The sequence below is a fragment of the Oncorhynchus masou genome, chromosome 30, assembly GCF_036934945.1.
Source record: "Oncorhynchus masou masou isolate Uvic2021 chromosome 30, UVic_Omas_1.1, whole genome shotgun sequence".
In the NCBI taxonomy this organism is placed as follows: Eukaryota; Metazoa; Chordata; class Actinopteri; order Salmoniformes; family Salmonidae; genus Oncorhynchus; species Oncorhynchus masou.
Window position 1 is genome coordinate 34,404,129 of NC_088241.1, and position 144,179 is coordinate 34,548,307.

General features: G+C 43.1%; 2 protein-coding genes across 9 annotated transcripts; one reads left to right on the forward strand and one right to left on the reverse strand.

The window, feature by feature from the left end:
• Positions 1-14,780: 14,780 nt before the first annotated feature.
• Positions 14,781-69,218, forward strand: LOC135522569 (phosphatidate phosphatase LPIN2-like). 6 transcript variants are annotated; one of them, XM_064948953.1, is made up of 21 exons: positions 14,781-14,853; positions 35,109-35,242; positions 51,784-51,996; positions 55,660-55,755; positions 55,954-56,270; positions 56,487-56,603; positions 57,022-57,157; positions 60,221-60,701; positions 61,290-61,392; positions 61,539-61,726; positions 61,980-62,073; positions 63,264-63,333; positions 63,414-63,497; positions 63,998-64,095; positions 64,510-64,657; positions 64,888-65,036; positions 66,080-66,166; positions 66,660-66,812; positions 67,281-67,395; positions 67,487-67,590; positions 67,793-69,218. In XM_064948953.1, exons 2-21 carry the CDS (start codon positions 35,120-35,122, stop codon positions 67,935-67,937), a joined length of 3,021 nt encoding a protein of 1,006 aa, XP_064805025.1. In that variant the 5' UTR covers positions 14,781-14,853; positions 35,109-35,119; the 3' UTR covers positions 67,938-69,218. The 6 variants fall into 6 exon arrangements, with proteins under 6 accessions (XP_064805025.1, XP_064805026.1, XP_064805027.1 ...); XM_064948954.1 differs by having other exon boundaries at positions 57,025-57,157; XM_064948955.1 differs by having other exon boundaries at positions 51,796-51,996.
• Positions 69,219-69,596: 378 nt separating this feature from the next.
• LOC135522570 (EMILIN-2-like) lies at positions 69,597-92,658 on the reverse strand. Of its 3 annotated transcripts, none has more exons than XM_064948961.1 (8): positions 92,386-92,658; positions 91,844-91,969; positions 90,017-90,126; positions 87,656-89,740; positions 72,002-72,217; positions 71,797-71,847; positions 71,402-71,518; positions 69,597-71,242 (listed from the first exon to the last, which is right to left on the reverse strand). In XM_064948961.1, the coding sequence occupies exons 1-8, from the start codon at positions 92,541-92,543 to the stop codon at positions 70,878-70,880; spliced, it is 3,228 nt and encodes a 1,075-aa protein (XP_064805033.1). In that variant the 5' UTR covers positions 92,544-92,658; the 3' UTR covers positions 69,597-70,877. The 3 variants fall into 3 exon arrangements, with proteins under 3 accessions (XP_064805033.1, XP_064805032.1, XP_064805031.1); XM_064948960.1 differs by having other exon boundaries at positions 71,797-71,829; positions 89,951-90,126; XM_064948959.1 differs by having other exon boundaries at positions 89,951-90,126.
• Between the last annotated feature and the right edge of the window lie 51,521 nt (positions 92,659-144,179).

Below are 144,179 nucleotides of genomic sequence, written 5' to 3' on the forward strand. Positions count from 1 at the left end.
TTTATAAATGTTTTTTTTTTTGTGTTGGATTGGTTGTATGAACATTCTGAATGCATTCAAATAAACGTTCGGTTTTGGTTAAAGTGTAGGGGTCAGATTATGTTTGGTAAACGTTGGTATTAGTGTAATTTACAACGTTGGCTTCTAGTTCCTCTTTAAACATTAATGAACATTCACCAGCGTTTATGATGTGTATTTTACAACGTTGGTTGGTTTCAAACGTCCAACGTTCGCCAATGTTTAACAAATGTTGGTAATAGGTGTTATATGCGACGATGGCTTCAACTAATAAAGACAGGAAATTTCAACTCTATATATATTTTCTTCTAACCAACAAGGAAATACAAAATAAAACTTAATTACTAACTCTTGATTAACTATAATTGAATTGCTAACTATTTACATGACTGAAAAGGGGACTATTATAGATAACATTTGATTTATTTAACCAACAAGGTAATACAAAATACAATATATAACTGTTAATTACTAACTCTTGATGAACTATAATTGGATTAGCCGTGAATTACATTTTCCCTTTTTACCACTGGACATTTAATAAAAATGTACTCTTTAGTCAAAAAGCTTTAGGGTCGACTCTGTGCTTGTGCTCCTTCTGTCTCTATCCATTATTTCAGGTGCTGTGGTCTGAAACAAAGTAACTGAGTGTTAGAACTCATCATTGGCCAAGTAACATTTATTTGAGGGGCACAGTCAGCTCGTTCTCTCTCACACCATTTGGGCCCACAGAGCTCGTCCTGTTTATCTGCAATTCCTCATCTCTGGAGACCGATGTAACGTTACAGAATAAGAAAGTTACCTAGCATTATGGGATAGTGGTGAAGTAAAACAAACATGGCTGTACCCATGAAATAGACCCGTCGACAACTTAATAGGTTGTATAGTTACTAATGTATATTTAGGCATGTCGAGTAATTGAGAATTTGATTACTGGTATGCCTGACAGAAACAATGAAAAAGATGTGACCTACATTAGTAGCCCTATAATACTTCATTGGGCCAGTGTTTATCATTTTGTGTTGAAGAAGAGTGAGAACATACCAATTGTTTGCGAAGATTCTCCTCTTTTGAGATCCGCTACACAGTAGCTTCAGATCAGCCACAGAGTCTAACGGTGATTGCAGAATGTCGAGGTCCTCAGCTGTGGTCGATGGCCTTGTAGCATTAAGGAGCCTCCGTTGCTCTTGCTGATTATCAATTATAATGTCTAGCTTCATCAGTATCTGTGTCTGGAAGGCTTAGCAAGACAACATTGATTAGAACGGAGACACATAACGCATAGTAATTAAACAAGGGGTTTAAGCAGAAAGGATTAAAGGGGAGTTGCTATTTTGACCAAAGTACTGTTAAATCACAGGTGAACATGTACAGTACTAACAAGACATCATTGCAATTATCTCCTGAGACTGCACAGCACTTGTGGATGCAGATTCCTTTTGTTGGAGACCTATGAGGATGGATAGGAGGTTTAGCGTAAAGCAATTCATTCATGCTTAACAGTGCATTATGACATTTCAGAAAAAACAGTGTTTTTTGTTGAGGGGAAAATAGAGAGGGATGTGTTGATACTGTTGGGCACTACTAAGGGAGGTTGACTGTGTAGTGTAACAGACATGTCAAATCCTTACTGGATGCTGCAGGAAGCGCTACTCCGCCAGTTGTTGTTTTGGCTGGTAGACCTGTAGGAAGTTGTAGAAGATTAGATAAAAACTCAGGTACGTGAATTCAATATGCAAGTACAGTCAACACCAAAGATAAATGGACAGTGACACATATTTTAGATCTGCACTTCTCCACCTCAGATTTGAAATGAATGTGTCAACTTAATTTGATGATATCCTATATACACTATACAGCCAAAACTATGCGGACACCTGACCATCACACCTATATGAGCTTGTTGGACATCCCATTCCAAAACCATGGGCATTAATAAGGAATTGGCTCCCCTTTGCGGCTATAACATCCGCCACTCTTCTAGGATGGCTTTCCACAAGATTTTGGAGTGTCTGTTGTGCACAGTCATGCCTTTCCCAAACTGTTTCCACAAAGTTGGAAGCACCCAATTGTCTTGTTGTCCTGTAGGCCATATAGTGTAGGTCACTGTCCAAAATGTTGGTTCCTCTCAATACTCACTGCATGACACAGTTTGTGGTTCACTGAACACTTTGGAGGCTTTTCCTTTTTGCGGGATATCTTTGGTTAATTACAAATCATAAGATGCATGATTTATTGCATTGGAACAAAATTCTGTTCGTTGTGAAATAATAAATAATTATTCCATGTTAGACACCTTCATTTGTGTCCTGACATCTGGGTGGTAGAGGTAAACGTCAAGTTTTCTCTGGAAAGCAGGGTTCCATAAAGAACTCATCTATATCAGTTGCTAGATACAAAAACAAAGCAAAAAACGTGTCATAAGCATCGGATCTATGCCTATGTTAATATACTCAGTGTATAATCAACTTACTGCTGCTGTCATCAGAACAACCAGTCTGGTAACGAGCTGGGATGGTGTGTGGTCGTGCCTCCATTTCGCTAGTGCTTTCCACATTTTAGTTTTTTCCCCAGCTTTTTTTGCAAATTGGCGTGCTTTGGAGCAGTCGGCTGAGAAATTTGAGCAAATAGGATTACATTTGGGAGAACAGAAACGTGACAGTGACTGTTGGTTGATAATGGACAAACGACATCGGTGGTACACGTTTACCAGTTGTGTGAGGGATGACACGGATGCAATATTTAGGCCACCTCTCCTTGTCAGGAGCGTCACCTAGGGCTGGGCGATATGGCCAAAATCTCATATCCCGACATAGGTCATTTCATATCCCGATAACGATGCATATCACGATATAGCACATTTTCTGTAAATTCAATTAATAAATAGTTTATATAAAATGACCACATGTAAAGGCCTATTTCTTATTACATTTTAAATTACACTCAACAAATAAAAGGTACTTACTCATTTTGATTTATTTCTCCTTTTATTTAGAACATTTGTGCACATTTATTATTTAGCATGTAACAAAATATAAAATATGAATGTATAAAATCTAAAAGGGTAAATAGAAAACACTTCAACTATAGTTGCAAACAAAATAAATATAGGCCTAAAATATATATATTTTGGGGGGACTTGCCTGTTTTGCATGTATATTGGTATTAATACGTGTCACATATCAGTTTGGTACCTTGGGTCGAGTGTTAGCACCAAATCAAGAAACCCCCGTTTTCTCGAACATGTAAATTCTGGACATGTCTTTGCAGATGTAAGTTGTAATGGCAGCTGTTACCTCCTTCCATCTTTGTGATTCTTTACCATATGATGTGACGCGGGAAACATCCTCTTGCAGCGTCTGAGTCGGAGGTTTGTTTTGAGCACTCAACTCTACTTTTTTGGGTCTCATCCATAGACTCTCTCCGTACTGTTTCACGTGATTCTTGCGTAGGTGGTAAAAGAGGTTAGTGGTGTTTGAGCCTGTTGTCAGGACCGGCCTGCGGCATATTTTGCAGAAGGCGGTTTTCTGGTCCGTGTCAGACTTCTCATACCCAAACCACGTCCATGTGACCCTTCCTTTAGGTACGAGCTCCGTGTCTCCGTGCTCTGTGTCACATTCACTCTCCTCCATGTTTGTTAGTGTTGCACATTTCCTTCCACACGGCACGCAAAGTGTCGTCCAATTGACAAAAAATATTGCCGTAAAGAGTGTGATTTGCGACACATCGGAATAAACGATACAGCATAATATGAAACGATATGCGTTTTTCTATCGTCGCACGATATATATCGCCATATCGCCCAGCCCTAGCGTCAGCTTCTTGTTGTAGCCTGTTGATGGCCAGTAGCACAGGAATCCCTGAAAGGGAAATGTACTTGATTGTCATCCACGGGCATTTACAGCACAGTACAGACCAAATATGAATTAGCTTAATGTTATGATTCTATTTCACAGCTTCTAAAGAAGTTAGCACCTTCTTGGTGGTCACGATCCATGACTTGACCACTGCTGCCACTGTGACTGGAGTTTTACTGTGGAACTCCACCACTGCATACACTGGCGTCTGCAAAATGAAACAAGCCTCTATTCATTGAGCAGTTGAGTGACACATCAGAGAACTCTGTTGATTTTAGGCTACTCTGAAGACCTCATTATACTGTTATTTCAGTATTGCACTTACAACCTCTTACATCTTGTGAAGAATTCTCAGAAATATAGCAGTCATCACTCTCCTTCACCATTTCAACTGGATTGTTTAGTCTTGCCAGTGGAAGGACTCTTATTGAGGTATTCCCTGTCCTACCATGGAACACTCCAATCAATCTTGAGACACAGGGCTCAGAAAATAATGACTCAAGGTCATGGTACAACCTGCAGAGGAACCCAAACAGAACAGAACAGTTGTCCAGTCAACAAAATTGCTTTGCATCATCTGCAATGTGGGCCGTATAGCAAAAATAGGCAAGCAGTTCTTTTGCTGCTCAATGAGGTTTGGACAGACAAGTATACACATAGCCACTGAGAAGGTCAAAAAATTGTTATATACAGTGGGGCAAAAAAGCATTGTCACCCACCAATTGTGCAACTTCTCCCACTTTAAAAGATGAGGCCAGTAATTTTCATCATAGGTACACTTCAATTATGACAGACAAAACGAGAAGAAAAAAAATCCAGAAAATCACATTGTAGGATTTGTAATGAATTTATTTGCAAATTATGGTGGAAAATAAGTATTTGGTCAATAACAAAAGTTTATCTCAATACTTTGTTATATACCCTTTGTTGGCAATGACAGAGGTCAAACGTTTTCTGTAAGTCCTCACAAGGTTTTCACACACTGTTGCTGGTATTTTGGCCCATTCCTCCATGCAGATCTCCTCTAGAGCTGATGTTTTGGTGCTGTTGCTGGGCAACACGGACTTTCAACTCCCTCCAAAGATATTCTATGGGGTTGAGATCTGGAGACTGGCTAGTCCACTCCAGGACCTTGAAATGCTTTTTACGAAGCCACTCCTTCATTGCCCGGGCGGTGTGTTTGGGATCATTGTCATGCTGAAAGACCCAGCCACGTTTCATCTTCAATGCCCTTGCTGATGGAAGGAGGTTTTCACTCAAAATCTCACGATACATGGCTCCATTCATTCTTTCTTTTACACGGATCAGTCGTCCTGGTCCCTTTGCAGAAAAACAGCCCCAAAGCATGATGTTTCCACCCCCATGGGTCACAGTAGGTAGGGTGTTCTCAGCATGCAACTCAGCATTCTTTGTCCTCCAAACACGACGAGTTGAGTTTTTACCAAAAAGTTATATTTTGGTGTCACATGGTCAGATGAAATTCTCCCAATCTTCTTCTGAATCATCTAGCAAACTTCAGACGGGCCTGGACATGTACTGGCTTAAGCAGGGGGACACGTCTGGCACTGCAGGATTTGAGTTCCTGGCGGCGTACTGTGTTACTGATGGTAGGCTTTGTTACTTTGGTCCCAGCTCTCTGCAGGTCATTCACTAGGTCCCTCCCGTGTGGTTCTGGGATTTTTTCTCACCGTTCTTGTGATCATTTTGACCCCACGAGGTGAGATCTTGCATGGAGCCCCAGATCGAGGGAGATTATCAGTGGTCTTGTATGTCTTCCATTTCCTAATAATTGCTCCCACAGTTGATTTCTTCAAACCAAGCTGCTTACCTATTGCAGATTCAGTCTTCCCAGCCTGGTGCAGGTCTACAATTTTGTTTCTGTTGTCCTTTGACAGGCCATAGTGGAGTTTGGAGTGTGACTGTTTGAGGTTGTGGACAGGTGTCTTTTATATTGATAAAAAGTTCAAACAGGTGCCATTAATACAGGTAACGAGTGGAGGACAGAGGAGCCTCTTAAAGAAGAAGTTACAGGTCTGTGAGAGCCAGACATCTTGCTTGTTTCTAGGTGACCAAATACTTATTTTCCACCATAATTTGCAAATAAATTCATTAAAAGTCCTACAATGTGATTTTCTGGATTTGTTTTTCTCATTTTGTCTGTCATAGTTGAAGTGTACCTATGATGAAAATTACAGGCCTCTCTCATCTTTTTAAGTGGGAGAACTTGCACAATTGGGGCTGACTAAATAATTTTGCCCCACTGTAGGTCTGGTCTTAGGATGCCCTAAGTACAAGTTTGCCCGTGTACAGCATGAATAGATGGAATTCAGTGGCTTTCCATCTTTCAGTTTCATCTAGACTCCTAGGCTTAAGAGCAAAGATGTTGGGCACTGCCGGTTTCAGCCCCAACATGCAGGCACTGATATTCACAATATGACCCCTACACATTCTTGTTTCCCTCTTTCCGTGAATCCAAGTCAGAATCAACTTCATTGTGAAAACCAGACGAGCCTGATGCATATAGTCTACTGGGAAGGCCCTTCACCATGCCAATGTCTAACTCTATGAATGGAGAAACCTGTTGGTGATGTTCTTGTTGAGTGTGCTCTCTAAATGACTGGTCAGTGCGTGCCTCTAGGTCTTCTACATCCTGATATGTAACTCACCCAAACCAGACTCCCTTCTGGCTGCATCTCTCACATCTGAAGTATCCTGAAAATAGAATGCATTTTATCATGGCTCTGGCTGGTGTGTCACACACTACACATGTCAGAAGGATTTTTACTTGCCTGCCCCTATACACCATTCCCTCATCTTGAAGCTTCTTCATCTCTTGTATGGTATTATTAAGAAAGTCTAGGTCATTCGGTTTAGAATTTCCACATGACAAAGCACGGACCAGGTTGTTTTTTGAGCTCTTGAATAGGGGTAGTCCATCAACATTCAGAGACCCATTCAAATACTCAGTCTCATCTGTGAAGCAACTGGGACACTTGTCTAAGTTCTTCTTAAACATGTTCTCTACTCCCAAAAACACATAGTCAATGCCAGACTTAATTTCTACCCGCACATGCGTATCAGTTTTTAACAATGTACGTGCACTACATGTTTTTTCAGTATCTTGAGAAAACCAGCTGCTTACGGTGTGCTTTATATTATTCACAACAAACCAAGAGGCTAAGTCTTCTCTTAGAGTTGATTCCATCACTGTGTCATAAAGTCCCCATAAATGTCCCCTTCACTGATTTCCCCATCATCGGCTCCATGAATGTCCCCTTCACTGATTTCCCCATCATCATCATCGGCTCCATGAATGTCCCCTTCACTGATTTCCCCATCATCATCTGCTCCATGAATGTCCCCTTCACTGATTTCCCCATCATCATCATCATCATCATCGGCTCAAAGAATGTCCCCTTCACTGATTTCCCCAACATCATCATCATTGTTGACTCCATGCTTGTCTCTTTCTCTTGTTTGATGTGTCTAAGTCATAAGGACTTGGTGTGCATTCCATAGCAATCTCTGACTCCGTAGGATCAAGGTGCCTTTCTTAGCCTGGCCTATTTAAGCTACAGTCCTTTAGTAGCTTTCTGCTTAAGGCAATCCATTTCCTGTAGTAGCAGCGTTTTTTTTTCTCGCTCTATCCATTATATCCTGAAATAAATGTATTGGTTATGTCATTGGGATATATACACAGTGGCTAGTGGGGTGCTTATTTGAGTAATTGGGTGGGTTAATTCATTTCGACAATTCAGATAATCGCCTTACGTTAGTTGGCTGGAGAAGGAAGACTTATGAAGAGTGAGTTACCAAGGGCTACAGCTGGTTCGTTGATTGGCTGGTTGGCAGGCTGTAACTGTAGGCAGAAAACAGAGATTGCCATGTTTCAATTCAAGGTGTCTTGATCTAAGTTACATTGAAACATCTGTGTCAGCGAACGCACCAGGGGCTTGGCTTGAGAAATCCGAAGCAGCAGTACTTGGCAAAAGGAGAATGATGACCCAAAGAACACAAGGCAAAGGGGTAACGACCGAGGTAAAGACAGATTCAGGTTATTCGGCTGTAGGTTTCCTTATGTCTACCAACAGCAGTTAGGGACCGTCAACATAGTGACAAATCAAATTTTTCAAATTTCAATAGCTCTTTAACCATTACTCCTAAAACCTTCAAAACTGGTTCTAGCTAACCCGATGGCACAGAACCTGCTTTGGGTTACCAGGTGCACAGATCCTGTTTCGAATTAGACATCTACAGTTCCACTGTCAGGAACCACGTGCACCTGTTAACCCATAACAGGCTCTGTGCACATGGTTCCTGACAGCGGGACTGTAGACATCTTAGAGTATAGCTTACACCCTCGAACTACAGACCTCCACACCTACACTCCCTACCCAGTCAACACCTCTCTCCCTTGGCCTTTGAATATAGCTTACTCCCTGTAATTACCAAGGCCAAGGGAGAGGGGTGTTGAACGGGTTGGGAGAGTAGGTGTGGAGGTCTGTAGTTCCAGGGAGTAAGTTATACACTCTCAGTCCCAGGGAGAGGGCGGGCAGGGAGTGTAGTCCTTGAGGCCTGGAGTCAGAGGTCACCGGGTCAATGGGGTCTGCCCGCAGGTCAGGAAGGCCTGCCCGCAGGTCAGGAAGTGAATAGGTGTGTGAGTGACCAAAGAGCTATTGAATATTAAGGTAAAATCGTGTGAGATGAAAATTGACACACTAAAGGGTGTGCAACATATAAGGGTAGTCAGTGGACATTCTGAACCTTGTTTGAAGTCAGTAGGTCACATGACCAAGGAGCTCAGGTCCAAATTGTGCAAATTAGACCTGCGCAATCTTGTGTGCAATTTTTACAACATGACACTTATTTGGAGTCTGTCGCTCCAGTGGTTTGAAATCTTTTGAGGTTTGAAAGCATGAATATGTGTCAAACAGTACCAAATCCCTACCTATTGGCTACATTGGAATAAGTTTCAAATACATTTATTTTTAAACGTTTATTTGAAACCTACTGACAACGTTTATAAACGTTGGCCAAGAGTTCCTTTTCGTATATGTCAAACAGTACCAAATCCCAACCTATTGGATACATTGGAATAGGTTTGAAATACTTTTTTTCTTTTAAAAAGCTTTACAACGTTGCATAAATAAACACCAATATACAACCAACTTAAGTTCAACGTTGATTTAGGTTCCAGGAACGTTTTGTGCGACTTGGGTAAACGTGGACTCATTGGAAATGTGTAGTTCCAAGCCAGTGGTGGGTGCTGAGGGGAGAACGGCTCATAATAATGGTGAAAAGACTCAAATAGAAAGGCCTCCAACAAATGGAAACCATGTTGCCTCTCCTTAATGTCAATATACCTTGTCCATTGCTGTTCTGGTTAGTGTTTATTGGATTATTTCACAGTAGAGCCTCTAGCCCTGCTCATTATACCTTATCCAACCTCTCAGTTCCACCACCCACACATGCGATGACATCACCTGGTTTCAATTATGTTTCTAGAGACAATATCTCTCTCATCATCACTCAATGCCTAGGTTTACCGCCACTGTATTCACATCCTACCATACCTTTGTCTCTACATTATACCTTGAAGCTATTTTATCGCCCCCAGAAACCTCCTTTTACTCTCTGTTCCGGACGTTCTGTTCTGTCCTAGACGACCAATTCTCATAGCTTTTAGCCGTACCCTTACCCTAATCCTCCTCTGTTCCTCTGGTGATGGAGAGGTGAATCCAGGCCCTGCAGTGCCAAGCTCCACTCCCATTCCCCAGGCACTCTCTTTTGATGACCGTAATAACCTTGGTTTCATGCACGTTAACATTAGAAACTTCCTCCCTAAGTTTGTTTTATTCACTGCTTTAGCACACTCTGCCAACCCGGATGTCCTAGCCGTGTCTGAATCCTGGTTTAGGAAGACCACCAAAAACTGTGAAATCTCCATCCCTGACTACAACATTTTCAGACAAGATAGAAAGGCCAAACGGGGTGGTGTTGCAATCTTCTGCAGAGATAGCCTACAGAGTTCTGTTCTACTATCCATGTCTGTCCCCAAACAATTTGAACTTCTACTTTTAAAAATCCAACTGCTATAGACCACCCTCTACCATCTACTGTATCTTGCCTATGCTGCTCTGTACCATCACTCATTCATATATCCTTATGTACAATATTCTTTATCCCCTTACACTGTGTATAAGACAGTAGTTTAGGAATTGTTAGTCAGTACTTGTTGGTTATTACTGCATTGTCGGAACTAGAAGCACAAGCATTTCGCTACACTCGCATTAACATCTGCTAACCATGTGTATGTGACAAATAAATTTGATTTGATTTTAACAGAACTGATATTGCAGGCGAAAGCCTGAGAAAAATCCAATCCGGAAGTGACTCATCTTTTGAAAGCTCTGCGTTCCAATGTGTCCCTATTGAGCAGTGAATGGGCTATCAACCAGATTACTTTTTCTCCGTATTCCCCAAGGTGTCTACAGCATTGTGACGTAGTTTTACGCAATTGTGTTGAATACCCGTAAGCGGCTACATTGCGCAAGTGGTCACCTGATGGCTCTCAGAGTGATTCTCGTGTAAAATACAGAGGTAGCCATTATTCCAATGGGTCCTACTGAAAAAACAATTGTCCCGGAGATTATATTATCAAATAGATATTTGAAATACACCTTGACGATTGATTATAAATAACGTTTGCCATGTTCCTGTCGATATTATGGAGCTAATTTGGAATATTTTTCAGAGTTTTTGTGACTGCAATTTCCGGGCGATTTCTCAGCCAAACGTGAAGAACAAACGGAGCTATTTCGCTTAGAAAAATTATATTTTTGGAAAAAAGGAACATTGGCATCTAACTGGGAGTCTCGTGAGTGAAAACATCCGAAGCTCATCAAAGGTAAACGATTTAATTTGATTGCTTTTCTTATTTCCGTGACCAAGTTACCTGCTGCTAGCCGGACAAAATGCTATACTAGGCTATCGATAAACTTACACAAATGCTTATCTATCTTTGGCTGTAAAGCATATTTAGAAAATCTGAGATGACAGGGTGATTAACAAAAGGCTAAGCTGTGTCTCAATATTTCACTTGTGATTTTCATGAATAGGAATATTTTCTAGGAATATTTAAGTCCGTTGCATTATGCTAATTAGTGCCAGTCGATGATTACACTCCCTCATGCGGGATGGGGAGTCACTAGAGGATTTATACTCACAGACAATATTTTGACAGTTTTGGCAACTTTAGAGTGTTTTCTATCCTAATCTGACAATTTATATGCATATTCTAGATTCTGGGCCTAAGAAATAGGCAGTTTCATTTGGATACGTTTGTCATCCAAACATCAAAATACTGCCCCCTACACTCAACAGGTTGCCCCATTCAAGAAATTTAGAACCAGGAACAGATATAGCCATTGGTTCTCTCCAGACCTGACTGCCCTTAACCAACACAAAAACATCCTATGGCGTTCTGCATTAGCATCGAACAGCCCCTGTGATATGCAACTTTTCACGGAAGTCAGAAACCAATATACACAGGCAGTTAGAAAAGCCAAGGCTCGCTTTTTCAAGCAGAAATTTGCTTCCTGGAACACAAACTCAAAAAAGTTCTGGGACACTGTAAAGTCCATGGAGAATAAGAACACCTCCCCCCAGCTACCCACTGCACCGAGGAAAGGAAACTCTGTCACCACCGATAAATCCACTATAATTGAGAATTTCAATAAGCATTTTTTTCTACGGCTGGCCATGCTTTCCACCTGGCTACCCCTACCCCGGTCAACTGCATAGTACCCCCCACAGCAACTCGCCCAAGCCTTCCCCATTTCCCCTTCTCCCAAATCCAGTCAGCTGATATTCTGAAAGAGCTGCAAAATCTGGACCCCTACAAATCATCCAGGCTAGACAATCTGGGCCCTTTCTTTCTAAAATTCTGCAGAAATTGTTGCAACCCCTATAACTAGCCTGTTCAACCTCTTTCGTGTCGTCTGAGATTCCGAAAGATTGGAAAGCAGCTGCGGTCATCCCCCTCTTCAAAGGGGGGACACTCTTGACCCAAACTGCTACAGACATATACAGTATCTAAGGTCTTCGAAAGCCAAGTCAATAAACAGATTACCGACCATTTCGAATCCCACCGCAACTTCTCCGCTATGCAATCTGGTTTCAGAGCTGGTCATGGGTGCACCTCAGTCACGCTCAAGGTCCTAAACGATATCTTAATCGCCATCGATAAGAAACAATACTGTGCAGCCGTATTCATTGACCTGGCCAAGGCTTTCGACTCTGTCAATCACCACATCCTCATCGGCAGACTCGATAGCCTTGGTTTCTCAAATGATTGCCTCCCCTGGTTCACCAACTACGTCTCTGATAGAGTTCAGTGTGTCAAATCGGGGGCCTGTTGTCCGGGCCTCTGGCAGTCTCTATGGGGGTGCCACAGGGTTCAATTCTTGGGCCGACTCTCTTCTCTGTATACATCAATGATGTCGCTCTTGCTGCTGGTGAGTCTCTGATCCACCTCTACGCAGACGACACCATTATGTATACTTCTGGCCCTTCTTTGGAAACTGTGTTAACAACCCTCCAGACGAGCTTCAATGCCATACAACTCTCCTTCCGTGGCCTCCAACTGCTCTTAAATACAAGTAAAACTAAATGCATGCTCTTCAACCGATCGCTGCCTGCACCTGCCCGCCTGTCCAGCATCACTACTCTGGACGTTTCTGACTTATAATATGTGGACAACTACAAATACCTAGGTGTCTGGCTAGACTGTAAACTCTCCTTCCAGACTCACATCAAACATCTCCAATCCAAAGTTAAATCTAGAATTGGCTTCCTATTTCGCAACAAAGCATCCTTCACTCATGCTGCCAAACATACCCTCGTAAAACTGACCATCCTATCGATCCTCGACTTCGGCGATGTCATTTAAAAAATAGCCTCCAATACCCTACTCAATAAATTGGATGCAGTCTATCGCAGTGCCATCTATTTTGTCACCAAAGCCCAATATACTACCCACCACTGCGACCTGTATGCTCTCGTTGGCTGGCCCTCGCTTCATATTCGTCGCCAAACCCACTGGCTCCAGGTCATCTACATGACCCTGCTAGTTAAAGTCCCCCCTTATCTCAGCTCGCTGGTCACCATAGCAGCACCCACCTGTTGCATGCGCTCCAGCAGGAATATCTCTCTGTTCACCCCAAAAACCAATTCTTCCTTTGGCCGCCTCTGCTGCCAATGACTAACGAACTACAAAAATCTCTGAAACTGGAAACACTTATCTCCCTCACTAGCTTTAAGCACCAGCTGTCAGAGTAGCTCACAGATTACTGCACCTGTGCTTAGCCCAAACAACTACCTCTTCCCCTACTGTATTTATTTATTTATCTCCTTTGTACCCCATTCTTTTTATTTCTACTTTGCACATTCTTCCACTGCAAATCTACCATTCCAGTGTTTTACTTGCTATATTGTATTTACTTCGCCACCATGGCCTTTTTTTGCCTTTACCTCCCTCATTTTCTCACATCGTATATAGACTTATTTTTCTACTGTATAATTGACTGTATGTTTGTTTTACTCCATGTGTAACTATGTGTTGTTGTATGTGTCGAACTGCTTTGCTTTATCTTGGCCAGGTCGCAATTGTTAATGAGAACTTGTTCTCAACTTGCCTACCTGGTTAAATAAGGTGAAATAAAAATAAATATGTTTTTGATGTATTTGATACCATTCAACCCATTCCTCTCCAGCCATTACCACGAGCCCGTTCTCCCCAATTAAGGTGCAACCAGCCTCCTGTGGTTCGGACTGTGTTCTTTAAGAGGTGATTGTATTAAAACCACATAGTTATAACATTTATTTAACAATCCCTTGAAAACGGCATGTAGTTAGTTGTCAATGGTTTTAATGGAGCTGGGGTCTTCTTGCCCCCCCAGCAGCCAAATCAAACTTTCTGTTTGCACCGTTTTGTGATGTTTTATTGATAAATACAGGGCCAGAGTAAGGGTGTGTTTTTAAATTCACCCTGGCAATCTACTCCGATTTCAAAGCACTCTGGTTTGAGAGTGCCAGAGCGCTGAATAATATTGATGAATGCCCAAACCCTGTTTGTTATGATATGAGTAAGTACGCATTGGCAAAATGTTTTTATTAACTTGTTGCCAGTAACACAGTTAAAGGCGCTAACCTTCTTTATAACATGAACACACTAACAAGCTCTGCTAGGGCGAGTTGAATGTTCAGAGGTGTTTTCTCATTTGTGTTTGGAAGTAGCTAGCCAACTTTAGCCAGTTAACTTGGCTGCTTGATTGCTGTTATGAAGTCAGAACAAACGGATCAACACAACTCCTCGGCCATAGCGTCCAGTGTGAGCTCCGAGGGCGAAATACACGGAATTTACGAACGGACAATCTGACAATGCACCTAATTTACACATTCCCAGAGCGCATTCTGAATCAGTGTGTAACATGATATTGGTAAGAGGAAGCGAGACATCCCACTCCCTCGTTTTTTGTGATTCATATACAGTCAATGAACTAACACATTCGGCACATACTGGTTGAATCAACGTTGTTTTCACGTCATGCCAATGAAATGACGTAGAACCAATTTGGAATAGACGTTGAATTGACGTATGTGCCCAGTGTCAAACAGACCAGACCCAGCTCAGAATACTTTCGGTATTTGCAGGACCAGACCCAGCTGTAATACATTGTTGCCTATGGGAGAGACAGACCGGAACTTACAGTTTTTTAATGTTAAACGGACTGAGTGGGATATCTTTATTTATCCATCGTCTTTGACTATAACATTGTATCACGTGGAAGAGCGGTTTACCTGGTCACATGGTCAGATCATAGTGCCGCGAGACGATTCAATGTCGAGCTGCGATTGTTGAGGAGATACGACCGTGACAAATTAGGGATACCGGCTGGCAAATGACTGTCTGCAAACGGTACGTATACAAGTACTACTCTCACCGGTGAAGTTGATAAGCTCCAGTTTTCTGAGAAACAGTAGGTTTTTCATAGAGCCTTTGGTGTGAAGCTCACGTTTGACTGGGCTATGTAGGGCAACACAGTATCGGCTTTATGCTGCTGTATGAAGCTATAAGGAAATGTGTTTTTTTTTACGACTAATGACGACCAGCTTCTGCGAGCTTTCGCTCCTGATAAATTGTTGGCTAATATACATACACATGTTTAAGCATATGTGTAGGTTAGGGTAGGCTTGTCTCTGTAGTTTGTCTGTCCTGGCACATTAAGTGTAAAGCGTGGCCATAGATGATAACGCAATTTCAGGAAATGTGAATATCACCACAGCTAAATATCACACAATCTTACTCCGAATAGGGAGGGCAAATTAAGGTGCTGCTTCACAGTCACTATGGAAACTACTTGTCAGTGTTAACTATTTCTAGAACTCCCGTTTCAATTGTGAATACGAGCATTTTTAGTCTCTCAAAATGGTTAAACTTGCGATCAATATGTGATCGTTCCAATAATCTGTGGATTTGCTTCATTTACTATAACCCTAGATTTAAAATATTGAATAATTTTTACCATCATTATTTAAAGAAATGCAATATTTAAGATTTTGGGTGACCCGACCAAATTCAAATAGAAATGAGAATTATGTCATTCTCATTGAAAGCATGTTTAAGAAGTGTTAGATGTGTCATATTTGCTCCTTTTCTATGCTTCCAGTAGTTTGTCTTTTTTTACTTTCGGTTATTGAAAATATATTTCACAGCGGTTTCTACACTTGTAGAATCATCTACGATATGCGTGTTTTGTCACCTAAACGGAAATTAGTTGAACTATTAGAGTTAATTTATATTATGCTACTTTCCGTGATGTGGACAGAATGTGTTACTTCTTACACATCATTTTGACCTCAGATTGGTGATGTTAGTATACAACTTTATAGCCAATGACACGAGCAATTGCTTAAAACAATTTAATATCATTGGTTTTGTACTGTTGATTTTGTCATACTACGCTGGAGGTTGTAGGACTTTGAACTCTTGCTCTCATTTTCAAACTCCAATGGCACGGAGAAGTCAGGGCTGGCTCTGTATAAGTCACTTGCCTCACACCGATACATGGATTTGAGTCAATTAACAGCCAACCCTTGTCAGTGTTAATATACTATGTCGGGTCGTGATTCGTTTTAAGTTAAATAACAAAGCAACTGATTTGTTTCTTCCCCTGTTTCTGCAGCCTCCTAGAATCTAGACCACTGTCTTTAGCTAATTCAATACCCAGAGTATGTGAGCAGAGCGTCCCCAATTTGACTGGAGCGCAGAGCGAGATTCCCAAAGGCTGGAGCACCATTAGCCTTCTCGCCCGCTCCAATTTCGCTCCAGTAGCGGTCACTGCACGAGCTCGGGGCATGCCCGGCCCAGCATGCATTTGTAGTCTACTTGTATAGAGTTTGCTGCTGTAACCGGTGTGAAATGGCTAGCTAGTTAGCGGGGTGCGCACTAATAGCATTTCAATCGGTGACATCACTCGGTCTGAGACCTTGAAGTAGTTGTTTCCCTTGCTCTGCAATGGCCGTGGCTTTTGTGGAGCGATGGGTAACGATGCTTTGCGATGGGTAACGATGCTTTGCGGGAGACTGTTGTCAATGTGTGGGGTTCCTGGTTCGAGCCCAGGGAGGGGCAAGGAGAGGGACGAAAGCTATACTGTTACACTGCTATAGCCCCTTTAGCTACTGCCATGGAGTTTGCAAAATATTTTCATAAAGAAACTGATAAAACACACAGGTGCAAATTCAAGGTGACTTACAAAGATGAGGACCATGAGTAAGAGAGGGAGTGCAGTGATGTAGTGTCCACAACTAAACAATCATTGTGCGATCTGAAAAGACACGTATCCTGAAAGCATGATGGTGTACTTACTACATGCACATGTGTAACGGATGTGAAATGGCTAGCTTAGTTAGCGGTGCATGCTAAATAGCGTTTCAATCGGTGACGTCACTTTCTCTGAGACCTTGAAGTTGTAGTTGTGGAGCGATGGGTAACGATGCTTCGTGGGTGACTGTTGTTGATGTGTGCAGAGGGTCCCTGGTTCGCGCCCGGGTATGTGCGAGGGGACGGTTTAAAGTTATACTGTTACACATGCTAAAAGAAAGGAACAAGGTGGGTAGATAACTGCACTGGATATCAATGCATCCCTAATCAATATGAGTGATTAACAAAATAGTGTTGCGTTTACCTTTCCACGTTGGCGACCCACTTAAAGCAAAATGCAACAATCCAAAATGTAGCTGTTTGTCTTCTACAAGTTGTCCTCTTGATAGAAGACAAGTTGAAACTAACAACCAATTTATTGGCAGTTTTAGAATAAAAAATGAAACTTTCAACATTCATTTTTTTCACCTTTTATTTAACCAGGTAAGTAGTTGAGAACAATTACTCATTTGCAACTGCAACCTGGCCAAGATACTTAATTTCCAATTGTATTCAGGTAAAGTTAAACCCACTACTGTGGCTTGTTGACGAGACCGATCATCCAAGCTTCACTTTTATTTGTCGAGAGCCACGCTTGTGTTCGCTGCATGACCAACATAGTGCTAGCTTCCTTTAATTTGTGCTAGGTTACTAGTCCTGTGCTAACTAGCTAGGCTACTAGCCCAAGTGGCGAATGCTAGTTACAATTAATTTTGTTCTCGGATTAACTGTTTTTTGGAGCCATGGAGCCTGTTATCTCAGCCCACAGAGCAAGGCCTCGGCCCCTGGCCCAGCACCTGCACATCTGTCCATGCAGAGCAACCATATCAAGGCAAGGACACGCACCCCCTGTGTGTCGTCTGCCTGGATCCTGAAGACTTAGAAGCAGTGTTCGACGACCCCAAATCATGCATCTATTGTGGGGATTTTGCTGCTAACACCCTCCGTCGAAGAGGGACTGGTACGACGTGAGGAAACTCCCCTCTCGCACCGTCCAAGGCAAGCAACTCCCCCCAAACTTGCATGGCGGAGGCCAAACACAATTGGGACAAATGCTTGACCAGCAAGGTTCAAACAATACTTTTTGCCAGCATGAATGTCAAGGATATGTAGGAGCAAATCCCTGGTGGTCGAGCCGTCAATTGCCAAGCACCTCAACCCCAGTACCCTGTCACTAACAGGCACTTCTCTCCCTGGTAAGACGGAACAAGGCTCCGCATCCATCTACCAAAAGGTCTACGCGTCTGCCACACATTCTGGATGGGCGTTGAACGTTACGTCCTTACTTCTGGCTTACCAGTCTAATTAGCTAGATATGCATCATCTATCGGCAGGCCTAAACCAGACCTTTGGAATGATATCTGTGTGGTCACAGAACTCAACCACTGAGCCTCCAGGGGTAGGGGCACCATTCAAGGCTGTCGGTGCCTTTCTTCAGAAGTGAGAACTCATTAAAAAAAAGAGGCTGTGGCAGGGAGAAGGCAATTCACTGGTACCAGGGCTTTCCAAGGGAAGCTCCCAGTGACGCAGCAGGCATCGACATTACAGTTTGGATCCCCCAAATAGGGGCCAACAGTGCCCCCCGTGGCAGAGAGGCGCAGCCAACCGTTCACCCCGTGTTCTGGGCAAACCCATATAGAGTGGAACAAAGACAATGGGGGAGAGGCACATCTATGCTCCTAGACCCCTTCCCTTTGTGCAGTGATCCATTCTCATACGTTTGCTCTCAAGGAAGACTGAGGGAATCTACTCTACCCTTGAGTGCTCTCCTTGCCACAGCTCTCCACCCGGCTCTTGTTGAATCATCCGGGGCAGGAGGATTAAGGGCTCTATTCAATCTGTATCGTAGAAGTTCCGCATTACGGCTTGATTGCCTATAAATTTGGCGGAGACTGCATTCACGGTAAACACTGCTTATGTTAGCTCAATCAGAAATGACCTGTACATTTATTTTGCCAAATCTTTACAGATTGAATAGAGACCAAATTGTCAGTCGCCCCCAAGCACTGTTCCAGTGTGTCATCACTGCCCTTTTCAATAAAAAGTGTCTGCTGTACCAGGCATCATGCCAAGGACAAAGCAAAAATACAATAGAAAGGATACACGCTCCATCGCGTTTGGCACCACTGGTGATCAAGAGTCTACCAACCTGTAGGCTAGTCGCCACCAGAGCAGGGAACTGGCGTACGTTTGCAGTCCAGCCCTGGGTCTCGTCCTCGGTTACGAAGGGGTACAGACTGCAGTTTGCTCTGGGACCACCTATTTTCAACAACATTTTGAAATCAGTGGTGACGCGACTTTGCAGGCATTCTCCTCTCTTTTATGGGACTATCAAGGCGATACCAGCGGCAGAGAGCCATTTCGACTTCTATTCCTGGTGATTCCTGGTTCCCAAAAAGGGGGAGGAGACCTACTGGTCCTCAACAGCTATCTGAATAAGTTCACATTCTGTATACTTATGTTCAACGTGCTGTCTCGCTCTATTCATTGAGTCAACTGGTTCACCTCAGTCGACCTAAAGGATGGTTATTTTCAGATACAGTTGAAGTCGGAAGTTTACATACACTTAGGTTGGAGTCATTAAAACATTTTTTTAACCACTCCACAAATTTCTTGTTAACAAACCATAGTTTGGCAAGTCGGTTAGGACATCTACTTTGTGCATGACACAAGGAATTTTTCCAACAATTGTTTAGAAATATTATTTCACTTATCATTCACTATCACAATTCCAGTGGGTCAGAAGTTTACATACACTATGTTGACTGTGCCTTTAAACAGCTTGCAAAATTCCAGGAAAAGATGTAATGGCTTTATAAGCCTCTGATAGGCAGATTGACATCATTTGAGTCAATTGGAGGTGTACCTGTGGCTGTATTTCAAGGCCTACCTTCAAACTCACTGCCTTTTTGCTTGACATAGGAAAATCAAAAGAAATCAGCCAAGACCTCAGGAAAAAGAATTGGAGACCTTTACAAGTCTGGTTCCTCCTTGGGAGCAATTTCCAAAGGCCTGTACTAAAGGTACCATGTTTATCTTTACAAACAATAGTACGCAAGTATAAACACCATGGGACCACGCAGCCGTCATTCCGCTCAGGAAGGAGACGTGTACTGTCTCCTAGAGATGAACCTACTTTGGTGCGAAAAGTGCAAATCAATCCCAGAACAACAGCAAATGACCTTGTGAAGATGCTGGAGGAAACGGGCACAAAAGTATCTATATCCACAGTAAAACGAGCCCTGTATCGACAACCTGAAAGGCCACTCAGCAAGGAAGAAGCCACTGCTTCAAAACCGCCATAAACAAGCCAGACTACGATTTGCAACTGCACATGGGGTTAAAGATCATACTTTTTGAAGATATGTCCTCTGATCTGATGAAACAAAAATAGAACTGTTTGGCCATAATGACCATTGTTATGTTTGGAGGAAAAAGGGGGTTGCTTGCAAACCGAAGAACACCATCCTGCTTTACGGGGGTGGGAGCATCATGTTGTGGGGGTGCTTTGCTGCAGGAGGGAGTGGTTCACTTCACAGAAGAGATGACATCACGAGGAAGAAAGATTATGTGGATATATTGAAGCAACATCTCAAGACATCAGTGAGGAAGTTAAAACTTGGTTGCAAGTGGGTCTTCCAAATGGACATTGACCCCTTGTTATGTAGTTTCATGAATGGGGTGTTTCGTTTACGTCCAGATTCCAAGCCTTTAGTATTGCTTGAGGCTATTTCAAAGCAGCCTTTTAAGCTGCTGGAAAGTGTGGAGATGAAATTAAAGTGCCTTCAGAATGATTACAATTACATTTTGTCACTAATCTACACACAATACTAGAGGTCGACCGATTAATCGGAATGGCCGATTTAATTAGGGCCGATTTCAAGTTTTCATAACAATCGGAAATCGGTATTTTTGGACATTTTTTAAAAATGTAATCTTTAAATAGGCAAGTCCGTTAAGAACACATTCTTATTTTCAATGACAGCCTAGGAACGGTGGGTTAACTGCCTTGTTCAGGGGCAGAACAACAGATTTTTACCTTGCCAGCTCGGGGATTCAATCTTGCAACCTTACAGTTAACTAGTTCAACGCTCTAACCACCTGCCTCTCATTGCACTCCACAAGGAGCCTGCCAGTGACGTGAATGCAGTAAGCCAAGGTAAGTTGCTAGCTAGCATTATAACAATCAATCAATCATAATTACTAACTACACAAGGTTGATGATATTACTAGTTTATCTAGCGTGTCCTGCGTTGCATATAATCGATGACATTTCGACATTTTCTGTATGGTTAGTGAGAATGTCCATATTGCTAATGTACCGTCCCTTACTAGACGTCCGAAAACATTTTTAAAATTCGGGGACGGCGTCGGGCTGAGCGGCAGGGCCAGACCTACCGGGAAGTCATCAAATTAACTTTGTCGGACATTCGGTTTTCGTTTTATAAAATAATCACATTTTGGTCATTATTCCGCTATCCCGGAAAATCCCACAAGAGGGCATAAGCAATCATACTGCAATTTGACAAAAAATCACGAATCACGACGGGCCTTATCTCAAAACTGAAAATATTTCGAAGCCGAAACTTGGTGAGCATAGGTTTGGCATAATGGGCAGTTGGCCCCGAACAAGATGGCGTCTAGGCCTCAACGGTTTTTGAGTTATGTCCATTTTTCTGGGATTAAAGGTCCAAAATGAAAATAGAGAAATTATTTTTTCACTTCACGTCAAAGTCAAGGAGCCTCCGGTGTCAATAACAAAAAAATCAGCCATTTATCTATCGTCATTTAAGAGAAATCGTACAATGATAGATTTGTGATGTTCAAATATAGTTTTTTTTTTTTCAACAGTTACAGATCCAGTTGCAGGGTGTTCATACGAATATTTTCAAAGTGTGCTGCAGAGCTCTGTGAGATTTCTGTGATTTTCTGAAATAACACACTCACTAAACCCTCCGTAAATAACTCAGTTCTTAACGTAAAGGCTTAAAACTCAGGATTCTGTAAAGGCATACCCCAATGATGATATGAGTTTATTTATAGCTTCCTGTGCCAACAGGAAGTGCCTTAAATGGTGTCATAGTGGCTGTATCCAAGGGTTAAAAAGGTCAGATCTTTTCAAAACATATGTGTGATTAGGCAACCCTCCTGAACTGTAAAATCAGTCATTTCTCCCAACAGATGTCAAAGAAAAGCTCTCACACACACACACACAGCAAGGATGGAGTGACACAGCGCGGTGTTTAAAGACACAGAGCAGGCAATGGCGTAAACATAATCCCAAGGCCGTGCCGAGTTCAACGAGATATCCCGCTTGACCGTAGCTCGCTCGGTCTAAGCGCAGCGACCATGAGAAAAGTAGGCCCAAAATGAAGCCTGCACCACAACGTCATTTGATTTTGGGTGACAGCGGCGGAACCGTTAGGTTTAGAAGGACAATTCAAACACAGGAATGTTCCTAAGGTCCTCCCAATCTGTGCAAGCCTAACCTTGACCGTGTGGCATTAACCCTTCACAGTTAAAAGGTGTTTACATCAAACAGTTTGCATAGACTTCTCTCCCCATAGGAATACATTGCCTTCACCTCTAAATTCAACCTGAAGCCTATGTGGGTTATGAATGCCTTATGAACCTGTCTTTGATGACAGTCCATCAGGACACTATGAGGTCTACCTGTGTCGATTCTAAGCTTCCTGGAGCAACCGGAAGTGGTTAAATTCACCCAAAATGTATTTGGATGTACATCACCAGCAAAGGTGAAAATGACTCTGCATTCAACCCTGTGTAGATCAGTCAATTCTCAACTTAAAGACTTAACTCAGGATTCTGTAATAGAATACCCCAATGAGGATGTGTGTTGAGTTATAGCTTCCTGTGCCAACCGGAAGTGCCATAATTGGTGTCTCATGGGCTTTTTCGAGGGGTTAAAAAAAATCAGATCTTTCCAAAACTTCATATATGTGATTAGGCAACCCCCATGAACTGTAAATCAGTCATTTTTCCCATAAAATTTCAAAGGAAAACTAAATCACAAACACACACAGCTTGGAAGTAGGGACCCATTGGGGTGCGTAGAGACATACACTCCCTGCATTAGTTAACCTTGTTGGAACTTTTAAAGAACCGTCAGACCTAGAGTTCCGAAACTTTAGAATCCTGTTCTAGACCTCAGGTCGATAGTGCGTGGTGAGTTACGTCGCTCTAGAAGGTTCTCGGACCGAGAAACAGCCTCGTACATTTGCAATGACTTCAATTCATTTTGACCATTACAAAAATGTCGACATTTAGAAATGTCCCAGAGTAACAAGACTAGGTGCATTGTGACCGTCTCGGCCCATAGAGACAGAACCCGACGTTTCTGTACGATAGCTCATTCAAGGACACCGTAGCAAGTAATTGAAAAAAGTGGATTTTCAGCACCAATTAGGGTTTTACTCGACACCAAATGACCTATCGAGCCGAAACTTGGGATTCGGAGTCGCCTCAGCTAGGCCTACACATAACACAAGAAATGGACCCACAGCTAGAACGTAACTACGTGTTTTATGGTTTTTTTATGGTTTGACCCGAAGGCGTTGTGAATTTTGGGCCAGCTCTGAAGTATGTGATACTTGGCTACTAAACGAGTTGGGAAAAGTGGGTTTGGTGTCAGTTTGTATCAGTTTGGTGTCAGAATGATATCAAATTGACTGATGGACGTTGACTTGCTGGTGACTCTTGTCCATTTGCATTATGTTTAAACGGTGAGGTACCATCACCAAAAGTGACATTCTGAAATCAACCCTAACGAGCGATGGAGAGGTACCAGAATCACTGCCCAGCCATCCCGAGTTCATCGGGCCAGTCAATTTGGCATTCCTGCACGATTTTTATAGCATGACAAATTCGTGATGGTGAATGCCCAGTTAACCATATTGCAAATGCACAGTGACTTTGCAAAAGTGAGAACATAAACAAATGGACATGATGAAATCAACACCACGAGTGATGGAAAGGAACAACAATCACTGCCCGGCCATCCCGAGTTCATCAGGCCAGTCAATTTTGCATTTCTGCAGGATTTATGAGCATGTCAAATTTTTTATGACATTTGGCCCCCACAAGTTTTTTATAAAATTTAGCTATTTTTGACTTCCTATGAAATCATATTCCAAATGGAGAAAACATATGCCTAATGCACAAGTAAAATAAAATAAAACATTATGATAAAATATGACTAAAGTATGTTGATACAGTTCTTATACGTGTGTAATTGACACAAAATTCTAAAGAATTTTGAAAAACGGTCCAGAGAGCACTTTTTTAGTGGTGTGAAGTTTTTTTATAAAATTTAGCTATTTTTGACTTCCTATGAAATCATATTGCAAATGGACAAAACATGTGCCTTATGCGCAAGTAATAATAATAATAAAAAAATTATGATAATAAAATTGGACAAAAGTATATTCATACAGTTCTTACACATGTGTAATTGACAAAAAAATGCGAAAGAATTTCGAAAAACGGTCCAGAAAGCACTTTTTTAAGGGGTGATAAGTTTTTGACAAATTCATTTTTTCAAAATTTGGCTTTTGGATGTTGACTTGGGATCCATTTCCTATATGAAAAACCATGGTGGAGCGCACACGCCACCTGTTGGATTTTTGAAGTGTTACAACTGGCAATTGCCATATGGCATTTGCAAAACATTTTGCATGAATCAATGCCGATTTGGGTGGTATTGTCCATCGTGTACATGGTTTGTACTATGCCAATGTTTTCCCATTCATTTTTGTCCAATTCAGAGGGGTATTCCCTTACACACAGAAATACTAGCCTTAGGTCATTAATATGGTTGAATCCGGAAACTATCATCTCGAAAACAAGACGTTTATTCTTTCAGTGAAATATGGAACCGTTCCGTATTTTATCTAACGGGTGGTATAATTAAGTCTATGATTTGATAGAGCAGTCTGACTGAGAGATGGTAGGCACCAGCAGGCTCGTAAGCATTTATTCAAACAGCACTTTCGTGCATTTTCGCCAGCAGCTCTTTGCTGTGCTTCAAGCATTGCGCTGTTTATGACTTCAAGCCCATCAACTCCAGAGATTAGGCTTGTGTAACCAATGTGAAATGGCTAGCAAGTTAGCGGGGTGCGTGCTAATAGCGTTTCAAACGTCACTCGCTCTGGGACTTGGAGTGGTTGTTCCCCTTGCTCTGCATGGGTAACGCTGCTTTGTGGGTGGCTGTTGTCGACGTGTTCCTGGTTCGAGCCCAGGTAGGGGCAAGGAGAGGGACGGAAGCTATTCTGTTACACTGGCAATACTAAAGTGCCTATAAGAACATCCAATAGTCAAAGGTATATGAAATACAAATCAAAGAGAGAGAAATAGTCCTATAATTCGTATAATTACCTACAACCTAAAACTTCTTTTCTGGGAATATTGAAGGCTCATGTTAAAAGGAACCACCAGCTTTCATGTGTTCTGAGCAAGGAACTTAAACATTAGCTTTCTTACATGGCACATATTGCACTTTGACTTTATTCTTCAACACTTTTGGTTTTGCACTATTTAAACCAAATTGAACATGTTTCATTATTTATTTGAGGCTAAATTGATTTTATTGATTTATATTAAGTTAAAATAAGTGTATATGCAGTATTGTTGTAATTGTCATTATTACAAATACATTTTAAGAAATCGTCCGATTTAATCATTACCAGCTTTTTTTGGTCCTCCAATAATCGGTACCGGCATTGAAATCAGTTGACCTTTACACAATACCCCATAATGTCAAAGTGAGATTTTGTTTTTGGAAACATTTTGAAATTTATAAAAATGAAAAGCTGAAATTTCTTGAGTCAAAGTTTTCAACCCCTTTGTTATGGCAAGCCTAAATAAGTTCAGGATAAAACATGTGCTTAACAAATCACATAAGTTGCATGGACTTGTTATGTGTTCTATAATAGTGGTTAACATGACCTTTGAATGACTAGCCATATCTGTACCCCACACACAGTTATCTGTAAGGTCCCTCATTCGAGTAGTGAATTTCAAGCACAGATTCAAACACAAAGACGAGGGATGTTTTTCGATGCCTGACAATGAAGGGCACCTATTGGTAGATGGGTAAAAAATACAAATGTAGACATTGAATATACCCTTGAGCATGGTGAAGTTATTAATTACACTTTGGATGGTGTATCAATACACGCAGTCACTACAAAGATTCTGGCATCCTTTTCTCAGTTGCCGGAGAGGAAGGAAACCACTCAGGGATTTCACCATTCCAATATCTCTCCTTTCATACCACTTTACTGGTCTCCCTTACATCTGCAAAGCAAGTGAGTGAACTACATGCACTGTCAGTTCACCATGCGTGCCTACAGTTTGCCCAGGGCTTTTCCAAAGTTAGGCATAAAGGCGGGTTTGGGCAACAAGCGAAGGTCAGTAGCAATTACAATTGTGATGCCTTGGAGATTATGGCATTCCACCTGCTGCCTTTCCCTTCTTCGGAAGAGGAGCGACTCCACCGTTTGCTAGTACATTTGCCTATAATATGAAGACATTGATTACAAGGCTGAGGGCTCACTCCACCAGAATTATAGCTACCTCTTGGGAACTTTTAAGCGCATCTTCTTAAAGGAGGTTTGTGATATGTCTTGTTGAGCATCCCCTCATACTATTATGAGGTACTACCGGCTAGATGTCACTGCGTCTTTGGCCCATGCTGTCCTAAATGTCTGGGCCTCTGATAGTTATAATTGTCTGGCTTCGGAGAGCATGTCCGATATGGGAGTTGGCCATGTCGCACGGTGAGATATTGAAACAAATAATTGAAAGAGAACTTACGTTTACTTGCGTAACCCCGGTTCTCTATGAGTGCAATGTCTCACCACATTAACCTACTCGCAAGAGTGAGGAAGTTTGGCATGATAGAGAATGACTAGAGGGCAGACTAGTGTTGCTTTAGTATGAGAGGAGGGGCTCCTTCATTTGCCACTTGACCTGTCTGTCTCTGACATGCGTATGATTAGTTATTTGAGTTACTTAAGCCTTGTTCACACTGCAGGCCTTAATGCTCAAATCAGTTCTGTTTTGCAAATCTGTTTTGGACTATTGACTGTCCAAACAGCAAGTTACAAGTGACCAAATCGGATTTGTGTGTTCAGACTTGTCATTTGCTGACAAGGCTACACTACACTTGTCACTTGTCATAGTAATGGCGGGTGTGTGTGCATTGGTGTACAGTGTAGTCTGATTATTGGTGGTGGTAGCATAGTAGTTAGAGCGTTGGGCCAGTAACCGGAAGGTTGCTGGATCGAATACCCAGCTGACAAGGGAAAAATCTGTTCTGCCCCTGAGCAAGGCAGTTAACCTCTCTAGAGTGTCTGGCCAACATCCAGTGAGATTGCGGAGTACCAAATTCAAATACAGAAATGCTTATTATAAAAATTCAGAAAACAAAAGATATTTTATATAGGTTTAAAGATGAACTTCTTGTGAATCCAACCACTGTGTCAGATTTAAAAAATGTTTTACGGTGAAAGCATACCTTACGATTATTTGAGAACAGCCCAGCAGACAAATCATTACACACAGTAACCAGCCAAGTAGAAGAGTTACACAAGTCAGAAATAGAGAAAATTAATCCCTTAACTTCGATGATCTTCATATGGTTGCACTCAGAAGACATGCATTTACTTAATAAATGTTCCCTTTGTTCGATAGTCTTTATATTCAAAAACCTCAGTTTTGTTAGCTTTTTCTTCAGTAATCCACAGGCTCAAACACAATCAAAACAGGCAGACAAAAAATTACAAATTGTATCTGTAAAGTTCATAGAAACATGTCAAACTAGTTTATTTTCAATCCTCAGGTTGTTTTTAGCCTAAATAATCGTTAATATTTAAACCGGACTATAACGTTGTCAATATAAAAGGTAAACAAGAAAGGCGCTCTCTCGGGATTGCGCATGAAAAAGCTCTGTGACACGGCAGCGTCCACTCATTCAGACTGCTCTTACACCCTAATTTTTCAGAATACAACCCTGAAACAATTTCTAAATACTGTTGACATCTAGTGGAAGGCATAGGAACTACAATTTGAGTCAAGTCAATGGATACTGTAATGGCATTGAATAGAATACTACAAAATCAATTAAAAAAACTACTTCCTGAATGGATTTTTCTCAGGTTTTCGCCTGCCAAATCAGTTCTGTTATACTCATACACTTTTAACAGTTTTGGAAACTTTCGTGTTTTCTGGGTCCGAGTAGCAGGCAGTTTAATTTGGGCATGCTTTTCATCCAAAATTCCGAATGCTGCCCCCTACCCTAGAGAAGTTAACCCACTGGTTCCCCGGGTGCCGAAGACGTGGATGTCGATTATGGCTATCTGATTGACAGGTGGTTGGTTTAAATGCAGAAGACACATCTCAGTTGAATGCTTTCAGTTGAACAACTGACTAGGTATCCCCCTTTCTAATGTAGCAAGCTAAGGTGACAACAATGCCTGCCATGGACATTTCCCAGTTGCTTTGAATGTTCCAAATCGTAGGGTAAGAACACTTTTTTTAAGGCCTCAAAGGATGAGATGGTCCATCTTTCAAAATGAGTCCTTTTTGGCTCGCTACAAAAGTCAACTAGCTAGCTAGGTAGCTGTTTAGCTTTCTAGCACATTCACAAATTTGTTTGTAAATGATTAACAAGCTAGTTAGCTACCACATGCTCTTGTCAAACTGTCAACAGAGTAGCTAGCAAGCAACAAGATATATGCTGATTAACAATCTTAAAATCACGCGGGCAAATAGATCAGACATTACCATTCAGACACAAGTCACATGACCAGGAATCAGATTTGTATCAGACTTCAAACCACATACGAAAGTGGGTTTAAATGTGGCTTGAAATATCCGATTCCATGTGCTTTTTGGCTATTCAAGAAAAATAACAGATTAGAATCAGATAAGCAAATAAATATGATTTGAGTCACTTCAAACTGCCAATGTGAACACTGGTAAATCCCACAGTGAGATATCTCACTTGTAATTTGTAATATCAGATAACGGGTTACGCAAGTAACCATAAGATTTCCAGTAATTGTTATTAATGAATAGTATACCCCATGAATTGATGAATAAGATCTTGTCATAAATACTAAGGACATATAGTACTTGATTGTTTTATGTTATTGTTTTCATTAGAAACTTTGTAAACAAATTATATTGCTTTAAATCAAAGAAATGTTGCTCTCATGAATGTCATTCCTTGAGCATTACAGATGCAGTATGATATACATTGAGTGTAGAAAACATTAGGAACACCTGAGCTGTGTTTGAATACCCATACTAACATACTGTATACTACATACTTAATGAGTCCATATGTATGTATGTACTACATAATATTAGTTAATTTTAGTATACTATAAATGCGCTGTATCCTTTCAGTTGATCGTACTAGCTCTTTACCTGTCTACTGGAAGTTGATGCTGTTGCTATGGAACCTCTTGCTAGCTTGTTAGCATAAGAAATTACTAGCTAGATTTCGGGTGTGTTTGTAAATTTTATGTGGAGTGCGCTCTGGGTGTTTGTAAATTCAGGGCGTTGTCAGATTGTCCTTTCGTAAATTCGATGTTTCGCTCTGTGTTCAGCGCACACACTGGATGCTCTGGCCGAGGAGTAGGGTTGATCCGAGCGTTCTGACAGAGCGTTCTGCAGTCAAGCACCCAAGCTAACTTGCTAGCTACTTCCAGACACAAATGAGAGAACACCTCACTCTGACCATTTTACTTACCTTAGCAGAGCTGGTTAGGCAGCTTTCATGCTATCCGGAGCATTGGTGACTGTAAATGTGCTGCTGGCAATAATTAAATTATGCTCTTTTTTGCTGACGTTTAGTGAAACCGGCCATATTCAATGGGTGTTGCGTGTTCGAAAATTCATCAGTTATTCTGTGCTCTGGCACGGTCAGACGAGTGCTCTGAAATCAGAGTAGATTTGCCAGTGAATTTACGAACACACCCAAACCACAATACCACTTAGCTAAGCTGTGAATAATCAAGTCAATAAACGTTGGGTAGGTAGTTAGCATAAAGTAAATATACTGGCAAGTTTGATGTATTAGTATCCAGTTAACGTTACAGTAGGTAGCTAAAATACCCAGTACATACTGCTGTAATGATATGCTGTTCGTAAGGATAGTTTAGTTAACAAATCGTCAGCCAACATGACGTGTAACGCAATTTATTTGAGAAGTCATTACTTTATTACATTACTCAACATTTTAATAATTTGTATCCACTCTCGTCGGACTTCGGCTACATATTTTCCGCACTTTTCTTAAAATTTGAAAATGCTGTGAAGCCACGCCCATTTCTGAAGAATTGCATTATGTGCCCTAAAAGCACGGAAAAAGTGTGCATTACTTGTATACTTCGTATTTGGCGAATGTAGTACGACATCCGGGAACTTGTGGCATACTAACTATATCCATACTATGACTTATTAGCATACTACATACTCAATTTATGTCACAAATAGTGGGGTTAGTATGAATATTCTAACACACCTCTGCTCTTTCCATGACACTAACAATGTGAATCCAGATGAAAGCTATGAGCCTGTCACCTGTTTAATCCACTTTAATCAGTGTAGATGAAGGGGAGGAGACAAGTTAAAGACTCATTGAGACAATTGATACATGTATTGGGTATGGTTGCCATTCAAAGGGTGAATGGGCAAGACAAAATATTTAAGTGCCTTGGTAGTCGTTTGAGTGTGTCAAGAACTGCTACGCTGCTGTTTCCCATGTGTATGAAGAATGGTCCACCACCCAAAGGACATCCAGCCAACTTGACACAACTGTGGGAAGCATTGGATTCAACATGGGCCAACATCCATGGCCTGACAAATTGAGGCTGATTTGCAGGCAAAAGGGGGTGCAACTCAATTTTAGATAGGTGTTGAACATTCTGTAAAGTGCTATTTCCATTTGAAAATGAAATGTCATGGGATGCATTTGCTCTATAGTCTATTGTTTACATTATTGTTGGTGGCCCACGCTTTGATGTGTACATCTTACAGAATGTGACTAACTATTATCAACGTGTGATGGAGTGTTGCCATTCAATTGGTCGAACTGAACACACAATCTTTGCAAAGCACATTGCTGGCCACTTGGACTTGGAGCAGTAGCAGAATGTGCCAGCAGTAGACAGGGAAAGACCGGTTTTGTACTGTAAGCTTGTAAATAAAGATAACCACCACCCAAGATTCTCTCTAATCATCCTAGCGGCCAGAGTCTAGGATGATAACAGAAAAGAGTATTTGTGTTAGTTTAATACACCATCAAGCACCAATAGGATACTTGTTGTTGACCGCAACATACCTCATAATATTCTGATTCACAAAATAGGATACAGTCCCATGGGTGCAATGCCTCACAGATAGAATAATATGTTTTGCCCTATATTTATATTGTATTTTTTTTTTTTTTTAAATCCCAGGTCCCTGTCCCCGCAGGAGGCATTTTGCCTTTTGGTAGGCCATCATTGTAAATAAGAATTTGTTCTTAACTGACTTGCCTAGTTAAATATATATTTTTAACAGTCTCTGTTGTCTGGTCTTGCCATTCTATAGTTCACATAAGCTGAGCTCAGCAAGAGTATGTAGTGGATTCCTTCTGTGTGTGCATAAGATGTTTTGTTAGTTTCCTCGTCAAACTTAATTTGATGTCTGCTTCTCATTTCTGAAAAAAAGGGGCATTTTTTGAACGTTCCCAGAATTTCGCAAACCTAGGCATTCATTGTACTAGTACATGCAGGTCTCTGACCGAGCAGATGTGTAGCCAACTGAATCCTCCAGAATTCTGACATGCCCTATAAAAAGTGGGACGACACTGTTGTTCATCTGAAGTGCTTTTTCTGATTGTTATAAATCCAAAATTAGGCTTAGGTTCGTTCAACCTATTCTATTAAATTTGTCTGAAATCAAATAACAAATTTGACAGATCAGTGTGATTTTGTTTTTATTGAATGAAATCTTCTAAATTGCATGTAACGCTTCATGTGTGGGGGGCAATGTAGTGGCGGCAGTCTATCAGAAGAGTTGGAGGCATAGTCTATTGGGGGCATGGCTTTCAGTTTATTTTTGGCCACCTGTGAGAGTGAATGTCATTCCAGGTAATGTGTTCTGTTTATTAAAAAAAATATAAAAATATATGAAAAACTATATGATTATATATTTACTGCCAGCACTGAATCTTAAATGATGCACTATCTGTATATGTACTGTGATACTCAAGTGCCTGGAAAGGCTTCCATTTATGATTAGGTTACAATATTGTAACCAGTTAATGTGTAAGTCTAAGTCTGATTTCATTTTTTAAATATCTTAACAGGAAATGTATTGAATTGCTTGTAACCCACTTGAAAAAATGTGGATAGGTAATTCCAAAGTGAAACATCTACTTGGTACAACATGAAAAATGTGTTGTATAGGCCTATCCATTAATTTATTAGGATTAAAGGCCCAATGCGGTCCCCCAAAAATTGAATGTAGTTTATCATATTGTGCAATAGCTAATGAAACTCTAACACTGTAAAAGTGTAAGAGGAAAAAATATCAGTGTTAATTCCTGATCGTTGCCTGATAGTTGCCTTTAAAAATACAATGTACACAGGCCCTTCTAATCATCCTGTTTGCATGGGCGGGTGTTTCGCTTGCCTGGCGACATCAGCAGGAAGGAAATTGGTGAATAGACCAATAACAGTGTTCCAAATATGTCTGCCAATAACACCTAGTCCTAACAAAGACCACTCCCAGACAGTCCTAACAAAATTCTTTGAGAAATATGTTTTTGCTTTTAAAAAAAAATTTTTTTAATGGAAAACTATTACAGTAAGGTTCTTCATTGTTACCCAGAAATTATTTGATTTTGATATAAAATGTTCTGCATTGGGCCTTTAACCAAAGGGGAATTTAAGATCAGTGTTGAAAGAAATAGGTTGTAACTTGAAATATAGACTTGTTGATAATAAAATAGAACAGTTGGCATTGAATCAGATATTTTGATTTTATCAAATGTTATTTTCCCCCCCAATTTGAAAACCCCCCAAGTGTTTTTTTGTGGCTGACATGAAAATCTGGATACTGCCCGATCCTAATATCACATGATTTACAGTATTATCGGCTTAGTACACAAGGGGGCGGCAAAAAAACAATTACCAGAATGCTAACAAAATTAGCACAAGTAATAGCAAATTTCCATGGAGGCTGCTAGCAAAATATGCTAACATGTTTTTGTTGATGTTTTTTTTTTGCAAAGACAGGCAGTCCAGCTCATAAAATTATACATGTATAAGTAGGAAATACCGAATGTCATTTTTGGTAAATATGGACATTTACAAGTGATTGTGAATGAGAGACATTGTGCACGTGTACACACTGTGTTTGTGTGGAGTCTGGAGTCGCTAGGGCAACGGGCCTGCCTGCTCTGCTCAGCGAAAATGGGGGAGGAGCTAAATATAGCAGTGGCAGCTGTATCTCGTTCAAAGGGCTCTGACTTCTCAAACACTGCAGAAAGCCAACAGAATATGATGCCCCATCACCTTATTAATTCAGCCACTTACTTAGATAACTAGGAAGTTATATTTAGGGGTCGTGTTAGCAAAAATTTTAACTCATAATAAATACAGTATCTTACTGCGTTTTGTAAAAAATGCTTCTTATTGTAATTTCTGCTTGGGATCAAACTCATTTTGCACTCTACTTGATTGAGAATTTGCGAACAGCAGACTGCAGTCTGACTGATGTGTAGCTACTTTTCGCCAGTACTTTTCTCAGTATAGCCAGCCTACTTTCCTCCAGTAAAATGCAAGATTAACTTTGAGAAAAAAATTAGGAAATGTAGCTGGCTACATTCTTTCCATGATAAACAGAAATATGATGGCCATGCATAGTTTTTGCAAAAAAGACGGTGCTTTTTCATTGTAGCGTTGTAGTTCTGTTGTCATCTGATGAAAATGAAGCTATTTTCTGTTGAATGTGTTGCACAAATGTATTTTCTGTGAAGGAAAACTATAGTTGCACACCCCTGATCATTCTATTGAAGCAAAAAAAAAAGTTCAATATAACGTGACCCGTGTCAATAGTAGTGGACGACATTGCTACTCCTATCGAAGCCTACTAGAAAGGTTGTGCCCTCCGACTACCCAATAGTAATAAAGCCCCCTTTACTGGCTCATAGCTACTTACTTACTAACCCTTAGTAAACTTTTTGAAAAATTGGTGTTTGACCAGATACAATGCTATTTTACTGTAAAGAACTTGACAACATACTTTCAGTACACTTAAAGGGAAGGACATTCATCAAGCATGGCACTTACAAGATTGGCTGAAATAAATGGATGATAAAAAGATTGGGGGTGTTGTTTTGTTAGACTTCAATGCAGCTTTTGACATTATCGATCAGTCTACTGATGGAAAAACTTATGGCTTTACACCCTCTGCTATATTATGTATAAAGTTACCTTTCTAACAGAACACAGAGGGTGTTTTTTTTAATGGAAGCCTCCAACATAATCCAGGTTGAAACAGGAATTCCCCAGGGCAGCTGTCTAGGCCCCTTACTTTTTTCTATCATTACTAATGACATGCAACTGACTTTGCATAAAGCCATTGTTTTATGTAGATGACTCAACACAATACACATCAGCAAAGTTTCAGTTAGTTTCAGAATGGGTGGCAAGGAATAGGTAAGTTCAACACTTTTCAAAAACTTAAAGCATTGAATTGGGGACAAAACATTCACTAAACCCTAAACCTCAACTAAATCTTGAAATAAATAATGTGGAACTTGAGCAAGTTGAGGTGACTAAACTGCATGGAGTAACCTTGGATTGTAAATGGTCATGGTCAAAACATGTTGATACAACAGTAGCTAAGATGGGGATAAGTCTGTCCATAATGAAGCGCTGCTCTGCCTTTTTAACAACACTATCAAAAAGGCAGGTTCTACAGGCCCTAGTTTTGTCACACTTGGACTACTGCTCAATTGTGTGGTCAGGTGCCATAAAGAGGGAGCTCAGAAAATTACAATTGGCTCAGAACAGGGCAGCACAGCTGGCCCTAAAATGTACACGAAGAGCTCACATTAATAATATGCATGTACATCTCATGGTTCAAAGTGGATGAGCGATTGACTTCATTACTTGTTTTTGTAAGAATGTTGACATGCTGAATGCGTCGGTGTCTGTTTCAAACTACAGCTTGGACATCCATGCTTACCCCAGAAGACATGTCTCCAAAGGTCTCTTCACAATCTCCAAGTCAAAAACAGACTATGGGAGGTGCACAGTACTACATAGAGCCATGGCTGCATGGAACTCTAATTCCACATCAGGTAACTAACTAACTGATGCAAGCAGTAATCAGATTTTTTAAAAACAGATAAAATGCACAGTGGGGGCTGTGAAGAGACACACAGACACACATACACATGATAGGACATGCTCTCTACACACGTATACATGGATTTTGTATTGCAGATATGTGATAGTAGAGTAGTGGCCTGAGGGAACACACTTAATGTGTTATGAAATGTCATGTATATGACTGCCTTAATGTTGCTGGACCCCAGGAAGAGAAGCTGCTGCCTTGGGGATCCTTAATCAATACAAATACATAGTTGGACTCACCTGCTCCCTCTTTCTCCAGTTGTGCTATTTACAAACACACTCGACTGGCTCAACTGTTCTGGGGAACTACGGTAAGCTTCATAATGGAAAATAATGTGACAAGTGAAATGAAGAACGCAATCTGCTTTATCTTCTAACATATTGCATAAGTTGACTGCAGGTATTAAAGTAGCTACAAATATGAACATTTTATAGAAAAACTAGAATAGAATTAGTTACAGTGATATTGGTAGGAAACATCTCCACTTCGCTGATCCTCAACACAGGCCCCACAAGGGTACGTGCTCAGCCCCCTCCTGTTCTCCCCGTTCACCCATGACTGCGTGGCTATAAATGCCTCCAACTCAATCATCAAGTTTGTAGACGACACAACAGTAGTGGGCTTGATTACCAACAACAACGAGACAAACTACAGGTGATATGATTGTGGACTTCAGGAAACAGCAGAGGGAGCACCCCCCTATCCACATCGACGGGACAGCAGTGGAGAAGATGGAAAGTTAAGTTCCTCGGCGTACACATCACAGACAGTGTGGGGCAGAAGGCGCAACAGCGCCTCTTCAACTTCAGGAGGCTGAAGAAATGAGGCTGAAGAAATGGGACTTATCACCTAAAACCCCCACAAACTTTTACAGATGCACAATTGAGAGCATCCTGTCAGGCTGTATCACCGCCTGGTACGGCAACTGCACCGTCCACAACCACAAGGCTCTCCAGAGGGTGGTGCAGTCTGCACAACGCATCACCAGGGGCAAACTAGCTGCCCCCAGGAGACCTACAGCACCCGATGGCACAGGAAGGACAAAAAGTCAAGGACAAACACCCCCCCCCGAGCCACTGCCTGTTCACCCCGCTACCATCCAAAAACGAGGTCAGTACAGGTACATCAAAGCGGGACCGAGAGACAGAAGCTTTTTTTCTCAAGGCCATCAGACTGTTAAACTGATAGAGGCTGCTGCCTACATACAGACTCAAAGTCATTGGCCACTTCAATAAATGGATCACTAGTCACTTTAATAATGCCACTTCATTAATGTTTACATATCTTGCATTACTCATCTCATGTGTATATACTGTATTCTATACCATCTACTGCATCTTGCCTATGCCGCTCGGTCATCGCTCATCCATATATTTTTATGTACATATTCTTATTTAATCCCTTTACTTAGATTTGTGTGTATTAGGTCATTGTTAGATATTACTGCACTGTCGGAACCAGAAGCTCAAGCATTTCACGATGCTTGCACTAACATCTGCTAACCATGTGTATGTGACCAATAAAATTTGATTTGACCGTATTGTAATACGGTATATACAGTATACCGCTCAAGCCTAGCTGACATGTCAGCAAAATATCACCATGCATGCCACTGCTGGCTTGCCTCTGAAGCTAAGCAGGGTTGATCCTGGTCGATCCCTGGATGGTCGACCAGATTGTGCTGGAAGTGGTGTTGGAGGGTTGTAAGGGGCACTCTTCCCTCTAGTCTAAGGATATTGCCCTGCGTATGGTGCTGTCTTTCGGATGAGACGTTAAATGGGTGTCCTAACTCTGTGGTCATAAAAAAATCCCACATCATAAGAGTAGGAGTGTTAACCCTGGTGTCATGGCTAAATTCCCAACCTGGCCCCATTCCATCATGGCCACCTAATCATCCCCCTCATTCCTAATTGGCATATCACTCCATCTGATGTGTGGTGAGCGTTCTGGTTCAAAAATGGTGGACGTACATCACCCAGGTGGGTGCTGCACATTGGTGGTGGATGAGGTGAGTCTCCCCCTTACTCTGTAGGGCGCTTTAAGTGCCTCCGTTGGTAGAAAAGTGAAATATACAGTTAGCTCAAACTATTTGGAAATGTGGCCATTTGTTGTTTTGGCTTTGTACCCCAGCTCTTCATATATTACATAATACAATGGCTGTGGGGTTTAAGTGCAGACTGTCAGCTTTCATTTGGCGTTATTTTCATCCACATCGGATGAATTGTTCAGAAATTACAGTACTTTTGGTACAAACATAAACTGCTGATGCACAACCACATTTTGAAATTGCTCCTCGTGTATTATGCGATTCTTACTCTCAATAGTAAGTTGAGACCCGAACTGAGTCCCTAAACTTTTTTTTTTGGGGTGGGGGGGGGTCGAGGCCCCCTAGCTGCCAGGGGTTGTTCTAAGCTACCTCTTATGTCTGGATCTGGCCCTGTACTTAAACATGGCTATTGTGGAGTTATGTTATTTTGCCATATTCTGTGTCCTACATTTGTGTTAATGAAAAGAGTGCAGTTTCAACACATTCTCCGATACCACACGCAAAGATTTTGTTTTGGTGTTATGCCTTGGCAATGACCTCTACTGCGTTTGTGTGCCCTGTACTGTGTACCTTTTTATGTGTTCATCATGCATTTTTTTTGTTATCCATCAATTCACTCTTCTACAGTGGAACATGTAAATGAATGGGCCCAAAGCATCCAGATCAGCAAAATCCTCCCCAAACAAGATAGCTTTTTAAGTGTTACTGTTGGCTTTTGATTTTTATTAGTGAACTTTGCGTACTGTAGCACAGTTTTATGAATGCGTCCCAAATTGCGCACTGTTCTCTTCATAGTGCACTACTTTTGACCAGGGACCGTAGGGATTAGGGTGCCATTTTAGACACAGCCTATAGGCCTAACTGACCTCTGTGCTGCAGACAGCAGTAATCTGTGCCCGGGCTGCAGCCACGAGGGACTGCTAAACCCTTTGTCTATAAACTGTATGGGGCAGCAGATAAAACTAAATATTTGCTGAGGCTGTTGTTACCAACAACACAAGTGCCATCAGGTTATTAGAGTTACACGGACAGCATTATGCGATTATCAGAAGACAATATGACCTTACAGGCCCCTACAGTGGGCGACAGGTAGTCTAGCTGTTAACAGCGTTGGGCCGGTAACCAAAAGGTCACTGGTTTAAATCCCAGATCCGGCAAGGTGGGAAAATCTGCCGTTTTTGGTAGTTAACCCCCAACCCCTAGTGCCGATGACGTGGACATCGATTACGGCAGCCCCCGCACCTCTGATTCAGAGGGGTTGGGTTAAATTTTATTTTATCTTTATTTAACTAGGCAAGTCAGTTATGAACAAATTCTTATTTTCAATGATGGCCTAGGAACAGTGGGTTAACTGCCTGTTCAGGGGCAGAACAACAGCTCGGGGGTTTGAACTTGCAACCTTCCGGTTACTAGTCCAACGCTCTAACCACTAGGCTACCCTGCCGCCCCATGTAGAAGACACATTTTGGTTGAATGCATTCAGTTTTGCAACTAACTAGGTGTCCCCTTTTTACTTCCCTTCCCAGTATATATATACACTGAGCACCCACCTTTTTGCCCTCAAAACGGTCTCAATTCATCTAGGCATGGACTTGACAAGGTGACGAAAGCATTCCACATGGATGCTGGACAATGTTGACTCCAATGCTTCCCACAGTTGTGTGAAGTTGGCTGGATGTTCTTTGGGTGGTGTACCATTCTTGATACACATGGGAAACTGTTGAGCGTGAAAAACCCAGCTGCGTGGCATGCAGTTCTTTACACAAACCAGTGTGCCTGGCTCGTACTACCATACCCCGCACTTAAATATTTTGTCTTCCCATTCACCTTCTGAATGGCACACGTACACAATCCATGTTTCAATTGTCTTGAGACTTAAAAATCCTTCTTTAACCAGTCCCCTTCATATACACTGATTTGAAGTAGATTTAACAAGTGACATCAAGAAGGGATCATAGCTTTCAATGGATTCACATGGTCAGTCCATGTCATGGAAAGAGCAAGTGTTCTTAATGTTTTGTACACTCAGTCAATCCCTCTACAACGTTCAATATATTTCAATGCCTTTCTGCTCTCATTAAGGCCTACACAATCTGGTAAACAGCGAATGTATGATTTTTATTTGTTTTACCTGGTGTTAATGGATGAGCCCAGAGTATTATGCCAGTCGGCTATGAAGAACTCAATATTTTAGGTTCATATGCCAGGATGGCCTCTGTAATGAAGTTGGTTATAATTGGTGTGTTCTAAAAATTCACTCTGGAGTGCCAGAGTGTGCTCTGGGAGTTGTCAGATTTTCATTCTGTTAGTAAATCCAGAGCATTTCGCTCTTAGAGCGTTCAGAGCGCACATTGGAAGCTCTGGTTGAGAATTAGGGTTGAGCCGAGTGTTCTGCAGCCGAGCCAACTGACTAAAGTTGGCTAGCTTGCTAGCTACTTCCAGACACAAATCAGAGAACACCTCACTCTGACCATTCGACCGTCCCTAGCAGAGCTGGTTAGGCTGTTGTCATGTTATCTAGAGCGTTGGTGACCAATTTGTAAGTCGCTCTGGATAAGAGCGTCTGCTAAATGACTTAAATGTAATGTAATGTGACCCAATTTTTTTTTTTCCCGACGTTTACTGACACCGGTCATATTCAAAGGGTGTTGAGCCCCTCCTTGTTTGCCTGTTTTGCATGTTATTTTCGCATTAACATGAGTCACGTACAGTATGTTTACAAACAATGTAAAAAAAACTATAGATTTATTTATTTGTATTTTATTGGGTTAATAAAGCGGCATGGTCTCTTTTTTTGGGGGGGGGTTTCTTGAGTAAGGCAGCTCCAAAATGCATCTGCTTCAGCCTAGCTCGGGGCTTTCTGTGGTGGAGGGGCAGCCAGAGGAAAATACAGAGCGTAGGGGTTGGTAATATTCTCTAGTTGCGCCGTGATTGGCTCAGTGTTCTCACTCATGGAGACACTACATCACCAAAAAATCTATAGGGAGAGCTAGAAAGTTCAAGCCCCCTTGGGTGCTGCCTTGGAGTTACAGTAGAAGTGCCCATCCAAGAAAGGCTCAAAGTCATTGGTCACAGATAAATCACGTTATCTACAGTAGCTTTGATTGGACTGATCATGTCAACATCTTACTTACAAAATAGAGGTCGACCGATACCAATTATTGGAGGACCAAAAAAGCCAATACCGATTAACCAGACAATTTTTGTGTGCGTGTGTACACACAAATTAATTAATGACAATTACAACAATACTCAATGAACACTTATTTTAACTTAATATAATACATAAGTAAAATCTATTTAATCTCAAATAAATAATGAAACATGCTCAATTTGGTTTAAATAATGCAAAAACACACTGTTAGAGAAGACAGTAAAAGTGCAATATGTGCATTTAAAAAAACTAACGTTTAAGATCCTTGCTCAGAACATGAGAACATATACAAGCTGGTGGTTCAATATTCCCAGTTCTTCAATATTCCCATTAAGAAGTTTTAGGTTTTAGTTATTATAGGAATTATGTCGACTTTCTCTATACCATTTGTATTTCGCATACCTTTTGGCTATTGGTTGAATATTTACGAGCCTGCTGCCACCTACCACCGCTCAGTCAGACTGCTCTATCAAATCATAAACTTAATTATAATATAATAAACACAGAAATACGAGCCGTTGGTAATTTAATATGGTAAAATCCGGAAACTATCATTTCGAAAACAAAACATTTATTCTTTCAGTGAAATACAGAACTGTTCCATATTTTATCGAACGGGCGGCAACCCTAAGTCTAGATATTGCTATTGCATTGCACAACCTTCAATGTTATTTCATAATTATGTAAAATTCTGGCAAATTTGTTCGCAATTAGCCAGGCGGCCCAAACTGTTGCATATACCCTGACTCTGTGTGCAATGAACACGAGAAGTGACACAATTTTCCCTAGTTAATATTGCCTGCTAACATGAATTTATTTTAACTATATATGCAAGTTTAAAAGAATATACTTCTGTGTATTGATTTTAAGAAAGGCATTGATGTTTATGGTTAGTTACATTCGTGCAACTATTGTGCTTTTTTTGCGAATGTGCTTTTGTTAAATCATCCCCCGTTTGGCAAAGTAGGCTGTAAATTAACAGGCACCGTATTGATTATATGCAACGCAGGACAAGCTAGTTAACCTAGTAATAATATCAACCATGTGTAATTGACTAGTGATTATGTGAAGATTGATTTGTTTTTTCATAAATTAAGTTTGCTCTTTGCTGCACTTGCGTAACATGCGTATTCAGCTCGCTACGTAGTTTCCTCATGGAATGCACTCCAGTCGGCCATAATCGGCGTAAAAAAATACAGATTACCGATTTGTTAAACTTGAAATCGTCCCTAATCGCTCGACCTCTATTACAAAATCATGAATCACATTGACATTCTACTGGCAAATCCTTTTCAGTCAGTCCTTTGCTACCAGAAATTATAGATAAAACGTATCGGTGCTCATCAGCCATTGGACACAAACACGAAAACAACTTCTTAGACGGGATAAACTGCATTCAATAGAGGATAAAATGAAAGTGGAGCGAGCTTCAGGTCGCGTGCACCAACCACAACAGTACACTTGACTTGGCTATCCACCCAGATAGGAAATGGCTACTTCTTCATTACTCAAAGGAAAAACATCAACCAATTTCTAAAGCCTGACATCTAGTGGAAGCAATAGGAACTGCAACAAAGTGCCGTAGAAATCTAGATCCACATGGAAAACCCATTGAAAAGTCACCTCAACAACAAAAATGGTTGGATGGTTTGACCTAGGGGTTTTGCCTACCAAATAAGTTATGTTATACTCACAGACATTATTCAAACAGTTTTAGAAACTTCAGAGTATTTTCTATCCAAATCTACTAATGAAATGCATATCCTAGCTCCTGGGCCTGAGTAACACGCAGTTTACTTTGGGCGCGCTTTTCATCCGGATGTGAAAATACCGCCCCCTAGCCTAGAGAGGTTGAAAAACAAGTTGGAAATCGCAAATTCAACAATGAGTGGTTGGTAGGAATCAGTGACTAACTGCATGCGTTGCAAGCAATCACTATTTTGCTTCACCTGCTATTCGGTGGAGAGGGTGTGTAAGTCCAAGTCTGGGTTTAAAGCTCTCTTTTCCAAGCTTAAAAGGATAAACATTCACATGCAATGCCATGGTCCAGAAAAGGTTGAATACATTGGCCATGCTGTCAATCCAGACTTCTACTGCTTTCAAAACAACCGGGAAATCTCAGACTTCAGTGAGTTCAAGACAACAGGTAACTCTGGGGGAAAAACAAGCTCCGACTGGGAAAATAACTCGGAAATCCAAGTCGGGAACTCAGGCCTCTTTCTAGAGCTCCTACGTGAAGATCACTGATGTCATGATTCAACCTTGTCTATTTCAGAGTTTCTAGTTGTTTTGAAAGCACCATAAATCCAGAGAATGCCAGACTTTGATGACAAAATTTGCGCACAATAAAGACCGTTGTGCCACCTTCCTGTTCACAGCACAAATGTCCAAAAATGTCTTGTATGCTGCTGCATGAATTATGTAATATACAAAGGATATATGTATTCTGTAGCTAAGAAAGTAATACTAAGTGTATGTTGTGAGGTAAGCTGTTAGTAGCCCATGTGCCTCACCCCAATCATTTGGTCCCTTTCCCCTTCATAATTTAGCCTGCTGTTCTGACTTGGTGGTGCATATGTAGCCTACAGCCTGTTTTGGAGAAATGTAATATCAAATATTGTAAGAGCTTTTATTATCTGCTTATATGACCCCTTTATTTATCCTACGGTTTTGACTTGGTGTACAGGGAGAATACTGTAAGAACGACCCAGGTTCTGAATTCTGTCACTACATTTCAATGGTGCTAAACAAATAGTTATATTGACTATGTCCGTCTTAGCTCGCTCATACATGTCTTTATCAAAATGACGGATTGCCTCTTATCCTTTCATCGTTTCCTTATTCCATAGTTTGTACATCTAAATGGTCAGTGGAAACTACATTTGTTTAAGCAAGTCAGCCATTTCAGCTATCAATTTTAAAAAGGTAGTAAATGAGGCTGAATTAACTTTTTCATTGCCAGACCAGGCTCCGCTGAAAGCCAGGTGTAGCAGTGGTAAGGTGTTGGGACTGCTGTTGGGACAGTTTTATGTAGGCCCTAACAGTTTGTGGGCACCATTTGTCACCGTTATAGTGCAATTAATGTATTGTTTAGTGTTGTGTAGTGGCTTTGCTGGCATGCATCCCCAAAAACATTTTTGAGTTTGCCCCACCAAGATGTACATGCTAAAATCATCACTGGACCTGTCTAATGAGCAGATACAGCCACACCCCAAAGCAAAAGCGAAAGCACAGTGGACAGGAAAAACCCTAGAATGACGAAACCTAGAGAGGAATGTACAGTGTTGAGATTTAAGATGACTTTGGGGTTTTTTCCAGTCAGGGTGCTTTTTCTTTCAGTGCCTTGACAAGTTTGATTGCCGGTTGTTGAAGTTTGAATAACGTTAGGGCTATGGCTCTGTCACTGTGTTTGGTTAGACTCAGCCAAAGATGCACTGCGTAAAGATTCTGTTTCAGTACAGTATTTAATTATTTATCCTCTTTGTTGTTAAGAAAAAAAATTACAAAAAGGCATGCCGAAACTAAAGACTCAAACAAACAAAAGGCTTCAACAAAAGCCAGCAGCCTCATGACTCTGCCAGCTGGGACACTGACTGTTGATCGCCTGAATTGGTAGCACATGTGTGCAAATAAAGGCTCAGCAACTAGACCAGGTTACCGCTGCCATCTGAGGATGGAGTGTTTGTCTATGTCCAAATGCTCATCGTAACCCCATATGCTAACCTTAGTAACTTTTCCATCTCTCTGATAAACATGTTTTTGTGTTGCTTTAACCACAGCCACATCAAGAGATTTGTGTTTGGTGAAGGTACATAACTGGATCTACACAACCAATGTCTTGGGATGTGATTGCATCTTGACGTTAGAGTACTTCGGAGGTCTGAAAACATATGTTGATTTCTAAATGTGATGTCCTTTTAAACGTGAATTTGTAAGTAACCGCAGCCACATCTAGAGATTTGTGTTTGGTCCCATTTTCCTCTATACAGAATTGGGGACATTTTACCAATACATTAGTCCTAGCTAACATGGTTTTTACAGATCCCGTGTTATATGAATTCAGACGTTCCATTCTCCATTCAATTTGATTCAACTGCTCTGATTGTTTGAAACTTTTGTGTTCAGACAGTGAGATTCTAGTTTACTTTCCCCTCAACTGGCAGTGGTTGCAGCATGGCTCTGTTCTCTTGTGCTTTGTCTTTCTCGTCTGCGTTTGTGGTAAATGAAAGTCGTCACGTTACACTGTGTGAATCATCACTGTATTTCCTGCAACTCATAGATTGATGGGTTTATGGTACGCAACCTGGATCTACTCGGCAACAGAGATTACCGTGTCTTGTGATTGGCTGACCTTAGATCCTTAAACTTTTGACCTGATAGCTTTCAAATGATGATGATGATGACCCTTTTGAATCAAGTGGAGATTCTCTTTTAGGAAAAAGACCGTCCTCTCCTCGACTCCTCTGTCATCTCTCCTCCGTGACCTGGAAACCGATAAGTGGTTGAGTGCTCGACAAGTGTCTATCGTTATTAGGTGAACGGAGGAGTCTGCCTCTGTCCTCGATTGCTTCCTCCCGTGGAATCTCCTCAGATGAAATCTGCCACACCCCCTTGAATCAGCTGTTTTCTCGGAGGAGAAAAGCAGCACACATTTAAAAACTGTTAATTATCCTTTTAACTCTAAAATTAATTATTACCACTTTACACATATTTTGGGATTCTCATTTCATTTAATTGCATTTGTTTCCACGTTTCTTCTCCTCCACCCTCTCCTCAATTACTTTTGACCTTTTTCAAAAGAGGAGAGAACGGAGGACAGAGGAGTTGACTTAACCAATTGAGAATCTCCCAAGAATGGCCCATCCCTTTGCACAGCAATACAATAGGCAGCCATTTTACCCCATCAGCTCAGTGAGGATTGGACATCAGACAATAATAAATTATTGACCTTTGCTACAGGCAGTTAATAGCTACACTTCAATTACATATGCATCAAGCTTCTCAGAGTAGGAGTGTTGATCTAGGATCAGCTCCCCCTGTCCTGTCCATCTTATTCATTGTAATCTAAAATCAAAACTGATCCCAAATCAACACTCTTACTATGAGACGCTTGATATCTATGGCCCCAGATTGGAAGTAAAACTGTGTTCTTCCTTGACTGTGAGCCTTGCTTAAGTCTATGAATGTGGGCGAGAAAGGCATTCACTACCAACCTACCTCCTCAGTCAGTGTGAACTAGATCACACCTAATGCATTCTAAGTAGGGTTGCAAGCTTTGAGAAGAAGTAGCCTTGTATCCTAATGCCCACATTCACAGTCAGCTTGGTTGGCCTCTGAGTTTGTGAGGATTTAAATGTTTGTGGTCTTCTATTATCGCCACACCACACACCATGTGAACAAAGAGAGCTTAGACAGCATTTTCCTTGAGTCCCATCTCTGCTCTACTGCACACCACACACCAAACCACACACACAAGGCATGGTTTGAGCATGCAAACATTTCATGCACACATTTAATGGTTTGAGCACACAGCATTTTCCTATGCAGTCCCATCTCTGCTCTATTGCACACCACACACACACTACACTACACCCCACACACAAGGCATGGTTTGAGCATGCACACATTCATGGTTTGAGCACACAAGGCATGATTTTAGCACTTGTGCTCCTAAGTTGGAAAATGTAGGCTTACACAAAGAAACATTTAGGAACACCACGAAAACTGTTAGCTATTAAAGCGGCAATCTGTACTTGAAACAACAACAACAAAGCAATTCCCCGCGACTGTTTAGTTAAAGGTTAAGGGATGGGGCTGGAGAAATGTAAAGGCACTCAAATTCATCGAAAGAACTTTGGATGCAAGGACTGACCCTCCATGATATCAACATTATAGTTTAAACATATTTTGAGGCTACACTGTTTGTTTACATCTTACTTTGTTTACAAACATTGGTAAAACAAGGTTATATTTGGCTTCTGTTGGGATACCACAGTTGAAATAAGCTCATTGGGCATTTATGGGTTTATGTCATACGTTTTTGAGTAAAAAAAAAATGGATGTGGTAACTAGACCGATTTTAATTAGAATGGCAGATTTCAAGTTTTCATAACAATCGGTAATCAGCATGTTTGGACGCTGATTATATTGCAATCCACGAGGAGTCTGCGTGGCAGGCTGACCACCTATTATGCGAGTGCAGGCAGCAAGGAGCCCAGGTAATTTGCTATTTAGCATTAACATTGCTCTTTTTTTATAAGAATCTTAACATAATCACTAGTTAACTACACATGGTTGATGATATTACTAATTAAAGTAGCTTGTCCAGCGTTGCATGTAATCAATGCGGTGCCTGAAACTGTGTCACTTCTCTTGCGTTCAGTGTAAGCATGAGGTGGCAGGTAGCCTAGTGGTTAGAGCGTTGCACAAGTAACCGGAAGGTTGCAAGATCGAATCCCTGAGGTAAAATTCTCTTGTTCTGCCCCTGAACAAGGCAGTTAACCCCTTGTTCCTAGGCCGTCATTGAAAATAAGAACTTGTTCTTAACTGACTTGCCTAGTTCAATAAAGGTTAAATAAATAAGCAGAGTCCAGGTATATGCAGCAGTTTAAGTTTATGCAGCTGGCTCGTTGCGGAATGTGTGAAGACAATTTCTTACGAACAAAGTCCGTAATTAATTCGCCAGATTTTACATAATTATGACATAACATTGAAGGTTGTGCAATGTAACAGCAATAGACTTATGGTTGCCACCCGTTCGATAAAATACGGAACGGTTCCGTATTTCACTGAAAGAATAAATGTTTTGTTTTCGAAATGATAGTTTCCGGATTTCACCATATTAATGACCCAAGGCTCATATTTCTGTGTTTATTATATTATAATTAAGGCTATGATTTGATATTTGATAGAGCATTCTGACTGAGCGGTGGTAGGCAGCAGCAGGCTCGTAAGCATTCATTAAAACCGCACTTTCCTCCGTTTGCCAGCAGTTTTTCACAATTCTTGAAGCACAGTGCTGTTTATGACTTCAAGCCTATCGACTCCCGAGATTAGGCAGGCAATACTATAGTGCCTATAATAACATCCAATAGTCAAAGATACAGTGCCTTGCGAAAATATTCGGCCCCCTTGAACTTTGCGACCTTTTGCCACATTTCAGGCTTCAAACATAATTTATTGTATTTTTTTGTGAAGAATCAACAACAAGTGGGACGACATTTATTGGATATTTCAAACTTTTTTAACAAATCAAAAACGGAAAAATTGGGCGTGCAAAATTATTCAGCCCCCCCCCCCCCTTAAGTTAATACTTTGTAGCGCCACCTTTTGCTGCGATTACAGCTTTAAGTCGCTTGGGGTATGTCTCTATCAGTTTTGCACATCGAGAGACTGAAATGTTTTCCCATTCCTCCTTGCAAAACAGCTCGAGCTCAGTGAGGTTGGATGGAGAGCATTTGTGAACAGCAGTTTTCAGTTCTTTCCACAGATTCTCGATTTGACTTGGCCATTCTAACACCTGGATATGTTTATTTTTGAACCATTCCATTGTAGATTTTGCTTTATGTTTTGGATCATTGTCTTGTTGGAAGACATCTCCGTCCCAGTCTCAGGTCTTTTGCAGACTCCATCAGGTTTTCTTCCAGAATGGTCCTGTATTTGGCTCCATCCATCTTCCCATCAATTTTAACCATCTTCCCTGTCCCTGCTGAAGAAAAGCAGGCCCAAACCATGATGCTGCTACCACCATGTTTGACAGTGGGGATGGTGTGTTCAGAGTGATGAGCTGTGTTGCTTTTACGCCAAACATAACGTTTTGCATTGTTGCCAAAAAGTTCAATTTTGGTTTCATCTGACCAGAGCACCTTCTTCCACATGTTTGGTGTGTCTCCCAGGTGGCTTGTGGCAAACTTTAAACGACACTTTTTATGGATATCTTTAAGAAATGGCTTTCTTCTTGTCACTTCCATAAAGGCCAGATTTGTACAATATACGACTGATTGTTGTCCTATGGACAGAGTCTCCCACCTCAGCTGTAGATCTCTGCAGTTCATCCAGAGTGATCATGGGCCTCTTGGCTGCATCTCTGATCAGTCTTCTCCTTGTATAAGCTGAAAGTTTAGAGGGACGGCCAGGTCTTGGTAGATTTGCAGTGGTCTGATACTCCTTCCATTTCAATATTATTGCTTGCACAGTGTTTAAAGCTTGGGAAATCTTTTTGTATCCAAATCCGGCTTTAAACTTCTTCACAACAGTATCTCGGACCTGCCTGGTGTGTTCCTTGTTCTTCATGATGCTCTCTGCGCTTTTAACGGACATCTGAGACTATCACAGTGCAGGTGCATTTATACGGAGACTTGATTACACACAGATGGATTGTATTTATCATCATTAGTCATTTAGGTCAACATTGGATCATTCAGAGATCCCCACTGAACTTCTGGAGAGAGTTTGCTGCACTGAAAGTAAAGGGGCTGAATAATTTTGCACGCCCAGTTTTTGATTTGTTAAAAAAGTTTGAAATATCCAATAAATGTCGTTCCACTTCATGATTGTGTCCCACTTGTTGTTGATTATTCACACAAAAATACAATAAATTATGTTTGAAGCCTGAAATGTGGCAAAAGGTCGCAAAGTTCAAGGGGGCCGAATACTTTCGCAAGGCACTGTATATGAAAAACAAATGGTATAGAGAGAGAGAGAGTCCTATAATTCCTATAATAACCACAACTTAAAACTTCTTACCTGGAAATATTGAAGACTCATGTTAAAAGGAACCATCAGCCTTCATATGTTCTCATGTTCTGAGCAAGGAACTTAAACATTAGCTTTTTTACATGGCACATACTGCACTTTTACTTTCTTCTCCAACACTGTGTTTTTGCATTATTTAAACCAAATTGAGCATGTTTCATTATTTGAAACTAAATTGATTTGATTTATGTATTATATTAAGTTAAAATAAAAGTGTTCATTTAGTATTGCTGTAATTGTCATTATTACAAAAATATATTTAAGAAATTGGCCGATTTTGATCGGTATTTGTTTTTTTTAGTGGTCCTCCAATAATCGGTATCGGCGTTGAAAAATCATAATTGGTTGACCTCTAGTAGTAACTGCATATTGCATTTTTTTATAAGGATATCCAGCAATAACATAAGAGTTTAGGAGCACCAGAAAAAAGTATTTTGGATTTTGATAATGAGCTATCAAATCATATCTAACTTTATCAAACTGCGCCGAATACAACAGGTGTAGACCTTACTGTGAAATGCTTACTTGCAAGCCCTTGACCAACAATCAGTTCAAGAAAGAGTTAAGAAAATATTTACCAAATAAACTAAAGTAACATAATAACTAAATATAGCTTACACAAAAAAACAGCCTATATGAATATTGGCTCAGCCAATATGAATCCTAGCTACTTTTCAAGCTCATCTCCTACAGAAGCTCTCGCTGTCCCGCAGCCTCTGTAGTACATGAACATGTGGTGACACAGAAAGAAAGGAACAGGGAAGAAATCATTACAACCATTTTTACCTTGGTGATTTATTTTCTAGGGGCACTGGTGCTCCCACATAAAAGTTCCAGGTAGCAAAGCAAAATCTTCAGGAGTGTATGTCCCTTAAAATGGTAGCAATGGAGAGTCCTGCTTTGGTCCCTGGTCAAAACTAGTGCACTATTTAGGGAATAGTGTGCCATTGGCAATGCATATGGTGACCAATGGGAACCTGGCCTGGGCCCCAGCCATCATGCTGCTGGTGTGATCTGATTCTGAATGCAGCACTGCCATAGAAGGAAATGGGACAGACCCTCTGTGTTTAGGGACCTCCGGAACAACAAGGTTAGTTGAGTCAGTGTCCCAATAGCAGGAAAGTTATTCAGTGCTTACCTTTTCCATTCATTTGGGGTGAAGGTACATAAGTGGATCTACACAACCAATGTCTTGGGATGTGATTGCATTTTGACGTTAGAGTACTTTGGCGGTCTGAAAACATATGTTGATTTGTAAGTGTGATGTCCTTTTAAACGTGAATCTGTAAGTAACCGCAGCCACATCTAGAGATTTGTGTTTGGTCCCATTTTCCTCTACAGAATTGGGGACATTTTACCAATACATTAGGACTAGCTAACATGATCTTTACACATATACATTTTTATTTTATTTAACTATGCAAGTCCGTTAAGAACAAATTCTTATTTACGATGACGGCCAAACCCGGACGACGCCGAGCCAATTGTGCACCGCCCTATTGAACTCACAATCACGGCCGGATGTGATTCAGTCAGGATTCGAACCAGGGACCTCTTAGACCGCTGCACCTCTCGGGAACCCAAAATCCCCTGCTGAATCTGAAATGTTCTTTCAGAACAAAATTTTCTTTTTCTTTCTCTGTATTATTTGTTTTCAGATGTTCCATTCAACTTGGTTCAACTGCTCTGATCGTTTGAAACTTTTGTGTTCAGACAGTGAGATTCTAGTTTACTTTCCCCTCAACTGGCAGTGGTTGCAGCATGGCTCTGTTCTCTTGTGCTTTGTCTTTCTCGTCTGCGTTTGTGGTAAATGAAAGTCGTCACGTTACACTGTGTGAATCATCACTGTATTTCCTGCAACTCATAGATTGATGGGTTTATGGTACACAAGCTTTGTTTCCTGGATCTACTCGGCAACAGAGATTACCGTGTCTTGTGATTGGCTGACCTTAGATCCTTAAACTTTTGACCTGATAGCTTTCAAATGATGATGATGATGACCCTTTTGAATCAAGGGGAGATTCTCGTTTAGGAAAAAGACCGTCCTCTCCTCGACTCCTCTGTCATCTCTCCTCCGTGACCTGGAAAGTAGTTGAGTGCATGACAAGTGTCTATCGTTATTAGGTGAACGGAGGAGTCTGCCTCTGTCCTCGATTGCTTCCTCCCGTGGAATCTCCTCAGATGAAATCTGCCACACCCCCTTGAATCAGCTGTTTTTTTCTCGGAGGAGAAAAGCATGCACACATTTAAAAACATGTTAATTGTCCTTTTATCTCTAAAATGAATTATTACCACTTCACACATTCTCATTTCATATAAGTGCATTTGTTTCCACGTTTCCTCTCGTCAATTACCATTGCCATTTTTCAAAGGAGGAGAGGACAGTGGAGTTATCAAAACCAATTGACAATCTCCCAACAATGGCCCATCACTTTGCTCAGCAATACAATAGGCAGCCATTTTACCCCTTCAACTCAGAGAGGGCTGGACATCAGACAATAATAAATAATTTGATCTTCACTACTGCCAGTGTGATCCACAGGTAGATACCATGAACTACGTGGGCCAGCTGGCAGGCCAGGTGCTTGTGACTGTGAAGGAGCTGTATAAGGGCATCAACCAGGCCACGCTTTCCGGCTGCATCGACGTGGTGGTGGTCAGACAGCCTGACGGGACCTTCCACTGCTCCCCCTTCCATGTACGCTTTGGGAAACTTGGCGTGCTGCGCTCCAAGGAGAAAGTGGTGAGTTTGTGGATAACTGAGGAAGAGAGAATGAGAGGGTTGGGGGTATAGTCAAGCAGAGCTTCCTCAAACTGTTATTATAACGCACATGGCCAAGGATGACCTCACCCCCATATGTCCCAAATGGCACCCTATTTCCTCATACAGTGCACTACTTTTGACCAGGGCCCATGAGACTGGTTAAAAGTGATACAATGTATTAGGAATAGTGTGCTATTTGGGATGCATACCTTGTTGCTGTATTCCCCATTATCTTTGGCCGCTTGATGTCGACAACCTTTTCCCAGGTCTGTCATGGCAGTTTAGTATGACAGGGTTGCATGTCTTTGTTACCCTCTGTCACATGCATAACTGGCATGCAATTATGGCCCTTTCATATTGCTGTGTGGAGGTGCTTCTGCCTGACACAGATCCAGGTATTAACCTTCCTCCTGAGAGCGGAGAGTGAATAGGGGGAGGACAACCAGGCTAGCTCATCATCCCTGACACACTGCGGCTTGTATCCCAAATGGCACCCTGTTCCCTATTTAGTGCACTACTTTTGACCAGGGTCCATTAGGGCTCTGGTCAAAAGTAGTGCACTAAATAGGGAATAAGATGCCATTTGGGATGCTGGCAGGAACACCTCTACTGCTTCTGCTACCGTTAGCCTCAGTCACTATGGCAACCCAATTTTAGATTTGCCTCTGCATAGCAAAGAGGAGAGCTGGCCTTTTATACAGTACAGAGAGGAATGTAATGAAACAGTGTGGGAGGATTGACCCAGCATCAGGTAGTGGATTTGTTGATGGTACTATCTTTTATAAGATCCTTTTTGAAACTCGTATAGCAACTCCACAGGTTGCATTATCGATGGACAGAAAATATTTCCCCTCATCGCATATCTCTTGAGTCAAGTGTCTCTTTATTCTCTTTACAGAAACAGACCATTAATACTGTCTGCATCCCAAATAGATGTTTAGCCTGAGCCTCCTCAGCCTGACTAAACTAAGGCGGTATCAGTATCCTTCCTTGGAGCACCTTTTATGTTATTTTATTTTATTTCACCTTTATTTAACCAGGTAGACCAGTTGAGAACAAGTTCTCATTTACAATTGCAACCTGGCCAAGATGAAGCAAAGCAGTGCGACAAAAACAACAACAGAGTTACACATAAACAAACGTACGGTCAGTAACACAAAGAAAAGAAAAATTGAGAAATCTGTGTGCAAATGTAGAAGAGTAGGGAGGTAAGGCAATAAATAGGCCCTAGACGCAACATTAATGACAATTTAGCATTAATACTAGAGTGATAGATGTGCAGATGATGATGTGCAAGTAGAGATACTGGGGTGCAAAAGAGCAAGAGGATAAGTAACAATATGGCAATAAGGTAGTCGGGTGTGCGATTTACAGATTGGCTGTGTGCAGGTACACAGATCGGTAAGCTGCTCTGACAGCTGATGCTTAAAGTTAGAGAGGGAGATATAAGACTCCAGCTTCAGAGATTTTTGCAATTCGTTCCAGTCATTGGCAGCAGAGGACTGGAAGGAAAGGCGGCCAAAGGAAGTGTTGGCTTTGGGGATGACCAGTGCAATATACCTGCCGGAGCGCCTGCTATGGGTGGGTTTTGCTATGGTGACCAGTGAGCTGAGATAAGGTGGGGCTTTACCTAGCAAAAACTTAGATGACCTGGAGCCAGTGGGTTTGACCATGGATATGTAGTGAGGGCCAGCCAATGAGAGCATACTGGTGGCAGTGGTGGGTAGTATATGGGGCTTTGGTGATAAAACGGATGGCACTGTGATAGACTACATCCAGTTTGCTGAGTAGAGTGTCGGAGGCTATTTTGTAAATGACATCGCCAAAGTCAAGGATCGGTAGGATAGTCAGTTTTACGAATGTATGTTTGGCAGCATAAGTGAAGGAGGCTTTGTTGCGAAATATTCTAGATTTAATTTTGGATTGTAGATGCTTAATGTGAGTCTGAAAGGAGAGTTTACAGTCTAACCAGACACCTAGGTATTTGTAGTTGTCCACATATTCTAAGTCAGACCCGTCCAGAGTAGTGATGTTAGTCAGGTGGTAGGGTGCAGGCAGCAATAGGTTGAAGAACATGCACTTAGTTTTACTAGCATTTAAAAGCAGTTGGAGGTCACGGAAGGAGTGTTGTATGGCATTGAAGCTCGTTTGGAGGTTTGTTAGCACAGTGTCCAAAGAAGGGCCAGATGTATACAGAATGGTGTCATCTGCGTAGAGGTGGATCAGAGAATCACCAGCAGCAAGAGCGACACCATTGAGATATATATTACAGAGAAGAGAGTCGGCCCGAGCATTGAACCCTGTGGCACCCCTATAGACAGCCAGAGGTCTGGACAACAGGCCCTCTGATTTGACACACTAAACTCTATCTGAGAAGTAGTTGGTGAACCAGGTGAGGCAGTCATTTGAGAAGCCAAGGCTGTTGAGTCTGCCAATAAGAATACAGTGATTGACAGAGTCGAAACCCTTGACCAGGTCGATGAAGATGGCTGCACAGTACTGTCTTTTACCGATGGCGGTTATGATATCATTTAGGACCTTGAGCGTGGCTGAGATGCACCCATGACCAGCTTGGAAACCAGATTGCATAGTGGAGAAGGTACGGTGGGATTCAAAATGGTTGCTGATCTGTTTATTAACTTGGCTTTCGAAGATTTTAGACAGGCAGGGCAGGATGGATATGTCTATAACAGTTTGGGTCTAGAGTGTCTCCCCCTTTTGAAGAGGGGGATGACCGCGGCAGCTTTCAAATCTTTGGGGATCTCAGACGATACTGAAGAGAGGTTGAATAGGCTAGTAATAGAGGTTGCAACAATTTCGGCGGATCATTTTTTAACGATAGACAGAAATTCCTTCTGCACAAACAGTCAAGGAGGAGGCTGATAAACTCGTGGATACCATTTTTACATCTCTGTCCAGTATGAAGGCATTTAGAGGTAGTTTTGCAAGACAATGCTAACTAGCATTAGTGCAATGACTGGAAGTCTATGGGTATCTGCTAGCATTGGATTGCGGAACTACTTGTAACTTCCTTTATTCTGGACACAGAAACATACACATGGTATCCATGAGTTCATCTGACTCTGGGGAAGTAGATAATGGGCCTCATTACCAAAATCACAAAGTATCCCATTAAGCTTAGCAGGCAGGTCATCATCTGTTGGCCCAGTTTGCATTCAGGAACCATAGCATAGTGTTAGCCTAAAAAAAAAGTGTTATTTTGAGCTTGCAAGCACACAATAATAAGAAGTTGGCCTATGCCCAATATCTAGAGTGGTCTTGTTGAATTAAGCAAGCACACTATAAAATTGTGTGGAAGCTGTTTGTTTATGAATGCCTTGGCTTGTTACTGAACGTTGTTTTGAGAATGTTTGATAAATTCACAGTCATACCTTCTCATGTGGTTACCAGGCCTCAGTTAAATGTCAGTTTCGCCTAGTAATTCAGTTGCATCTTCCAGTTAGTAGACTACGGGCTGTATACCGTATATCAAGCACCTTTGAATAGGAGTGCCCCCCCTGTCCATGTAATCTTATGGGCAAAACTGATCCTAAATCAGCACTTCTTGTCTGAGATGCTTGATACCTATGGCCCCAGAGGTCCTCCATAAATCGGTGGCTGACCTTTCCATTACCTCTGCAGATTGACATTGAGATCAATGGAGAACCAGTGGAGCTGCACATGAAGCTGGGGGACAACGGAGAGGCCTTCTTTGTTCAGGAAACGGAGCAGCATAATGTGAGTTGTTTTTATTGGTCAACCACTGTTGACAAAGCTTATTACTGACTATGTATCCCAAATGGCACCCTATTCCCCCCCCAAAATTCACTTATTTTGATCTAAAGTAGTGCACTATATATGGAATAAGGTGCCATTGGGGATGCATTCTATAACGTAAACTTTTGACTCATTTCTCATTTTGTCACCCCGTCCTAGGAGATCGTCCCTGCCCACCTTGTGACTTCGCCCATCCCGACAGAGGAGGCTCTTTGGAGGGGCAGAGAGTCTAGAGCTGGAGGGTCGGGTCTGGAGGGTGGGCTGCAGCCCCCTCAGGGGTGCTCAGAGGACCCAGCCTCCTCCTCTGCCACCCTCCTCCCCCCCAGCACCACAGCAGGGAAAAAGAAGAAGAGACGCAGGAGGAAGCACAAAGCAGATCCCCGGAAGGAGGAGCAACAGACCCCTACTGCTTGTGGGGAGGAGGTCTGTGAGCTGAGCTCAGACGATGAGCACGGTGGCACACACAACAACAGCAGGTAAATCCATGGAAGTTGGGGTACCTACAAAATGGCACCTTATTCCCTACATAGTGTACTGCTTTTGGCCTATGGGCTTTGGTCAAAAGTAGTGCACTACTGTATGTAGGGAATAGGGTGCCATTTGGTATGTATTCTGGGTCTGGGTGGGTCTGCTCTGCGTAGTGTTTAGTGTTAACCCTGCGGTTGATGGTGTGATGTTCTTTACCTCCTCAGGGCCTCTTCGTTCTCCACAGTGAAGGACACAGTGGAAAACAGGCAGCACCCCACCCTCCACTCTCTGGACAGATATCCTTTCTCTGATGGAGACTGGTCTACCGGCGGCAGCCTCAGGTATGACCCCCTCAGTCAATCACTTATTAACTTATTATTCAAATATTTACACAGATCATACACACAGACAGGTTCATTAGAGATTTTTGGTTTCTTAGGATTTGACGAAACCGATACTAGGGCTGGGGAGTCAATCCAAGGCACGTTGTGGGACAGCACACTGGACAACCGTCAATGCACCTTTTAAAGGCGCAATGTCTCTGACGTGACGTTGGCTCAAGCAAAAATGACCTTAAAAGGTGTGTTGCCGGCTGTCCAGTTTGCTGCTCTGTAACATGCCTTGGTATCAATCCCGACCCCAGGTAGATTTAAATTGAAGTGCTATGACAAACGTTAAAAAAATAGGCCTGTGGAGCTGTGTTTATATGTCCTCTTGTGTTCAAAGTGAATGTATTGGGAGTTTTTTTGTTGATTTCAGCAGATCATCAAGATCCCTGTCCGAGCCCATGTCTCCAAAGAGCGACTCTGAGCTGATGGTGAAGTCATCAGAGAGCATGCTCAGAGCAGAGTCACACATGCAGTGGTCTTGGGGAGAGTTCCCAGAATCCACCAGGGTAAGGCCTGGGTCTTGCGTCTCAAATGGCACCCTATTCCCTAACTCAAATCCTTCTGTTCACCTGATTTAGAATTCCTCACAATCAAATGTAGACCGCATTATCTACCAAGAGAATTCTCTTCGATTATAATCACAGCCGTATATACCCCCCCCCCCCCCAAGCAGACACATTGATGGCTCTGAACAAACTTTATTTAACTCTTTGCAAACTGGAAACCATTTATCCGGAGGCTGCATTCATTGTAGCTGGGTATTTTAACAAGGCTAATCTGAAAACAAGACTCCCTAAATTTTATCAGCATATCGATTGCGCAACCAGGGGTGGAAAAACCTTGGATCACTGTTACTCTAACTTCCGTGACACATATAAGGCCCTGCCCCGCCCCCCTTCCGGGAAAAGCTGACCACGACTCCATTTTGCTGATCCCTGCCTACAGACAGAAACTGAAACAAGAAGCTCCCACGCTGAGGTCTGTCCAACGCTGGTCCGACCAAGCTGACTCCACACTCCAAGACTGCTTCCATCACGTGGACTGGGACATGTTTCGTATTGCGTCAGATAACAACATTGACGAATACGCTGATTCGGTGTGCGAGTTCATTAGAACGTGCGTTGAAGATGTCGTTCCCATAGCAATGATTAAAACATTCCCTAACCAGAAACCGTGGATTGATGGCAGCATTCGTGTGAAACTGAAAGCGCGAACCACTGCTTTTAATCAGGGCAAGGTGTCTGGTAACATGACCGAATACAAACAGTGCAGCTATTCCCTCCGCAAGGCTATCAAACAAGCTAAGCGTCAGTACAGAGACAAAGTAGAATCTCAATTCAACGGCTCAGACACAAGAGGCATGTGGCAGGGTCTACAGTCAATCACGGACTACAGGAAGAAATCCAGCCCAGTCACGGACCAGGATGTCTTGCTCCCAGGCAGACTAAATAACTTTTTTGCCCGCTTTGAGGACAATACAGTGCCACTGACACGGCCTGCAACGGAAACATGCGGTCTCTCACTCACTGCAGCCGAGGTGAGTAAAACATTTAAACGTGTCAACACACGCAAGGCTGCAGGCCCAGCCGCGCCCTCAGAGCATGCGCAGACCAGCTGGCTGGTGTGTTTATGGACATATTCAATCAATCCCTATACCAGTCTGCTGTTCCCACATGCTTCAAGAGGGCCACCATTGTTCCTGTTCCCAAGAAAGCTAAGGTAACTGAGCTAAACGACTACCGCCCTGTAGCACTCACTTCTGTCATCATGAAGTGCTTTGAGAGACTAGTCAAGGACCATATCACCTCCACCCTACCTGACACCCTAGACCCACTCCAATTTGCTTACCGCCCAAATAGGTCCACAGACGATGCAATCTCAACCACACTGCACACTGCCCTAACCCATCTGGACAAGAGGAATACCTATGTGAGAATGCTGTTCATCGACTACAGCTCGGCATTCAACACCATAGTACCCTCCAAGCTCGTCATCAAGCTCGAGACCCTGGGTCTCGACCCCGCCCTGTGCAACTGGGTACTGGACTTCCTGACGGGCCGCCCCCAGGTGGTGAGGGTAGGTAACAACATCTCCTCCCCGCTGATCCTCAACACTGGGGCCCCACAAGGGTGCGTTCTGAGCCCTCTCCTGTACTCCCTGTTCACCCACGACTGCGTGGCCACGCACGCCACCAACTCAATCATCAAGTTTGCGGACGACACAACAGTGGTAGGCTTGATTACCAACAACGACGAGACGGCCTACAGGGAGGAGGTGAGGGCCCTCGGAGTGTGGTGTCAGGAAAATAACCTCACACTCAACGTCAACAAAACTAAGGAGATGATTGTGGACTTCAGGAAACAGCAGAGGGAACACCCCCCTATCCACATCGATGGAACAGTAGAGAGGGTAGCAAGTTTTAAGTTCCTCGGCATACACATCACAGACAAACTGAATTGGTCCACTCACACAGACAGCATCGTGAAGAAGGCACAGCAGCGCCTCTTCAACCTCAGGAGGCTGAAGAAATTCGGCTTGTCACCAAAAGCACTCACAAACTTCTACAGATGCACAATCAAGAGCATCCTGGCGGGCTGTATCACAGCCTGGTACGGCAACTGCTCTGCCCTCAACCGTAAGGCTCTCCAGAGGGTAGTGAGGTCTGCACAACGCATCACCGGGGGCAAACTACCTGCCCTCCAGGACACCTACACCACCCGATGTTACAGGAAGGCCATAAAGATCATCAAGGACATCAACCACCCGAGCCACTGCAGGTTCACCCCGCTATCATCCAGAAGGCGAGGTCAGTACAGGTGCATCAAAGCTGGGACCGAGAGACAGAAGTTGTTTTTCAATCTCAAGGCCATCAGACTGTTAAACAGCCACCACTAACATTGAGTGGCTGCTGCCAACACACTGACACTGACTCAACTCCAGCCACTTTAATAATGGGAATTGATTGGAAATGATGTAAATATATCACTAGCCACTTTAAACAATGCTACCTTATATAATGTTACTTACCCTACATTATTCATCTCATATGCATACGTATATACTGTACTCTATATCACCGACTGCATCCTTATGTAATACATGTATCACTAGTCACTTTAACTATGCCACTTTGTTTACATACTCATCTCATATGTATATACTGTACTCGATACCATCTACTGTATCTTGCCTATGCTGCTCTGTACCATCACTCATTCATATATCCTTATGTACATATTCTTTATCCCCTTGCACTGTGTATAAGACAGTAGTTTAGGAATTGTTAGTTAGATTACTTGTTGGTTATTACTGCATTGTCGGAACTAGAAGCACAAGTATTTCGCTACACTCGCATTAACATCTGCTAACCATGTGTATGTGACAAATAAAATTTGATTTGATTTAGTGCGCAACTTTTGAAAAGAGCCCTTAGGCCACTATTGGGAATAGGATGCCATTTGGGAAGTATAGACTGTATGTCCTCCATCTCAGAGATGGAAACATGCCAAAATTGTCATGACATGAATATACCCATACCCACTTATTTCATATTGGCTTTCTTTATCCAGGTCTGTAAGAAAGAGCGCTCGGAGCTGACTAAGACGGTTACTATAACTCCATCAGAGAGCACCCACTTCAGGGTCATCTTCAGCTCTGAGGCCATGGGGGTGGAGGCAGGGGGCATCCACAACACTCTGGACCCTGTGTGTGGACCTGCCATCGTCAAACCAGAACCCCGGACTCCCAAACAAAGTGCCCTCCATAGCTCCAAACACCACCCACCTGACTCTCTATCTGAAACCCATTGTCCCCCCCAACCTGAACCGTGTCCCCTCAAACTAGAGCCAGGTGCTCTCACAGCAGAGTCCTATCCCACCCTCGCCCCCCTTCTGCCCAAGCCTGAGCGTAGGGCTCGTTGGACCTCTACTCCCCCCAGTATGCTTGGTTCCAGCCGGAGGGACAGTGGCTCTGCTGCCTGTGGGGCCAGCCGCATGGCTGGGGACCTGGGGCCCATTGGCTCCAAGACTGACTCCCCGTCCAAGAGGAGAGGTACTAATTGTGCAGTGTAAAAGCAACTGAACTTATTTAAGAAACCACATCTAAAGTATAGCCCTCTGTTGTCCATGACAGCTGGCATGAACCAAGTCTTCACAGGACCTTTATGTCCCCTATTTGATATTGTGTCCCCTATTCTAAGAACCCCATAGCGTTGTCACTTCAGAATGGTGTGATGGCAACAGAGAGGAAATTACTTATTCATGAGCTCAGACAGTGTTATTGACTAACGTTACACCCAGACAGTGTTTGGTAGAGCAGTGCTTTAGAATACAATAACAGGAAGGAAGTGGTTTGCTTTGAGGTCTGGGAAGTTCTTACTTGCCTCCCAGGCTGTGTCTCAAATGGCACCCTTTTCTCAATATAATTAACTACTTTTGACCAGGACCCATAGGGCTCTGGTAAAAAGTAGTGTGCTATAATAGGCAATGCAGTGCCATTTAGGAAGTACCCTCTGTCTGAATGGGGCTTTACATAATGCTTAGATTTCCCAGAAGTGAAAAAGGTGAACAACAGTATTTGTGAATGGTTTATAAGAATGTGAACGTTGATGGTTTTTGTGAATGTTTCTCTGTGACGAAGGTGTGAGAAAGAGGAGTCAACACCAGGGTCCTGAGGATATTTACCTGGATGACCTGAACGCTATGGAGCCTGATATTGTTGCACGCTACTTAGGTCCCAAGAGGTAACTCATCATGTCTTTCATCGCATGTATTGTAGCCCTATTCTATTATAGGCACCCCGTTCCCTTTATAGTGCACTACTTTTGACGAGGGCCTGTAATTCTGTTGTAGTGACTGACCAGTCTGTGGTTATGTCTGTGTGTTGCAGTGAGTCCGAGGCGGTCCCTAAGCACTGGGTAGAGGTGGGCCGGCGCGATGGGTCCCAGTCTCCCCAGTCTGTGGGCAGTGCAGCGGCCGACAGCGGGACCGATTGTCTGTCTGACTCTGCTGGGGATCTACCAGATGTCACCCTGTCTCTCTGTGGAGGAGTCGGAGAGAACTCTGAAATCTCCAAAGGTAAGGTTTCCTACTCTGTGTAAGTGTTACATTATAGTGACTAGTGCTGTTTCCCAAATTGCACCCTATTCCCTAGTATAATGCATTGCATTTGACCAGGGCCTGTAAGGAATAGGTTCCATTTGGGATGTAGCCTAGGACCTTGATAAGTACGCAAATCATAAACTAGTACACTTACTCACTAATGACACAAATAATAATATGACTTATGATGATAGGGATGCAAATGCTTTGATTTTGTTTTTTATTGCAGAGAAATTCATGGAGCACATCATCACATATCACGAATTTGCTGAAAATCCAGCAATTATAGACAATCCCAATTTGGTGGTTAGAATTTCAAACCGGTGAGTCGTTACAGCCGTCATACTCATACTAAGTAATCTAACTACATTGTACTAATTCTTAGACTATGACATTTTGAACAGAAGATCACAATTAGATTTCCTTGAACTTGAAACTTATCACAATTATTTTTATTACACACATACAATATACTTTATATGGACTTAGTTTGCAAAACATTAAGAACACCTGCTCTTTCCATGACATAGACTCACCCGGTGAATCCAGGTGAAAGCTATTGATGTCACTAGTTAAATCCACTTCAATCAGTGCAGATGAAGGGGAGGAGACAGGTTAAAGAAGGATTTGTAAGCCTTGAGGTAATTCAGACATGGATTGTGTACGTGTGCCATTCAGAGGGTGAATAGGCAAGACAAAAGATTTGTGCTTTTGAATGGGGTATGGTAGTAGTTGCCAGGCGCACTGGTTTGAGTGTGGCAAGAACTGCAACGCTGCTGGGTTTTTCACACTCAAAAGTTTCCTGTGTGTATCAAGAATGGTCCCCCACCCAAAGGACATCTAGCCAATCTGACACAACTGTGGGAAGCATTGGAGTCAACATGGGCCAGCATCCCTTTGGAACGCTATCAACACCTTGTAGTCCTTGCCCCGACGAATAGAGGCCGTTCTGAGAGAAAAAGGGGGTGCAACTCAATATTGTGTTTTATACACGCCATATATATAAATGCAAAATGTGACAATTTCTGAGATTACAGTTCATATGAGGAAATGTTTTATCAGCTTCTTGATATGCCACACTTGTCAGGTGAATGGATTATTTTTTCAAAGGAGAAATGCTCACTAACAGGGATGTAAACAAATTTGTGACCAAAATCTGCGAGATAAGCTTTTTGTGCGTATGGAACATTTCTGGGATCTTTTATTTCAGCTCATGAAACATGGGACCAACACCTTACATGTTGCCTTGCATTTATATTTGCGTTCAGTGTGTATATTTACACACTGAGCAAAGCTGTCATCAAGTCAATGGGTGGCTATTTGAATAATCTCAGATATAAAATATATTTACACTTGAACACCCTTTTGCTTACTACATGATTCCATATGTGTTATTTCATAGTTTTGATGTTTCTTAGTTTTGATGTTTTCAAATGTTTGACTGGTACTGTACTGTTTAATATGTATTTCCATATATATATATATACACATTTATTTTTTATTATTTTTGCAGATATTACAACTGGACATTGGCAGCTCCGCTGATACTGAGTATGCAAGCTTTCCAGAAGAACCTGCCCAAGGTAGATCACAAGTTATGCATTAGAAATGTATGTTATAACTTCAACATTCTGTGCTTGTACTCATAAATACTTAATCTCAGGCCACAGAAGAGGCGTGGGTGAAGGAGAAGATGCCTAAGAAGTCTGGCCGCTGGTGGTTCTGGAGGAAGAGCAGCGTCAAACAGGTAGGAAATGCATCCCAAATTGCACCCTATTCCCTATATAAGGGTTCTGATCAAAATGAGCGTACTACATAGGGAATAGGGTGCCATTTGGGACACACTACAGGGTGTTCTTGCAGTACGCTTTAGGTCCACTGGTATTGATACTCTGTAGTTCTCATAGTGAAATTGACCCTAGCTGAACTACTTTCTGGATACTATGCTTCGTCAACTTGAACAGATGGTTCATGGTGTTGCCCCTCTTTTTCTTCATGCCTCTGTTTGTGTGGGCAGGAAATAGTTTCCATGTGAATCGCATTGGATTTGTTTTAATTTCCATTGTAAATGAGCCTAATCAAGTCAGAATAAGAACCATGTGCCTCATTTTACTGCATGACTATAGGAAGGAGTTATTTAATGTAAAAATGGGCAGTAATTACACTATAAATCATTGAATAAATACTCAAATCAATGTTGATATGATGTTCCGTTATGGGGTAATTAATGTCTGCTCCTCTCGCCAGTCTTCAGAGGCCAAGCTGGACAGACAGGAGTCCCTGTCAGAGACACACAGAGACACAGAGAGCCCTGTCCTTGATCAACAAAGTCCAGCAGTCCCACAGTGAGTCAGCCCAGCACCACCCTGTCTGTCCCCCACCACCAGCCCTGGCATTGTTTCACAAGGGGAAGCCCAATTAGTCACACACTGACGTCACCCTCCTCACCCATATTCTTGACACCAACAAATCACAAACTGGATTAGCTCTGGGAAAACAGTGACCCATCGGAAGTGCCCCTGAGAACATGCATGAGGCACCCGGTTTAGAAGTCTCATCAGCATTTTGTCTTTCAGTAGTAAATGAAGCTGAATAACAATTCAGATTGTTTGGACACTGCCCTCTTAGTGGCAACATATACAAGTTCTGGGGGTTTATTTTGAGTAACTACTCACTCATCTTTACTCATATTAGTTTAACCTTAGACTGTTTTTAGGAAGTCTGATGTTGAAATTAGGTTGTTGTTATTTGGAATGCAGGCAGAAAGTAGCAGAAGACTCCTCCAGTGATGAAGAATCTAAAGAGCTGAATGCACTGGCACCTACTGAGCGTGTGCAGACAGAGATTTCAGCACCAACCGGATCACACTCCTACAAGAAGTCTCTCCGCCTCTCAACTGACCAGATAGTAAGAGCCACGTTCATAACTTATGAAATTATATTACCACAGAGTTGGACAGAGTGCACATCGCTGCATCCTTGCCATAATGGCTTCTCGGGCAGTGCCATTGAAGGCTTTTGGGGGCAAGTGCACCCTCTCTCCTAATCTGTATTATAGCACCTGTCAATACCCAGCAGATATTTGGAAAACCACTTGCTGTCACTGTCACGCACCACTTCATCTCTGTCTTCTCATAGGTGAGTTTGAAACTGCGGGAGGGGCCTAATGACGTCACCTTCAGCATCACCACTCAGTACCAGGGCACGTGTCGCTGCGAGGGCACCATTTACCTGTGGAACTGGGATGACAAAGTCATTATCTCCGACATCGACGGCACCATCACCAAGTAAAGTGGCTTTCAATGCTGTTGAACTACATTATCAGTGTTACATTCCCCAATAAGAAAATGAAAATACTTTCGCTCAACAGACAAATGGTACAAACGTGAGCCGCGGACAACCAAAACGAAACAGGTGGGGTTTTAAAATGGGTTCTCAAAGGCATACAAGTGGGTGCCTACTGAGTGCCAGCCAAGCAAACTTGAGTAGGGTCTTAACCATAGAGATAGAGAACTCATTTTTACATCTGTGCCATTATAGTGTCTGGAACAGCATGGCCAGCGCCATTGAGGCTAGAACCGATAGGAATCCCCACCCAGTTGACTACTTTAAAATGGCAGAAGCCTTCAATGGCTCTGCCCATGCTAAAATGGCTTTTTGGCCACTTTAAAGCCTCCATCATTCTCTATGGTCATAACACACCAACCATGGTCACCCACTAGATTTTCCCAGTAACAGACAAGCTAAAACAAAAGTAAACCCACACCAACTTGGGTTAGGGACTGAAAATAAATGTGTAGCCAAACAACCAAACAGGGGAGATGCAAGATAAAAGGCTTTGTTTATCAGCTTAAAGAGAACAAGCTAAAAAAATAGCACGTCGTCCTCGTTAGTCAGAAGAGGTTTCACAAGTGCAACCAATCCTGATCAATGAGTAGGATTCCAATCAGAGCGTGCCACACCCACACAGAATCATCCTTCGAAATTCACTTCGAGAGAAAAACCAAAAGCCTGTAACACCACTCAATGTCAACTCCTACTGTCTGAGGCTGTGTCCCAAATGGCACCCTTATTCCCCTCTTATTGCACCATAAGTCCCTGGTCAAAACTAGTGCACTATATAGGGAGTTGGATTAAGGTCCTCTCCTGATCTTTTAATCTCACAGTTTGTTTGTTTGATACTGGAGGTCTGTCTGGTAATCAGATCATGATTACACTTAATTAATCAGTTCTTAAGTTATTATTATAATCCTGTAAGGCATTCACACTAGCTAATTCCTCCAGGTGGTAAATCTCGTTTTGAAGCCTGACAAAATGCTTATTTTCTTAGGTCAGATGTGTTTGGCCAAATCCTCCCTCAGCTTGGAAAAGACTGGACTCATCAAGGCATCGCTAAGCTCTACCACTCAGTGCATGAGTAAGTAGGCCCCAGGCCAGTGGCTGTATGTGTAAAGTGTCTCAGTGAGAGTACTGATCTAGGATTAGGGCCTCTATTCAATCTGTATCACAGTAGTTCAGCGCTCGTAAAAAAAAAAAAAGCAAAGGCAATGTTCCCACGTTAGCGGCGACTGCATTCAAGTTAAACGCTGTGTATATTGGAAATTACTTTGAAATTTTTATTGCGCAATCTGTAACGGTTCAGCGATCCAGACTGAATAGAGCCTGTTCTTATTTATTATCTGAAAGGCAAACTGATCCTAAATCAACTCTCCTACTCTGAAGCATTTGATACGTACGGCCCCAGAGCTACCGTTTCTGACATGACTATTCACATTCTTGTTCCACATAAAAATAAAATAAATTCCAGTAGCTCCACAATTCGAGTGAGTGGCTAGGATAATGATCCAATGTAGGCTCTGTATGTATGTTGAGGTTGCAGTTACTTCAGTACGCATGTCTACTGTCTTCAGGAATGGCTACAAGTTCCTGTACTGTTCGGCGCGGGCCATCGGCATGGCCGACATGACCAGAGGGTACCTGCACTGGGTGAACGACCGGGGTACCATCCTGCCTCAAGGACCCCTCATGCTCTCCCCTAGCAGCCTCTTCTCTGCCTTTCATAGGTAAAACTGACCTTTCCTTTCTCATTTGGTCAGTCTGTTTATTATTGTAATACAGTCATATGGTTTAGTATAAAGATGTATAGAAACTGCTTCTCCAGTAGAAATGCGCAATCAGGTCAATTGAAATGGGTGATGTCATGGAAACGTTGCCTAGCTAAGTTCATGCGCAGAAACACGTCATTTGGTTTAACGGTTGTCTCGCGCCGAACTGCGCATGTGCAGGCCGTCATGTCAAAGGCACTCCTTTGATATACAGTTGTTTTTGACGGTCAATGTAAACATTCCAGGTGGCCATTTGATTAATTTTTCAGCATCTTATGGCTTGGGGGTAGAAGCTGTTGGGCATCTGGGTTTAGAAACTCTGATACAGTTATGATGGTGTTGCAAAATGGATTGATTTAAACATTGTAATAGTCTTGTAATATGCTTACATTTCAAGCATTTTCTTTTACTTTAAACTTCTATAAGGGAGGTAATTGAAAAGAAGCCAGAGAAGTTCAAGATTGAATGCCTCACAGACATCAAGAACCTCTTCTACCCAAACACACATCCCTTCTATGCAGCCTTTGGAAACCGAACAAATGTAAGCTTTGTTTTTATCTTGTAATTATATACCTAATTTTGAATATCAGAATAGGGAGGCTGTTAAGATGACTCTTCCATTTTTGGCTCAGGATGTGTTTGCCTATAAGCAAGTGGGTGTCCCTGTGTGTCGGATATTCACAGTCAATCCCAAAGGAGAGCTCATCCTAGAGCAATCAAAAGGCAATAAAACATCGTAAGTAGCTACTTTGCAGGTCTATTTATCTGTCTGTATGTCAGTTGTGTGGGTTTCTTTGGAAGTATTTGGGCTGGAATTCGGCTCAGGCGTAAATTTCCTTCAAAGTCAAGTGCGGTGCATTTGTCGACCATGTGCCTTTTGAATTCCGACCTTGGTCAGTAAGTAACTGTTCTCTAACCCCTTGCCTGTCTCAATGTAGGTACGGCCGACTGAGTGAACTGGTAGAGCACGTTTTTCCTTTACGCAGTAAGGAGCAGAGCGCCACCTTCAGTTTCCCAGAATTCAGTTCTTTCTGCTTCTGGAGACAGCCAATCGATGAAGTCTGTCTTGAGGAGCTGCTCTGAGACAACCAATCGCTGAAGTCTGTCTTCAGGAGCTGCCCTGATTCTGATTGGGCAATTCCCACAGCTGTGGTATTATTTTCATGTATTAAGGTAGTATTAAGGTAGTAATACAGACACTTTGGTACGTAGATAAACTTTGTTTTTTGGATGAAAAAAAAAAATCACTTGAAATCAACCTCAAATCGGCATAGGCAATATTGTGTGTTGCGTAATAATTTCATGGCTCTTTCCGTGATTGCTTGCACTTCCTTAATATCAGCTTTGAGGACTGTATACTATGCGTCTACTGACGCTGATGCTTACTCAATTGTTTAGTGCTCCCCAGGTACAAAGCACTCATTGTGAAAATATCAATAAGAACTGCCTCACATAATACACGTAGGCATACATTCTAACAGACTGTACAGCCTTACATTGTGAAGAGAAAGAAGGCCAGCTTAGTTGTAAGGTTAGTCGATTATTTGGCTTGAGTGTTAATGCTGACTTTTCACTTCTCATTTGGTTCAGTCTGCTTATAATTATAACAGTTATGTTGTTGCAATATGGTTAGATGTTAATTTGGAGAATCACGCTGCTTGGAAAGGCCTTAACTTATACAGTGCATGCTAAGCTTTAACTGAGATTGTTCTCTGAGCTGCCAGTGGAACTGGCACAAGTCTTAATTGGTAGAGATGTAATATATCTGAGCTGGCTCAATGTTTAAGACATACGGACAGGTAGCTGTAGTCAGGTTAAAGGTGAAGGAAGCACTTTCTAAATTGTAGATGTTGCTCACACACACACAGCACGGGAGATTTTGGATGGAGACGGACTAATTTGCACTGAAAGCACAATTACAGTATTATGTTGAAACTTTTAGCCAACATTTTATGTTTTACCTTTACAATGTTTATGAAATGAATTCTTCTTCATTGGATATTTTTCTGTTATAGCTTGGGTTAGTCTTGTATATTTGGAACTAATATTTAGGTTTAGTTTGGCATCCTCGTTTGGCTGTTGTATGTGATGGTGTTGCAGAGTTCCTCGGTAAAGATGTCATTCTTTCTATGAAAGAGCTATTGTGTGTGTGGAAGACTTATACACATCCTATAACGCTCTGGTATTTGTAGTTCTTTTCAGCAGCTGCTTGGATCGTGATCAGTGTATCTGTTAAGAGATTCATTTCCCAGTTCTCACTCTTTCCAATCTCAAAATGCCTTTTTGCGTGTGTCACCGTGTACATTGAAGTGTGTGTTTTGGGATACGAATGGTTACCACAATAATAAATACATTCGAAGATTCCATGCAGGTGTCTGGTGTAAATGAGGGTGTGAGTTTTGGAAAAGCTCTTCATCTAGCTAAACGGCTCTGTTATAAACAAAGCGTGACATTTTGCTCCGAGACCTTCGTCGGATAAAGATGTTAGAATGGAGAGTGTTGCACCAACTTCTGATACATCATTTCATTATTTAAATGAGCACCTCCTACTACTGTTTGAATATGCCATCCACTTTTTCCTAAACAAAACTCACTGTAATTCATGTAAGAAACACCTGTGATACCATTCGGTCATAATTTATAGTGATACTATAAACAGTAGGCCTATATTATTATTATAATAATAACAATAATAATAATAATAATAATAACACAATACCCTAGTTAATAAACACTCATGGCCACTGTTTAAACATATTTTATTACTGGCCCCCGGGGCTGAATTCAAGTCCTCTGATCCAAGAAAAGGTACTGAAACATTTCCTTTTCAGGCATTGGTCCTAAAGAACATTGACTCATTGGAATGTGTTGAAATACAAAAGACCTTTCAAAACAACTGTCCTTGTTGATAAGTTCTGTATCCCTTGTCATGTAGAAAAATGACCAGCTTATTTGTTTAACGTTAGTTCCTCTAACGATGCTACAGGTAACTACCAAAACAATGGAAACGCTTGATGAATGAGGGATACAAAAGTATACTGAAAGCTGGTGCTTCCACACAGGTGGAACACTGAGTTAATTAAGCAATCAACATCCCATCATGTGTAGGGTCATGTATAAAATGCTGGGCATTTTCTACATTATTTTAGCAATTTTTTTGGGCTACCACGGCTAAGACCCTGTAGGATGACAATGCCCCCATCCACAAGTGGTCACTGTATGGTTTGATGCGCATGAAAACGATGTAGACCATATGCCATTGTGGTCTCAGTCACCAGATCAACCCAATTTAACACTTATGGGAGATTCTGGGCCGGTGCCTGAAAGTTTTCCACCACCATTAACAAAACCCCAAATTATGGAAATTCTCGTGGAAGAATGGTGTCGCGTCCCTCCAATAGAGTTCCAGACACTTGTAGAATCTATGCCAAGGCGCATTGAAGCTGTGGTGCACCCACACCCTATTAAGAAACTTTGTTGGGGTTTCTTTTATTTTGTCAGTTACCTCTATGTGCAGTATTATAATTGATGGTTCTCATAAAATAGTCATTTCAAAATAACTACAACAAATTGAACACATCAACACAAGCACACATTCAAACATTTCAAATATAATCGATCACTAAATGTTAATACTCCATAAATGGCAGTTGCCTGCCCCATCCCCTCCATAAGAATTCTATGATCAAATATTTGATACATCTATTTTTGTATGAAAGCTCTGTCATATGATAGTACATTAAAGCAATCTACCTGTTTTACTAAAATACCTGTAAGGCATGCAATGCTGGGCATACTACTGCCACGTTCACGTGCTTGTCGGAAACTAGGAAACTCAGAAATTACCATCTTGCTAACTGGTTGAACACGACACGTGTAGAACTACAACCGATTAGCAAGTCAAATTTCAGAGTTTCCTAGTTCCGGCTAACACGTGAACGAGGCATACATCTAAAGTAGAATGGGTGTTGTTTTGAGGGTGGAGCTACATAAAGCAATATCATTGGTGGGGTTCTTTTTCTTTTAGGGGATAACTTTGTCAACATGGCAGCTATTTTTTTGAGGGGTTGGGTAGAGAAGCACGGCGCTAAATGTTGAGAGGACCTCTGTGTTCTCCGAGATGGCAAGTTTGCCTGCGGTCATGACTAAACCTGCCCTGTCCCCACGCATCAGAGTGAGAACCAGGCTCAGGGAGGCAGAGCCTCCGCAGTCACAGCTGGTGGAGCCAGCCCCACCTCCTCCATCATTATCAGGCAGGTAACCGGCCGTGTCCAGCCTCTGGATGCTGCGGTTGGACACAGAGAACATCGCCTCCACCTTGGCACCTCTCTGGGCTGTCAGCACGGCACTCAGCAGGTAGCGGCCCTCCATGGGAACGTGAAAGATGCCTGGAAGACATGAAGAGGGTCAGAGGAAACCTATCAGCCACAAGGGGGCACTCATACATGTCAACTGCGAGAGGGAACAAACATGAATCTATATTGTCACCTAGATGTGATAGGTTGGAGTTGATGTCTGTATGTGTGTGATGGTGATATAGTCGTTACCTGTGTGAGGGTCATAGTGTCCCCCATCGTTTACCAACACCTTGTTGAAGCGGATGATACCCACCTCCCCAGGGAAGGGCAAGCGGTTGAGACCAGCTGAGAAGGACACCCGCTCACCTGATACAGGGTTAAAGTTTAATCTGTCACATTGACACACATTCTCACTTATTTTTTTAAAAGTGGTTATTGGGACAATTCTTTTCCATGCAGTAGCATATTGGAATACTATGGAATTTATCTGAACAAGAGTACTAAATATCTTGCCTGTTAAAGTGAAATATGATTTGTGTAATGATGGCCTCAGAGGAATGTGGGCAACTGTTGAAAGAGGTTTATTTTCAGGAGACTCAACATTGTATATTGATAGTAAATCAAATGAGTCAAATAGTACTTACCAGAAACCACTGGCATATTAGGCTTTAAATACCCTGTAGAGAGTGGGGAGGCTGTAAAATAACCAAGATACATTTCATGAAGTTTTGAAAGAATGCAAATAATCTTGCAAACATACCTACTTGCATGTGCTTGGGGTGTGTGTAGATGTGCAAATGCATTCTGTACTTGTTCCTAGCCTCTCTCCCAGCTACCCCTAGATCTCACCTGGGGCTCCAGCGAAGCCCTTGAGGGTGGACATGCTGCCGTCGGCCCCTTTGGGCGGTTTGGAAGAGATGGTGATTCCGGGGGCTCCTGCCTCCCCAGTCTCCATCATATGTAGTAGGGCCCCATCTGGTATTGGCCCAACGGGTAGGACAGGGCCCTGAGGGACAAGCTTTGTCTCGGTGGGATTACCAGACTCCTCCACACGTACATGAACACCTGGAGAGAGGGGGGTAATGACAAACCAGGGTGTCAAAAGAAGGAGAGGATGGAGCGAGGGATAAAACCACAGACCAGCTGTGGAGAGGTCAACACGCGTTAACAAACCAGCTGGTGTGATGAATCCTGACACTGATAGACAGTAGGACTCTCCCAGTCTCACGTCCCCTTCAGCATTAAGTTATGGGCCAAAAATGACAGTGAAGACAAGCTGTCACTGTCATTACTCTTAAACAGCCTCCGTGCTTCAGGAGTGAAAGCTTTCACTTTCCTTACAGTAAAAGCTGATTTGGGGGAACGAACACCAGTATGTTTTGGGGGCCCTAAGCGAGATTTTGTTGGGGGGGGGAAGCGAGATTTTGTTGGGGGGGGGCACCCACCTCGTGGGCAGAGCATTTTAGTGACCCCCCCCCCTCTTGGCGGTGGAGAGATGTGCAGCTTTAAAAAGATACAATATGCAGAAATTGCGTCGCCATTTCCCGGTTGCTAAAATTCTGATAGTTTGTCTAATTTCAGTTTGTGACAAAACAAGCAATGAGGAAAATCGTTATACCATCTAAACCGCTGTGAAATAACTTTTCCATAACCAAATATATTGTATTTCAGCTGTTGTACAAAACAGAAAGTAACTTATGTGCGCATAGAAATAGCATACATAAGACATATCTACCACTTCTTAGACTTGCTTTCATTGAGATTGACAGATCTAGAACTCCCCCAAGTGACATATTGCAACTTTTTAAGTTAATGTCCTGCAATTCTACACATTTTGCCATGGGGCGTAGGGAAAATGCTGCAGTTTTAAAGTACATTTAGCTGCCATTCTACACATTTCATGGGGCGGAAAGAAACTTTAGCATTTTTTAAAACTAATTTCATGTGATTTAACAGATTTTGCTATGGGATAGGAAGAACATTTTGCAGTTTTAAAATCTGTTCCCTGCAGTTCAGCACATTTTTCCATGACTTATGCAATGTTCATATGATATCTGAGCTAGAGTTTTTTACAAAATCAATGAGGGCCCCTGGGCATGTGTCTTGTGTGCCAGGTCAATAATTCGGCCATGACTACTACAAGATAGCTGGCTAGACTAACTTACCTAGCAATCAATAAAATGTTAGCTGATATGGGCTAATTGATTGACTGTCAGTAACTGACAGAGGAAAACTGCTGTTGTAAGTTGAGACCCCGACTGACTTTCTAGTGGACGGGGGTCCTACATGCAGCACATAGTCTGCGTACTGACAGTATGCCATTGTAATGGCTTGTATCTTTTTCCTTATTGGCCCATTTTCTGTGTAGTTTTTAGTTACAGTACATCTTCTTTCAATTTTGGGGGAAATTCCTCTCCCCTCAGTATTTTTTTTACTTTATTTGACAGGCATGAAACAGATGGGGAGATAAATAGGTGGGAGACACATGATGAAGGATGGATACGGGGATTTTAACCCCAGAGGCATCATGTGCTGTGAGTGTTACCCACTTGACCACGGCTCTGCACTCTTACATCTTCTACTGTACTTTCTCTAGTAATTTTACATGAAAGTACAGTTATTGTATAGAATGTTTCTCAATATGCCTGAGAGATTCTGTCATTAGCATCTAAACCGTGAGTAATTATCTCTCCCTGTCATCAGTGACCTAAACAGAGGTTATTAAAGACCACACCACAGATCAGACCTGATGTCCGGATAAAGTGACACATTTTTGGGGGTTCTTGCATTGGAATGTTGTTGAATTCCCCTTATATCTGGCTATACCACAATAAAACATACACGTTCAAATGCTTTTGACCAAGAAGTGACCGGTTCAATGGCACAATGTCCGCCACGCTCTATCAACACCATGGGCGGCGCCCGACACACTAAAGCAAGATTTCAATAAAAACCAACCAGCCGGGCCTCCCGAGTGGAGCAGTGGTCTAAGGCTGTGACACTAGAGATTCTGGGTTCGAGTCCAGGTTCTGTTGCAGGCAGCCGCGGCCGGGAGACCCATGGGGCGGCGCACAATTGGCTCAGCGCCGTCCGGGTTAGGGGACGGTTTGGCCGGCAGGGATGTCCTTGTCCCATCGCGCACTAACGACTCCTGCGGCGGGCAGGGTGTAGTGCATGCTGACACGGTCGCCAGGTGCACGGTGTTTCCTCCGACACATTGGTTTGGCTGACTTCCGTGTTAAGTGGGCATTGTGATTCTGCTAAATGACTTAAATGTAAATGTAAATGTAAATGTGTCAAGAAGCAGTGCGGCTTGGTTGGGTTGTGTTTCGGAGGACGCACGGCTCTCGACCTTCGCCTCTCCCGAGTCCGTACGGGAGTTGCAGCGATGAGACAAGACTAACTACCAATTTGATACCATGAAATTGGGGAGGAAACGGGGGAAGAAAAAAAACAGCTACATGGTTTTAATCTATAACTTTTCAAAAGAGTTGCAGCCTCTTTGATGCTCTGTGGAACTTCCTGAGTCATCGATCATTCCATTCTCCCTGAAATCTTCACGTAAGATCCCCCTAAAATGCCAGTTAGATTAGTTGAGCTTTCCTTAGGCGTAGCATGCTTCTTCTGTGCTGACTGAACACCTTTGTCAAAGTGGAAAACGAGTTCTCGCATGTAGCTGTGGATGCCCAAAAAGTCTGTCCATGTTTCAGTGTAGTAAGCACGGCAGGAATAGTGGAGAGGGGCCCAGAGAATCATTGCAGGATATCAAGTGGGGCCATCTGTCCTCATTGGAGCCAGAGCGGGCGATTTCAGTCATTGGAGCCAGAGCTGGCATCACTAAACCTAGCTTCCATCAAATCTGTTTTGCTTAGATCCATTGCAGTTGTTTCATCTTTTTATTTTTTAGAAAGTCATGTATCTCTGGGTCAAGGACACACATGGCCTCCACCAGTAGTTGGCTGTTACATTCGCTGAATCGTTCTGACATTTCACCAATGACAGCATCCAACATGCTGCAGAACAGTTTTTTACACTCAGTCTCTTCTCCTCTGTCCTGCTGGCCTACTGTACTGTCCTCCACGTATTGCTGAGGATTTGTACTTCCATAACGTTGTCATTTGCTTGAAGCTGGTGCACCAGTGCCACTGGTCCCAAATGGCTTCGAACTCTGTCGCACCTCAGCTTCTTGACACAGCCGAACGCACTGAGGACCCACTTTGACTCCAGTGTAAAGATCCGTTGCTTTTGCCTGGAGTAATTTGTTTGGAGGATCGAGAAGACCGACGATTCTGTACACCATGGCGGCTGTAAACTTAAAGCCGGGGTCATTCACTGCCTTCAGCAGCCCTGTAGCCTCAAGTCTTACTTCTGGGTTGTAGGAACGCATGCATTTGATGTCAGAGAGGAACTTCACAATGCTGCACAACATTTTACAACTACTGTCACAGTCAGTGGCGGATTTAGGTATCTTACCGGGGGCGGCACCGGGCGCCCCGCACCCAAAAATTTGGAATGGTGACATTTGCACGCTCGGTTTTCGATCACTCATTTGCACGTTACGTCAATGATATCATGTCACCGTGTGGGACTGTGGGTCAATTAACCACGTCGGAGTGGGCGCCCTGATTCTAGTTTGTGAGCTAGGCAGGCTACTGCCTGGGAAGATCTCCCATTCAGAAGTACGCGATGGGGAGGGGGGTATGGGTAGGTTGACCTCGGGTCTCCCCACTGGAAGCCTGAAGTAGGGGGAGAGTGGGGGAATCTATCAAATAGCGTCTAAATTTGTACAGTACTAATGCAATTAGTAAAATCAGACACACTACAAAATGCTACTAAATAAACCACAATTCATTCATAATACTGTGAATATATATATAATTACACAGACATATTGTTGCATTTTTTTCTGGTTTGTGCGAAATCGTTAAGAATAAAACCAGTGTGATCACCACCAAGGTGAATTGGGTTAGTCTTGACTCTTGGTTGACCGTGTTGGGGGATGGGTAATGTATTGATGCTCGAGTGCAAATCCACACAAATGGATAAAAAAAGATCTAAGCCATCAGGTGCCCAGTTTAGGAAAATGAGGAAAGAGAAGAAACGTGCAAAATATTAAAGGTATGTAGCTATGTCATCTCTTTATGAGTATAATATTATGCATGTCATGAAATAGGCTCGTATAACACTTAGGCTAACAAATGTTGCTTGCTATGCTATTACGCATAGGGTGACAATATTCTGTTTTCTGTCCAGCTAGCTTACATAACATTGGATATAATTTCACAGTTTCATCATGATAATGTGTGTATCCTGCAGAATGTATTATTGATTTGGTTAACTTGAGGTGACATCAAAGGTTTTCATTGATTGTATTGACTAGGTAAATATCCAGCAACTTCGCACAGCCATTGAAGATGAGTGGGACAACATTACACAGGCCACAATGAACAGCCTGATCATCTCTATGCGAAGTAGATGTGTTAGGCCGCATGAGGCAAATGGTGGTCACATCTGATACTGACTGGTTTTCTGATCCACGCCTCTACTTTTTTTTAAAGAGTATCTGTGACCAACCGATGCATATCTGTATTCCAGTCATGTGAAATCCATAGATTAGGGCCTAATGAATTTATTTATATTGACTGATTTCCTTATATGAACTGTAACTTAGTAAAATCATAAGTTTGGACAGCACAGAACAGTAAAGCATGGTAGAGAACAGTAGAGTACAATAAAGAAAAGTAGAGAATAGCACAGCACTGTACGGTAGAGTTTAGTACAGCACAGTAAAGTGCAGTATACTGTACTGAACTCTGCTGTACTGTCAAATCTTGTGAAACATAGATGTCTATGATTGGTTCAGATTTGGTCTGGTCCGGACCAACCAAATGTGGTCTTGTTTGGGGGCGGAGCTCATTAGAATAATAGCCAGTGTGTAGAACAATACCCAAATATGCAAATGAGGCTATTGAATATTTTGAGCTTTGTGTACCTATTCAGGATACATCATGAGAAGATTGATATTCAGAGTGATAATTATGCATTTGGTACAGATCATGTAATTCAGTTCGCATAATTCTGTTACCAGATGTAAATCCACTTCACTTACTGTAGTTCGATAACCAAAATTAGATTTTTTTCGAAGTCTAGGTGTCATGTTGACACCCCAATTCTTTCTGCAGACATCTTTGAGTCTTAATTCAGGGCAGGTAGTTTTTGAAGAATGTGGTCAAAAACTGAGGGAGATTTTACCAAAATTCTGTTGCCAAACTGCATCTGCACAGTTCTTCCAGTAAGTGTGTTTGTAAAATGTTTTGTGTAAATAGTAAAAATGTGTACGGTTTGTTTAAACTTTGAAATCAAATGTTTTTGTTTGGTAACTTTTTGAAGTGAGACGGTCTCAGCATAATTCCGTTACCATGGAATTTCCCATATGTGAAAATGGTGCATTTCAACGTTTTGTAGGGGGGATAAAGTTGAGGTTGTATCTGATGACATAATCAAAAGTTACTTTTTTATATTGATTTTCAAACACAGATTTGCAGGTGATGTGGGGAGCTAGAAACTGGATGCAGGTTTTGAAAATCAGTTTCTTACTTTTAATCCTACCATGTGATGTCACAGAGGAGCATTTTTTTAGGACATATTTTTTTAAGAAACGTGCCATTTTCAAATACACTACATGACCAAAAGTATGTGGACACGTGCTCATTGAAAATCATTAATATGGAGTTGGTCCCCCCTTTGCTGCTATAACAGCCTCCACTCTTCTGGGAAGGCTTTCCACTAGATGTTGGAACATTGCTGCATTTCATTCAGCCACAAGAGCATTAATGAGGTCGGTGCGCTTATGTTTGGCGATTAGGCCTGGCTTGCAGTCGGCGTTCCAATTCATCCCAACGGTGTTCGATGGGGTTGAGGTCAGGGCTCTGTGCAGGTCAGTCAAGTTCTTCCAAACTGATCAACATACCATTTCTGTATAGACTTCGCTTTGTGCACGGTAGCATTATGCTGAAACAGGAAAGGGCCAAAACTGGTTTGTTATTGTTATTTGATTGTTATTCCTCCTCCACCAAACTTTACAGTTGGCACACTATGCATTCGGGTAGGTAGGGTTCGCCTGGCATCCGTCAAACCTAGATTAGTCCATTTGGACTGCCATAACAATGCAACTTAATATAATGTTTACATACCCTACATTACTCATCTCATATGTATATACTGTACTCGATACCTTCTACTGCATCTTGCCTATGCAGTTCTGTACCATCACTCATTCATATTCTTTATCCCTTTACACTTGTGTGTATAAGGTAGTTGTTGTGGAATTGTTAGATTACTCGTTGGTTATTACTGCATTGTCGGAACTAGAAGCACAAGCATTTCGCTACACTCGCTTTAACATCTGCTAACCATGTATATGTGACAAATAAAATTTGATTTGATGGTGAAGCGTGATTCATCATTCCAGAGAACCCGTTTCCACTGCTCCAGAGTCCAATTGCAGCAAGCTTTCCACCACTCCAGTCGACACTTGGCATTGTGCATGGAGATCTTAGGCTTGTGTGCAGCTGCTCGGCCATGGAAACACATTTCTTCATTAAGCTCCTGACGAACAGGTCTTGTGCTGACGTTACTTCCAGAGGCAGTTTGGAACTCAGCAGTGAGTGTTGTAACTGAGTATAGCCTATGTTTAGGAACTTCAGCAATCGGCAGTCCCGTTCTGTGACCTTGTGTGGCCTACCACTTTGCGACTGAGCAGTTGTTACTCCTAGACGTTTCCACTTCACAATAACAGCACTTACAGTTGACCAGGGCAGAAGTTTGACAAATTGACTTGTTGGAAAGGTGGCATCCTATAATGCTGCCACTTTGAAAGTCACTGAGCTCTTCAGTAAGGCCATTCTACTGCCAATGTTTGGCTATGGAGATTGCATGGCTGTGTGCCCGATTTTTATATATGTGTCAGCAACAGGCGTGACTGAAATAACCAAATCCCCTAATTTGTATATAGACACTGGTATGGTGCTGGATAAAATTAATACAGTATGTAGTTGAAAAGTGGCGGAATTGCCCTTTAACCATTAGTGGGGAATATGCATAACGGACCCAAGATCAGTGTCCAGGCAGGGGCAACTTCAGCCTACTCCTACAACATTATTCTCCTGAGCAGTCTGAAAGAGACCACAAGCAATATGTCCAAACTCTTTCAGAAAGGGACTCGGCTGTACATTAATAGCATACCTGCATACCAAGTGGCCCATCCCCAAAATCAACACTAAAACTTTAAGAGGGAGCTCCTATCTAGGATCAACTTCCCCAACCATTAGTGTGGAAACTGCTGAACTGAAACTAAGATCACAGTCTAGGGGCAGCTTCACCCTACTCCCTATTAAACACGACACAGAAGCGACTACTAGCAACCTGTAAAACACCACAGGAGGGGCTGAGGCGGCATTTCCATGTGTGACGTTTAGTGTGTGTGTGTGTAGTTGGGCCTGGATGACTCCGACTGAATGCCAATCTCAGCCCCAATCCCAGGGTAATTATTAAAGGATGGAGCGCCAACGTGTGTGTGCATGTGTGCACCATGATTAAAGAGGTGGATGTAAACAATTGCAGCTGTAGCCTTGGAGGGAGTGTTACAATGTATCCGGATAACTCTACACTCACAGCCAGGCCATTCGCACAGTATTCCCTCCACCAGTCTGAGGACACGTAAGAATCCGTGTGGTCGCCCATGTTACATACCACATCATAACCACTGTTCAGCAGTTTAGTACCACAGACCAGATTTACGAGTCAGCCTGAGCCAAAACGGACACGATCCAGAGCCTGGGATTTCGGAATAAATGCATTCACTCCTAGGATTTGGACCTGAAGTCTACTTTCAGGGGAAGAAGTGATAATTGGATATCTTCATCTTAAACCTGTAACAATTAATACATCACATTCGTTTAGTGGGACAGCGCGGAATAAAAATGAGCAGTTACAAGGTGTTTTTTTAGCAAGAGACTAAAGTGATGTGTTTACTGCCGCGGGAGCCAAGTGATTTGTCAGAAGGCCATGCTCATAAAAACTAAATATTGTCCTCCTTCACCGACCGCCACTGCTCTGGACCATCTGGGCCAGCACCTGTGATGCCAGAGTTCTGCGTCCCAAATGGCACCCTCTTCCCTTTACAGCGCACTTCTTTTTGACAAGAGCACATGGGGCCATGGTCAACCATCTCTCTCTCTCCCAGGGTTTTCACAATTGGCCAGTGTGTCGGACTGTCATCCTACAGCCTTCCGTATTTATCATAGGGTCATTGACCTGAGCATTATAGACTCTGAGGCGGCACAAGAGGTTCTCTTTTACTGGCCATAACAGAACCCTTAAGTGTTGTGTTGTCTGGTAACAGGATTTTAGTGACCCGAGGCCACTCTGTCAAACACAATGAAAAGGATGTGCTGTTAAGTAGGCATACTCACTTCAGACACAAACATCTGCACATTCACAATATATCATACACACTGAGGAAGTGGTACTTAGTGTAGTGTGGAGATCCCATTGTCAGGAAACCTCTGGATGGTGATGAGGCAAAGCAAGGTTGGGCATATTGCATGTGTGGTTCTCACAGACACACATGGGAGATTACACACAAGGACACACACACACACACAGCTAATCTCTGGGGAGTGATTGGTAGGATCAGGAGAGAACTTATTAGCTCCTTGGTTGTCACTAATGGTTTGGGGAATTGCCTTAAACTACACTTTTGATAAACCTAACAAAATATCTTTCTCCCACGCACGGGTAGATAGGTTGGCCCTGTAAAATGCGTGTTTTGCAATAGAGCTCCAAACCAATGAACACACAACCTAAATACTCGAGCCAAATCTGTTAGCAGTTTGGACTTGAATTTCAGACCGGTCAACAAGCCAAGCTAAATTTGGCATTTGTCACGCCAGGATTGTCAGTCAGTGAGCAGCCAAACATGCCATTTTAGGAAAATCTGCTTGTTTCCTTTCAGCAATCAAGACATTTATTATCTAAACCATTGAGGAAAATTGAGGTTCCCTAATCTCGGTCCCTCCATCCAGTGCTTACTCGTGCTCTAACTTCAGGGGGTAGGGTGTGCATGACATCATGGCAGTACAGAGCAGAACATGTGGCTCAGGGGAAAGCCTTGACTGCTCACTGTGTCTGCGTCCCAAATGGTGCCCTATTCCTTCTGTAATTCCCCTACTTTTGACCAGGGCCCTTAATGCTCTGGTCAAAAGAAGTGCACTATATAGTGGATAGGGTTCCATTTGAAATGCAACCTGTGGGCTACATTTTAACAAACCTAACACAATGGTATATCTTAGCGCTGGCGTTTTAGATTCAGGGGTGTGTCAAATATTTTTTTGCTATTTTCACAACTGGAGTTATGGGTGCAGTAATGAGTGGTGGTGTGAAAGGGCTGGGTTTTGATGAATAAACGAGTTGTGGGTGTGTCGATGCCCCTTACTGGCCAATCAAAACGTGCTCCATGGCTAAATATGTGGTTGCTTCAAGTTGTGTTTTTACATATGCATTGCTTTGTCATCAACTCCAATTCGAATGCTAGTCCATTATGTCTTAGTTCGTTAAATAGCCTGGCCCATATTTGCTAAATATATGTTGAACATGTCTGCAGTCCACATTGTTGTAATTGCATTGCTGCCATATAGACTTACATTGTTAAACATACATAGGCTAGAGCATTCACACTGATATAGGGGCTATGCCCACTGTAAATGGCAGAGAGGGGACATGAGAGGAGAGGGGACATGCCACATGTAGTCAATAAGCAAGATTCAATTCACTAGGCTATTGATTAGGCCTAAAGAAAGTGTATAATTCAAATCAAATTTGAACAATTAAAAAAACTGTTTTAAAATAGGCTGTCGAAATATAGTTCTAGGCACCATAATTGCTCCCTGTATAATACAGACAAGGAAACTTAAGACGATGTAGGGTTTTACACACATCCAAACTTTTCACAGCCGCTGGATAAAGGTCCAATATAAAGAGGGGGAATGTCCACTCACCATTATACTGTTCGCAAATGTAATGTTTTATAAACATCATGGAACCATCTTACAGATCATATTTGCACTTTTCTAGAACTAGTAGACGAAATTGCATTGCATTCGAGCCGTGTCTGTCCTCACCCTAAATTCATGGACGATCAAACTTTCTAAAAAGGTTGGTTTTTAATCCAATTAAACAAAGAAGAAAAAAAATGTTCAACCACCAACAATATTTTTTTTAAAGGATCGGGTCAGATGCATAAATCTCTTCTCTTGTTCCATGGCACTGTGTGTACATGTACTGTAGGCCTAAATGTCTTTACGTATAACATTCACATATCTATTTTTTTTATTTAACTCGGCAAGCCAGTTAAGGACAAATTCTTATTTACAATGACGGCCTACCGGGGAACAGTGGGTTAACTGCCTTGTTCAGGGCCAGAACAACAGATTTTTAGCTTGTCAGCTCTGGGATTTGATACAGCAACCTTTCAGTTACTGGCCCAAAGCTCTAAACACTAGGCTACCTGCCGTCCCATACAAAATGCTAGGTTCCTGTCAATTGTATAGTTGCCTACGTGCGTAGCAGATTCTCAAAATAATCTGCCGATGATATGACATAATAGGTTGACTGAATAGTTTGGAGGAGTGTGTCTTTGAAAATGGGGATAGACAACCTACTTGAACAAGCGACATGTAGGTATCTATGCTGCAAAAGTCTATGTACCCGGGGGGCTAGTGGTGTCTCCCGCTCTACCCTCCTGGAGGACCTGAGCCCTAAGACCATGCCTCAGGACAACCTGGCCTGATGACTCCTGGCTGTCCCCAGTCCACCTGGTCGTGCTGCTGCTCCAGTTTCAACTGTTCTACCTGCGGCTATGGAACCCTGACTTGTTCTGCTACCTTGACCCAGACCTGCTGTTTTTGAGCTCTGAAAGCTCGGCTATGAAAAGCGAACTGACATTTACTCCTGAGGTACTGAGCTATTGCACCCTCTACAACCACTGTGATTATGATTTGACCCTGTTGGGTCATCAATGAACATCATGAATAACATTCTTGCCTTAATGGCAGTCACTCATTTATAATCTCCACCCAGCACAGCCAGAAGAAGTCTGGCCACCCCTCAGAGCCTGGTTCCTCTCTAAGTTTCTTCCTAGGTTCATGCCTTTTGTAGGGAGTTTTTCCTAGCCACCGTGCTTCTACATCTGCATTGAAGGTTGTTTGGGGTTTTAGGCTGGGTTTCTGTATAGCACTTTGTGACATCTGCTGATGTAAAAAGGGCTTTATAAAAACATTTGATTGATTGAGGTATGTGAAGTGAATAAGGAAAAGCATGAAGGCAAATCCTCATATTTCAAAGGATTCTCAGTAGACCACTCAAAACTCCTTTATTTTTAGGCTACTTTTGGTTAATGGCCAGGATAAAAACCTGCAGCTGTGTAACGCTGCCAAACTAGCCTTGATTAATTAAGGGGAGGGTAGGCTATGCTTGGTTTTTAATCAAATAAAATAAAATGGGGGAAACCAATATTTTTTTAATGTTTCTAAATATGAGATTCACCAGGACAAAAGGCACATCTCTCCTTCCATGGGCACTGTGCGCCATGGCAGGAAAGGCTGCGCTCTCGCTTTCAAAATCCATGCCATTATCAACTGCGTTACTGAGAAGACCTGCTTTGTGGGTCTCAAAACTTCCCATTACAGCTGCATGAAATGTGAAACTTTTGCACTTGTTTTTAAGGACACCGCTCAAATGTTGCCACCTCAGCATAAACAAGCTGAAGTTAGACAGGTAAAAAACCAATCCTGGTGTCAGGGCTGGAATATGCCGGTGCGCCAGTTTTTTGCACGATGAAATGGCAAACCAACGTGCATTTGACACTTGCGCTTCCTTAGCGGCAGTCAAAAACAGAGCCCTGTGTTTTTATTTAGAGAGAGGAGAGAGACATGGCCAGGCCAGTGTGCTAAACAGATTCAACAACACCAGAGCAAAAGGGTGCAGGGAGATATGGAGAGAGGGATGGAACACAAGGCACAAGGGCAGTGGGGGGGGAGAGAAAAAGTTAGGAGGTAGGAGGGTGTGATGTCATATCAACCCAGAAGCACTTGATCTGAACCCACTGAGACACTTGGGCCCCTCGGCTCTCAAATAACAAACCATCTGATTGGTTCCTATAAGTAGACAATTGATAAGCCAATGACCGACGTCCCTATAACGGACATCACTTTCCACGTCCTTATAAGTAGTCAACTGTGCAAGCCAGTCCAGGACAAAAGTGAAGCAGTGAGCCAAGTTTGAGACAAAGACATCCCAATGTGACCCGTGGTAAAACAGCATCCAGTCTGGAACATATGAATAGCGAGCTGCCCTCTGAGGAGTACAACCCAAACATTCCAGCTGACAGAATAATGATTTTAAACATAAGTTGTTACAAGTGAAGGGCGGGCTACTGACACTTCATTTCTTAGTCTCCATGTGCACGTTTCACACGATGGGAAAAGTGTGACATCTGTCTTTCTAAGTAAGACTGTTAAGGCTCACACTTGACTTCCAGAGCTACACCCAGGATTGAGAAACAGTGACTCCGATCTAAAGTCTCTACCTCTGGCTTCACAGCCAGGACCAGGGCCCCTTCCCCATGGGACTTCCAGACAGGAGCGTGCAGAACTGCTCTGTAAACCAGTCATGTTGAGCTGTATTCAGAAGAAGAGGCACTATGCTCATAAATGTTATGGAGTGTGCTTCCGGTGCCTTTATTCCCGGTTGAGTCACCTGGGCACCATCATTTATAACTTAGTCCATGTTCACACTAGTTATCCGTCATGTAAAAGGATATGGGGTTTTTGAACTCACAGATGACCATGGGACAGCAAGATTAGTCACGACAGAAGTAGTTACTACAGAAATGCATGCACGGGTGATAATCCCTTAAAGCCCAGCCATTGCTTAACACAAACCGGGTCTATTAAAAAGACCATGTGTGTTCAATCATTGCTGCCGCCCCGGAGCCAGAACGCAGTGAGATGGAAATCCAGCCCCCCCCCCCCCCTTCTCTCGCTCTGTTCTCATACACTCAACTAACCGTCCTACATTCAACACAACTCAAATTGGCTCCAGCTGCAGCTCTGAAGTTGATCTTATTGGCACCGTTTGATTGTAATCTCCAGTCTCTGCTACTGGAACACCTGGATGAATGGTCATTTCCATGTAAAAAGGACCCATGAGCACCGACATGTGAAGTTTATAGGAGCATGTCAAATGAAAAGTAAGAGAACATAATAAAAATACAATTTGTTTCAATCATTTTCCATCCTAAATATTAGCAAAGGCTTTGATTTCTGGTCAAACAGATGAAAAAGGGGTCTTCGAAAACATATACCAGAAAATACTTCAAAACCCAATAATGTTGAGGTAAACAACCCTACCAACTAATAACAACACTTGAAATGATTTGCCTTGTCTAAGTTTAAGAACAATTGCCCTTTGCCTTGAAATTCTTTTACCAAAAACCTGCATATCGTTAAGATATTTTCAAATATCTCCCCTTCATGAGGAAGTAGTACAATGAAAGTTCACAGAAGTAACAAGTAAGAGTAGATCTACCAATTGGTTGGTGTTTTTACTGATATCTATTGGTTTATGAATTACTAAGTGGTTAAAACTCAACTCTGTTACCAAATTGGGAATGGAATTTCTGGAAAATCCGTCACGGAATTAATGTAATTGAATTGGCTACAATGGTAAATCATAGTGGTCACCAACCAACGTTGGGACACCTGCTTTACAGTCCTCCCTTCCACTGGCATACGGTTACGTCCAACTCAAAGGTTCTTCTTTTCTGTCTGGTGTTTAAGGCTCCCGAGTAGCGCAGTGGTCTAAAGCACTGCACCTCAGTGCTACAGGCGTCACTACAGACCCTGGTTCGATTCCAGGCCGTGATAGGGCGGCACACAATTGGTCCAGCGTCGTCCGGTTTAGGGTTTGGCCGGGGTAGGCTGTCATTGTAAATAAGAATTTGTTCTTAACTGACTTGCTCAGTTAAAGGTTAAATTAAACAACCTCTCGCTCTTGCTAGTTAATGTCACCTCTCCCGGCTCTTACTGACACCTACCCATGAGCCCCCTCTCTTTCCATTTACTGCAACTATCATTCTTATCCACTGAACACTGACCAACAAACTGACGTCCATGGACGCTGAAAAGTAGTTGAAATTTGGTCCACCCTGGCCTTGATCTCAACGTCCACAGATGTCGTTTTTGGTATGGTCAAGACTAGCTTTAATTGCAATATCCACAGATGTTGATTTTTGGTCCTGCCATGACCAAAACTAAACCAAATCATAGATGGAGAGCATAGTAAAGTAAAAATAAGTTGAGTAGACTCTAATGTAATGAACTCTACTCTAACTTGTGAAACAGACATCTATGATAGATTCTGATTTGGCCTTGTTTTCCACCCCCAAACATTAAAGTAATAGCCAGTGTGTAGAATAATACCCAAATATGCATAAAGGAGGATATTGCATATTTCTACCTGTGTGTACCTATTCAGGATACATCACCGTGAAGAGAATGACATTCATATCCATAATTATGCATTTCGTGCAGTATAGATCGGGGACCCATTCCGTTACCGCAATTCTGTTGCCGAGTGAACTTCACTTACTGTAGTTCATTAACCAAAATTTCCCCCCCACCCCCCAAAGTCAAGGTATGACGTCATAGCTGACACCCCATTCTTTCCAAAGAGTTTTTGGAAAATGTGGTCACATAAAAAAAACAAGAGATTTTACAGAAATTCTGTTACCAAACTTTGCATCCGCACAGTTCTTCCAGTAAGTGTATTTTGTAAAAATGTCCAGTAACATTTTTAAAGTAGTCCTTGTGCATAGAGTTGTATGGTTTTCTTAAACTTTGAAATCAATGGTTTTTGTGTTATACATTTGAAAGTGAAAAATGTGATTCTCTGCACAATTCCGTTACCGTGGAATTGCCCTTATATTGTAGTGGTCCTCTGTAGCTCAGTTGGTAGAACATGGTGCTTGCACTGCCAGGATAGTGGGTTCGATTCTTGGGACCACTCATACGTATAATGTATGCATGACTAAGTTTGGCATCTGCTAAATGGAAGCAACTGTGGGAAGCATTGGAGTCAATATGAGCCAGCATCCCTGTGGAACGCTTTCAACACCTTGTGGAGACTAAGCACTGACGAATTGAGTCAAATGGGGGTGTTAAAAGGGGTGCAACTCAATATTAGGAAGGTTTTCCTAATGTTTTGTACACAGTGTATATTATTATTATTATATTACTGCAATGTAACCAGTAGGAAACTTAGCTGGAGAAGTTGTCGCAGGGGAGCTGTAGGTTTAAGAACATATGGGAGATATAACCTGGAGTGTTGGAATAATCATGCAAATTTTAAGCAAGCAAAGTTGTCAATCTCAATGTCAAGTCTTACCATTGTTCTCAGGACTGGTGGTCAGTTGATGTAGGGCCTGGGTGATACCTGAGTAGTGGTCCTGGAGGTTCTGGTATGTTCCATTCAGTCCTCTGATGTCCTTGGTGTGGGCTTGCAAGGTGCCATTGATCTGATTGATGCAGTTCCACAAGCCGGTCACATGCTTGTTCAGCCCTTCCTTGATCCTGTGCAGGCTGCTGGAGATGGGTTCCAGCCTACCACACATTTTCTCCAAGCTGGTAACCCGGCTGTCCATGCTGGAAACGTCCAGAGCTACACCCTCGGTCCTGTTCCTGCAGTGGTCTGCCTCAGCCTTCACCTCCTTATCCAGCTCCTCCAGCCTGGCCCTCAGCTCCTCTCTCTGGGTCAGGTGGAGCAGGTCCTTGGCCTCCTGGGCTGGCCCTGCACTGCTCAGGCAACAGGTGTTCAGTTGCTGGAGCTCCAGGGACTGCTGGCTGAGAGAGAGACCCAGGGCCGACAGAGAACCCTCCTGCTCTCCCATACGCCCACTAAGAGCTCCCAGCTCTTCCTGCACATCTTTAAGATTATCACTGAGAGAGATACCCAAGTCTGACAGAGAGCCCTTCTGTACTCCCATACGCCCACTGAGAGCTCCTAACACTTCTTCCACGCCTGTAAGGCTCTCACTGTGCTTCAGAAGCTGCCCCTGGAGCTCCAGGGACTGCTGGCTAAGAGAGAGACCCAAGGCTGACAGAGAACCCTGCTGTCCTCCAATACGTTCTTTAAGAGCTCCTAGTTCTTCCTGCACATCTGTAAGACTGGCGGTATGGTTCAGGAGCTGCCCTTGGACAAACTCTTCCATGTCTGCAAGACTAGCTGAATGCCCATTGATGTTAGACTGAATTGTGTCTAGGCTAGTTCTGTAGACCCGGAGGTTCTGTTGAATGCGCTCTATGGCCGGTTGGTCAGACTTGCACTCTGTAGAGCATAGCTGTTCTAGGGAATTGAGTCTGTCCTCCAGAGCCTGAGCACTCTGCAGTGCCTCTAGCGCAGTCTGCGCCCCAGATACAGGGCTGCTTATCTCCACCAGTAGAGTGGTGACCCGGTCCTCCATGGAGCTCATCCTGTCCTCCATAGCCTTCTTCAGGTCTGCGGCCCCCTCCGCCCCCTCTCTCCTCAGCTTCTCCTCCAGGAAGAGGCTGTGCACCTTCTCGCTCCTCTCCGACATGTTGAGACGGGCCTCCAGCTCTTCCACACGGGGCAGGAGTGGGTCAGGCTTGGACTTCTTCTCTAGGCTGGACTGGAGGATCAGCTGGGCCTCAGCAACCCGGAACAGCTCCTTTCGCAGCTCCTCCACCCCTGGAGGGGTTCCGTCTCCCCTCTGTGAATTAGGCAGCTGGTTCTTGAAGTCCTGGATCTCCTTGCGGAGTTTCATCTCCTTGGACTCGAGGAGCTCGGTCAGGCTCAGGTAGCTGTTCTCCTGGCCCGCACACTGCTCCTGCACCGACAGGATCTTATAGTCACATGAGTTCTTCAGGTCTGCCATCTTGATCTCCATGCCCTCCATCATCTCGTCCTTCAGGGTGTGGAACTTTGTGTCCACATAGGTGCGCAGGGTCGCATCATTGGCCGGAGGAGAGGGAGGGGGTGAGGCCGGGCTGGCCTCCATTAGTAGGTGGAGCTGTCCGTCATGGTGGTTGACTCTGGCTTGGAGTTCGTCCAGTACATTGCTCTTGGTGTTTATGGTGTCGGTGAGGTGGTTGATCTTGCTCATGAACTTGTCAATGCCCACCGTGTTGTATTCTTTTTCCAGTGAAAGGCCCTGCAGCAGCATGCTCTGCTGCTCCCCACGCACGCGGTCTGGCTGCCGCAAGACGTTGAGCAGCGTGACCAGCATCTTGCTGGCGTCCTCCTGCAGGTCCACCCTCAGGTTGGCTGACAGGCTGGTCATGGCTGCCTGCATGTCTAGAATCTGCTGGGACAGACGCTGTACCACCTCCTCCAGCTGCTGTGTCGTCTGACTCCCTCCCTGGCCCCCCGCTGGCTCTTGGCCCGTCTGACCTTCTGGCTGCCTCCCTGCCCCCCAGGGGTGGCCACTCTGACCCCATGCCTGCTGTCCCGCATCTACAGGGGGATTATCAGATGGTTAGGATAAATCCTCTTTTCATCTCGGAAACTTACATCTAATTGTGGGTGTAATCTATGTTTAACATTATTACATTAGTGCTAAAACATTCCTAAAGGCATCATATGAGAAAACAAGCATATTAGTCATGTGTAGGGTCAGGTATCTGTCTCTACAAGGCGAGGTGGGTTTGAGCAACTTTCCCCTACCCTGTGTCTCTGGGGCAGGAGGCAGGGTGGGCCGAGGCCCCAGCACTGTGTGACTGGATGGGATACCTTTCAAGACTTTGCAGTCTTGACCCTGGTGGCCTGGACAGCACCTCCACTCCAGCTCTGTCACCAGCTTATAGCCAACCTTATACATGGGGCGGAATTGGGTCCGATACCTGGAAAAAAGAAAGATTGCAAAGAAACGGATGACCAAAAGCTGCCTTCACATTTTCTACAATGGGGGAGATTGTATTGATTTAACTTGACTGGCAGTCCTCACAAATTAGGAATTTTAATGATATTCATAGTTTAACAACAGATTTAATCAATATAACCATGAAGGATATTGGGAACATCTCAAAGGAAAGACTTCAACCAAGACATACTCTAGCAACTATGAGCACAGCATAAACCCCCTCAGTGTTATTCTACAGTGACCTTCTGCTTTCCAAATTTCAATGGGCCTTTATGTTCATGAAATGTGAACAATGCTTTGTCAGGCGATAACGATCTGTTTATTTATGACGGCAAACTCCAGATGGGCTAGCTAGCCAGTCACACTCCTAATTAATCACGCACTCCTTTTAACGCTGCTTCATATTTTCCACTATTCACACCCAGTCAAATGTGGAACCACGCTTCGTCATTGGCCCCAGGACATTCTCACAGAGCTGGCTGCTTGTTGCCCAACATGGTGTTCAATAATAACACACACGAAAGCAGCCAACCCGGGGAGAAATGTGTCAGATGCCTCTGATGTTGCACAGGGGGGCTGTGAGTAACAGTGCCAATGCATGCCAGTACAGGCAGTTGCTTATTTACAGTCTAGGCAGATAAAGGACCTATTCTTCTCAGCTGCACAATCCTTTATCCCCCCCTTATCTTCCATAAAGCTCAATGGCTCGTTGACATTTTACTCTTCGCAGACAATAGACCGCAAAGAATAAGTCAATCAAATTCACTTGTCTGTCGTAAATATAGAATAATCTGATGATCGAAAGGGGTGAAGGCAGATTAGAGGATGACGGGACAAGTAGGGGCCTATGTCCTGGGGGTATCACTACACACCATCCAGTGGGTGCAAAGATCACAGACATTTACACACGTTGAGTCGGTATGACCATAAACAATGCAATCATGTGACAGTGTTTTGAATACTATTTCTTAGAGACCGTCTCAGGCAGAGGATGGGACCAACCATGGATCCTTAACACTAGAGAGAAATAGTAATGGGGTCTTTTTGTAGGCACCAACTCCGCCATTGTTCGTTAGACAATGCCGATGAGGAAAATGAATGGCATTTTTTTAGGGTTTTTGAATAAACGCAGAAAAGGTCTGTGGTAAACACAGGCTTAGATCTTATATGTTTTGTTCTATGAAATAATATTAATCAGCTAACATCAATTTGTGAATTTGATGAAGTTGTGGGGGGAAAAGCACAAAGGCTTCATAATTAATAAAGGTTATGTTAACTGACTGCTATTATCTCATAGAACAAAACATATAAGATCTCCTGAGCTTGTGTTAACCTCAGACCTTATTTTCGGTGTTTATTCCAAAACCATATTCTTTCCCCATAGGGATGTCTGAATGAACTAGAGGTAACAAATTTCCGGGTTTTAAGACTACACGCTGGCGAGCTCTATTGTTTGAAACACGGAATGAACGTTCAAAGTTAATGTTGCGTTCATGTACTAGTCGGAATTACGAAACTCAAATGTCCGACTTGCTAACGGGTGCTGCATTCAAACGTTAGCGGACATTTCAGAGTTTCCTAGTTCCCACTAGCACATGAATGTGGCATAAGTGTTCAAAGTAATCATACTTGATTATGTTGAGTCACTGTTGTAACACCGCTCTTTAGACTAATCAAAATAGCAGCAGTCCACTTACATCACTTGTTGCGCGCAGTTGGGCTGATGCTTCGAGCAAGGCGCTGACTCCGGCTGCACAAAGCTCTCCATACCCCCCACGACCGCACAGCTCACGTTCTTGTGCACAACGTATGCGCACCAGTTTCTGGAAAAGCATTTATTGTGTCACACAAAATGACGACGGAAAAAAATGCTGCCTATTCTATAGAAATTAAGTCGAATAATCTAAATCATTCTATAGCCTAGCATAAATGTTGATTTCATTATTTATGAGATTGCAGCGAAATTGTACATGCCAATGTGTATTCCATTCAAAAAAAGAGAGAAAGCTATATGTGTAGGCCTATACGAATTTGTTTGTTTTTTTGTTCTGTCGATGCTAAATTAAAAAAAACATTTAATTCAGTATAGGCCTAATGTGAGGTATAAGAAATAATTAAAATGGGTATATTCTAGACAATTTAGACTATTAGAGACAATCACCATAAATTATGTCAAAACTACACACAAGTATCAAATTACTGTATAAACAGTATACACTTGAATTAAAACTTCACTCACTTATTCCTTTGTCTTTGTTCTGAGCCAGAGTATGCGCTTCCCTGGAACATGTTATACCCCTGGTTATACCGGGACCGCGTTCCATAGATCAATTGAAAGGTGAGCAATAAGGGAAATAAGGCACTTTTAAGGATGAATCCGGTGGGAATGCACTTCATTTTTAGACAACGAAAATGAACGACAAGTAGACAAATATTAAAAATGTATTTCAAGCATTGAGGTTAGACGTTTGTTCCCTCTCCCAGCAGCAGCTCGAAAGGCTGATCATGCAAACTTACTTCCAGGGTGCCTGGAGTGTGACTTTTGGGGCAAAGCGGCGACCCCCCCCCCCCTCCCCCAAATAGAAAAATGCGCTCCAAGCTGAACAACCATCCTTTTCCCACTTTCCTCACATCACTGGTCTGCTTTAATTTTTTTCTGACGCCATATGTCCACCAGATGCACATGCATTTTACCATATGTTGTTTTTGCAGGATGTCTACCCCGCATTTTCCGTACTTGATGCACATGTGCGTCACATGGCTGCAGAACGGGTTGCAGAATGAATATGATCATTTTCGCCCTGTTCGACCGACACTAATAATTAAAACAAATGAAAGTTATTCTCCTATCTACTGGTTTCAACGGTTGACAGAGCTACTGACAGACTGGCGTGCACAAGGTCGCATTGCAACAATTATTATAGTTTGTTTATATTATTCTGTCACATCTCTAGCATCATCAATAGACTGAACTGTTGATCCGACCGGCCAAACTGCGCATTCGGGGGAGAAGTGCCTTGGTCAGGGAGGTGACCAAGAACCAGATAGTCACTTTGACAGATCTCCAGAGTTCCTCTGTGGAGATGGGAAAACCTTCCAGAAGGACAACCATCTCTGGTGGAGTGCTGCAATCAGGCCTTTGTGGTAGAGTGGCCAGACGGAAGCCACTCTTCAGTAAAAGGCACATGAAAGCCCGCTTCGAGGTTGCCAAAAGACACCTAAAGGACTCTCAGACCATGAGAAACAAGATTCTCTGGTCTGATGAAACCAAGAATAAACTCTTTGGCCTGAATGCCAAGCACGTCTGTAGGAAACTAAGCACCGCTCATCACCTGGCCAATACCATCCCTACTGTGAAGCATGGTGGTGGCAACATCATACTGTGGGGATGTTTTTCAGCGGCAGGGACTGGGAGACTAGTCAGGATCGAGGGAAAGATGAACAGAGCAAAGTACAGAGAGATCCTTGATGAAAACCTGCTCTTGAGCGCTTAGGACATCAGTAGTGGCTTTGGGACTAGTCTTAATGTCCTTGAGTGGGCCAGCCAGAGCCTAGACTTGAATCTCTGGAGAGACCTGAAAATAGCTGTGCAGAAACTACATCCCTATCCAACCTGACAGAGATTGAGTGGATCTGCAGAGAATGGGAGAAACTCTCCAAATAATAGCACCAAGTTAAATTTCCCATCTACAAGAGGTGTATATTCTATTTGTATTTAAATGTAACTTGCAACATTGCCTTAAAGTAAATCACGAACCAGAAAAGCCTTAGTTGCTATCCCTTTATGGACTTGTCATTAATTTATATCACATCAGACCAACTTCTTGATGTTTGCAGTTGTCTAAAAAAAATACTATTTTGCTCAAAACATTTGTTTTTACCCTTGTGTGTATTTATACTTGGGATATTGCCATTCAAAAGGAAAAGTTGTAAAAAAAATAGCTGTAGGATGTGTGATGAACTGAGGAGAGTAATACGTTTGTTTTGTATAATTCATTAAATATAATTTTTATTTCAAGATACAAAATAGTCTTTGGACATTGTCCAATACCTCCCAAACATACAGTTAATCGTAAACTGAGCAAAATAAAGAAAAAGTTAAATGAAATGGCTTAGTATACAGCAGCTGCCATCTTACATTTAAATGTAAAATGAAATCACAAATAAATGGATAGAGACTAACTCTTCAGGATAAGATATAACAGATGGTATAGTACAATGCTCTATTGTACACGTCGAATCCAATTGAAAATAGACATTCATGTCGCTCAAATAAGCATGATCAAAAGTCCTGTCCCAATAACTTCCGCCTTTTCTCTTGGTTACCATACAGGACAATTCTCAGCCATCATCATGACTCCATTTCATCCCAATGGCAGGAGGCGTCTGAACTGAACTGGACAAATACAGAACAGACAATACATATTTGAACAAATAAGAAAGTAATCACTCACAGATTAAAACAAAGCGACAGGAAAATAATGCGTCACCTAACAACGCTCTTTAGGGCCTTTGGTGTGAGAAATGTGCTTACAGTGCCTTGCGAAAGTATTCGGCCCCCTTGAACTTTGCGACCTTTTGCCACATTTCAGGCTTCAAACATAAAGATATAAAACTGTATTTTTTTGTGAAGAATCAACAACAAGTGGGACACAATCATGAAGTGGAACGACATTTATTGGATATTTCAAACTTTTTTAACAAATCAAAAACTGAAAAATTGTGCGTGCAAAATTATTCAGCCCCCTTAAGTTAATACTTTGTAGCGCCACCTTTTGCTGCGATTACATCTGTAAGTCGTTTGGGGTATGTCTCTATCGGTTTTGCACATCGAGAGACTGAAATTTTTCCCCATTCCTCCTTGCAAAACAGCTCGAGCTCAGTGAGGTTGGATGGAGAGCATTTGTGAACAGCAGTTTTCAGTTCTTTCCACAGATTCTCGATTGGATTCAGGTCTGGACTTTGACTTGGCCATTCTAACACCTTGATATGTTTATTTTTGAACCATTCCATTGTAGATTTTGCTTTATGTTTTGGATCATTGTCTTGTTGGAAGACAAATCTCCATCCCAGTCTCAGGTCTTTTGCAGACTCCAACAGGTTCTTCCAGAATGGTCCTGTATTTGGCTCCATCCATCTTCCCATCAATTTTAACCATCTTCCCTGTCCCTGCTGAAGAAAAGCAGGCCCAAACCATGATGCTACCACCACCATGTTTGACAGTGGGGATGGTGTGATGAGCTGTGTTGCTTTTATGCCAAACATAACGTTTTGCATTGTTGCCAAAAAGTTCAATTTTGGATTCATCTGACCAGAGCACCTTCTTCCACATGTTTGGTGTGTCTCCCAGGTGGCTTGTAGCAAACTTTAAACAACACTTTTTATGGATATCTTTAAGAAATGGCTTTCTTCTTGCCACTCTTCCATAAATGCCAGATTTGTGCAATATATGACTGATTGTTGTCCTATGGACAGTCTCCCACCTCAGCTGTAGATCTCTGCAGTTCATCCAGAGTGATCATGGGCCTCTTGGCTGCATCTCTGATCAGTCTTCTCCTTGTATGAGCTGAAAGTTTAGAGGGACGGCCAGGTCTTGGTAGATTTGCAGTGGTCTGATACTCCTTCCATTTCAATATTATCGCTTGCACAGTGCTCCTTGGGATGTTTAAAGCTTGGGAAATCTTTTTGTATCCAAATCCGGCTTTAAACTTCTTCACAACAGTATCTCGGACCTGCCTGGTGTGTTCCTTGTTCTTCATGATGCTCTCTGCGCTTTTAACGGACCTCTGAGACTATCACAGTGCAGGTGCGTTTACACGGAGACTTGATTACACACAGGTGGATTGTATTTATCATCATTAGTCATTTAGGTCAACATTGGATCATTCAGAGATCCTCACTGAACTTCTGGAGAGTGTTTGCTGCACTGAAAGTAAAGGGGCTGAATAATTTTGCACGCCCAATTTTTCAGTTTTTGATTTGTTAAAAAAGTTTGAAATATCCAATAAATGTCGTCCCACTTGTTGTTGATTCTTCACAAAAAAATACAGTTTTATATCTTTATGTTTGAAGCCTGAAATGTGGCAAAAGGTTGCAAAGTTCAAGGGGGCCGAATACCTTCGCAAGGCACTGTACATATTTTTTATCAGCCTAAGCCAGGGATGTATTCACTGGGAACCAAATGAAAGCAAACATTCTCAAACGGTATGAAAAAGGGGAGGGACCTAGCTGAATTTGTCCAAAAGAAAAAAGTTTGTTGCAAAATGCTTTCTTGTTTGCGAAACGGTTTGCTACGTGTGCACTAATGACTACACCCGAGGCAATGACTTTAAACTAGAACACTACTTGGCCTGTATTGTTCGATGGCTTGGTTAAGGCCATCCAATCAACACGCCTTGTTTGACTCACCCCCTTCCTGTAGTGGTTAGCAGAGTCCAGGTCATCAATCAAAATGGTGTCTCCCAATTGGTTCCCAAATACTGGCGGGAACAAGGGATGATTATCAAAGGGTAATTACATACGTAGTCACCAAACTACTACCAGATTACTTGAAACTGATCACTAACCCTCCATTTACTGTTTGAATCATGTTTCATTAATTGGCTAAAGACGAGGGGTGTATGATATCAAATAATTACTTCTGTACAAGAAATAAACTCAGTTCAACTCCAGGTGTTCTTTGATGGTTTTAACCATTTTAGTTTGATATTATACCCCTGCAAAAACCTCTTACAAGTGGAGCCCCGAGAAGCATAATGTAAAGAATAATGCAAAACTGTTCCAGAAGCCCTCGTTATGACATCAGTCCCAAATCTGGAAATACTGAAAACTAGGCCTTTTCATTAGATAAGGGAGAAAAAAAAGACAAAAACTAAAGTTTAAACATGCAAATGATAATAATCCTTTAATTACACAAACAGCCACATTATATACAATCATTTTAAAGAGAAGGGTTGGCTGGGGTCCAATTCCCACTCCAGTAGCAGAGTCCCCAAGAGAGGGAGCCCATAAACCCCCCCTCCCCCAGTGAGTTAAGAGCCTGGGGTTCAGTCTGGAACAGTTTAACCCCCAAACCCAGGAACAGGGGGGGGGGGGAGGAGAGAGAGAGGGAGAGTAACTAGCCTAACAACTGCAAACAAACGGAGACCGGACCTAGGGTCGGGTGTAACAAGCGTCTCAGCGTAGTAGTGCTGATCTAGGATCAGGTCCCTCTTCCAGGTCCCTCGTTATTCTTTGTGAACTAAAAGGCAGGACTGATCCTAAATCTCCTGGGACCAAGGAGGAAGAGTGGGGCAAGCTTCTGGAACGACAGAGAAACCCTCTCAGCATAGACATAGTTACATTAAGGGGGAGGTTACATATTGGGGAAAATTTGATCCACATATAAATTCTGAAGAAGCCTGACTCACCCATCTGGTAGCTCTCTGCATTCTCTTGGAAAATAAGGAGTTCTTGGGCAAACACAGGGTTCCCAATGGGAAGAAATCTGGCCTGGCCATTTCTTATGTGGGGCAAGGGTCTGAAAAAAGAAACAAGTACAACTCACGAAAGCATGTAAAGCATGAACACCTTTGAGAACAAAACTCCAAGAACCTTTCCCAACACAGGTCACAAAGATTCAAACTATAGAGGTATTTCATTTACTTCTACATTGAAAGGAAGCAACAATTGCATGTTGTTTTATTAAAGGTACTCATGTGTATGTGTGTGTGTGTACCTGCTGCTGCTGCTGCTGTTGTTTCTCCAGAACACCGTGTCCAGGGGCATGACCTGCTGCCTCCCCTGGGTGTCGTTGTAGATCTTCCGTGCCGCCACCGTTGTCATGGTGACCACACAGTCCATGTCTCCCAGGAGATGACCACGTCATCGTCCTCCACCAGCACCAGGTGGCCAATCTGCACCAGAGCCAGAAGGACGGCACATTTTAAAATCCTGCTGAAACTGAAGCACACGCCACACACTGTTCTTCTCTAGTCAACCACTACTTGGATGAAGCATCAGAACGCTGCAGAGACAGGGGACAGGTCCCAAATGGCCCCAATAGGGCTCTGGTCAAAAGTAGTGCACTAATATATATATATATAAATAAATAAATAAATAAAGGATTAGGGTTCCATTTGGGAAACAGAGTAAATGTCTATATTATGATATTACATTTCCGAGGATGTAGAAGGGGTGCCCCTATGGAACAGACTCTCTGCTCCTGGAATTTCATTTTCTTAGTGTCGGCTGTCTTCTGACTGATGAGGGCATCGATCGCTGGGATCTATATTAACACAGAATGGATCCATCAAACCACTCAACTTCTGAGAGTGCATGCATCATATATAGTACAAATGACAGTCTTGTGAATGTGCTCGAGTATCTATGGTCTTTCTCAGTAACCAGGTTTCCATCCAACCTTTTTGTGAGTAAAGTTCAAGTCGGATAAAGAAAAAAAATTCACAAAAGGCTGATTGAAACAGCACATTTGTCTAAAATATCAAAATATCGACAAAACAAAATACACTAGGACAGGTGGAATGTTTGTGTCTGTATAGTTTATTATGCAAGAAATGGTGATGGAAACGCCTTTATGCGTTGATATAATAACCATCATATCGAAGTAAACTTGGAGTCACGCGATGACATGTTGTGTGGTCCTCTACGACTTGGAAGCATGCAGTTTATTAGGCTACAGCTTAAATGAATGATAAACTTCACATGGTGAATGTGCACAGTGATGAGCTTGACACTCCTTTCCAATAAATAGAGGGTCTTAATTCTGGTGACATGATGATCAATGCTTGGCTGCCGTTTGACAAATAAAACTAATCTTACCCACAAAAATGTCATCATGTAAGTAGCCTAACTGCACTGTATATGCGAGCTGTTGGCTAGAGCACATGTGCCAAGAGTGGGCACATTCGCTATATACAGCGCTTTCGGAAAGTATTCAGACCCCTTTACTTTTTCCACTTTGTTACCTTACCACATTATTTTAAAATTTATTAAATTGTTTTTTCCCCCTCATCTATCTACATACACACAATACCTGAGAATGACAAAGCAAAAACAGTTTCGAAATGTGTGCCAATAATTTTAAATAAAAAACAAAACATATTTACATAAGCATTCAGACCCTTTACTCCGTACTGTGTTGAAGAATTTTTGGCAGCAAATACAGCCTCGAGTCTTCTTGGGTATGACGCTACAAACTTGGCACACCTATATTTGGGGAGTTTCTCCCATTCTTCTCTGCAGATCCTCTCAAGCTTTGTTAGGTTGGATGGGGAGTTCTGGCTGGATCACTCAAGGACATTCAGAGACTTGTCCCAAAGACACTCCTGCGTTGTCTTGGCTGTATGCTTAGGGTTGTTGTCCTGTTGAAGGTGAACCTTCACCCCAGTCTGAGCACTCTGGAGCAGGTTTTCATCAAGGATCTCTGTGCTTTGCTCCGTTCATCTTTGCCTCGATCATGACTAATTTCCCAGTCCCTGCTGTTTAAAAACACCCCCACAGCACGATGCTGCCACCACCATGCTTCCCCATAGAGATGGTACCAGGTTTCCTCCAGACGTGACGCTTGGCATTCAGGCCAAATCATGGTTTCATCAGACCAGAGAATATTGTTTGAGTCTTTAGGTGCCTTTTGGCAAACTCCAACTCCTCACCATCTTAAATAAGCATGCAACATTCAAAACATTTAAACTAAGAACAGATATAGCCCTTGGTTCACCCCAGACTTGACTGCCCTTTACCAGCACAAAAACATCCTGTGACATTCTGCATTAGCATTGAATAGCCCCCGCGATATGTAACTTTCAGGGAAGTCAGGAACCAATATACTCAGTCAGTTAGGAAAGCAAAGGCTAGCTTTTTCAAACAGAAATTTGCATCCTCTAGCACTAATTCCAAAACGTTTTGGGAAACTGTAAAGTTCATGGAGATTAAGAGAACCTCCTCCCAGCTGCCCACTGCACTGAGGATAGGAAACACTGCCACCACCGATAAATCTACAATAAACAATCATTTCAATAAGCATTGATCTACGGCTGGCCATGCTTCCTACCTGGCTACCCCTACCCCAGCCAACATCTCAGCACCCCCTGCAGAAACTTGCCCAAGCCCCCCCCCTCACCCAAATCCAGACAGCTGATGTTCTGAAAGAACTGCAAGATCTGGATCCCTACAAAACAGCTGGGCTAGATGATCCACCAAAATTGTTGCAACCCCTATTACTAGCCTATTCATCCTCTCTTCCTTATCATCTGAGATCCCCAAAGATTGGAAAGCTGCCATGGTCAGACACTCTAGACCCAAACTATTAGAGAACTATATCCATCCTTCCCTGCCTGTCTAAAATCTTCAAAAGCCAAGTTAACAAACAGATCAGATCGCTCCGGCAGGTATATTGCACTGGTCATCCCCAAAGCCAACACTTCCTTTGGCCGCCTTTCCATAAATGAGAGATTGTTCTCAACTCGCCTACCTGGTTAAATAAATGTGGGCTAAAAACTAAATAAAAAGTGGACTCGTGCATTTTACTGAGGAGTGGCTTCCGCCTGGTACCTCTACCATAAAGGCCTGATTGGTGGAGTGCTGCAGAGATTATTGTCCTTCTGGAAGGTTCTCCCATCTTAACAGAGGAACTCTGGAGCACTGCCAGAGTGACCATCTAGTTAATGGTCACCTCCCTGACCAAGGCCCTTCTCCCCCAATTGCTCAGTTTTGGCCAGGTGGCCAGCTGTAGGAAGAGTCTTGGTGGTTCCAAACTTCTTCCATTTAAGAATGATGGAGGCCACGGTGTTCTTGGGGACCTTCAATGATGCAGAAATGTTTTGGTACCCTTCCCCAGATCTATGCCTCGACACAATCCTCGGAGCCTCGGAGCTCTACGGACAATTCCTTCAACCACATGTCTTGGTTTTTGCTCTGACAACTGTGGGACATGATTTGGAAAGGCACACACCTGTCTATATAATGTCCAATCAATTGAATTTACTTCAGGTGGTCTCTAATCAAGTTGTAGAAACATCAAGGATGATCCATGGAAACAGGATGCACCTGAGCTCAAATTTCAAGTCTCATAGCAAAGGGTCTGAATACTTATGAAAATAAGTTATGTTTTTGTTCTTAATACATTTGCAAACATTTCTAAAGACCTGTTTTCACTTTGTCATTATGGGGTATTGTGTGTAGATTGCTGAGGATTTTAATTTTGTAATCAATTTTAGAATAAGGCTGCAACGTAATAATGTGGTAAAAGTCAAGGGGTCTGAATACTTTCCAAAGGCACTGTAACGCAACATTTGTTTAGACAAAACCATCAGTGGAGTTACTTCTACGATGGAAACCCATTTTACTTCTATTTCTTTTTTTATTTTGTATATGGGAATTTAATCGCAAAAGTTATTTTATGTGCACTACGTCATCACGCCTTTTAGTCAACTCTATGGAAACATCTCTGGTGGGAAAATGCAATTGTTCTCATTCAGATTTGAGAATATTCACATGAAAAACTGTTGTCAATTGGATGGAATGTGGGTATAATCAAATACTTACAGATGACAGTTGTGCCACATTCATGCTATTCTTCCTGAGCTCCGATTTCAGATGACCCTCTTTGTTGGTGGCGTTGAGCACTTGATCTAAAGATAGAGATATCCCAGCTCTACAGCAGGAACATGTTTTAACACTGATAGCTTGGCACCAAACTGGAACCAAATTGCATGTTTCCATTCTCTCTTGCAGCTCAGTTAACACTGACATAACACGTTTGGAACGCAACACCTACTATCGAGCTCCGTGATGAGTTGCCTGTTGGTGTCAAACAGACTCTTGTAGATGTCAATCGTCTGGTTTATCTGGTCCTTCTTCCTGGTCAGTTCAGACATCTGCTCCCTGTTCTCCACATCTAGTAGGGGACAGGAGAACAGTCGGGAACACCTGAGACACACTGTTCCAGGGGCCAAGAGACTGGCCTTTAAATGGACACCACACTTGCCAATCAAAAGTAGTCCAACGTTAGGATGAATCCATGTCCCACAACATCGTTTGTGTCGATCCAGCTATTTGCTCCCACCCAACATGAATGGAAAAGTTAACCAACGAATACAACCCGGAATTTAGACTGCTCATCTTTTCCACAGATTTGGGACTGAGTCACATAGCTGGAGCTACAAAATAGATGGCCTAGGATGTGGAAAGTCATCTTAACATTAGTCTACTTCTCAGGTCTGAAACATCCAACACATTTTTACTTTGAGTGAAATGTCCCTTTTCAGATGGCTGGACACTCATGATCACAGCGTGTCAACTCCTTTTGGATGGCAAACACTCAATGTTATTCAAAAATCTAGCATTAAAATGACAAACTGACATTGGTGTGATTTAACAATTAAAAATAAAACGTGTATGTTTCCATTGTAGAAGCGGAAGGGGAGCTCAAAACGCTACTCGGGATTTTTTAGGGCCAAACCCTGCGATGACAGGTCTGAAGTGCAGGACCTACTCATTCCCATCCTGACCAGGACTGTTCTCCATGATGGACAGATTCTAGAAGGGAGAGAGATGTTTTCAAACAATATATAGACAATATCCAATGCAAAATTCTGGTTGGCACGCAAAGCCTGAAGAAAAGATGTACAAGCACACCATACCACCACCCCACTCACAGTGATGTGGGCCTCTCCATTAGCAAGGCTAAACTGCAGGCTTTGCCCTCAAAGAGAGGCAGGCTTTTGTCACTGGAGCCCTTGGAGCTCTTGATGGTGACCACCACCTTCCCACTCAGCTCCAGTCCGACTGGGTTATTATACACATCCTGGATGGAAGTAACACAAACCAGCAGCCTCATAAATAGACAAAAGACAGGGACCCCTGGACAAACATATTAATGCCTATGATTTTGGAATGAGATGTTTGACGAGCAGGTGTCCACATACTTTTGGCAGTGTATATTGTATAAATCACTAGAACCTATTTATGTCAATGACGTCAAATTGCGGATTGTTGGGCACAGTGTCTATGACATACTAGGTGAGGACAAGAAAGAGAGAGACATGATAACTTTAGTCCTTCAAGTGGCCCAAAATAACCTATAGGGCCTATAGACATCCAGCCACTCGACATGAAATACATTTCTTCTAGATCAAATAAACAGCGGACCAATTTGGAGAGTGGAGACCATATCCAGGCGTTTCATTCAAAGCCCAGTTAGGGGGTGTCTGGAGGTGGGTTTTACGGCTCTAAGCCACATGGTTTAGGTTGAGCTTAACCTGGTGACTCCACAGCACTTTTGTCTCGTCCACACACAGCACAAACTGGATTGTGTACTTACCAACACATTCTGGGATGACGTTGTCTCTGTTAGATGACCATGAATCCTTTTACATACATATCACAGGACTACCTTTGTGTTGATACAAACCTGAGAGGAGAGACATCACAAAGTGGCTAAGCCCTCTGACAAGAATTTCCCAACAATCCCACGTTGAATTGGTGATCGCTAACACACTACGGCCACACTGCTTTAAGCCTTTTTCTATTGGCGGTGTCTCTTTTCTTAAGTCATTCAGACAGGAGATGTACCCAGCACTTTGCACCAGCTGCGCCCGAATATAAAACACTGAAGTGAAAACTCTTCCCTTTTGTCTTTCATGGGTTTGCTGCATTTCAGTTGGGCAGCCTTCAGAAAAGCATGCAGACCAATGAGTTGATTATTCTCATCAGATACAGAATCTTTGTCATCAATTTTTATACTTAAGTAATGTGAAACGTTATGTCCATGTGTGACAGAGCCAAAGTCAGTCCCTCTGGGTCTAGTTAAGGATGGTGCTGCCCTCCTCAGACACCATGACACACCTTGACACACACTGGACATACAGAGAACAAACAGATAACAATGTCAGCTGATACAGAGATGCCAGTGGCACACACATATCAACAGACCCACGGACCCACAGAAGAGACCATGGGTAGAGCCACAGACAGACCCACGGGTAGAGCCACAGACAAACCCACGGGTAGAGCCACAGACAGACCCATGGGTAGAGCCACAGACAGACCCACGGGTAGAGCCACAGACAGGTAGATAGCGCCACAGACATTTCGATCCACAGTTACACACAGGTAGAGCCACAGACAAACAGGTAGATTTACAGATAAACAGGGAGGTACAGACATGCGAGTGTGGCTCCAGCAGGAAACACTGAGTTAGTGTTGTACTCCACCACCAGTTTGACAGGTTGGTTGGGATCTGGGATAATGGTGAGCTTCACAGATGGACCGTGGATGGGCTGCTTGTTGAAGGACCCTCTGAACTCCAGCGCATACTCCACCCTGACAGAACAACAGGTTGTGAACACTGCCCTCCATTCATATATGGTTACAGGGTCATTTTGGCAAGTAGTTAGGAATTATACGGTTAGGAACTCACTTGGGCCCTCTCACATGGTCCACTACGAAACAGGCTTTTCCATCTTCGTCTATTGGTTGTGAAGTAACAGATGACTTCACCTGAACAACAAAAGATAGACCACCCAATAGACTTGACTAATTTACCAAGTGTAAATATATAGTATGCAGCATCAGTATCCCCCACTGCATAAGATCCCCATGTCCCACTTTACAACAGTGGTGGTGAGAGTGTCTGACCTTCAGGGCCGGATTGGAGGCCTTCAGCGCCACGACAACCCTTTGGTCAGGGGAGGAGTTCCCCCACTCGTCAAACAGCTGGAGGAGAAAGGGCATCTGGATGACTTGCTATTTCAGCACTTGCAGGGGCTGAAGAAACAAAACACATGGACTACAATGAGGGAGAAAGGAAAGCCATGACCAATACCATAGAGATGATGTCCCAAAAGGCACCATTGACGCAGCCAGAGTGTCTTGGCCCCTAACTTAATGCCCACCTCCTGTGGCCCGTCCACCAGTTTGAGCTGTGCAGGGATCCCAGCCGTCACTTTGATGGTCAAGTGCTCCACAAAGTCTCTCAAGGTGAAGGAGAGCTCTCTGATGCCTGGGAACCCGGGATTGAACCGTACCCCCGTCACCAAGACAGAGTTGGTGCTCTCCTAGTTACAACACATAGCGTAATGGACATTTTATGTTTTTTCTAAATCCCTACATGGGATATTTGTCTCCAATTATACTTTCAGAAAAAATAATAAATCACAGTAAATGAATAAGTTACAAATCCCTTTGATTTATTCAATGTGCCTGCCAGGTAAACACCAGAGATGTCTTGTCGAGACCCTCTGCGTCCACAGCGAGCGAGTCCACACAGGTCGAGGTCAGCGTCGGACTTTTATTCCCATACTGGTCCACAAGCGCTAAGTCTGGAAGAGGGAACTACCAGTTTCTCATTTGGAAGGTAATCAAGAAGAAGTCCTAAATGTGAATGTGTGTCAGGAAGGCAGTATAATGGTTAGAAGTTGACAGTAAAACTGCTGCTGGTGGATCCGGACTCACGGACCTTTCCTGATAGGACCTCTGCCATCCTCATGTGTTTTGGCTTGTCAGGGCGGGGCCTAAAACCAACAAACAGCGAATCAGAACAAGCACACCAGCTGATGTGACAAGCACAATCAGACTTCATTTGTTTCTACTTCTATAAGCAAATTAACTGTGAACAGCATAAAAGATAACCATGGGAGGCAAAAATTTTGCCACATCAAAATACAGAACAAAATTTTACTCAAGATGTTTCTAGCCATGTTAAAGTAGAAGACTTACATTGTAGTGAAGGAGGTGTCGACAGACACCAGCTGGTCTTTGTACGAGACCTGGTAAAAGTGCTCTTCCTTCACGTGCGACGGCACCAGTACGTTGGGCAGCTTCCCCTGGCCCAGCTCCGCCACACTCACCTCAGCCGTCCAGTTCACCTGACAGTGTCACGGCACAATGCTGGGCCGTATTCATAAAGGAATTCTGATCTAGGATCAGACACCTTCTCTTATTCAACATGACAAGGCAAAAAAAGGCAAAACAATTAGCCTAGATCAGCACTCATATGCCACATTTATTTATTTAGCCATTATACTTTTGATTGGTAAAACAGATTCGTGAAAATGTACCATTTCACTTGACAAAATGTTTTTGTATGTGTTTATACAAAAAAAAATCCCAAAGTAATCTTTGAAAAACTAAAATATTGTGGAACATTAAAGAATGGTAGTGTGCAGGAGTGTCTTGTTTTCTATCATTGAGATCCATGGAGGGATAAGTTAAAAAGGACAACAAAAGAAAATGAGACAAAAAAGGAGGTATTTTCAGATGACAATTGATTACTTACAGGAATACCAAATTTAGCTTTAATCATCTGGTCTCCCGTGATGTTTTTGAGGGCGACTGGTTTGAGCACCAGGGTCCCGGCCCCTGTGTTACTGCAGTCTACAGCCACCATGGAAGACGAACCAGAGATCCCCTGCAACCGAGACACCACAGAAAAATACATACTGCAAAAATCAATAAAAAATTGTCAAGCCAACTCACTAACTTCCTGGACTCAAATATCACAAAATCAAAAAGTAATTCCTTCCATTGGGCAACAGTCTCTTTACGCATCTAGAAGGGAAGCGTGGCTCCAGAAGACTGATGTTTATTTAAGGACAATCTATCAGCCACAGTGGGCAACAGTCTCTTTATCCATGCGTCTGGAAGGGAAGATTGGCTCCAGAAATCTGAGATTGTCTATGGAGGGCATACGATCAGGCCCATTGGGCACTGTTGGCAAGCAGTGAACTCCTCTTCACAGTGAGGAAGGAAAGGGATGGAGACCAATGACTACACCAGGTTAAAGGAGTCTGTATACCAGGGTCAGTTTACTCCTAGCAGAACTCAGTGCCTCAGCAATATTAATGCTTGTCCCACTTGAGACGCTGTAGCAACACCGACAGTATACACTTCCTTAAAATAGTCTGCTTTAATCTAAGATAATAACATTTGCAGAGAAGGTCTTAGTCACACTATTTTGCATTTAAGATGTTTGGTGCAGCACTTCAAGTGAAAAAAAATGTGCATGAAAACTAGTGGTCTCTTGGTGAATGACAACACTTCCTTGAAGAATCCCGTCCATAGTTCCCACTTCTACTAGGAGAAGAACTGTTGACCAATCACCGACGAAGGGGCGTAGACTACGGCTACCGAACTTAGACTTGCCTCAAGAAAAACAATGTTCCAAACATATTGCTCACGATACGTCTTAACGCAGGTGAGAGCATGAGTGAGAGCATGAGAAAATGTATTTTGATGTGTCATGGTCATTTTTTTTAAAAGGTACTGAAAACAAGTTGGCTTACAATTTAACACTAAAACCGCCATAGGCCAACAGCCACTGACATTTGATTTTGTAAATAAATAAAAATCTACTCACCCAGTAAAAGCTGTCCTGCTCCTTCCCTGACTTTTCCTAAATGTATGTATTTTACACTGGTAATTTGTGTTAATTTTTTTAATCACAAATTTAAAAAAAGGTATTTTAGAACATGACCTGTTTTCTCACATCTATCCCTAACTTAACCCGCCAAGACAATGTGCTGTAGGACGTTGGTACCCAGCCAGAGGCTAATGCGTCTCTAAAAATGCATGAATGAGCGATAATCGTGCATCTTACTTCACAATTATTTTTAATTTTTGTAAAACAGGCCTTACTGAATGATAAGGAAGGTGAAGAGATTGATTTAATTTAGAAAGACAATAGTATAATGATGAGTTTGTGTTATGCATATTTATCAGCAGCAAATAATTTGCCCGCGCACCTTGGGGGTTGTTGCCATTCTCTTTTACATTTTACTTTGTAAAAAGCCATTACAGGACTGTTTTATTTACTATAACTAAATCACATTTATTTGAAGGAAAACGTGATGTGTGATGCAGTAGGCTTTAAGAATAATGGAAAACATATCCTTGACTCTATCGCACTTAACGTGCAGGGAACAAAGGATGCCAGTTAGCCTACCCATCAAAACGAATTTCAAACATAACAAGCTAGTCTATAGACAAGAATACATTGAAAACAATCGGATGAGTGACAATATTAGGCCTATCAGTTATCAAATTGGAAATTAAGAGATTGGCACATCTTGTAATTTATAGATGCAGGGAAAGGATCATCACTTTATCATATCCTCCTTCAGAGTCACATGCTGGTAAAACATTTAGATTTCCATATAGTATCAGAAAGAGCATATTCTGCAGTTTCTATAACACTTACCTTTGTCAAATAACTCAATTCAAGGAGGTGCAGCTCTATTTCCAAGAATATCTGTGCTGTCCATGCATTCAGCACATTACCACTCACGTGAACTGCATTGCTCTGGCTAGTAACATAATAAACGTACAATTTAAATATTTTAATTTATGCAATTCATCTTCTACAATTGTTCATTCACTGGTGATTTTGTTTAGGAATACAGCAAATGATCTCACCTGTGCACCTGGCTGTTATATCATCATCATCAAATCTACAAATCAAGTTGATCAAATGGATTACACTGTTTGTATTGTAAGGGAAATGAAAATAGGCCATAGGCGAACGTTTTTTCTAGGACTGTGTAGAATTATACAAAACATATCATTGACTATCTAAACAAATAACAATTGTTATTTTTAAACTGAATTACAGTACCAGTCAAATGTTTGGACACCTACTCATTCAAGGGTTTTTAGTTTTACTATTTTCTACATTGTAGAATAATAGTGAAGACCTCAAAACAATGAAACACATATGGAATCATGTAGTAACCCCCCCCCCCAAAAGAAAAAAGGGTAAAAATATATTTTTGATATTAGATTCTTCAAAGTAGCCACCCTTTGCCTTGATGACAGCTTTGCACACTCTTGGTATTTCCTCAACCAGCTTCACCTGGAATGCTTTTCCAACAGTCTTGAAGGAGTTCCCACATATGCTGAGCACTCATTGGCAGCTTTTCTTTCACTCTGTGGTCCAACTCAATCCAAACCATCTCAATTGGGTTGAGGTCAGGTGATTGTGGAGGCCAGGTCATCTGATGCAGCACTCCATCACTCTTCTTCTTGGTCAAATAGCCCTTACACAGCCTGGAGGTGTGTTGGGTCATTGTCCTGTTGAAAACAAATTATAGTCCCACTAAATCCAAACCAGATGGGATGGCGTATCGCTGTAGAATGCTGTGGTAGCCATACTGGTTAAATGTGCCTTGAATTCTAAATAAATCACAGTGTCACCAGCAAAGCACCCCCACACCATCACACCTCCTCCATGCTTCACAGTGGAAAATACACATGCAGAGATGATCTGTTCACCTACTCTGCATTTCACAAACACTTGGCAGTTGGAACCAAAAATCTAATCCCACCGGTCTAATATCCATTGCTTGTGTTTCTTGGTCCAAGCAAGTCTCTTCTTATTATTGGTATCCTTTAGTAGTGGTTCCTTTGCAGTAATTCCACCATGAAGGCCTGATTCACTCGATCTCCTCTGAACAGTTGATGTTCGGATGTGTCTGTTACTTGAACTCCGTGAAGCATTTATTGGGGCTGCAAACTGAGGTGCAGTTAACTGTGCTGCAGAGGATAAGTTAATTAGAGGTAACTCTGCATCTTCCTTTCCTGTGGCGGCCCTCATGAGAGCCAGTTTCATCATAGTGCTTCATGGTTTTTGCGACTGACTTGAAGAAACTTTCAAAGGTCGTGACATTTTCCAGATTGACTGACCTTCATGTCTAAAAAGTAATGATGGACTGTCGTTTCTCTTTGCTTATTTGTTTTTTTGCCAGAATATGGACATGGTCTTTTACCAAACAGGGACATCTTCTGTATACCACCCCTTCTTTGTCACAACACAACTGATTGGCTCAAACACATTAAGGAAAGAAATTACACAAACTAACATTTAACAAGGCACACCTGTTAATTGAAATGCATACCAGGTGACTACCTCATGAAGCTGGTTGAGAGAATGCCAAGAGTGTGCAAAGCTGTCATCACGGCATATGGTGATTTGTTTAACACTTTTTTGGTAACTACATGATTCCATAGTTTTGATGTATTCACTATTATTCTACAATGTAGAAAATAGCAATAAAGAAAATCCCTTGAATGAGTAGGTGTTCTAAAACTTTTGACTGGTTGTGTGTGTGTGCGTGACACAGACACACACACACCATTCGGAAAGCTAACGTAACAAAATGTGGAAAAAGTTACAGCCTTATTCTAAAATTGATAACATCTTTTTTTTCTCATCAATCTACACACAATACCCCATAACGACAAAGTGAATACAGGTTTTCCATTTTTTTAAATACATTTGCAGAAATTAATAACCGAAGTATTCAGACCCTTTACTCAGTACTTTGTTGAAGCACCTTTGGCAGCGATTACAGCATCGAGTCTTCTTGGGTATGACGCTACAAGCTTGGCACACCTGTATTTGGAGAGTTTCTCCCATTCTCTGCAGATCCTCTCAAGCTCTGTCAGGTTGGATGGGGAGTGTTGCTGCACAGCTAATTTCAGATATCTCAATAGATATTAGATCGGGTTCAAGTACAGGGTTTGCTGGGCCACTCAAGGACATTCAGAGACTTGTCCCAAAGGCACTCCTGCGTTGTCTTGGCTGTGTGCTTAGGGTCGTTGTCCTGTTGGAAGGTGAACCTTCGCCCCAGTCTGAGGTTCTGAGTGCTCTGGAGCAGTTTTTCATCAAGTATCTCTCTGTACTTTGCTCCGTTCACCTGTCCCTCTATCTTGAGTACTTGGTCACCTCCCTGACCAATGTCCTTCTCCCACAATTGCTCAGTTTGGCTGGGCAGCCAGCTCTAGGAAGAGTCTTGGTGGTTCCAAACTTCTTCCAGTTAAGAATAAATGGAGACCACTGTGTTCTTGGGGACCTTCAATGCTGCAGACATTTTTTTGGTACCCTTCCCCAGACTTGTGCCTCGACACAATTCTGTCTCGGAGCTTCACGGACAATATGCTCCGACATGCACTGTCAACTGTGGGACCTTATATAGACTGGTGTGTGTGTGTGTGTATGTGTGCCTTTCCAAATCATGTCCAATCAACTGAATTTACCACAGCTGGATTCCAAGTTATAGAAACATCAAGGATGATCAATGGAAAGTCAAATAGCAAAGGGTCTGAATGCTTATACTAGATGTAAATAAGGCATTTGATTTATTTTCTATACAATTGCAAATATTTCTAAACCTGTTTTCGCTTTACCACTATGGGTTATTGTGTGTAGATAGATTTATTTAATAATCAATATATTTTTTTAAACAAATCTCTACTTGGAGTCAAAGTATCGATATAGTATCATCCAAAATAATAATAATCCCCTCCTCCCCCAAATAACTAGTATTCACTGGGAATGGAACCAATCAAATAGGGTATGGACTACCTTCACTTGTCCAATAAACACCTGTTTCAGGGGATTTTCTGCATAGAAAAGTATTTCACTAAGTGTTTTCAGGCCGCCTATTCCCAAACAGGATAATTTTTTTAAACTTAAGACTAAAATAAAGAATGTAGAAAAGATAAATGGACCTTATATATATATCTAAAAAGATTACATTTGAGAACTAGAAAATCACCCAAATAAAAGCTAGGCAGTCAGGGAGAATGAAAAACATTAAAAACATGATGCATTCAGGAGTATTTTGGTCATGGCATTGGGCCACCATTTATATTGTTTTCGTCACTCAGACAGTTCTCAGCCACATGGCAAGATGTGCAGAATTGCAGGAAATCTGCTTTAAAAAAAACAGCTACATTTTGTCACTGCGGCCAACAAGAGGGCCTCAAGCTCCATTTTGCGGCAGAAAAAAAAACCCTGCATTTCGTTTTCCGTTGCAAAACACTAATGAATACGACCCTGGTAACACGCTGAATGGACAGTGGCCCTAAAATGCACATACTCTGGGACAATTGACACACCCTCTTAATCAACCCTGTCGGGTTGGAATGGTGCTTTGGCAGACTGTCTATTTAGTGCTTTTGGAGGAATCAAAATGTGTTTTGCACTTTTGGAATTGAGTAAAAGCATTCAAATGTATGAGCATGGAACACCAAAGACAGAACACTGGATTGAACTTCAGATTTGGGAAAAATATGAACTGGAAGAAGCCAAGTTGCCAAGTTCATGATGGGCATATAAAGTGCAGTAAATATGTAATTCTTCTACTTTGGAAGACTTGGGTACTCATACCTCCGCAGTCAGGGCCTAGTATGATCTTACTTGGCAGTGGACAATCAGTTTGGGTTGAACTGTGACGTTTCCTGCTTGGTCACAGACCTCCACATCAAAGCAAACAGAGGTTCCATTCTCCACAGTGATTGGATTCTCTTGTTTCACTTTGAGTGAATCTGGGCTACCTGCAAAACATTCACATTCAGCTGACACACTACTATGGAATGTCCTTCACATGTACACAATATACACCGTGCTGCTTGTAAAACACTGTTTAAGCTACACATGTTTTTATCAAGGCCTAAAGGCTGGCTGATGTATTTCTCTATCCCATGTCACCCTGAGTAGCCCTCCAGCCGCAGCTGGACAGCATCAGCAACACCAGGGGAATCGTTTACTTAAAATCCCTTATCAGGATCTACTGTGCCCACAACCCCCATTAAATAGAATTTCTTATTATAGCAGAGCAGCAGTCCCCCGCCCAATGTGGTGCCGTAAATAACCAGTCATTATTTAATATATAGTTTATTATTTAGATTTTTTTTAAAGCAAAAAGGTAAATTCATGGTTAATCAAGTAAAGATGTGTTTTCCTCTGAATATCCAGGTGGACATAAGAGTATAAACATTATTTTACTTTGTGACTTCTTCAACGTAAATCAATCACTTTACCAGGGAGAAGGCTGATCTTGTTTGAGGCCAGGCAGGACCACTTTCATGGCGTGCGTCTGCCGAGACGATATTACCAAACATTAGCCGAGGACGTAATTTGAGAGAGCTTTCAGTTGTCTGTCTCGTTGCGGTTCATCTGGACAGAGTTAAAGTGAGAGCCCTGCAGCCTTGAAAACCAGCGTCTCTGACTTTGCTCTGGTAGTTGTGCACCGCGCCCCTGGCTCTGACGCCCTGGATGGTGAAAGTGGTCCCACTAGTGGCCACCCCCTCTTATCTCAATTCCAGTGAACTGAAACACAGTAACAACCACCAGCTAAACAAGGAGCGGCTGAAAGTGTCTGGCACCATGAATAACCTGAGACTCGGGCTGAGCCCTGCAGGGAAGAGATAACCGATTTCTTCCGGCTAGATGTCAAGATCAAGCTTCTTGGTTACAGCAGAGACATTCAATCCCCTCCTGGGTCAAGATCCCTGTTGCCTAAATAGTTTAGTGCATTAAAAAAAGAAGTGCTCCTTGTGTCCATGTTCGCCAAAACGGTATACCCGTATGGTATACGGTATGGTACAGAAACAGTATGACTATGAACATCTGGATACCGCCCAACCCTAGTAACCATTTAAACTATTTTTCTGTGTAACCTACCTGCATTCCAGAAAGGGCTTGGGGTTGGGAGGAGGACAAGCAGGGTGACTGTATTCATCCATCAGCTTCAGTGGGATTTAAAAGGCACCCCCCCATAGAGCGGTGTGTTCACAATACCCACCACAAACCTATCTGCACTGCCCTTTGGGAGAAGAGAGACAGCGAGAGAGGGAGAAAAGAGATGGGTCTTTAGGCGATCAATCTGATTGTTGTTACCGGAGAGGGCCAAAGCGTTTCATGTATTTCAGTCTGACTTCACAAAGATGGTTAACAGCAATGTTTCCTCAGATTTTTCCAGCACCGAGCTAATTTCAGGTTGTGAGCTGAAACTATATAACTTTGGGAGCAGTCCTGCACGCGTTAACAGTGAACACAGAGGCTGTACCCACTTTAAAAAAAGGTTGAACTCAAGCATTTTCATCTCCATATGAAATCATTTCTGGATAACAATTAAGTACCTTACTCCGAGTTCAAAGATAGCTTTTTAGCAAAGAACAATTTCTCAAGCAGCAATTTTGCTATGATTGTTGGAATGGCATGAGTGGGGAGGGGAAAACTGAATATTAGCTGTTATCAATTTACTGCATGGTGATGTTAACATGGAAGGCCAAAATTCCCTCCCAACAAAACAGGCTGAAATTTCAGGCAATCAGAATTTTCAGAATATTATTCCAACCTCAGTGTGTAAATAAATATATATTAAACACAGAAAGTAATGTTTGAATGCACTGGGCTTTAAGTTAGTTTCAGACAGCAGCCAATAAGCTATTGTGGCTTTTTGACCATAATGTAGGCCTAACAAAACCAATGGGGCAAATGCCATAACATTTCCACATGGTCATATGTTTCCACAAGGATATTTGTGGGCTCCCGAGTGGTGCAGCGGTTTAAGGCACTGCATCTCAGTGCTAGAGGCGTCACTACAGACCCTGGTTTGATCCCGGGCTGTATCACAACTGGCCGTGATCGGGAGTCCCATAGGGCAGTGCATGGGCCAACCCAGCTTCGTCCGGGTTAGGGGAGGGTTTGGACTAGTTAAATAAAGGTTCAAATAAAGTAAAAAATATAGCTGTTGACTACAATAGCCAATATGTGGTGGACATACTTCCGGCGCCGACAGAGATGGCCGCCTCGCTTCGCGTTCCTAGGAAACTATGCAGTTTTTTGTTTTTTTTTACGTGTTATTTCTTACATTAGTACCCCAGGTCATCTTAGGTTTCATTACATACAGTCGAGAAGAACTACTGTATATAAGATCAGCGTCAACTCACCATCAGTACGACCAAGAATATGTTTTTCGCGACGCGGATCCTGTGTTCTGCCTTACAAACAGGACAACGGAATGGACAGCATGCAGCGACCCAAAAAAACGACTCCGAAAAAGAGGGAAACGAGGCGGTCTTCTGGTCAGACTACAGAGACGGGCACATCGTGCCCCACTTCCTAGCATTCTTCTTGCCAATGTCCAGTCTCTTGACAACAAGGTTGATGAAATCCGAGCAAGGGTATCATTCCAGAGGGACATCAGAGACTGTAACGTTCTGTGCTTCACGGAAACATGGCTCACTGGAGAGACGCTATCCGAAGCGGTGCAGCCAATGGGTTTCTCCACGCATCGCGCTGACAGAAACAAACACCTTTCTGGTAAGAAGAGGGGTAGGGGTGTATGCCTTATGGCTAACGAGGCATGGTGCGATGAAAGAAACATACAGGAACTCAAATCCTTCTGTTCACCTGATTTAGAATTCCTCACAATCAAATGTAGACCGCATTATCTACCAAGAGAATTCTCTTCGATTATAATCACAGCCGTATATATCCCCCCCCAAGCAGACACATCGATGGCTCTGAACGAACTTTATTTAACTCTTTGCAAACTGGAAACCATTTATCCGGAGGCTGCATTCATTGTTGCTGGGGATTTTAACAAGGCTAATCTGAAAACAAGACTCCCTAAATTTTATCAGCATATCGATTGCGCAACCAGGGGTGGAAAAACCTTGGATCACTGTTACTCTAACTTCCGCGACGCATATAAGGCCCTACCCCGCCCCCCTTTCGGAAAAGCTGACCACGACTCCATTTTGCTGATACCTGCCTACAGACAAAATTTTTAAAAAGAAGCTCCCACGCTGAGGTCTGTCCAACGCTGGTCCGACCAAGCTGACTCCACACTCCAAGACTGCTTCCATCACGTGGACTGGGACATGTTTTGTATTGCATCAGATAACAATATTGACGAATACGCTGATTCGGTGTGTGAGTTCATTAGAATGTGCGTTGAAGATGTCATTCCCATAGCAACGATTAAAACATTCCCTAACCAGAAACCGTTGATTGATGACAGCATTCGCGTGAAACTGAAAGCGCAAACCACTGCTTTCAATCAGGGCAAGGTGTCTGGTAACATGACTGAATACAAACAGTGCAGCTATTCCCTCCGTAAGGCTATCAAACAAGCTAAGCGTCAGTACAGAGACAAAGTAGAATCTCAATTCAACGGCTCAGACACAAGAGGCATGTGGCAGGGTCTACAGTCAATCACGGACTCTAGGAAGAAATCCAGCCCAGTCACGGACCAGGATGTCTTGCTCCCAGGCAGACTAAATAACTTTTTTGCCCGCTTTGAGGACAATACAGTGCCACTGACACGGCCTGCAACGGAAACATGCGGTCTCTCCTTCACTGCAGCCGAGGTGAGTAAAACATTTAAACGTGTTAACCCTCGCAAGGCTGCAGGCCCAGACGGCATTCCCAGCCGCGCCCTCAGAGCATGCGCAGACCAGCTGGCTGGTGTGTTTACGGACATATTCAATCAATCCCTATACCAGTCTGCTGTTCCCACATGCTTCAAGAGGGCCACCATTGTTCCTGTTCCCAAGAAAGCTAAGGTAACTGAGCTAAACGACTACCGCCCCGTAGCACTCACTTCCGTCATCATGAAGTGCTTTGAGAGACTAGTCAAGGACCATATCACCTCCACCCTACCTGACACCCTAGACCCACTCCAATTTGCTTACCGCCCAAATAGGTCCACAGACGATGCAATCTCAACCACACTGCACACTGCCCTAACCCATCTGGACAAGAGGAATACCTATGTGAGAATGCTGTTCATCGACTACAGCTCGGCATTCAACACCATAGTACCCTCCAAGCTCGTCATCAAGCTCGAGACCCTGGGTCTCGACCCCGCCCTGTACAACTGGGTACTGGACTTCCTGACTGGCCGCCCCCAGGTGGTGAGGGTAGGTAACAACATCTCCTCCCCACTGATCCTCAACACTGGGGCCCCACAAGGGTGCGTTCTGAGCCCTCTCCTGTACTCCCTGTTCACCCATGACTGCGTGGCCACGCACGCCTCCAACTCAATCATCAAGTTTGCGGACGACACAACAGTAGTAGGCTTGATTACCAACAACGATGAGACGGCCTACAGGGAGGAAGTGAGGGCCCTCGGAGTGTGGTGTCAGGAAAATAACCTCACACTCAACGTCAACAAAACTAAGGAGATGATTGTGGACTGAAGTCCACAATCATCTCCTTAGTTTTGTTGACGTTTGGTGTCAGGTTATTTTCCTGACACCAAACAGCAGAGAGAACACCCCCCTATCCACATCGGTGGAACAGTAGTGGAGAGAGTAGCAAGTTTTAAGTTCCTCGGCATACACATCACAGGCAAACTGAATTGGTCCACTCACACAGACAGCATCGTGAAGAAGGCGCAGCAGCGCCTCTTCAACCTCAGGAGGCTGAAGAAATTCGGCTTGTCACCAAAAGCACTCACAAACTTCTACAGATGCACAATCGAGAGCATCCTGGCGGGCTGTATCACCGCCTGGTACGGCAACTGCTCCGCCCTCAACCGTAAGGCTCTCCAGAGGGTAGTGAGGTCTGCACAACGCATCACCGGGGCAAACTACCTGCCCTCCAGGACACCTACACCACCCGATGTTACAGGAAGGCCATAAAGATCATCAAGGACATCTACCACCCGAGCCACTGCCTGTTCACCCCGCTATCATCCAGAAGGCGAGGTCAGTACAGGTGCATCAAAGCTGGGACCGAGAGACTGAAAAACAGCTTCTATCTCAAGGCCATCAGACTGTTAAACAGCCACCACTAACATTGAGTGGCTGCTGCCAACACACTGACACTGACTCAACTCCCGCCACTTTAATAATGGGAATTGATGGGAAATGATGTAAATATATCACTAGCCACTTTAAACAATGCTACCTTATATAATGTTACTTACCCTACATTATTCTTCTCATATGCATACGTATATACTGTACTCTATATCATCGACTGCATCCTTATGTAATACATGTATCACTAGCCATTTTAACTATGCCACTTTGTTTACATACTCATCTCATATGTATATACTGTACTCGATACCATCTACTGCATCTTGCCTATGCTGCTCTGTACCATCACTCATTCATATATCCTTATGTACATATTCTTTATCCACTTACACTGTTTATAAGACAGTAGTTTAGGAATTGTTAGTTAGATTACTTGTTGGTTATTACTGCATTGTCGGAACTAGAAGCACAAGCATTTCGCTACACTCGCATTAACATCTGCTAACCATGTGTATGTGACAAATAACATTTGATTTGATTTGATTTGACAATATAGGCATACATACATCAATGATACTTAAGAAAACATCATGCATGGCTTGTCACTGATGTTTTACTCAAGCTCAAATCACTATATAAAACTAAGCAATGATCTATAACAATTGGCCAATTAGGTCTGAAAATTGCATTGAGTTATGATGCAAGAAAACACTTTACAAAATAAAAATGGTTATTATTACTACCATTCAGAGAAACACACAAAAATGTATGTAACTCTCTGCCAATTGGCTTATTTGCATTTTCAGTCTCAAAATATCAAGACAAAATATCAAGACCTTTAAGACAAAAAAATATATATTTTCCTGACTCACTTTCAAAGACAGTTAGATATGTACAACTTTTGTGCTCTTGTAAGGAAGCAAATCACTCCCCCATTGCTGACCAAAATTCGATATAACCAGGTGAGTAACGCAGGAACCAGCAAAGAAAATCAACAAATGCGCATCTAGGCTACTCTCCAACCGCTCGTGATGGGAAAAACCATTTGGGCTGTGAAATAGAAATAGGCTACTCAGATGCACTCCTCAGGCTCCAACAAAATCACCAACTCAGACTTGAAGTTAGATTGGGTTTGCTGCATTGATTCAATCTGTTTACCGCCAGGAAAGATACATTTTTGTGAAGTTCAATCTCATGCATCTCTGCAGAGGCTGGCAATTCTACTGCACGGGACTGCTTCAGGAGCTGCGAGGCCGAGCACACAGTTTACAGGGAACATTGGTTACCAGTAATGGAGAAGTCCAGTGTGTGGTTGGGCAGCTGTTTCCCAGCCCAGACAGCAGCATTGCTCTCGTTGAGTACTGTGTTCAGTTGCAGTGTATACTTCCCCAACCTGTTTAGGTTCCCTACACAGGGGGAACAACACTGTTTAACCACCAGAGAGTCAGACATCATTAGCTAGTAACAAAAACGTGCATATTAAAAACATAAAAAGTAGCATTTAAAAAAATGTATTTAGGGAATTTTTCCCCTTAAAATTATGTTCTAAATTTAAGCAAATTTAGAACATAAAATACAGTTTTACCATACTTAACAGAGGAAACTCTAAATCATTACAATAAAGTTAGAAATAAATGAATTTCCAGTGAATTGAAACAAGAAAGTACCCATGGTTCTGAACCAGAATGCCCACTTGGCTGAATGTGCTGCAATGTGAAAGTTGATCTCCACATCACCATTAGGTGCTAGGGAAGAAGAGAGAGAACTTTTTATGACATGGTATACACAAACTAACCATTGAAACAGTCTGCCAACAACATAATAACAGAAATCATTCTTAGCATTCAAATGAACTTACAATGCCAAACAACTTTTAGTTAGATTGAAAGTGCTTTCCGTGCTGCGTTTTGAGTGGCTGATGGTATCCTACATGCCGGCTCTCCTTTCTTGTTGAGAATGTCCACATGGAGAGGCCCTGCAAGGAATGAAAGGGAGATCCTACTGACACTCACAAATATGTGTTAACTTAGGATTCTTAGCAGATTGCATGGCGCTACTGTGTAAGGTGCAGGGAGCCTGTCTCTGTACCTAGTGGAGTGCTTGCTGTCTGGACATCATTCTGGGTCCAGGGGTTGCCCTCCGGCCAGGTCACTTTCAGCTTGTCTGGGAGTCTGAGGCAAAACAGGCACAAAACCCATTAACCACTGGGGCTTAAGGGCCACATTCAAATGTATATGTTGGGATTTAAATCCAAAATGGTTCGCTCACTTGGCTATTTCATCATCAATGCTCTTCTTCATGGCTGCATTGGTAACCACCCTGTCAATTTTGGAGATGGGTCTAGTCTTGACTTCGTCGCACAAGCGCCTTTGGTTCCTATGGAAACCGATATAAAAATTGGATGATTTTACAGGCAAAATCATTCAAAAACAAATGATTAGACAGAAGATTGTTTCTATAAAATGCACACAGAGCAAAGAGTTACTACGATCATTCTCTCTGATGACATCCATGTCTCACCATAACCACTTGCACTGGCCCTCCTGTGGCGTAGACATCTCCCTCCTGATCACTGTATAGTAGGATCTGAACAACAGAGCCGGAGAAGATGGGCTGTGTTTTCTGAGACCTCGAGAAGAAAAAGAAACGCACACCTATTTAGGTGAGGTGCTGGCTAGCGGAGTAGAAAACGTGAAAATAAAGGAGAGCCGCACACTCTAGGAGCTCAGATGCAAAAATGTAATTACCAACGTTTCGCCAACCAAGCTGTCTTCATCAGGGTATAATCACAAACACTGCGGTTGACTCATTTATATAGTGTCAAAAGACACCTCTCGTTTTAACAAGAAATTATCAAGGTCACCCTCTCTCCTAGGGAGGATGACATGTTCAATGTCAATATAACGCAGAGACGAAATCGAGTGGCCTGCCTCCAAAAAGTGGGCCTCAACTGGGTAAGCCAAGTTTTTGCACCTAATGGTGCTACGATGCTCTGAAATACGTACTTTTAATTCGCGCTTTGCTTTACCCACATAATTTTTACCACAAGGAAAAGTTATAACATAAATAACTACCTTAGTGGAGCACGTAATAACACCTTTGATTGAAGGATCTACATTTATAAGTGCCATTGCATTGAGCACAGCCATTACACTTGTAATTTTCATCCAGTAGGGGCGCAAATAGACGTTGTTCAGGAATATCTTGGGGTGGTAAATCAGAGTTTACCAATTGGTCTCTGAGATTTCTGCCCCCGAGAAGACGACCAAGGGAAGGTCTGCAAACACATTACCGAGACTATCATCGGATTTTAGAATTCCCTTAATTTGTTCAGAAATCTTTGAATAGCGGGTAGTTAGAACGCGAGAATGCGTCTTTTTGCGAGGCTGACCTTGAAAAATGTCATGTCTATTTGCGCCCCTACTGGATGGAAATTACAAGTGTAATGGCTGTGCTCAATGCAATGGCACTTATAAATGTAGATCCTTCAAACACCCACAAACAGGGAAATCGATCCCAATCAAAGGTGTTATTACGAAAATGAAATGAAATCAAAGATGAGATTATATGAGCTTTACAATAAAATGTATATTTCAGATGCTACATTACATCATTACTACTCAGTACTAGAGGTCGACCGATTAATCGGAATGGCCAATTAATTAGGACCGATTTCAAGTTTTCATAACAATCAGTAATCGGCATTTTTGGACACCGATTACATTGCACTCCGTGAGGAGAATGCGTGGCAGGCTGACTACCTGTTATGCGAGTGCAGCAAGGAGCCAAGGTAAGGTGCTAGCTGGCATTAAACTTATGAGAAACAATCAATCTTAACATAATCACTAGTCAACTACACATGGTTGATGATATTACTAGTTTATCTAGCTTGTCCTGCGTTGCATATAATCGATGTGGTGCCTGTTAATTTATCATTGAATCCCAGCCTACTTCTCCAAACGGGTGATTTAACAAGCACATTCTTGAAAAAAGCACTGTCGTTGCACCAATGTGTACATAAGCATCAATGCCTTTCTTAAAATCAATACACAATTATATATTTTTAAACCTGCATATTTAGTTAATATCGCCTGCTAACATGAATTTAAATTTAACTAGGGAAATTGTGTCACTTCTCTTGCATTCTGTGCAACAGTTGGAGCGAGCGGTCGCATCTACACTTCGGTCCGCAGGTAGTATAACTTTTCATTACATTTCATTATAGTACAACGGTTTGATTTGTCTAATCTTAGAAATTTCTTCTTAGCTAGCTACATAGCCGTCTTTGTATCAAAGATAATTGCATAACTATCGTATTTCATCGTCCTAACGTATCTGCCCAGCAGCTAGCTAAGCAGCTAGCTAACATCCACTGTCCACCAGCACTGTAGAAACTATTACTCGATTAGCGTAGTGTCAGCTAGCTACATAGTTGTCTTCGCTGTCTTCGTATCCAAGATAATTGTGTAGTTTAGAGTGTGTAGACTTAGAGTGATTATCTTAATTTACCGAGGTTAGCTAGCCAGCTATTTGTCGTCCTTAACGTAGGAGATGCTGCTAGCTAGCTAGCCAACAGCTAGCCTACCTCTACCGAATTGAACTTCAACTACCCGGTCAACATTCCGCGTCGCTCCACAGGTAGTATCACATTTTCATTTCACTTCATTACAGTACAACGGTTTGATTTGTTTGATCGTAGCTAGCCAGCTACATAGCCGTCTTTGTATCTAAGACAATTGTGTAGTCTAGAGCGATTTTCTAGGTTAGCTGGCCAGCTATTGTCGTTCTGTTAACGTAGCTAGCCAGCTAGCCCCCGAATAGCAGCACTGTAGAAACTATTACAGTACAACGGTTTGATTTGTTTGATCGTAGCTAGCTAGCTACATAGCCGTCTTTGTATCTAAGACAATTGTGTAGCCTAGAGCGATTTTCTAGGTTAGCTAGCCAGCTATTGTCGTTCTCTTAAGGTAACGTAACGCAATCAACCTGCTAGCTAGCCAGCTAGCCCCCGAATAGCAGCACTGTAGAAACTATTACACTCGACGGAACGACTTGATTAGTGTAGTGTCAACATCGCAGCCACTACCAGCTAGCCTACTCCAGCAGTACTGTATCATTTTAGTCAATAAGATTCTTGCTACATAAGCTTAACTTTCTGAACATTCGTGACGAGTAGTCCACTTGTCATTCAAATCTCCTTTGCATTAGCGTAGCCTCTTCTGTAGCCTGTCAACTATGTGTCTATCTATCCCTGTTCTCTCCTCTCTGCACAGACCATACAAACGCTCCATACCGCGTGGCCGCGGCCACCCTAATCTGGTGGTCCCAGCGCGCACGACCCACGTGGAGTTCCAGGTCTCCGGTAGCCTCTGGAACTGCCGATCTGCGGCCAACAAGGCAGAGTTCATCTCAGCCTATGCCTCCCTCCAGTCCCTCGACTTCTTGGCACTGACGGAAACATGGATCACCACAGATAACACTGCTACTCCTACTGCTCTCTCTTCGTCCGCCCACGTGTTCTCGCACACCCCGAGAGCTTCTGGCCAGCGGGGTGGTGGCACCGGGATCCTCATCTCTCCCAAGTGGTCATTCTCTCTCTCTCCCCTTAACCATCTGTCTATCGCCTCCTTTGAATTCCATGCTGTCACAGTTACCAGCCCTTTCAAGCTTAACATCCTTATCATTTATCGCCCTCCAGGTTCCCTCGGAGAGTTCATCAATGAGCTTGATGCCTTGATAAGCTCCTTTCCTGAGGACGGCTCACCTCTCACAGTCCTGGGCGACTTTAACCTCCCCACGTCTACCTTTGACTCATTCCTCTCTGCCTCCTTCTTTCCACTCCTCTCCTCTTTGACCTCACCCTCTCACCTTCCCCCTACTCACAAGGCAGGCAATACGCTCGACCTCATCTTTACTAGATGCTGTTCTTCCACTAACCTCATTGCAACTCCCCTCCAAGTCTCCGACCACTACCTTGTATCCTTTTCCCTCTCGCTCTCATCCAACACTTCCCACACTGCCCCTACTCGGATGGTATCGCGCCGTCCCAACCTTCGCTCTCTCTCCCCCGCTACTCTCTCCTCTTCCATCCTATCATCTCTTCCCTCTGCTCATACCTTCTCCAACCTATCTCCTGATTCTGCCTCCTCAACCCTCCTCTCTTCCCTTTCTGCATCCTTTGACTCTCTATGTCCCCTATCCTCCAGGCCGGCTCGGTCCTCCCCTCCCGCTCCGTGGCTCGATGACTCATTGCGAGCTCACAGAACAGAGCTCCGGGCAGCCGAGCGGAAATGGAGGAAAACTCGCCTCCCTGCGGACCTGGCATCCTTTCACTCCCTCCTCTCTACATTTTCCTCCTCTGTCTCTGCTGCTAAAGCCACTTTCTACCACTCTAAATTCCAAGCATCTGCCTCTAACCCTAGGAAGCTCTTTGCCACCTTCTCCTCCCTCCTGAATCCTCCTCCCCCTCCCCCCTCCTCCCTCTCTGCAGATGACTTCGTCAACCATTTTGAAAAGAAGGTCGACGACATCCGATCCTCGTTTGCTAAGTCAAACGACACCGCTGGTTCTGCTCACACTGCCCTACCCTGTGCTCTGACCTCTTTCTCCCCTCTCTCTCCAGATGAAATCTCGCTTCTTGTGACGGCCGGCCGCCCAACAACCTGCCCGCTTGACCCTATCCCCTCCTCTCTTCTCCAGACCATCTCCGGAGACCTTCTCCCTTACCTCACCTCGCTCATCAACTCATCCCTGACCGCTGGCTACGTCCCTTCCGTCTTCAAGAGAGCGAGAGTTGCACCCCTTCTGAAAAAACCTACACTCGATCCCTCCGATGTCAACAACTACAGACCAGTATCCCTTCTTTCTTTTCTCTCCAAAACTCTTGAACGTGCCGTCCTTGGCCAGCTCTCCCGCTATCTCTCTCAGAATGACCTTCTTGATCCAAATCAGTCAGGTTTCAAGACTAGTCATTCAACTGAGACTGCTCTTCTCTGTATCACGGAGGCGCTCCGCACTGCTAAAGCTAACTCTCTCCCTCTGCTCTCATCCTTCTAGACCTATCGGCTGCCTTCGATACTGTGAACCATCAGATCCTCCTCTCCACCCTCTCCGAGTTGGGCATCTCCGGCGCGGCCCACGCTTGGATTGCGTCCTACCTGACAGGTCGCTCCTACCAGGTGGCGTGGCGAGAATCTGTCTCCTCGCCACGCGCTCTCACCACTGGTGTCCCCCAGGGCTCTGTTCTAGGCCCTCTCCTATTCTCGCTATACACCAAGTCACTTGGCTCTGTCATAACCTCACATGGTCTCTCCTATCATTGCTATGCAGACGACACACAACTAATCTTCTCCTTTCCCCCTTCTGATGACCAGGTGGCGAATCGCATCTCTGCATGTCTGGCAGACATATCAGTGTGGATGACGGATCACCACCTCAAGCTGAACCTCGGCAAGACGGAGCTGCTCTTCCTCCCGGGGAAGGACTGCCCGTTCCATGATCTCGCCATCACGGTTGACAACTCCATTGTGTCCTCCTCCCAGAGCGCTAAGAACCTTGGCGTGATCCTGGACAACACCCTGTCGTTCTCAACCAACATCATGGCGGTGGCCCGTTCCTGTAGGTTCATGCTCTACAACATCCGCAGAGTACGACCCTGCGTCACACAGGAAGCGGCGCAGGTCCTAATCCAGGCACTTGTCATCTCCCGTCTGGATTACTGCAACTCGCTGTTGGCTGGGCTCCCTGCCTGTGCCATTAAACCCCTACAACTCATCCAGAACGCCGCAGCCCGTCTGGTGTTCAACCTTCCCAAGTTCTCTCACGTCACCCCGCTCCTCCGCTCTCTCCACTGGCTTCCAGTTGAAGCTCGCATCCGCTACAAGACCATGGTGCTTGCCTACGGAGCTGTGAGGGGAACGGCACCGCAGTACCTCCAGGCTCTGATCAGGCCCTACACCCAAGCAAGGGCACTGCGTTCATCCACCTCTGGCCTGCTCGCCTCCCTACCACTGAGGAAGTACAGTTCCCGCTCAGCCCAGTCAAAACTGTTCACTGCTCTGGCCCCCCAATGGTGGAACAAACTCCCTCACGATGCCAGGACAGCGGAGTCAATCACCACCTTCCGGAGACACCTGAAACCCCACCTCTTCAAGGAATACCTAGGATAGGATAAGTAATCCTTCTCACCCCCCCTTAATGATTTAGATGCACTATTGTAAAGTAGCTGTTCCACTGGATGTCAGAAGGTGAATTCACCAATTTGTAAGTCGCTCTGGATAAGAGCGTCTGCTAAATGACTTAAATGTAAATGTAAATCGGTCAGGGTATATGCAGCAGTTTGGGCCGCCTGGCTCGTTGCAAACAGTGTGAAGACCATTTCTTCCTAAGACCATAATTATTTTGCCAGAATTATACATAATTATGACATAACAATGAACGTTGTGCAATGTAACAGAAATATTTAGACTTGGGGATGCCACCCGTTAGATAAAATACACAACGGTTCCGTATTTCACTGAAAGAATAAACGTTTTGTTTTCGAATCTGATAGTTTCCGGATTTGACCATATTAATGACTTAAGGCTCGTATTTCTGTGTGTTATTATATAATAATTAAGTCTATGATTTGATAGAGCAGTCTGACTGAGCGGTGGTAGGCACCAGCAGGCTCGTAAGCATTCATTCAAACAGCACTTTCCTGCATTTGCCAGCAGCTCTTCGCTGTGCTTCAAGCATTGCGCTGTTTATGACTTCAAGCCTATCAACTCCTGAGATTAAGCTGGCAATACTAAAGTACCTATTAGAACATCCATTAGTCAAAGGTATATGAAATACAAAGGGTATAGAGAGAAATAGTCCTATAATAACTACAACCTAAAACTTCTTACCTGGGAATATTTAAGACTCTTGTTAAAAGGAACCCACCAGCTTTCATATGTTCTGAGCAAGGAACTTAAACGTTAGCTTATTAAATGGGACATATTGCACTTTTACTTTCTTCTCCAACACTTTGATTTTGCATTATTTAAACCAACCAAATTGAACATGTTTCATTATTTATTTGAGACTAAATTGATTTTATAGATGTATTATATTAAGTTAAAATAAGTGTTCATTCAGTATTGTTGGAATTGTCATTATTACAAACACATATATATATATATATATATATAAAAATGATGTAGAGCGTCTGCATGTCGTTTTCAATCTCTCGGAGGTTCACCATGCGAGGGATCTGGGGGAAATTCTCCAGTAGAGATCTAAAATGGCAGATAAAGAGATGAGGATCAATAATATCACAAAATAATAGAGTTAGAAAATAGGCATCTTCAAAGACTGAATAGATGCTCTTGGATGACTATTGTCTGTAGCACTTGTCTGGAATACCATAAAATAAATTAACACATAATTACATGCAGGGCCTAAAATGTACTTTTTGGTCCACCAGGCAGTGTGACAAATAACAAATAAAATAAAAAATGTTATTTAAATAGGCCCTTTTAATTTTGTCTGGCTAGCCATTCCAAATAAAATTGAATACTTTTTGTTCATATAATATAAAAAGCTGGTCGGCAGGTCATAATATAATTGGCTTAACACCCAATGTGTATTATTTAACATTAGTATTAAAATAGTCCTCAATTATAGTAATGGGTAATCGTTTACACGTTTCTAGCTATGCCATAAAGCCATCACCGAAAACCACATTTTCTTCTTCTTTGTTTTGATAACTTCCTGTTCTTTGACGGACTCTGGACTGAAGGCGCAAAGTTTGAAAAATGTACAAGTATGCGGTGTCCGTCTCGCCGCGGAGCCTTCAACCGCAACGGGGTGTTACGTTTTCACTCCGTTGTGGATGTCTCTGTTGAAATACATGACATCCGGTGCAACGTAACAGAGTGGTTGTGGGTAATGTGAACGAGGCTTGACAAGTAGCCACGTTGTCTTCTCTTCCCTGACAGTTGAAACTCAAACATTGAAAAGAAGCATAGCTTTGCTACAAATGGGATCATGCTTGACTATATTTTATTCACAAATACAAGTGACACTTCTCACACTCTGAAGCCCCACTCACCAACGTGACTGGGCATATAGACATCTTACCCGCCAATGCCAAAATCTACCTGCATTTGGTAGGTGTTAATTTTAGGCACTGCACTGATTACATGGCTACTTGATCAAAATGGTCACTTTTGTGCAACTGATCGTCTCACCTGAATGTCAATGTTGGAGACACAATCAGAGTTACGGTAGGAGGCTTTCATGTTGTTCCCATTTAGGCCGTGAATGTAATAGTAATACAAGTGGCTGAAACAAAGCAGACTGAAACCAATGAAGATGTGGAAATTAAAAAGAACTAAAGAGGACAACAATTCAATCAGATTGGAGGGTTAGGGTTTATGGGATCAGGCAGTGTAGGGTGATTACTCATTCCGGGGTTCTCACCCTAGGTACAGATCTAGAATCAGACCGGCCTACCATAATACTAACCTTAACCATTGGGGGAAAATGCTAAATTGAGCCAAGATCAGCGGCTAAAGACAACATCACCCCACTCTGTGCTGACTCACGCCAGTTCTCTGGTCCACAGGTGGAAGTCCTGCCTGAGGAAGGTGATGTGTTCAGGCTGGACCCCTGTCACCACCACGGTTGTGAACCTGTCCTTTTCCACCTCCTTGGCAATCAGCCCGTGAAGAAAGCACTCCTTGTCATCTTGCACGTGGGACGAGTCACCCATGGGGGAAGAGTTAACATGGATGTCATTACATAGGAGATGGTCGCTGTGGGAAGGATAGTAGTACAGCAGTTGGACCTAACTTTGAAATATAAATCGGTCTAAGTGTGGATGGATTGAGAACCTTAGTTTTGTTGATTACATAGTCAACATTTTGGGTGATCTGTTGGTAATCCCTTCCTATTTCTGATGAAACCACTGTAAATATTCTCATTGTTCCGCTCCTTCCTCTCAAACTCTTCTTTTGAAATGACAAATTCATGGACATCTGGGGAGCTCGCTGGTTTGCTGATAATCTTTAACAAAAGACATATCAAGGCACATTGTGCTTCACAGTCCATTAGGGGAATATGGCAAAACAGAGGAAAATGGCCAATAATTAAACACTTACCCGGGTTGACTGTACAATGTAGAACACTGCTTGTTTCCCTCCTACACCAAAATATGATATATCACTGTTGAGACTACGAGGGACTGGATCAGGGCGAACATACCCAGCGTGATCACTAGTGAGACAAAATTTCTAGTTCATCCCTGTCAGGACCCGGTTACGAACCTGGGTCTCCGGAGTGAGAAACAGTCACTTAAACAACTGAGCCACGAATAGTCAGCAGAACCCAGAAGATGAGGCAGACACAGCAGTACTTAAGACGGTGTATTTAATAAAGTAAAAAAGGAGAAGTCCTTCAATACAAAATGGCAAATCCAAAAGGTGGTAGGTATAGCACAAAAAAGCCTCAAGAGATACTCCAAAACAAAAACAGAATTCCACAAGAGCATCCACTGGAAACGACAAGAATACACAGAACACTAGGGCTGGGTGCTAACATACAAACACAGAGCACAGAACTGAGGGAAACTAAGGGTTTAAATACAATCAGGGGAAAACGAGGCACAGGTGCAAATAATAATGGGGAACAAGGGAAAAAACATAAGGTCAAAAAGCACAATGGGGGCATCTAGTGACCAAAACCCGGAACAACCCTGGCCAAATCCTGACAGAATCCCCCCTAGGAACGGCTCCTGACGTTCCTACCAGCTCTCTCAGGGTGGAGGGCCCTGAACTGACGAATGAGGTCAGGGTCCAGGATGTCTTTGGCAGGAACCCAGGAGCGCTCCTCGGGACCGTAGCCTTCCCAGTCCACCAGATACTGCCAGGACCGCTGCACCCGGCGGGAATCCAGTATCCGATGGACGGTATAAGCCGGCTGGCCTCCAATGACACGAGGCGGAGGGGAGGTCTGTCTGCCGGGACAAGGGGAGAAAAAACAACAGGTTTTAACAATGAAATATGAAATGTGGGATTAATCTTAAGGGATCTGGGTAAGTGTAGGCGATAAGAAACTGGGTTAACTCTCCTGGCAACCTTGAAGGGACCGATGTATTTTTGGGACAGCTTGCGAGACTCCACCCGTAGAGGTAAGTCTCTTGTGGAGAGCCAGACTCTCTGGCCGGGGCGCAGGGTAGGCCCGGGACGGCGACGTCTGTTGGCTTGTTGTTGGTACCTCTGTGAGGAACGCATAATATTAAGACGGGTCTTCCTCCACATAAGCCGACAGCGTCTGACGAACTTCAAGGCTGAAGGCACTCTGACTTCTGCCTCCTGGTCCAGGAACAATGGAGGAGCATAGCCAAACTGACACTCGTGTGGGGACATACCAGTGGAGGAGGAGCGCAAGGTGTTGTGCGCGTATTTGGCCCAAACAATAAAGGATGACCATGTGGACGGGTTGTCACGAGTCATACATCGGAGGGTGGTTTCCAGCTCTTGATTCATCCTCTCTGTTTGGCCGTTGGACTCCGGATGGTACCCTGAAGATAGACTGGCAGAAGCCCCCATGAGTTGGCAGAAGGCCTTCCAAAACGTTGAGGCGAACTGGGGACCTCTGTCAGAAACCATATCTTGAGGAATGCCGAAGACTCGGAACACATGATTAATTACCAACTCAGCCGTTTCCTTGGCAGAAGGTAACTTAGTCAGAGGGACGAACCTGGCCGCCTTTGAAAACCTGTCGATTATGACTAGGATAGTAGTATTGCCATGGGATGGAGGAAGTCCAGTAATAAAGTCCAATGAGATATGGGACCAGGGTCTGTGGGGAACAGGTAAAGGGTGAAGGAGTCCTTGAGGGCGGAGGTGAGAAGATTTGCCCTGGCAGCACACGGGACAGGCATTGACGAAAGTGGCAACGTCTTCTCTTATGGTAGGCCACCAGAACTTACGCTGGATGAACTCCAAGGTGCGACCTACGCCCGGATGACAGGTGAGGCGAGAGGAGTGCCCCCACAGAAGGACCTGAGTCCTCACTGCCTTGGGGACAAACAACCGATTGGCAGGACCTCCTTTCGGGTCCGGTTCGCTAGCTTGAGCACGTCTCACGGTATCCTCAACTTGCCACGAGATCGGAGCCACAATCTTAGCAGCAGGAAGGACAGGCATGTCCGTGTCATCTCGAATGGCAGGAGCGTAGACTCGGGACAGGGCATCCGGTTTGAGATTCTTCGACCCGGGCCGATAGGTGAGGATAAACTGGAATCGATTGAAGAAAAGAGACCATCTAGCTTGTCTAGAGTTCAACCGCTTCGCCTGCTGGATATACTCCAGATTTTTGTGGTCCGTAAGCACTTGAAACGGGTGAGAAGCCCCCTCGAGCCAGTGTCTCCATTCCTTCAATGCCATCTTAACTGCTAGGAGTTCACGATCCCCACATCGTAGTTCCTCTCAGTCGGGGTAAGCCGGTGTGAGAAGAAAGCGCACGGATGAAGCTTCTTGTCTTCACCCCTCTGAGACAGGACAGCTCCAACACCAACCTCTGATGCGTCTACCTCCACCACAAATGGTTCATCAGTAGTCGGTAGTATCAGGATGGGAGCAGAGAGAACGCGCTGCTTGAGTCCTTGGAAGGCCGTCTCAGCTTCTCTTCCCCACAAAAACCTTGCATTGCCACCCTTGGTTAAAGCTGAGAGAGGGGCTGCCACCAAGCTGAAGTTCTTGATGAACTTGCGGTAAAAGTTTGTGAAGCCCAGGAAACGCTGAACTTCCTTAACGGATTTGGGGGTGGGCCAATCCGCTACCGCCCCTACCTTCCTGGGGTCCATTTGGACTCGACCGGGTTCCACTACAAATCCCAGGAATTGTACTCGGGATGAATGGAATTCACATTTTTCCGGCTTAACGTACAGATGGCTGTCCAGGAGGCGTTTGAGTACTTGTCTGACATGCTTAGTGTGTTCTTGAAGGGAGCTCGAAAAGATGAGGATGTCATCCAAGTAAACGAACACAAATATGTTAAGCATATCCCTAAGCACATCGTTTATGAGCGCTTGGAACACCGCTGGGGCGTTGGTCAGGCCGAAGGGCATCACCAAATATTCATAGTGACCAGTAGGCGTGCTGAAAGCGGTCTTCCACTCGTCACCAGGTCTGATCCGCACAAGATGGTATGCGTTCCGCAGGTCAAGCTTAGTGAAAACAACTGCTTCCTGGAGCAGCTCGAAGGCTGTGGACATAAGGGGTAGCGGGTAACGGTTACGGACGGTTATGGCATTGAGTCCCCGGTAGTCGATGCAAGGACGTAATCCACCGTCTTTCTTGGCCACAAAGAAAAACCCTGCTCCCGCCGGGGAGGTGGATGGACGCATGAGGCCTGCTTCCAGAGCGGGTCCTTGATGTAGGTATCCATAGCAGCTCGTTCGGGTGGAGATAGGGAAAAGATCCGACCCCTGGGGGGCAAGTCCCCGGAAACAGGTCGATGGGGCAATCGTAAGGTCTATGGGGTGGTAGCATGGTGGCCCTCTGTTTGCTAAACACCAGTTTGAGGTCATGGTAACACTCGGGAACTCGGGTCAGGTCGATGGATTCTAAAGACTCGGGAGTAGAACTCAGAGAATTCTGGAAAATACAAGTAGCTTGGCACTTAGGACCCCACTGCTTGATAGTGCCCACAGACCAGTCGATGTGAGGGTTATGGCTGTGAAGCCAGGGGTATCCAAGGAAGAGAGGGAACTCGGAACAGGAGATCAAATGAAAGTTCATCAATTCCTGGTGTTGTGAAACTGAAAGTCGCAAGGAGGTAGTGACATGAGTGACAAGTCCAGATCCCAAAGGGCTTCCATCCAATGTAGTGACCCTCATGGGTTCACTTAGAGGTTCAGAGGGAACGCCATTCTCCTTCGCCCAGACACCATCCATGAAGTTACCTGCGGCTCCAGAGTCTACCAAGGCTTGAAGGTGAAGCTTGTGGTTGTCCCAGGAGAGGGTGACTGGAATGAGCAGACGGGAGTTGGACGGATGGGAGGAGGTTATGTTTCCCGTTACAGTTCCCCCGGTCTGTACGGGACAGAGCGTTTCCCTGGAGCCCGGGACACGTGGAACGGAAATGGCCCGGTTTGCCGCAATATAGACAGCGTCGCTCCTCATCCGGCGGTCTCTCTCAGCCTGGGAGATGCGTCCAATCTGCATGGGTTCCGATGGAGCCAGCGAGGATAAAGGTGGGGACTCGGAGCTGGGACTGATAGGGGCTAGAGGTCTACGGTTGAGTTCTCTCTCTCTCAGACGCTGGTCAATGCGTGAGGCCAACTTGATCAGGGACTCGACATTGTCCGGTGGTTCCCGAGTGGCCAGTTCATCTTGGATAGTGTCGGAAAGGCCTTTCAGAAAGCACACCGTGAGCGCCTCGTTGTTCCAGCCACTTGCTGCTGCCACCGTGCGGAACTGGATGGCATAGTCCGTCACGCTGCGCCAACCTTGGTGGAGAGTCAGGAGCTGTTTGGCTGAGTCAGAACCACTGCTTGGGCCTTGAAACACTCGTTTGAATTCCTCAGCAAAGGCAGAGTAGCTGGCACAGCAGGAACTATGGGCATCCCACACAGCAGTAGCCCAGGCCAGGGCTTTTTCCGACAGCAGGGTGATGATATAAGCGATCTTAGACCGGTCGGTGGGAAACGACGAGGGTTGTAGCTCAAAGGAGAGAGAACATTGGGTGAGAAACCCTTTACAAGCACTTGGATCACCTGAGAACCGTTGGGGAGGTGGAAGACAAGGTTCAGCCAGGGGGTTAACTGCCATGGGTACGTGAATCTGAGGTACTGGGACGGGAACTGTTGCCGGGGTAAGACGACCAGATATTTGCTTAATGGAAGTCAGCATCTCCGACAGAAGATGAGAATGTCTAGCCATTAAGGCCTCTTGCTGAACCAGGGCGGCTTCGTGGCGTTGGACAGTCTCCTGGTGGTGGGACAGCATGGCAAAAGGTCCTGGGAACTGGCTGCCTCTGGGTTCATTTTTGGCTCTGTGTTTCTGTCAGGACCGGGTTACGAACCTGGGTCTCCGGAGTGAGAAACAGTCACTTAACCAACTGAGCCACAAATAGTCAGCAGAACCCAGAAGATGAGGCAGACACAGCAGTACTTAAGACGGTGTATTTAATAAAGTAAAAAAGGAGAAGTCCTTCAATACAAAATGGCAAATCCAAAAGGTGGTAGGTATAGCACAAAAAAGCCTCAAGAGATACTCCAAAACAAAAACAGATTTCCACAAGAGCATCCACCGGAAACGACAAGAATACACAGAACACTAGGGCTGGGTGCTAACATACAAACACAGAGCACAGAACTGAGGGAAACTAAGGGTTTAAATACAATCAGGGGAAACGAGGCACAGGTGCAAATAATAATAATATAATAATAATAATATATCCCATTTAGCAGACGCTTTTGTCCAAAGCGACTTACAAGTCGGCTGGGGCCACTACTTTTACATATGTGTGGTCCCAGCGGGAATCGAACCCACGACGCTTGGCGTTGCAAGCGCCATGCTCTACCGACTGAGCCACACAGGACCAAGGGAACAAGGGAAACAAGGGAAAAAACATAAGGTCAAAAAAGCACAATGGGGGCATCTAGTGACCAAAACCCAGAACAACCCTGGCCAAATCCTGACAATCCCCGTATTTAATTATTTGGAAAGCGCACTGCAATTTACATTTACTGTGAGTCACTAGCTACGTTTCCATTAACTTGTCCAGTGATGTTTTGTCGACATTTAGAAAGTTTGCAAAGAAAAATCGATGCAACAATTGCCTGCTATGGTGTGTTTCCATTGAACTATCTTGTGTCAACAAAAACAGCTGGACATAATGAAGTCTCACATAAAAATAAACTAGTGTCGAAGAAAAATGAAGTTATTGTAGTGTTCTCATGATCCATTTAGGAAAATTGCGCATTAATACAATTGGGACAGTCTGTTGCCTATGCTCTCCCACATCTGTTTAATGTCTCGCGTAGTCCGCAAAAGCCAGCATGCATAGAATGTAAGAATTGATTCATATTTGCAATTTTCAAACAATTCTCATGTGCCAACGTATCGCCACGGTCTGTGCCATGGTGAAACTTGCTCTCCTGTAGCCTTGATAAAAAATAAATAAAACAATGTGGAGTGAAACTTGCAACCTGCCAGCCAGAAAAGCAATTCAGCCATTCTTCAAAGTCCTGCAAAGGTTTGTATTTTTTAGGTTTAGCATACATTCAGCAAGCAGTAAGCACTTAGAATGAAATAGCGAAGTGGAGCGGTATATTTACATGATGAAATCACATGCCCTGCACAGCCTTCAGGGAGGTCAGACCTGGCAGTGTGGTGCCAGGACAACAACCTCTCCCTCAACGTCAGCAAAGACTAAGGAGTTGATCATGGATTACAGAAAACAGAGTGCCGAGCACACCCCTATCCACATCGACAGGGCTGTAGCAGAGCAGGTCGAGCGCTTCAAGTACCTTGGTGTCCACATCACTAAGGAATGATTATGGTCCACACACACCAACAGTTGTAAAGAGTGCACAGCTTGGTATGGCAACTGCTTGGTATCCGACTTACAAGGCACTACAGAGGGTAGTGCGTATGGCCCAGTACTTCACTGGGGCCGAGCTCCCTGCCATCCAGAACCTCGATACCAGGCAATGTCAAAGGAAAGCCCTAACAATTGTCAAAGACTCCAGCCAACCAAGTCATAGAATTCTCTCTGCTACCACATGGCAAGCGGTACCGATGCACAAAGTCTGGAACCAACAGGACCCCAAGCCATAAATAAGACTGCTAAATAGTTAACAAACAGCTACCCGGACAATGTGCATTAAACCTTTTTGCACATCACCTACGCTGCTCTTACTGTTTTTCTATCCTGTTGCCTAGTAACTTTATCCCTACCTATATGTACATATCTACCTCGTACCCCTGCACATCAACTCAGTACTGGTACCCAGTGTATAGCCACGTTATTGTTACTCATTGTGTATTTATTCATCGTGGTATTATTTTTCTATTAATTCTCTTTCCCCGCCCTCTCTGCATTGTTGGGAAATGCCCTTAAGTAAGCATTTCACTGTTGGGTCATTCCACGAAAATAGTGGCTTTCCTATCCCGGCCTTATTCACCAGGAAAAACACTTACAAGTGTGAGATGACACAACATTTTTTAAAATGTTTTAACTGAAGTGTTTTATAATTAAAACTAGGGGGCACTATTTTCACGTCCGGATGAAAAGCGTGCCCAAAGTAAACTGCTTGTTACTCAGGCCCACTTCAGCTAGGATATGCATATAATTGGTAGATGTGGATAGATAACACTATAAAGTTCCCAAAACCGTTAAAATAATGTCTGTGTGTATAACAGAACTGATTTGGCAGGTGAAACCCCAAGGACAAACCATCCAGGAAAAAAAACAAATTGAGCTCACTGTGTTTTCAATTCGTTTTCTATGGGAAGCTCTAGGAACCTGGTTGCAGTTCCTATGGCTTCCACTAGATGTCAACAGTCTTTAGAAATTGGTTGATTTTTTTATTTTGAGAAATGAGGAAGTAGGGCTGTTCTTTGTGAGTGTCAAGCCAAGTGGACTCCTCTGTTTGGTGTGCGTGAACTGGAACACGCTTCACATTGTCTTTATCCGGTATTGAACACAGTATATTCCGTCTTAAATTTTATCGATTATTTACGTTTTAGGATACCGAAGGTTGGATTAGGAACGTAGGAACGTCGTTTGAAATGTTTGGACCAAGTTTACAGGTAACTTATTAGATACTTTGTAGGCATGTTGGGTGAGTTGGAACCGGTGTATTTCTGAATCAAACGCGCCAAATAAATGGACATTTCTGGGACATAAAGAAGGACATTATTGAACAAAGGGACCATTTGTGATGTTTCTGGGACATTTTGGAGTGCCAACAGAAGAAGATCTTCAAAGGTAAGGCATAATTATATTGCTATTTCTGACTTTTGTCGCGCACCTGCCTGGTTGAAATCTGATTTTCATGTGATTGTATGCGGGCGTTGTCCTCAGATAATCGCATGGTCTGCTATCGCTATAAAGCCTTTTTGAAATCTGACACAACGGCTGGATTAACAAGAAGTTAAGCTTTATTTTGATGTATAACACTTGTATGTTTTATGAATTTTTATTATGAGTATTTCTGTTTTTGAATTTGGCGCACTGCAATTTCACTGGATGCTGACCCACACTGCAGAGCATCTGTCACACCCTGACCTTAGAGAGCCTTTTTATGTCTATATTTTGGTTTGGTCAGGGTGTGATTTGGGTGGGCATTCTATGTTTTGGCCGGGTATGGTTCTCAATCAGGGACAGCTGTCTATCGTTGTCTCTGATTTATCGTTGTCTCTGTCTCTGATTGGGAAGCAGCCTTATTTCCTCCTTTGTTAGTGGCACTATAGCCCTAGTAAGCATCACAGTCATTTCTTTGTTTCTTGTTTTGTTGCCGACATTGACATAAATAAAGGAAAATGTACGCTCACCACGCTGCACCTTGGTCCGGTCATTTCCACGACGACGTCCGTGACAGCAGCCTACCTTAAACAAAAACACCAGACTTACTTAAAGGATTTAGAGAGTCAAAAAATAAATAGTGAAGGATCTCAAAGAAAGAGAAAAAAGAGAGGAGCGAAAGAAATGGCAGGTCAGACAGAAAAAACACAGACAGATTGTGAGCAGGAACGACAATGTTGACCCCCCCATCCACTCCAGACAGTGAACCCAGTACTGCAAGGTCAGAATTAAGACAATGTGTCTGTAGGAAGACATATGTACTCTGTATCTACAGAGTTACTTAAAGGGATAGTTTACCCAAATTACATATTGGTTTCCTTACCATGTATGCAGTCTATGGACAAGGTATGACAGCAAGCCATGCTTTTGTTTACCTGGCCACTGTTTCAATGCTAATTATTTTGTATTTGTGGCATAACACCAAAGCATTGATTGCTGCCATACCTTGTCCATAGACTGCTTACACAGTAAGGAAACTGCAATTCAGTTCATATTTGCCACAGTATCTAGAAGTACTTGGTGCAGCAGCTGACTGTGTGAAAGTGGCAGATCTGAACTGGCTACTAGTGAAGAAGCCGTCAGTAGCTAGAAAGCAATGGAGAATAAGGGATAAGAGACAAGAGATAAGAGATATGGACACAACACACAAAGACAAACATATCTCAAGTAAAAGTGAAGAATAATACAGGAAAAAATTACATGAACATGTTTAACTGCATACAAAATGTTTATATCAGTGTGGTTAGGAAAACAGTTGGTTTATTTTCAAAGTTAGTGTTTCTAATGTTCTAGTGGACATGTTTAAGATGTTGGTATGACAATGTGTTATGAAAGACATTTTAGTCAATAGGCTTCATCTTTTGGTCTTAATCTTTGACGAATAACCCTCGTTTTATTGTTCATATTTAAAAATGAACCCATCTTATGAAATCTGAAATTATTTGTAATTAAACATATTACTAATAAATTGATAAAATTTGTTTGAAATAATCGTATGTTTGTCATTGGTTTCACATTGGGTCACTGGTGTTACATCGTGTCACTGGTGTTACATTGTGTCACTGGTGTTACAGTATGGCATATTGGTGTTCTGGCATCAGAGTTGCCCAATTTATTTGAACATAGTTTTTGTATCTACCTAACTGTTGTGTCACGACTTCTACCGAAGTCGAGGCCTCTCCTTGTTCGTGCGGTGCTTGGCGGTCGACATCATGATGCGGTGCTCGGCGGTCTTCTAGCCATCATTGATCCATTTTTCAATTTCCTTTGTTTTTTTCATCTTCCTACACACCTGGTTCCAATCCCATTCATTACCTGTTGTGTATTTAACCCTCTGTTTCCTCTCATGTCCCTGTCAGAGATTGTTTGTTGTTCATGATCGTGTAGTTTGTATTTGGTGCGCGACGGGTCCTCATACCCACTTTGCTTTGATTATGTATTATGGTTTTGGAGCTGTGTTATTAAGTTATTAAACTACTCCATTCTACCAAGTTTGATTCTCCTGCGCCTGACTTCCCTGCCACCTATAAAGACACGTCGATGACAGAATCTCTGACCAAATATATGAAGTCAGCAGGAGAAGGTACCCCAGCCATGGAGGTGGAGGAACGCGTCCAGGAGAAGATTTACCATCTGAGGGCCGCCATGGATTTGCTCTGGAGTTTAGGACCATGGCTGCTGGCTCTGGATGTTTTGTTTGTTTTACCTTTATTTAACCAGGCAAGTCAGTTAAGAACACATTCTTATTTTCAATGGATGGAGCAACAGGGCCCTGATCGACCATTACCGCTGTAGTCTACGCGAGGATGTCCGTCGGGAGCAGGCCTGCAGAGACGCCACCCCCCCTTCGACCAGCTGGTGCACCTGTCCATCCGGCTGGACAACCTGCTGGTCACTCGTGGATTTCCAGATCAGGGTCTGGTTGTTCCATCCTCCCGCACCCCCTCTCCAATACCCATGGAGCTGGGAGGGATGGTGCGGGGGAGTGGGCAGCGTTCGTGCCCTCGGCAGAGATGGCCCAGAACTCGCTCCGCCACTCCTCCACTAGCCTTTCTCCCTTTCAATGTGTATTAGGGTATCAGCCGGTTCTGGCTCCTTGGCATCAAAGTCAGACCGAGGCTCCTGCGGTGGACGATTGGTTCCGCCACCCACGTCCACCTTCAGACCGCCTGTACTGCGGCAGAAAGTTGGCGCAGACCGTCACCGCATTGAGGCCACGGTGTTCGCACCGGGGGACAGGGTCTGGCTCTCGACCAGAAACCTACCCCTGCTGGAAGCTGGGTCCGCGGTTTGTGGGGCCATTTAAAGTCTTGAGGAGATTGAACAAGATATGTTATAGGTTACAGCTTCCCCCCAATTACTGCATTAACCTCTCGTTCCATGTGTCTCTCCTCAGGCCGGTGGTGGCTGGCCCGCTCCAGGAGGCTGAGGTGTGGTAGGTTTCTCCGCCCCCTCTGGACATCGAGGGGTCCCGGAGTACTCCGTTCGATCCATTCTGGAATCGAGACGTCGGGCGAGGGGCCTTCAGTACCTCGTGGACTGGGAGGGGTACGGTCCGGAGGAGAGATGCTGGGTTCTGGTGGAGGACGTGTTAGATCCTTCCCTGCTGCGAGAGTTTCACTGTCTCTCGCCGGATTGCCCTGCTCCTCGTCCTCCGGGTCGTCCCCGAGGCCGGTGTTGATGCGCGGCTCCGGGGGGGAGGGGTGTGGTACTGTCACAACTTCTGTCTCTCCTTGTTCGGGCGGTGCTTGGCGGTCGACTTCAATGGTCTTCTAGCCATCATTGATCCATTTTTAATTTTCCTTTCATTTTTCATTGTTTTTTCTTGTCTTCCTACACACCTGGTTCCAATCCCATTCATTACCTGTTGTGTATTTAACCCTCTGTTTCCCCTCAAGTCCTTGCCAGAGATTGTTTGTTGTTCATGATCGTGTAGTTTGTATTTGGTGCGCGACTGGTCCTCGTACCCACTTTGTTGGTTTTGGAGCTGTGTTTTTAAGTTATTAAACTACTCCATTATACCAAGTTCGATTCTCCTACGCCTGACTTCCCTGCCACCTATACACACGTCGATGACATGTTGCTACATTCATTAGTAAACATTTTAAGGATATGATCTTTGAATTTTGATGACTCAACCTCAATTATTTCTAATGTTACAAAAAATAAAATAAAGTTTCACAAAAGAACTCCACCTGTCGACTGGATAAAAATGTTGTTGATATTTAGAACATTTCTCCTATAGCTGCTGTTTCCATTATACATTCCGCAATATTTTTTGTAGCATTGTTTTTATCAACTTACCAGGTCATGTGATCAGAAACTCCTGGCTTTACACTTGGTAAACCAACCTTGAAAACATGTTGTTTTTCCTGTTGAATTTGGAGAGCCTGTACACAGCCCAGTTATTGAGCTCCTTGGAGGTTATTCCACAGCCGTTGTCCATGGCAACCACTGCTGGTTTCCCCAAGGACTTGTTGAACAGCTGGGGGAAAAGATGAGAAACAATCAACTGCTGTGTCCCATTCCATCGACACAGTGAGGTTCTGAACTTCATAGGACTACTAAAACACTTCAATCCTTATGCATCACTTTTATTCAAGACCACAATAACGAAAGTGAGGTTTACAACTATTAAAAACACTAACTCACCAATCGGATGTCTATTGTCCTCACTCCTGTGTTGTGTGATGTCACTGACAGTGCATTGTCAATTAGTTCTGCAAAGCCATACGCTGGGAGGGACAACGAGGCTTTAATTAGCTATAGCAAAAAAATAGACCTTTTCATACTACATCCGCTGGGTACAAATTTGCCCCTTGGCTAAGTGCAGTGTGAATATAGCTAATGAATACAAATAGGACTGGATATTTTTTGGCCTGGAGATTGAAATACTGTACTGAGGCACTCGCGTAAAGACTTCTGGTCCTTGCTAGCATAGTACTCATACATGCCACTTTGGACCAGTGTGTCGTAGTGAGGGAGGAACGCAGTGCGTTCCGTTGTTGCCACTGGCAGAATCTGGTCCTCACTCTGCAACAGATGGAGTGTTCCCTTCTTGAAGTTCCTCTAAAAGAGATGAGACATCAGCAACTTCTTGTCACTCGTGTCTTATTTCTTTTGTACAGTGCATTCGGAAAGTATTCAGAGACGAGGTCGACCGATTATGATTTTTCAACGCCGATACTGAGACCGATTATTGCAGAACCAAAAAGCCGATACGGATTAATCGGCCGATTGTTTTTGTAATAATGACAATTCCAACAATACTGTATGAACACTTATTTTAACTTAATATAATACATCAATAAAATAAATTTAGCCTCAAATAAATAATGAAACATTTTCAATTTTGTTTAAATAATACAAAAACAATGTGTTGGAGAAGAAAGTAAAAGTGTAATATGTGCCATGTAAGAAAGCTCAGAAAGCAAGTTCCTTGCTCAGAAATGAACATATGAAAGCTGGTGGTTCCTTTTAACATGAGTCTTCAATATTCCCAGGTAAGACGTTTTAGGTTGTAGTTATTATAGGAATTATAGGACTATTTCTCTCTATACCATTTGTATTTCATATAACTTTGACTATTGCATGTTCATATAGGCACTTTAGTATTGCCAGTGTAACAGTATAGCTTCCGTCCCTCTCCTTGCTCCTCAAACCAGGAACACATCGACAATAGCCACCCTTGAAGCAGCGTTACCCATGCAGAGCAAGGGGGACAACTACTCCAAGTCTCAGAGCGAGTGACATTTGAAATTCTATTAGCGCGCACCCTGCTAACTAGCTAGCCATTTCACATTGGTTACACCAGCCTTATCTCGGGAGTTGATAGGCTTTAAGTCATAAACAGCGCAATGCTTGAAGCATTGCGAAGAGCTGATGGCAAAACGCATGAAAGTGCTGTTTGAATGAATGGTTATGAGCCTGCTGGTGCCTACCATCGCTCAGTCAGACTGCTCTATCAAATCATAGACTTAATTATAACATAATAACACACAGAAATAAGAGGCTTAGGTCATTAATATGGTCGAATCCGGAAACTATCATCTCGAAAATAATACGTTTATTCTTTCAGTGAAATATGGAACCGTTCCGTATTTTATCTAACGGTGGCATCCATAAGTCTAAATATTCGTGTAACATTGCAAAACCTTCAATGTTATGTCATAATTACGTAAAAGTTTGGAAAATTAGTTCGCAACAAGCCAGGCGACCCAAACTGTTGCATATACCCTGACTCTGCGTGCAATGAACGCAAGAGAAGTGACAATTTCACGTGGTTAATATTGCCTGCTAACCTGGATTTCTTTTAGCTAAATATGCAGGTTTATAAATATATACTTCTGTGTATTGATTTTAAGAAAGGCATTGATGTTTATGGTTAGGGACAGTCATGCAACGATTGAGCTTTTTTTGCAAATGCGCTTTTGTTAAATCATCCCCCATTTGGCTAAGTTGGCTGTCTTTGTTAGGAAGAAAAAGTCTTCACACAGTTCGCAACGAGCCATGCGGCCCAAACTGATGCATATACTCTGACTCTGTTGCAAGAGAAGTGACACATTTTCCCTAGTTAAAAGAAATGCATGTTAGTGGGCAATGTTAACTAAATATGCAGGCTTATAAATATATACTTGTGAATTGATTTTAAGAAAGGCATTGATGTTTATGGTTAGGTACATGTTGGAGCAACGACAGTCCTTTTTCGCGAATGCGCACCGCATCGATTATATGTAACGCAGGACACGCTAGATAAACTAGTAATATCATCAACCATGTGTAGTTAACAAGTGATTATGATTGATTGATTGTTTTTTATAAGATAGGTTTAATGCTTGCTAGCAACTTACCTTGGCTTCTTACTGCATTCGCGTAACAGGCAGGCTCCTAGTGGAGTGCAATGTAAAGCAGGTGGTTAGAGCATTGGACTAGTTAAACGTAAGGTTGCAAGATTGAATCCCTGAGCTGACAAGGTAAAAATCTGTCGTTCTGCCCCTGAATAAGGCAGTTAACCCACCGTTCCTAGACCGTCATTGCCTAGTTAAATAAAGGTGTAAAAAAAAAACGATTTCCAATTGTTATGTAAACTTGAAATTGGCCCTAGTTAATCGGCCATTCCGATTAATCGGTCGACCTCTAATTCAGACCCATTTACATTTACATTTAAGTCATTTGGCAGACGCTCTTATCCAGAGCGACTTACAAATTGGTGAATTCACCTTATGACATCCAGTGGAACAGCCACTTTACAATAGTGCATCTAAATCATTTAAGGGGGGGGTGAGAAGGATTACTTTATCCTATCCTAGGTATTCCTTAAAGAGGTGGGGTTTCAGGTGTCTCCGGAAGGTGGTGATTGACTCCGCTGTCCTGGCGTCGTGAGGGAGTTTGTTCCACCATTGGGGGCCAGAGCAGCGAACAGTTTTGACTGGGCTGAGCGGGAACTGTACTTCCTCAGTGGTAGGGAGGCGAGCAGGCCAGAGGTGGATGAACGCAGTGCCCTTGTTTGGGCGTAGGGCCTGATCAGAGCCTGGAGGTACTGTGGTGCCGTTCCCCTCACAGCTCCGTAGGCAAGCACCATGGTCTTGTAGTGGATGCGAGCTTCAACTGGAAGCCAGTGGAGAGAGCGGAGGAGCGGGGTGACGTGAGAGAACTTGGGAAGGTTGAACACCAGACGGGCTGCGGCGTTCTGGATGAGTTGTAGGGGTTTAATGGCACAGGCAGGGAGCCCAGCCAACAGCGAGTTGCAGTAATCCAGACGGGAGATGACAAGTGCCTGGATTAGGACCTGCGCCGCTTCCTGTGTGAGGCAGGGTCGTACTCTGCGAATGTTGTAGAGCATGAACCTACAGGAACGGGCCACCGCCTTGATGTTAGTTGAGAACGACAGGGTGTTGTCCAGGATCACGCCAA

Excerpts from the sequence above, each read along its gene's own strand:
- LOC135522570 (XM_064948959.1), bottom strand. The coding sequence starts at position 92,543 with ATGAAGTGCATTCCCACCGGATTCATCCTTAAAAGTGCCTTATTTCCC. Across the intron at positions 91,970-92,385 it reads GAACAAAGACAAAGGAATAA|AAACTGGTGCGCATACGTTG; the intron begins GTGAGTGAAGTT and ends ATGCTTTTCCAG. Across the intron at positions 71,848-72,001 it reads GGGCTTCGCTGGAGCCCCAG|CCTCCCCACTCTCTACAGGG; the intron begins GTGAGATCTAGG and ends GTTATTTTACAG.
- LOC135522569 (XM_064948953.1), top strand. The coding sequence starts at position 35,120 with ATGCTTACCCCAGAAGACATGTCTCCAAAGGTCTCTTCACAATCTCCA. Across the intron at positions 55,756-55,953 it reads AGGAAACGGAGCAGCATAAT|GAGATCGTCCCTGCCCACCT; the intron begins GTGAGTTGTTTT and ends ACCCCGTCCTAG. Across the intron at positions 57,158-60,220 it reads AGTTCCCAGAATCCACCAGG|GTCTGTAAGAAAGAGCGCTC; the intron begins GTAAGGCCTGGG and ends TTCTTTATCCAG.